The sequence below is a fragment of the Vitis vinifera genome, chromosome 12 (genome assembly GCF_030704535.1).
Source record: "Vitis vinifera cultivar Pinot Noir 40024 chromosome 12, ASM3070453v1".
In the NCBI taxonomy this organism is placed as follows: Eukaryota; Viridiplantae; Streptophyta; class Magnoliopsida; order Vitales; family Vitaceae; genus Vitis; species Vitis vinifera.
In genome coordinates, this window is record NC_081816.1 from 8,185,824 (window position 1) to 8,330,002 (window position 144,179).

At 32.3% G+C, this 144,179-nt stretch overlaps 12 protein-coding genes, 1 non-coding gene and 1 pseudogene across 18 annotated transcripts; 8 read left to right on the forward strand and 6 right to left on the reverse strand.

Moving 5' to 3' along the window:
- Positions 1-17,916: 17,916 nt before the first annotated feature.
- TRNAS-UGA (transfer RNA serine (anticodon UGA)) lies at positions 17,917-17,998 on the forward strand. The gene has a single exon. It is a non-coding gene; the product is annotated as a tRNA-Ser (tRNA).
- Positions 17,999-18,335: 337 nt separating this feature from the next.
- LOC100252747 (putative zinc finger protein At1g68190) lies at positions 18,336-20,104 on the forward strand. Its single transcript, XM_002272888.4, has 2 exons — positions 18,336-19,268; positions 19,584-20,104. Exons 1-2 carry the CDS (start codon positions 18,693-18,695, stop codon positions 19,905-19,907), a joined length of 900 nt encoding a protein of 299 aa, XP_002272924.1. The 5' UTR covers positions 18,336-18,692; the 3' UTR covers positions 19,908-20,104.
- A 2,984-nt stretch (positions 20,105-23,088) lies between these two features.
- Positions 23,089-26,839, reverse strand: LOC100252899 (frataxin, mitochondrial). Its single transcript, XM_002277055.4, has 5 exons — positions 26,513-26,839; positions 25,865-25,937; positions 25,526-25,573; positions 25,339-25,433; positions 23,089-23,396 (listed from the first exon to the last, which is right to left on the reverse strand). The coding sequence occupies exons 1-5, from the start codon at positions 26,758-26,760 to the stop codon at positions 23,267-23,269; spliced, it is 594 nt and encodes a 197-aa protein (XP_002277091.1). The 5' UTR covers positions 26,761-26,839; the 3' UTR covers positions 23,089-23,266.
- Positions 26,840-30,080: 3,241 nt separating this feature from the next.
- On the forward strand, positions 30,081-35,501 carry LOC100257895 (uncharacterized). The gene is made up of 5 exons (XM_002272849.5): positions 30,081-30,321; positions 31,883-32,326; positions 32,432-33,626; positions 33,755-33,901; positions 34,602-35,501. The coding sequence occupies exons 2-5, from the start codon at positions 32,276-32,278 to the stop codon at positions 35,225-35,227; spliced, it is 2,019 nt and encodes a 672-aa protein (XP_002272885.1). The 5' UTR covers positions 30,081-30,321; positions 31,883-32,275; the 3' UTR covers positions 35,228-35,501.
- Positions 35,502-36,185: 684 nt separating this feature from the next.
- Positions 36,186-39,515, reverse strand: LOC100263170 (universal stress protein PHOS32). Of its 2 annotated transcripts, none has more exons than XM_002277015.4 (3): positions 38,212-39,515; positions 36,966-37,010; positions 36,186-36,428 (listed from the first exon to the last, which is right to left on the reverse strand). In XM_002277015.4, the coding sequence occupies exons 1-2, from the start codon at positions 38,951-38,953 to the stop codon at positions 37,003-37,005; spliced, it is 750 nt and encodes a 249-aa protein (XP_002277051.1). In that variant the 5' UTR covers positions 38,954-39,515; the 3' UTR covers positions 36,186-36,428; positions 36,966-37,002. The 2 variants fall into 2 exon arrangements, with proteins under 2 accessions (XP_002277051.1, XP_003633322.1); XM_003633274.4 differs by having other exon boundaries at positions 36,186-36,454; positions 38,212-39,183.
- LOC100263032 (uncharacterized) lies at positions 39,265-44,387 on the forward strand. The gene is made up of 4 exons (XM_019223645.2): positions 39,265-41,103; positions 41,927-42,135; positions 43,132-43,239; positions 43,558-44,387. Exons 1-4 carry the CDS (start codon positions 40,812-40,814, stop codon positions 44,254-44,256), a joined length of 1,308 nt encoding a protein of 435 aa, XP_019079190.1. The 5' UTR covers positions 39,265-40,811; the 3' UTR covers positions 44,257-44,387.
- Positions 44,388-47,437: 3,050 nt separating this feature from the next.
- On the forward strand, positions 47,438-50,186 carry LOC100240913 (G-type lectin S-receptor-like serine/threonine-protein kinase At2g19130). Its single transcript, XM_002277183.5, has one exon. It carries the CDS (start codon positions 47,438-47,440, stop codon positions 49,916-49,918), a length of 2,481 nt encoding a protein of 826 aa, XP_002277219.1. The 3' UTR covers positions 49,919-50,186.
- Positions 50,187-50,332: 146 nt separating this feature from the next.
- LOC104880905 (uncharacterized) lies at positions 50,333-58,503 on the reverse strand. 2 transcript variants are annotated; one of them, XM_010659077.3, is made up of 5 exons: positions 58,438-58,503; positions 53,616-56,509; positions 52,330-52,431; positions 52,063-52,240; positions 50,333-50,929 (listed from the first exon to the last, which is right to left on the reverse strand). In XM_010659077.3, exons 2-5 carry the CDS (start codon positions 56,441-56,443, stop codon positions 50,723-50,725), a joined length of 3,315 nt encoding a protein of 1,104 aa, XP_010657379.1. In that variant the 5' UTR covers positions 56,444-56,509; positions 58,438-58,503; the 3' UTR covers positions 50,333-50,722. The 2 variants fall into 2 exon arrangements, with proteins under 2 accessions (XP_010657379.1, XP_059596973.1); XM_059740990.1 differs by lacking the exon at positions 58,438-58,503 and having other exon boundaries at positions 53,616-58,428.
- Positions 58,504-64,836: 6,333 nt separating this feature from the next.
- LOC100853582 (uncharacterized) lies at positions 64,837-65,990 on the reverse strand. Its single transcript, XM_003633279.4, has 2 exons — positions 65,574-65,990; positions 64,837-65,488 (listed from the first exon to the last, which is right to left on the reverse strand). Exons 1-2 carry the CDS (start codon positions 65,775-65,777, stop codon positions 65,039-65,041), a joined length of 654 nt encoding a protein of 217 aa, XP_003633327.1. The 5' UTR covers positions 65,778-65,990; the 3' UTR covers positions 64,837-65,038.
- Positions 65,991-82,961: 16,971 nt separating this feature from the next.
- On the forward strand, positions 82,962-84,359 carry LOC100256383 (transcription factor MYB4). The gene is made up of 3 exons (XM_002272668.4): positions 82,962-83,163; positions 83,474-83,603; positions 83,714-84,359. The coding sequence occupies exons 1-3, from the start codon at positions 83,031-83,033 to the stop codon at positions 84,222-84,224; spliced, it is 774 nt and encodes a 257-aa protein (XP_002272704.1). The 5' UTR covers positions 82,962-83,030; the 3' UTR covers positions 84,225-84,359.
- A 10,716-nt stretch (positions 84,360-95,075) lies between these two features.
- Positions 95,076-96,580, forward strand: LOC100246003 (transcription factor MYB15). The gene is made up of 3 exons (XM_002276926.4): positions 95,076-95,304; positions 95,482-95,611; positions 95,880-96,580. The coding sequence occupies exons 1-3, from the start codon at positions 95,172-95,174 to the stop codon at positions 96,373-96,375; spliced, it is 759 nt and encodes a 252-aa protein (XP_002276962.1). The 5' UTR covers positions 95,076-95,171; the 3' UTR covers positions 96,376-96,580.
- A 6,655-nt stretch (positions 96,581-103,235) lies between these two features.
- On the reverse strand, positions 103,236-105,223 carry LOC100251144 (putative cyclin-D6-1). Of its 2 annotated transcripts, none has more exons than XM_002276833.5 (6): positions 104,855-105,223; positions 104,702-104,782; positions 104,375-104,470; positions 104,090-104,291; positions 103,875-104,005; positions 103,236-103,792 (listed from the first exon to the last, which is right to left on the reverse strand). In XM_002276833.5, the coding sequence occupies exons 1-6, from the start codon at positions 105,029-105,031 to the stop codon at positions 103,595-103,597; spliced, it is 885 nt and encodes a 294-aa protein (XP_002276869.1). In that variant the 5' UTR covers positions 105,032-105,223; the 3' UTR covers positions 103,236-103,594. The 2 variants fall into 2 exon arrangements, with proteins under 2 accessions (XP_002276869.1, XP_010657381.1); XM_010659079.3 differs by having other exon boundaries at positions 104,375-104,479.
- Positions 105,224-112,121: 6,898 nt separating this feature from the next.
- On the forward strand, positions 112,122-115,385 carry LOC100256300 (cytochrome b6-f complex iron-sulfur subunit, chloroplastic). Of its 3 annotated transcripts, none has more exons than XM_003633276.4 (5): positions 112,122-112,267; positions 112,345-112,580; positions 113,204-113,321; positions 114,363-114,545; positions 114,921-115,385. In XM_003633276.4, the coding sequence occupies exons 1-5, from the start codon at positions 112,226-112,228 to the stop codon at positions 114,984-114,986; spliced, it is 645 nt and encodes a 214-aa protein (XP_003633324.1). In that variant the 5' UTR covers positions 112,122-112,225; the 3' UTR covers positions 114,987-115,385. The 3 variants fall into 3 exon arrangements, with proteins under 3 accessions (XP_003633324.1, XP_002276770.1, XP_059597185.1); XM_002276734.4 differs by having other exon boundaries at positions 112,145-112,267; positions 115,040-115,385; XM_059741202.1 differs by lacking the exon at positions 114,921-115,385 and having other exon boundaries at positions 112,152-112,267; positions 114,363-114,783.
- A 494-nt stretch (positions 115,386-115,879) lies between these two features.
- On the reverse strand, positions 115,880-127,796 carry LOC100261466 (tryptophan decarboxylase TDC1-like; annotated as a pseudogene).
- Positions 127,797-144,179: the final 16,383 nt, after the last annotated feature.

Sequence of the window (144,179 nt, forward strand, 5' to 3'; positions counted from 1 at the left end):
AAATAAACTATATAAGAAGAAAGCAGCAAGCAAATGAACAACTTTCTTTGATGAATTCTAGTGATTTGAGTCTTTTTTATTATACTAAGGTGGTGTTTGTTTTTTTACTTAATTCTAAATAGAAACTTAATGCTTAATAGTGTTAAATATTAGGTTGTTTGTTTTTGTAGTATTTTATTTCTATTAAGTATTAAAAAATAAAGAAAAGTCAATATGTTATTTTTTTTATTTAGAAAAAGTTACATATTTTGGTTTTTTCTATTTAGTAAAAAGTTTATAATAAGTTATGAAAAATTAAAAAAATAAACAACCTAAATTCTAAAAACAAATTGCTTTCAGCAAAAAGTCAAAAAAACAAACACCACCTAGGTTTGTAAATACTTTAATCAAAAGGGTTTCATTGCATCGTATTTTGTGAGTAGTGTCATTGTTTTGTATTAGAATCCTTTTTTTTTCTTTTGTTGTGTATCTAGATCTTATTTCTATGTACTTTATCTAATACCACATCATTTTCTTAATTAAATTGAATTATTGAAATGTCCAACATCAAAAACATCCATTTTTGTTGGACCCATTACCCTTACTTTCTTTTATTTTTGCAAAGTAATGTAAGTCATGATGAAGGTAGGTTTCAAAAAGTATATGGCATTGCCTTAGTTTAACTTAATCCTTTTTTTCAATTAAGAAATCAGAAAAAGACCTCTCATGACAATGTGCATTGCTTCATATTGACTTGGATAATTTTTAAGTCAACTCAACCATCTAATTTGAACAGCATAAAATGGATACTTATTACTAAAGCATACATAAAATGCACACGAATGAAGTTTTGTTTTTTTCTTTTCTAAAATCTATGTACTCAATCACAAACCTCTTTACTCACCTGGTGTCTCTCATCCTTTCATACATCTTTATCTATCGCATATAATCTTCATAAGTTCGTCTCATAACCTTTTTCCCTCATAATCTTAATTTTTCTCTCAAAATCTAAAATATATATAGAGATAAGTTTAATAAATTATCTTATTTAATAAGAAAATCCAATATTACAATGATATATGAACATGTGAAATATTTTATATGATATTATTTAGAAAAAGAAATATCTATCAACCGAGATTTTGGGATATTCCTTCCTTATCTTTATCACATCTTTAATATTTTCTTTCTTTGCTCGAATTAGATGAAAATGCCTCTTCTAATGAACCCCACATGAAAGGCTTTTGTATTTTGTAGCAAGCACTTTTTATCATGGTAGACTTTTTCATAAGAAATTGGAATCATAAGTCTTTTTCATACAAAATTTGGAAAGCATTGCATCAAAGGTTATAGTTCTTTCTCCTAACCTCAAATTTAACTTGAAGCTTTCATGGGGAATTTTTACTGGCTCTTGAGTGGTGATTGCAGTCATCCCTTAGTCCACTCAATTAAAAAGGAAAAAGAAAGATCTGCGTAATTGAATGACCGTTCATTGCAGTGGTTGCATGCTTATTTTCTCTTCCAAATCTTTTATTTTCAAACATTCTCATTCATTTTTCGCTGAATCAAATGATCAAAGTCTTAATGCGCAACTCCACTTGCCCTAAACCAATTAGGAGAAACTGCATGAAAAATGAAAGGGTACGTAGAAAATAAATTGGAGTTCTGTTAGTGAATTCCTACAATTTGAGTCTTTTTTTATAAGTTGAAGGATACAACTACAATATTGTCCAATCATTAATCATATATCATATAATCAATTTCATTACTTTATATCTTATAAATATTCTTATTAAACCTTATAAATAGTCTCATTGTTTTGTACGTGATTCCTACATTATTGTATTTAGGTCTTATTTCTTTGTACCTTTTTTATTTTTTTTTATATATATTTGGATCTAATGCATATATACTACCATCCACATCATTTTTTCTAAATTGAATTATTGAAACATCCACTAATAAGAACATACTTTTTTGTTGGGCCATTGTCTATGCTTTCTTTCTCTCTTTTTGCAAGATAATATAAGTCATGACAGAGACAAGTCTCTAAAAGTAGATATCTTTGCCTCTTTTAACTCAATTCCTTTTTCTCTAACTAAGAAGTTAAAGGAAAAGACCTCTCATCACAACGTGAATTGCTTCATATTGACTTCGATAATATTTTAGTCAGCTTAAAGCATCTAATTGAACAAAGAAGGTGAAAAAGTAGTGACAATGAAATCAAAAACATTTTGTTCAATAGATACTCAAGTAATTATTGTAGCAAAGAATGAAAATAAAATAGCATAAGACACATACTTATCACAAAAGGGAAAAAAATGCATGAAATGCATATCAAAGAATTTTTTCTCTTTTTTTTTTTTTCCAAAATTTGTGCCCTACTGCTATTTCAAAGTATGTTATACATTTGGCATGGTTGCTTCGGGTATATGATATTGTTTTTGTCAAGGCTGAATCTGGCTTTTGTATAGCATAAGCAATAATGTAAGGTCTAGATAGAGTTGAATACGGCAAGCTTCCCACTAGTTTTCAGTAATTTTGTTAATTTTGAAGAACTTGTCTATGAGTTTAAGCTGGTTTGGAACTAGTAAGACCTGCAAGAGACAAAGGGTCAAGATCATACTTACGTTGAGTTCTATGATTCTGAATGAATTTATTTGAAGAATGGGAGTTAGATATTCTTCACATAGGGAAGTAATAAAAGTTAAATTAATGGGAGTTAGGTCTATCTTGAATGAATGTAGGATGCTACCCTACCTTTTGGCCACCTTCAGGTAGATTGGTCTCACCATATGTGGGGATACTACTTTTTGTAGGGATTAGGGATACTTCTCTTGACATCCACAGGGATAATGTTCTCAACCAGTATGAGGACATTGTTCTCCACCTACCTAGCATCAAATAAATTTTTCTTGATCATATGAGAGAAAAAATGTCCGTGTATAAAATTACATTAATGCAAGATATGCAAGGGGCATACGCTTGAACTCATTTTGACCTCCAAGCATATGGTCAGATTGTGATGATGCGGTAATTTAGTGATAATGTGGCAAAGAAGCTAATTACATGGAAAAATGTCAGTTGAGGTTTGTTGTAGAGAGGGAAGAGATCTTTAATAAGGGATTACAGGGAGATTTGATTGAATCATTAAAACAAAGGAATATATTATTTATTGAACTACTAATTTTCCTAAAAGTTTAAGCTTGTAGAATTTTGGCTCAATATGCATATCTTTAACACCCTCTCTCACATGCAGCCTCATACACACACGTGAAGAGATACCATATATAGAATTGCAAATTAGGGGGTGTTGCAATGTTTTGATACTAAAGAATTGCAATGTTTTGATACTATAACTTTATATAAAAAGAACCCACGACCCCCCGTCAAACCAAGCTTTGACACCATGTTGAACTATCAATTTTCCTAAAAGTTTAAGCTTACAAGATTTAGGCTCAATATGTATATCATGCTCTTTTAACATTATTGAGATTGCAAATTAGAAACCAAAAAGGCTAAGAAATGGATGGACATAATGAAATGGAACAAAAGAAGATTATGCTAGAATAAGAAGAAAGAAAAAGACATCATGGATAACATGTCAAAAAGTCTGAAAAGAGGAAGAAAGAACTGGATATTAGGAATGTCCATTCTGCCAAGAATCATGGTAGAAAATATATCATATACTCCATTTATACTTCGCACAGCTTCAATGGCTTCAAGAACCTTCATATTTGTTTAGTTTTCCAACAGGCCAATGAAGTTTTATCCATTTCGCATGTGAAACAGCCTTCCTTCAGTATCCATGGAAATTTTCTTCCCAATAATCAGGAAAAGATTCATGAAGACCCCATGTGGGAACTAAATTGGTGACTCTAAAAATAAAGCCATTCAATTTTTTCTATCAAAAAACAACTACACAGCTTAAGAATTGGACAATTTATTGGTTGTCTGCACCATATACAGGAGGCTCAATTCAAACCATGATATTCAAAAAAGTTCTATACACAAATACAATTGATGGATAGAAGAACCAGAATAGAACATCAGATGGACAAAACTTAGTAAACTAAGGAAAGGACAAAGGATTCATTTGATCTCCTCCTTAGCTATCGACCTTCTCCTATGGATGCTAGGAGCTCATTCTTCTAGGAGGCTTCAGCCTTGCTAGAAGAAGAAGTTGTATTAGAAAGGTCCCTCTTTACAACAAAAGTTGGTTCTTTAGGAACAGGCATTGTTGCCGAGTCACTACTGAGCAGAACTGCAATTGCCATGGTGTGAGGGTCACTTGGGTCTTCTTGCACAAACAACCTAACATTTACGCACCTCCAAAATCCGTTTGTGTTGCATGTTTCACTTAGTGTCTGGTCGATCAACTCCAAGGCCTTGTCTTCTTTCCACAGCTTCTATGCCTAGGATAGTTTGAAAACATAAAGTTATATGGCATATGCAGAGAGAATGACTAAAATATCAGTGCAACTGAAAGATCCAAAGTTCTTACATGACTTGGAAGGCCCAGAGTTCGGTCAAACTAATAAAATCTAGTGTTCCTCTTCCCATTGGTGATCTCAAGTACCATAACACCGAAGCTAAAGACATCAGACTTTTCTAAGAAAAATCCATCCAATGCATACTCTGGAGACATATAGCCACTGCATTGAACTAGTTAAAAACAATTCTCAGTTAATTGGGAATGTAATTATGCAACTGTTTGCTTTTTTCCATACACAATATGCAATACTTACTAAGTTCCAACTACTGTCTATGCTTGCCTCTACTTGCTTACTATCAAAAATTCTTACCAAACCAAAGTCTGATATTTTAGGATTCATCTCATCATAAAGTAGAATGTTGCTTGTTTTCGAGTTTCTATGAATAATCTTCAGTCTTGAATCTTGGTTAAGATAAAGTAGTTCTCGAGCAATTCCCAAAATGATGTTGAACCGCTTCTCTCAGTTTAGTAACATGCATAGAGTTCGATCTTGCCAGGTATTGGAAAGCAAAACGTCAGATATCTATATAATGTATATGATACCAGAAAAAAACAAAGGACTTTTAGGCAGGTTTAGAGACAAACCAAATATGAAGGAGTCTAAGCTTTTGTTGGACATATATTCGTAGAGTAAGATCTTCTTATTTCCTTAAATACAATAGCCAAAAGTCTAAACATGTTCTGATGCTGAAGTTTGGCAATTAACACAACCTCATTCTTAAATTCCTTGAGGCCTTGTCCTAAAGCTCTTGAGAGTCTCTTTACCACAATCTCTTGCGCTTTTGGAAACTTGCCCTAGAAGCCACAGTGCATATGCATTAATCATAGATAACCAGAACAGTTGAAAATGAGAGCTATGTGGAAATTAAGGACTATTACCTTGTAAACTGGCCCAAAACCCCCTTGTCCAAGCTTATTTGCATCTAAAAAGTTATTTGTAGCAGCCAGTATGTCTTCTAAGTGGAAAAACGATACATCAATGCCTTTCTTATCTTCTTCTCTGAATTGCTCTGAGTCTATTAAGTGTTTCGCACCCCTCTCACTGTCATACAAGTGAACTGCAAGAGTTGTTTTGTTTTCTGAACTCAAAAACAGAAGATTTTGCATAGAAGACCCTGAAATATTCTCAATGTGCCGTGTTGAAAAGAAAAGACTTAGGAGTTATATAGTAGTGCATGTGGCACAAAGATTACCTTTCCTGTTTGTGATGGCTCTTTTGCGCAAATAAGTCATATAACCAATGATGCATACAAGTGCAACTAGCGCAACAGCAATTGGTATGCCTACCACAATTGCCAGATATGATAATAACGGCTTCTGATTAGCAGGTTTTGGAGTCTTGGCAAGATTGCCATGTTCTGAAACAAAGGCAACGCATCTGTCATTACTAACAACTGTGTCTTTCAATGAAAAAGAAGCTTAAATGACCAAAACCAAAGAAAAATAAGGCACTGTCTTTAACTTCTCACGTATCCAGAAAGCAAAATTAGGAATATACTTGGTGAAAAGCATCCTCAGTCCTCACCTTGTGTGCAATTTAAACTGGAGCCATCCCATTTGAAGTTTTCATTGCAAAAGCACTTTCTCATGTCATCTCGTGTTTTGCAGGTTCAATTAGGTCGATCCTTACGATCTGCTTGTGAGGTACACACAGACTCTGGAGGTCAATCCCAACTGATTTCTATTTCAACACTATTTTTCAATGACATCTTGGAGCTAAGTTTGTCAGTTTCTGAGGCATTGCAAGCCCCAGTCATGTGAAAAGGCGGGTCTGGTAGTGGAATTTGGGCGATGAGACTCCGAGAACTACAATCTGCATATTTCATCTCTTAAGATTTCAGTTGGATTACAAATTTTGAAGCCTGTGGATTGATGCTACTTACTCGGTAGCTACTCTCGGCTACCTTGGACAAGACTTGGCCTGTGACATTGTCACAAATGAAACTGGAGTACATGGGGTCACCACACTTTGATCCAGTGCTTAGAGGATAAGGAATCTTGTTTGAGCCACAGGTTTCACAACTCCTTACTGTTGATTCTGCAAAAAAAAAGGTAGAATCCTCTGTTTCAATTACAGTTTCATCTCAATGAAGTCCTAAAATGAAATCCAACTTAGTAGGGACATACCTATATCTGAAATGGGGACGCCTACAAAGAGGTTGTAAGATTGATAGGCATACTCCTCCTGAAATGTTTTAAAGTCATCCACCCAAATCAAGCATTCTAGCAGGGCAGCGCCACCTCTCCCTTATCTGAATAAGTTACAGCATAAGCTTGACATTGGCAGCTATTAAGGCAAGCCTTTCTGCAAAAAGCATTTCTATTCCCAACTGCCAAAATTGAAGAATCTCGCTTCTAGACTTTCATCATCTTTAAGCTTAAGAAGGTGTGCTCACTGCTATTCTTCTCACATACAGGTGACTTTCTGGTGCACCCACTTGAAAACTTCCCAGTTTTCCAACCATCCGGTGAGACGGGTTCAAACCCAGGCAAGCATTTGCACATGAAACCATTGTTAGCGTTACAACTACCGAATTTCCCACAAGCATTTGACAGACTACATTGGTCTCGCGGCGCCCACCAGAGTGGAGACGATCTATACCAATCTTGATAGTATTGAATTTCCCCTGAAGAATTCATCACCAACTGCCTAGTCTTACCATACTGGATCTGTATCTGAAGTGTTTTGCTCTTGCTACTGTTGAAATTGAATAAGAAGCTGTGAATCATGTATCTCATTTCGTCTGAGGTTTCTTCCGACTCCACACTACGCCAATATGGAACCACTGTTCTCCATATGACACACTCATCCTTTTGATCTTCATCTAACTTGAACGTGTAGTTTCTAGGCGAAATCAACAGCACTCCGCTGTGAAACCAATTTTAAGTTTCCATCCATCTTCATCCCAGGAAGAAAGGTGGTTGTAGGGTTATGGAGGCTCTCCCAAAGAGTCTCCCCTGATTTTCTGTCACTCAAAACAAGGTTCCCAGAGTCCATGAGCTTCACCACCCTGTCTACAGATGAAGACGTTTCAACATCAGAATGGCAATAGACTTGTCCAGTTTCATCCAACACCTTGAGCTTACCATCTTCTTCAATCCCAAAAACCCCATTTGTATCATAGATGGGCTTGTCTTGATTGGCTACCCATACAACCGTTTTGTCATTTAACCCGTGGTACCATATGCCGACGTATCTGCCATTGTTGGAGCATTCCTTAGGGGTAAAGAAGCCCAGTTCAAATATTTTAGCGGGGAAAACAAGAGTACTTCCATCATCACTAAGCCAGCTGCCTTGTGTGATGGCATCTCCAGCAAACTACACAATGTTGTTGAGAAAGGGAATAATTTGTATATATGGGATCTATATACACAAATTTCTCTCTTCAAAATGGTTACAAATGAGCTCAATATATAGCCCATACATGATCTAATGTTGTATAGAAATGTCTAAGGAAAGTTAACCCTATAGAGTAGTAACTCGATCCCTTCAATTATGCCTGTAACATAGGGATTATACAACTCATGTCCATACTCCTCCTCAAGTTGGTGCATAGATGTCGCCGATGCCCAACTTGTCAAGTAAGTTGTGAAAGACCTTACTGCATACCGCCTTAGTGAGGATGTCTGCTAGTTGGTCTTCTAATTTGAAAAATGGGAATCGGATTATCTTAGCTTCTAAGTTTTGCTTGATAAAATGTCAATCTACTTCCACATGCTTAATTCGATCATGTTGGACTGGGTTATGAGCAATATCAATGGTTGTCTTGTTATCATAAAGCAAGTTCATCTCACAACTAGGAGGAAAGCCAATTAATGTCAACAATCTTCTCAGCTAAAGTAACTCACACAATCCCTTAGCCATTCGTCGAAACTCCGTCTCTGTACTAGATAGTGCTACTACTTTTTTTTTTTACTTCTCCATGTTTCCAGGTCCAACAAATGTGAAGTAGCCTGATGTGGATTTCCTATCAGAGATATTTCCTACCCAGTCAGCGTCGGTATACCCCGTAATTTCCAGGTGCCCATTCTTTCATAACATAATTCCCTTCCCTAGGGTTCCCTTAAGATATCTCAAAATTTGAGTCATTGCATTCATATGATCTTTACTAAGGCAATACATGAACTAACTCACTACACTAACCGCGTAGGCAATATTAAGCCGGGTATGTGAAAGATAAATTAGTTTTCCAACCAATCTTTGATATCTACCTTTATCATTAGGGATCTGGTTAAGGTATTCTCCAAGCCTGTGATTCTGTTGTATTAGAACATCTATCGGTTTACAGTCTAGCAATCCAACTTCTGATAATAGATCGAGAGTATACTTTCATTGGGAAAGAAAGATACCTCGTTTAGATTGAGCTACCTCAATTCCTAGAAAATATTTCAACCCACCTAAACTCTTCATTTCAAACTTTGCTACCAACTGTTTTTGAAGTTTCGCAACTTCCTTGGTATCATTTCCTGTGATGATCATATCATCTACATACACTATTAGTGTTGTTACCTTGCCTTGTCGACGCTTTAGAAATAGAGTGTGATCACAATTGCTCTGTTGAAACCCATACTTTCTCATTGCTAGGCTGAGGCGTCCAAACCAAGCTCGTGGAGACTGTTTCAAGCCGTATAAGGTGCGCTGCAGTTTACACACCATCTTGCTAGACATTTCAATGTACCCAATGGGGACATCCATATAAATTTCTTCATCGAGGCCACCATGGAGGAACGCATTCTTTACATCAAAAGCCAATCAAGGTTCGTTGCAAGGGATAGAAGGACTCTTATAGTGTTTAGCTTGGCTATAGGTGAAAAGGTCTCCATATAGTCAACTCCGTAAATCTGCGTATATCCTTTCACTACAAGTCTCGCTTTGTAGCACTCAATCGACCCATTCACCTTGTATTTGATGGAGAACACCCATTGGCACCCCACTATCTTGTGGCCTTCTGGTAAAGAGACAAGAATCCACGTCTTGTTTTTTAACTATGCTTCCATTTCTTCCTTCATCGCTTGGACCCACTTAGGGTCTTGTAGAGCCTCATCTACACTTGTAGGAATGTGATGCACCGATAATGCATTAGACAAGCTCTTTAAAGGTTTTGAGAGCTTCTATGTTGAGACGTAATTGGCAATTAGGTACTTTGATCTGTGTGTCTCAATATCTAGAGAGTAGCATTCTGGTGGTTTGCCACGATTGTGCCTGGGAAGTAACTAATAACCATCGTCAATTAAATGTTTTGTGACAAGAGGAGAACTTACCTCAGGAATATTCTCAAAAGTTGGGTCATGAGGTACTGTAGAATGAGGAGGTGTCTCAGTGATCGGAGTCAGTGTCTCAGTAGTCGACATTGGTGGCTCTGTAGTCAGTGGGATGTCTGGGATGTCCTTGAACCAATTCAACTCTTCATCGTGTGTCTTCCCCTAAAAAGAAGAATTGGATGGATGATAGAACATCTCAGACTCGAGGAAGGTGACATCCATAGTAACATAGAGTCGCTTGTTTGTTGGATCATAGCACCTGTAACCTTTCTGATTTGTGGCATAGCCTAGAAAGAGACAACGATGAGCACAAGGGTCGAGTTTGGTGCACTAGTTGCGGTGAAGATGAATGTAGACAATGTATCCAAAGGTTCAAGGAGGAAGCATCGTAGCCAGAAGTACTGATATACTCGCGGCTAAGACCTGTAGAGGTGTTTTGAAACCAAGAATCGGAGATGGCATTTGATTGATGAGATGCACAACAGTTGTAACCGCATCAGACCAATGAGAACTAGGTACATGTGCACCTAATAGGAGGGCACGTGTGGTCTTGAGAATATGGCGATTCCTATGTTTTGCTACATCGTTTTGCTTTAGAGTATGAGGGCACGAGGTTTGATATATCAACCCATGCTGGTGGAAGTACTCCTGGAATTGTCGATTCATGTATTCACCACCATTATCAGAGCGAAGGACTCTGAGTTTGGTAGAAAATTGGGTCTAAATCATTGTGTGAAAATAGCATAAGGCAATAAAAACCTCGTCTTTTTTTTTCAGTGGGTAGAGCCACGTCATTCGAGTGCAATCATCAACAAAGAGAACAAACCAACGATAACCCGATAGAGTAGATTTTGGGGATGGTCCTCACAAATCATAATAAATTAAGCTAAAAGGAACATCACTCTTATTCTTATGTAAAGGATAAATTGTCCGATGACTTTTGGCCAAAATACAAGTTTCACATTGAAAATCTGAGATAGAGAAATCAAAAAATAAACTAGGTAGTAAATGCTTCAAATATCCAAATGACGGATGGTCAAGTCATCGATGCCAAAGCCAGATCTATTCTATTCTAGAATCACCCGACTATCCCACATGATGTGTCTGTCCCATTTTGAAGTCATCCATATAGTAGAGCCCCCCTTCTTAGTACCATGCCTAATAATTTCCTTCGTGAGAATATCCTGGATAAGGATAAAATCAAGGTACATTAGTGTTGTACAATTTAAGTCCTTAGTAATTTGACTGACAAAAAGCAATTTATGAGATATGGATGGCACAAATAATGTATTGGAGAGTGACAGGGCTGGTGATAGCATCATAGTTCCAGCCTCTTGTACCGATGAAATAGTGTCATTAGCATTCACAATGTTCGTTTGCCTAAGAGCGGTATGTTGACAAAAGTCTTGTGCATCAAATGTCATATGATCCGTGGCTCCGAGATCCAAGATCCACAAGTTGCACTTACTGCTTCTAGTAGATCTAAGAGATTTTATACCTGGCGTGTTGCTGGTAGAGTCAATAGGAATTAGAGACAGTTAGGGTTTTGCTGCTATTGTTGTTTTACCAGTACTAGGCTCAATATTGGTTCCATTATGTTTCTTTTTAGCTTGGAGCTCGTGTCATCAGTCTAGGTATCCATTAAGCTTAAAGCAAGTATCCCGTGTGTGTTTGGAATTTCCATAGTGGGAGCACTTTAAGTCTTATGTCCATTGCTTTGAATTTGGACCAGTGGGATTAGATTTATTAAGTATTAGAACTTCGTCTTTGCCAAATGGGTTGGGGCCCGTTTTCAGCCCCTTGGAAGCCAACCCAACTCTCATCCCTTCATCAGAACCATTCCTCATCACTGTCTGTCGCACCATTTCCCGTCGGACGCACGAGTAAGGTTGCTTAATTGTCGAAAATGGTTGCATCTGTAGCACGGTGCTCCTGACTTGGTCGAGTTGATCATCATGGTCGTCAAGGAACACATAAACCCTCTCTTCCTAGAGAATTGCGGTGTATCGTTGCACATCCTTAAGGCACTCCATAAGGTTTGGTCGTCGAAAATCTATTTCCCTCCATAAGCCTTGCAACTTGTTATAAAATTTCTCCAAAGATCCACCATTTTGTCGTAGCCTACTCACCCGTCGCTGAAGCTCATACACCTGAGCAGTGTCACTCTCGTCGAAGAAGGTGACAGCGATGGCATCCCAAACTTTTTTCATAGTGGGATAAAAAATGAACGTGCTAACAAGAGATGAATCCATGGTGTTGATGAGCCAGCCTTTGACGATGGTGTTTTCGATTCTCCATCTTCGGAATAATGGATCAGTCAAAGCAGGTTGGGGTAAATCACCATTAATGTACCTTAATTTGTCTCTCTCAGAGATAAACATCTCCACAACTTGGGACCATAGTGCATAATTCGATCCATCGAGTTTTATGATGATCGGGGCAGTATCTGTTGTTGCAGTTGGGGTCAAGGCCTTGTTCAGCACCTCGGCCATATTCATGGTGAGTTCTAATAAAATAGAGGTTGTCATTGGTGGAGACCCTCCTGTTTGAGAGTATGATTCAGACATTTTTCTAGGTCGTTATTAGATCACCAGGAAATGGAATTCTAGTGGTTAGCGGTGTCGGGGTTATAGCTTCGTGGTCAATTGAATTATCTAACTGAACTGAGTTAGCTTTCGGAGAAGCCATGGGAATTGCCGACCATCGTAAGTCGTCATCAAAGAGGAAGCTCTGGCGGCTCTATCTATTTTGGCAATCAAGAAATGGTTCGTCGTCATCGTCGTAGACTCAAAACTTTCAACGGCATAAAATCAGGGGTCGTCATCACATGAACAACACAATGCGTGGTTGTCTTCGATCACAGTCTCATCGATGGCGAGATCATTTCTTCCAACTCATCAGAGGCTCAGGTTTGATCCAATGAACAATCTCTACTTTCCTTGTACGTCGTCGTTATTAGGTTGTCGAGGTTGGGTAGAATTAAGGAGTTGATACCAAAGAGTAGAAACAAACCTGCTCTGATACCATGTTGATGAGAAAGGGAATAATTTGTATATATGGGATTTGTATACACAAATTGCTCTCTTAAAAATGGTTACAAAGGAGCTCAATATATAGCCCATACAAGATCTAAAATTGTATAGAAATGTCTAAGGAAAGTTGACCTTATAGAGTAGTAATTTGATCCCTTCGGTTATGCCTATAACGTAGGGATTATACAACTCATGTCCACACACAAAACACAACACAAGAAGAAGTAACAAATGACAACTAGCATGTGAGCTGCAGAGACTGAATCCATGACTTTTTCTTGCTAACCCAACTTGAAATAGCTACTGATTAGTCGAAGTGCCCCTGTAGATTGACTTTCTATGCGTCCTTAATCTCCATTAAGGCTATGTTTGGTTGGGATAAATATTAAAGAAAAAAAATTAAGAAAAATGGGTTTTTTTTTTTTTACATGTAATTTCACTTTTAAAAATTAGAAGAAAAAATCAAAAATAATTAAAATGAGTTGAAAATTTATATGTTTTAAATTATTTAATAAATAAAATAAATGGAAGAAAAATATAAAAATAATTTATTGATTTTAAGTTTTTATTTTTTTACTTTTTTCGTAATTTTTTTCTCTTAAATTTTCCCTTAAATTTTCAAAGAGTCAAAGATAACATACATCTTTAGGTTATGTTTGGTTCACCAAATATAGCATGAGATATAATAAAATAAAGGATATTATATCATATCCCATATTTGGATGGTAATGGGATAAGATAAGTTATCTCATCACTTATCATATCTTATATTCAACCAAACGTAAGACAGGATAAGTGGTAAGATATATTATCCACTCTCTTTTTTTCATCCCTTTCACATAGGATATGTTAATCCCATGGTAAAATATGGGATACATATATCTCAATGTATCACAAATTCATTTTTTGATCAATTTGTTATTTTTTAATATACTCATTTTATAAAATAAATTTTTTTATTATAAATTAAATTTATGATTAAAAAAGAAAAACTAAAAAAAATATTTATAACATAATATTAATATATGATATATAAATTAATTTTATATATTAAATAATATAATATAAAAAAATATTTGTAAAGTTTAAATATTTTAATCATGGATATTGTTAAACATAATAAAAAAATTATTTTTTAAATATAAAATATTTGAATGTGATATAATTTTTATTTTAAATATTGAAAATAATATATATTTCATATTATTTTTTATTCATTTCACAAATTAAATATAAATATAATATAATATCATATTCATACGATATGTATATCTAATGATATCATATCTCATTGGAAATCATATCCTATAATATGCATATCATATCCAATGGGATATGATATCCTAGGATATATATAACTTATCCTATCTCACTAATCAAACATAACCTTAAACTTTTTTGTCTCAAATGAGAGCACTACAATAAAGGTTATAGTGCTTTGTCCCCAACCTCAAATTTAACTTGAAGCTTTCATGGGAGTTTTCTTAGCTCTTGAGTAGGGCAAAGAGTTACAAAATATTGCATTCTAATCCCCTCCCTCGATCCACTCAATTAAAAAGGGCAAAGGGAAAAGAAAGATTTGGACAATTGAATGAATCATCATTTTAGTGGTTGCACGCCAATTTTTTCTCAATTCTTTTATTTTAAAACCATTTTACCCCTTTTTATTGAATTAAATTATCAAAATTTTTATGCTTATATTTGGTTTCGAAAAAATGCTAAAAAAATAATTTTCTTAAATTATATTACAAAAAATATTTTTTAAAAATCAAATATAATAAAAAAAAAAAACTAGTTAAAAACTTATACATTTTCATCTTTATATTAAAGAATTAAAATAAATTAAATAAGTTTAAAGTAACATACAAAAATAATTTATTAACTTTAAATTTATTTTTTATTTTCCTTTATTTTATCTTTCCTTCTTTTTTTCCTTTATATTTTCTTTCCTTGAATTTTTTGAGAACCAAACAAAACCTAAAATTATGTTAATTTGATTCCCTAAAAGTACTAAGGAAAGAAAAAAATATTAAAAAATATTTTTCTTATACTTGATTGTGATATAAAAAATATAAATAAAAAATCAAATATAATGAAAATTAGTTAAAATTTTATATATTTTTAAATTATTTAATCTTTATATAAAAGAATTAAAATAAATGAAAATTTTTGAATTAGTATTTATTAATAATTTATTAATTTTTATTTTTCTTCATTTTTTTTACTCTACTTTTTCTTTTTTTTTTTCCTTTTTCTCATGTTTTCCATTACATTTTTTGGGGAAAGATGAGGAAAGATGCATGGAAAATGAAAGGGTATGTGGAATATAAAGTGGAGTATTGAGGTATAGTATTTTTCCTTTGTTTTTTTTATGCATAGCTTTCGTCTCTTCTCCCTGTGGCAACTGTGCAGCCTGATTCCAAAGTTTGAAAGATGCCTCACAAATAGCTACTGGCAGTTGATAAATACATTTGATTGGAACAACTCATTATCATGGTGATGTTCCTCATTTTACATCACCTTTTTCTCCATGTTTAGTACTGTTATCTCATTTTCCTCTACTATATATACATGGGCCAAAGGGTTTAACCATCTTATTAAAAAATTAATTAGAATATGAAATTAAACTTTTTTATAAGAATTTGATATTGTATTACATTTCATGCATCACTGAGCTTACATCACTTGACATATTGAAAGTCAGCTTAATAATATCTTCTCCAACATGGTGCACATGGTGCCATGCCTTGACTTAACCCTTTATCTTAGCCTTAAACTAAAATGAGAGGTCAACCCAATATATTTTTTATTTGCTTTTTAGACTTTCCCCAACTTTGAGAGCTTTTAAGTTTCAAGTACATATATACCTCCATCATTGTTGGGGAGAAATCAAGGTATGTTACATCATTGTTTTCAAAAATAATTTTAAAAAAATAGTTTTTGAGAACAGTTTTTAAAAATTATTTTTTAATTTTTATAAAATAAAAGTTTGTTTAAAAATCTAAAATATTTTTAACTTATTTTTAATATTTTAAAATATATTTTAAAAATAATTTATATATCTAATGTTTTATTTTTAATCATTCTATATGTTTGTATAATTATTTTTTAAAATAGTTGTCAAAAAACAAGTGAAAACAAGATGAAACAACTAAAAAATGGTCTTAGAAAACACTCTTGTTTCTATTCTTAAGAACTGAAAACAGAAAACGGTTTTTTATTATAACATATATTTTCTGTGTTTTTTATTCTGAATAACAGAAAATTATTCTAAAAAACAATTTTCAAACAAACCCCAATTTTCTCTTCTTTTTTTCCCCCTTTTCCTTGTGAATTCCAACATTCATTTGGGGTAATCCACTTTGATTAAGCTTTTTCTATAGGACTATATTTACCATTTCTTTGTATGTGCTACTTCTAAGAAAGCATTTTCACAAGGCCATCACCCTTTTTTAGTAGCACCCAACCCTATTTTCTCTCAAACCAAACAAGAGTAGTTAAACCTAGTTCATTTCTTTCTCCAACCTGCATGATTTAAACAACGCTCTCTTAGTATAATCTCTGATAAAAATTGATACTCTTATTTGAAATAAAAAGAAATAAACTAGGACGAAAGTTACAATCAAATGAACAAACTTTTATGATAAATTCTTTGAGTCTTTTTTACTAGACTAAGTTGAGGGGTGTTCCTAATATATAGCCCAATCATAAAATATCACGCACTTAAGGATTTTGTTACTTTGAAACTTGTAAATAATCTTATTAAACCTTGCAAATTGTCTTGTTGTTTTGTTTTTGTACCAATTGAGTCTTATTTTTTATATTTAGGTCTTATTTCTTTGTATGTACTGCAACTAGTGTTTTATACTTGAATGTAATACTTTTATATATTCAATGATTATTGTAAACTCGATAAGATATAATTATATGATACCACATCATTTTTCTAAATTGAATTATTGAAACATCCACTATCAAGAACATCCTTTTTTGTTCGACCATTGGATTCACTTTCTTCCTCTCTTTTTGCAAGATTATGTAAGTCATGATCAAGACAAGTTTCTAAAGGTAGATTGTCTTGTCTCCTTTTAAATTAAATCACTTTTTCTTTAATTAAGTAGGAAAAGATGTCTCATCACAACATACATTGCCCCATATTGACTCAATAATTTTTGAGTCAACTCTACCGTCTAATTTAACACAAAAAGTGAAAATGTTTTGATTGGTCGATCAATATTCAAGTAATTAATGTAGCAAAAAATGAAAACAAAAGAACATAAGATGGATACTTATTGTGAAAGAATACATAAATTGCATATCGAAGAAATTTTGTTTTTCTCTTTTCTAAAATATGTGTCTTATTGTTGTTTCAAACTATGTTATATTTGGTATGGTTGGTTTAGGTTTATGCCATTCAAATTTCAAGACTAATAGGGCCTTCTTTGTGTGACATATGCAATGTAAGGTTTGGATAGAGCTAAATATAGTAAGCTTAGTGAAATGTAGGCTAATTTGGACTTCTTTGTATGTGTCCAACACAGAGATTGCATTAATGATCATTGAACCATATTAAAACCTCTTGTCTTTCTTGATTTCAACTCGTGTATGTGACTAGGTTAATAGTACAACATAAAAGCCCATATACCATTGGGCACCTCTAAAATTCATTTGTATTAATTCTATGTTTTGGCCAATGACAAGTCCATGAAATAATCCAAAGGCTTGTCTTCTTCATACAAGCTCCATGCTTATGAGAAGTTGAAGAGACTTCCATTTTTGAGAAGGTTAAGGACTTGGTCATAGGTTCCATAATTTCCAACCGTTAATTTCAAGTAGTAGGATGCCCAAGCCAAAGACATCAAACTTTACTGGGAAAAATTCATCTAATGCATGCTCATACTACATGACATACCTACATCCATACAATAGTTACCAAGTTCCAACTTCCCTCCCCAAATCATGGAAAAGCTAAAGTATCAAATGTTAGAGTTCATCTCCCCATCAAGTAGAAGATTGATTGCTTTGATCAGATCTCTATGAACAACCTAAAACCTAGAGGCATACTGAAGATGAAGTGGTGGTTGAAGAATTGCCCAAAAAATTGAAAAAGAATTATCAAAAGTTTGAAGAGATGGTGTCACAAACCAAGTCGATATGTCCGAGTGGTTAAGGAGACAGACTTGAAATCTGTTGGGCTTCGCCCGCGCAGGTTCGAACCCTGCTGTCGACGCTTTGTCTTTTTATAATTTTTTTCAATTTAATTTTGTAATATATAAAATAGTTTTTTGCTTTAACGTTTTAAATTAGAGGGAGGGTGGAGGGAGAGATTTGGTGGGACATCTGACAAATCTCATTTATATAAACGTCGTGAAACAGATGATTCACGTCTGGGGGGCCACCAAGCACGTGACCGCCACATCATAGGTGCGAATCACGTGGGCAGGCCAGCACAGGTGGACCAGATTGAGCCATGTAAGCGAATCAGAATCTTCAAACTGGTACACTTGCCACGTGGATGACACGTCATCATCGAACGAGAAAAAAAAATCCTCGCACGAACCGAGGATACAACTCCAAGTGTCTCTCATACACCGCGTAAGCGACTGTTCCCCTACGAGCCAACACCTGGCAGCTTGGGACTCCACAGCTAGGCGCGGTCGCCAAACCCTAGCTCTGGACAAATCGCCTTGGATTTAAAAAGACTCTTATGCCCCTGTACGGAACTCCGCACCCACGCTACGTACCGTGATTTGGACCCAAATCAGGGGGGTTTCTGTAAATCACTGCGAGTTGCCCCTTTTTTCTTTTCTTTTCTTTTCTTTTCTTCTCTTTTTCCTCCGTTTTCTTAGGTCTGTTTGGGTTGCAGGAAAAGGGAGAGAGAGGATAGGGAATTCGAGGCGGTGAGACGGTGAGTGCGGAGAGAGATGAAGGGCTGCGAGCTGTGTGGATGTCCGGCGAGGATGTACTGCGAGTCGGACCAGGCGAGCTTGTGCTGGGACTGCGACGCCAAGGTTCACGGTGCGAACTTTCTGGTGGCTAGGCATTCGAGGAGTCTTCTTTGCCACGTTTGTCGGTCGCCGACGCCGTGGAGAGCTTCCGGTGCGAAGCTAGGGCACACGGTTTCGGTGTGCGAGAGGTGCGTGGACGGGTGTGGTGGAAGGAAGTGTGGAGGTGCAGCGGAGGAGAGCGAGGGAGGGAATGATGATGAGGTTGGCATGGAGGATGATGATCTCGATGAGGATGATGAGTACGACGATGACGATGATGTCGAAGATGAGGAGGAGGAAGAGGAGGAGGATGACGACTTTGGCGGTGATGATGAAGACGGTGATAATCAGGTGGTGCCATGGTCTTCTACGCCGCCTCCACCTGAGGCAAGCTCTTCGAGCAGCGAAGAGTCGTTGAACAGCTTCTCTAGCGGCAACAGAGATGTCCCTGGTTCGTTCACAATGCTTTCGCTGAAGCGAATGCGTGAAACTGCTTCAGATCTTCGCTCGCAAGTACGTATTTTTCTTTCAACTTCTTTTCATTTTGGTTGAACCTTAGCAGATCCGATTAACCTCTACTCCGGTTAGCATTTTGAAATTTATTTCCTTCCTTATCAAAAAAAAAAAGCGCAAAAGCAAAGTAGTTAGAAAACAGTAACGAGTTGCTTGAACCTTGTTGCTTTCGTTTCCCTTGATATTTGTTTACATTTCCACAAAAAAAAAAAAAAAATCGCTGAATCTTCGTTCACGGGTTTCGCGAGAGAAACAATATGTTCGGTTTCCGTCCATTCAACGCTGAAGGATCACAATTTCTTGTTATCACCACAGGACGATTTCAACCGACCGTCCTCTCAACCGAACTACGCCTCAGCGAGGGCGGCAGCGGCTCGATCCGCGGCTGACGACGGCGAAGCCATTTCTGAGGACGCCCTTAGGCCATTCAAAGACCGGAGAATAGAACAGAACCGGCCGGTCCAGCCCCAGGCCGGTTCGAGAACGGCCGAGATCGTCGACTCGCTTAACAGACTCCACAATCAAGACATAACCTCCGGCAGCGACGCGTCCTCTATAATCGCCGGCATTTGCAATCTGAGTAAACAATCTGGGGCCGTTGATCTTGATTGCTCGAGCTCTCGTAGTCGTCGGATTTGAGGTAGCCATTAACCTACTCTAACAAAAATCCTCTATTAACCATCAATTTACTCTGTATTGATTAGAGACCTATCTCCTGATTGTATTTCTTGGTTGAATCAAACGGTGTCGTTTTGGGGACTAGGGGTTTTGGGTAAGACAAAACCATTGGTGTAAAATGAAGTACTGAATGAAAATGACCATATCATTGAGATTCAGAGACTACTAAGAAATGGTAATGGGCATGTTTTTTCAATGTAGGGACATCCTTGAGGTTTAGGTGACCTCTAGAAGGGGCAGTGAACCTTTTGTGTGGCTACTCTTGTTCTTTCATTCTGTGACGGGTTCTCGGTGGCCTCACACTAACCCCCATCCTATCTCTTCCAAAAAGCACTTGGTGGCTTGGGTTTGGTGGTATGTGGGTGTGTCATTTGCTTGTTGCATTACCATATTTGATCTGGTACAGATGTGGAATATAGGCCATTGTTTTTACTCTAGGGTAGGCTTCAAACTTGTGGCTTGTCAAATCAGCAAAACATGATCAAAATTGGCTAAACCAAACCACACCCACCCTGCTTTTTTTCGTTTCCTTTCTAACCAAAAAAATAAAAATAAAAAGTCCCATTTTTGTGGTCAATGAGAGGGTTGAGGGTCTTTTCTATACTATTTGACATTTTGACTATCAGGGGATATGATTTAAGGCATGTAAGCCACCAAATCTATTAATTGGTAGTTGGTTTTTTTTTTATAATTTATTAATATTCGGTTTTAGGGGATTTCTTCATTTGCCATTCCCATTGGGCGGTCCTCTTTTTTTCTTTTTCTTTCCGTACTTTCTTTTCTAACAGAGGAAGAAAAGAAAAAGGAACAGAAAAATCCCATTGTATGGTCGATGAGAGCCTTGAGGATCTTTTCTTGGCTAGTTGATATCTTGACTATTTATGGAGTATGATTTGAGGAATTTGAGCCACTAAATCTATTATTTAACAGTTGGGTTTGGTGATTTATTAATAGTGGGTACAGGGCGCCTCTCCACTTCTCATTCCCATTGGTCCTCCTTTCTTGTTGATTAAGGTTTAGGTTGAATTATTCTATTGGCATCGGTTTGGGAGATATTTATAGTTCTTAATTAGTTTTCTTAGTGAACTTCTGGGCTCTGATGGCCCTCACCACCTTATATTATTAATGAAGATTAGTCTCTGTCTCATCTTTCCAATAAACTAATGCCCAATTCTCATGGCCGGCCATCACATCAAACTGGGAGAAGGTTCATGTGTGTGGCTCTTCAACCCATTATCCTATTTTTAAGACCTAAATGAGGAGAGAATTGTGGCTGAGGGAGGTCCTCAGCATCCCACATGCTTCCTTATCTCATTATATATGCATATAGTTACAGAACCCCAATTTAATATTATTAGTAAGAGTATTATGATTAGAGGTGGTTGTGAGGGAGCTATTGAAACACAAAAAGAGAGAAAAGAATCAAGTGTGTGGTGGAGGTTGGTTGAGTGATTTGAGGAATGGGGTTTGTGTGGCTCTGCTTGTATGCTTCTGAAACTCGTTAACAACCGCAGAGATATTATTTGTCTGTGAAAGCCGGAAAGGCTGACTCTGATTGATCTTTCTATTTTTTTTTCTTTTTTTCTTTTTTTCTTTTTTCAAATATAAAGGGTCACCTCAGGATGTGTGACAGTGACAAGAGAATTTACTACCATTCATTTAATCGTTTTGCTGGAGAAGGTGTAGACAAATGCTGTCACGTTCATTCATGAATGATGGCAGAGGCCTAGATAAAAAGGTTATGATTTCATTTATTTCATGTGCACCTTTAGCTTTCGGACCCCATGAATGAGAGTGAAGCACAATCACATTTTGTGGAACTGAACCTTCCTTTATTGGCTCATTCTTCCTGGCTCTGGCTGCCTGGCTCTGGCTCACTAGTGAACCCACCCATAGAATGTTTTTGCGATGTTGGGTCGACTAGAATCACTAGATACATAACACCCCTTACTTTTTTCTTTTTTATCATAATTAAAGACTCCTTATTTTTAAAATATAGTTCCCATATCAATTACTAACAGTAGATACGACTACGTCTGTCCTATCCTGCTTTGCCAGTTGCAGGATGTGTGGAGTGGTTTTGGCCTAAATTCAGAATATAATATCTATGAGAATCTTTCCTTTCAACGGAACTGTAGATTAACATAATAGATTATACATATTGCCTGTTCTATAAACCGAATCAAAGATTTAAAATCAAACCCTATCCAACATTTTCTTTGAAAACCTTGAATGGAAGCCGAGAAGAACAGATAGGTACCAACTTTTGGAAGACCATATGGGTGGGTCCCTAAATGAAAATTGTTGGAAATTTTCATGAGCATACACATGGACATGCTTCTAAATTTTTATGAACTTGTTGAGATCCTAATATTTCCCAACGAGAAGATGATGGTGGATAGAGCTTCACAGGGTGAGCTCGCTCTCTCGGCTCGGTTTGGGATAGCTTTCCAACCAAAAGCCATGATTTTGAGGGGATAATATCAATATTATAAAAGTTTCTTTAATAATGGATAATTTGCACATTTTGCTTCCAAACAAGTTTTGTCACAAAGTTATCACTACATAAAAATAAATAAAATAAAATAAAATAAAATAAAAATAGTAAAGGTTTGGATTATTTTTTTAAAAATATAAATATGAAAAACAATTTTAAAAATACTATATATATAAATTATTTAAAAAACATATATAAAATATTTAAAATATTTCATATTTATAAAACGTAAAAGAAAAATCTTTTTGAATTATTTTTCAAAACCATTTTTAAAAACAACCCGCCCAACATTCACTCCAGCGTTTTTCTATTATTTTCGCTATTCGTTTTTTTCATTTTTAAATTTGAGACTTGTCCTTTTTCGCATAAGATTCTGTGTCTTTTAAGAGTTTCCTTATTGTCCACGGAACGGACCATAACCCGTAGATCCTTGGCCACACACCTGAGCGGCACAAAGTCACAAAAGTACAACACATTCAAGTGGGGTTTTGCGAGGGCCTTTGAAATTAGACAAATGCCCTCAAATCACTCGGGACACCTTCGTTCATGAGCTCAGCTATCTCCCCACATTCTTCATAATCAAAATATGCACAAACATTTCAAACATCATCCTTGACTTTGGTCTTCTAAAAAAGAAGCCAAGTATTCAACGCTCATAAATTAGGCCCATTGCATTCAGGAAAATGGAAATTATAATGTAATACTTTATTCAGAAAATGGACTTAAATATAAATATAAAGCAGTTACGGAGCAACAAAATCTTTTACCAACAAAACTTCCCAGTAGAAATTTTCCAAGGTGTGTCACAGCATTTGTAACAAATTTAGGAAAGGCTGATGGGTGTACCACATAGTTTCTCCAGCTCTGTTTCTAGGAGTTTGGATAAATTTGCCTTGGTCCGCCTATAAACCCAAGCTTGAGCACTCTGATCCCAATCGAATCTGGAGGGACCGCTGCATGGGAAAACATTATCACTTTCAGAATGTTTTATAAGACAAAAAAAATATAGGATAAATTTCAGTCTCTTGTAAAGCTAATGCTAGCACTGCAGAGTGAAACCGTGCAAAGAAGTATGAAGCATGGGGCGAATAAATTCCTGAAGATCGCAGTTGGCCTTGATCAATGTTTGACAGAAAGCACAAAGGCATTTCTAGGTGAGGAGGCACCACCTGTGACAATATTGTCATGTCAAGGCCCACCTACATAGGATGCTCTAAGAGTTTGAAAACTTTAGGAGGGATTTTTCTTTCTTTCTATTTTTTTTTTTTCCCCCCGAGGGGCAAAAAAACCCTAAGAGGGGTGGGGTGCCGATATCACCACAAAATCCCTGCAGGCATGGGAGGCAAAATGGATGCTCCACATCAGCTAAATGAAATCCTTTTAGGAAGTGATTGTGGTTAAGAAGATTATTGCCCCCTGTTTGGACTGAGTTCTTGGAAGCCAAAGGCGGTCTTTTCAAGTGCAATAAGAGCTTCTACTAAGGTTAGAAAGTTTAGTGAATCTGCTTTGTGCTTCCAAAAGAGCTTAACGGGGAAATAAGGAAGAAGTTCCTGGTCATGAAAGTCCTTTTTTAAGCTTGCGTGGAAAGTTATTTTGTATTTGATGGAACTTTCATAAAACTTTCATAATATCAAAATAGCCCTTCAAATCATGGCCTTAATCGTAGTTTCTACATCTTGCCAAAAACGAACATAAAAAAGCTTATGCTAAACAAGGTTCTATCTTACGCAGGATCCAATGAGATCTTACATCATCCAGCTTTAATTCCACCTCAGACCCCATAACCAAAACTCAAAACCCTATGCCAATTATGATTGCTATCTACCTACTCTCCACTTATCCCATAAATTTCTCAACAACCAAGTTTATGGCTACAAATTTTTCAAAAATCTATGCTGCCTCAATGATATCATTCTTTATTGAAACATGTCAGGCAGACGCAGGGCTCAACGAACATGGTGTGTGACCTAAGTTCAGGACACAACCCAAATGTTTCACTACAATTCCCATTAAAGTACCATCCACTTCCCACTTCTCCCATAAAATTTGCAACCCTGGGACAGCCAAGTTTGTGGTATTGGGATGCAAATCTTAAAAAATCTAGGATCATTCTATATGTGAAATATGTTAGGCAGCTGCAGGGCTCACAAATTAAGAAAATATAAAGAATGGAAAACATGGTGTGACTAAAAATTCTTGACAAATTTCACTTATTTCAAAAGACAGATATACTCGTAATTCTAGCAAAATGCAGAAACAGATCTAGGGGATTAACATAACAAAATATGCTAATACATAATTGGCAACCATCATATTATTAAGAAAATGCCAAAAAGGTTGCTTCTAATAGGAGCCTTTTTTCCGCTTGATGAAACTTTCATAGTATCAAAGTTGCACCTTAAAATCATGGCCTCAATTTCAGCCTCTAATTTTAACTAAAAACTGGATTAAAAATTATGCCAAACAAGCCTTATCCTATGTGAGATCAGATCTGGTCTCACATCACCACCTTCAATTCCATTTTAGACCTACAGCCTAAACCCTAGATCCTATATTTCAAGCCAACTGCAACCCCTATTTACCCACTTCTCATTCCTCCCAGAAAATTTGAACGCAGGAACAACCAAGTTTCTAGCATTGCTGCAAATCTTTAAAAGAGAAAAAACATGTTGCCCCAGTAATAGCATTCCTTAGTAACATGTTAGATAGTTTTAGATCTCAAACAAATTAAGAAAATCCTACGAATGGAAAACACTCTGTGAATAAAGTTCTCAACAGAACCCAACTATTTTAGAGGACAGATATTCATAGTATTAGAAAAATGCAGAAAAAATCTTGGGAGACTAACATGACAAAATATGCTACACATAACTGAATAATCAGCAAGTTTTTTACCTCACAGGAGAGGACAACCAAATTTGTCTATTAGGCGTTTGTTTGTTCAACACATAGGTCCCTAAAGTCCCGAGCTTCAGGGTCAGGACCTGGTTCTGCAAACCCACAATATCCAGATTATGTTGGAACAAATATAATAAAGTTCAAAACAATCAACAAATTCTCCACATTGATTAATCTTTCTTACCCCATAGTCTATGTCGAATCCATCAATTTGGACACAATCACCATATTCCTGTCAAGCATCAGAGAAAACCAATATAGATTGAAACCAGAGCAGCATAAAGAACAAAAGCAACATACATATGACAAGAGAACCATACATCCTTTTATGTTAGGTCATGAAAACTACATCAATAGGACTTACGTGCATCAAAAAATAATTTTTATGAATCTCATAGAGAGATGACAGAATTTTGATAGACAACCCATTAATCACCATATCCTACCTGATAAACCAAGTGTTGAACTAGACATAATCGCACACAAAATTGTCAACAATTTAAACCAAATTAGCAATAGTTACCTCAAATTTCTCCTGCAGGTCTTGTATAGTAGAGTCAGCAACTTTGTGAAATTCATCCTCCTGCAGTAAAGAACTGTAATCACATTAATCATTAGTAAAATCAGTCCAGCTCACTACTTCCAAACTAATACATCGAAAGAAACAAAAGTTAACCATATTGGACCTCAAAAAAATCGAAGTTTCGAAGAAAATTTTGTCCAACAATACGCATAAATAATTTCACAAAATCCTAAGGCAGCATTTGCCTGGGCGGAATTTGGCGTTTGCCTACACGGATTGGTTACCCTAGCAACTCAAATTCCATGAAATTCAAAATTCTCATGTTTACTCCGGAAATGATCCTCGCATTTGGCGTCCATAAAAATTTAAATTTAATTCAAATTCAAAGCAACCAAACGCAGCTTAACCTGAACTTCCTCTACAAACCCTAACCCTCGTTTTGTAGGAAATGCAAGAAAAAGGGAAAAGATAAACTCATTAAAAAAAAAAAAAAAGACCGAATCCAACTCTTCATCCTCCCCCTTAACCGCTTAATTCAATTTTATTTTTTTTTCATAACAAATTTTTCTTTCCTTTGCGTTTGGATTCTCAGCAACCAAACAAACTACAAACAATAAAAAAACAGAAAAATTTATAAACAATACGAACCTGTAATCAATGGCGGCCGGGCCTTGAGAATCGTCCTCCAGATCCAAAGTGCGAGAACAGAAACTTCTAGAAGCAACTGAGAGAAAAGATCTGAGATTGATCTTGGCGAGATCAGAAGGTCTAGACGCTTCTAGAAGAAAAACATATGGCCTAACGCTTAAAGAAGAAGAAGAAGAAGAAGAAGAAAGCTTCAAAGCTCTCGAAAGCCTTCTCAGAAAAAGCAACTTGGAAGAAGAAGCAGAAGCCATTTTACTTTTGGAGGCACCCGCCTTCAGCTTCGCTTCAGAAATCTGCTTTCATGTCAACTGAACGGGGCCGGTTCAGAACAGGCCCTATGTGAAGCCCAGGTCTGGACTCTGGCCCAATTCTAAAAAGCGGACCTGGTCCACCCCATTAGGCTGAGCTCTCCGATTTTTTTCCGATCTATGTATATGGCAAATTTTTTTCTTACCGTAAGACGGCTTCTCAAAAATACTTTCCGGTCAGAAATTCAAATACGAAAAGTAATTTTTTAGATTATTCAATAAAATAGTTTTTTTTTAAATATTTTTTATTTTTTCAATTATTACTTAAAATGATTTATAAAAATATTTAAAATCATTTTAAATTTGTCCTAAAAAAATCTGTATTTATAATTAATTTTAATAAAGAATTTTATAACATATTTTGTAAGTTAAAACTATTTGTTTATTATAAAAAAAACCAAAACAAATTTTTTTTGGATCAATGATTTCTCTTTATATTTTTAAATAAATTATTAAAATGGATAAAAAAAAATCTCATATTTATAAATCTAACCTCTCTCTTTTTTTTTTTCTTGAAAAATAGCTTATTTTTATATAAATGTTCCTCAACATATTTATATTTTTAAAAAAAAAAAATTATTTTTACAAGAAAAATATAAAGGCATTTTTGTCCAAAATGGGTATGATTTACAATTAAGAGAAAAAACCGTAAAATGTTAGAATTTATAAAATGGAGACAATTTCATCCTTTAAATCAAATAACTTACATATTTTTGTCTGAAAAAAACAAAATGACACGTGAATTTCTAAATCATGTGCTAAGTGCCAAATATCATGAAGGCTAATTTTAATTTTAATCAATTGTAATCCACTCTCATCATAAGAGGATAAAAAAAAATCAGTTTTCTAATTAATTTTAAAAAAGTTGTTTTCAAGAAACATATTCTATATGTTAAAAACTATTTTTTGTTAAAAACAAAACTATTTTCAAAAACAAAATTTCAACTAATGATTTCTCATCCTATTTTTTTCTTTTGAAAATATGATGATGCTTGTGAATTTTTAAATCATGTGCTAAATTCTAAATATGGTCTGTTAGGACCATAATTGAAGCGGACACTATGGGTCTTATACTTGCAAACTTGTATTGGATTCCAGTATTTACTTTAAAATATATATATATATATATGAAACTTCTTTTATACTTGCAAATATTTAGAAATTGTTTGATAACTTAAAATTTAATAAAAAAAAAATTTATTTATTAATAATATTTATGATTAAAATATCTAAAATAAATAAATAAATAAATAATTTATATTACATTATTTAATATATAAAAATTTATATATATTAAATAATGCATATATTAGTATTATTTTATAATATATTTTATAAATATTTTTAGTTCTTCTTTTTTAATCGTAAATTTAATTTTCTTAATCAAATATTTATTTTGCAAAATGAGTAATATAAAAACTTTTAAAAATTAATAATTAAAATAAATTTATGATACCTGTAAATTCTTAATTAATTTCTATTAAAATAAATTGAAGTCGTCAACAGAATAATTATATAAAAGAAAACTAAAAATTGAATGTTGACTGAAATTTCCATAATTTATTGATTAAAACCCATGTGTCATGCACTAATTAATTTGAGTAAAATATGAGAAATTTAGCATACATGAAGTCAAAAACCTTATAATTATTTAGAAATTAAACAATATTTATTTATATTGGGGATGTTTTTTTTAGTTTTATTGAGATATTAAGAGTCTGTTTGATCATGTGATTTAAAAACAATTTTCTATTTTTTAAAACAGAAAATTATTTTTAAAATTTTTTAACATTGTTTGGTCATTGTTATTTGAAAACAATTTTTAAAAATAAATTGAAATACAAAACAATTTTTAAAGAATAAGTACATGACGTTTTCAAATATGTTTAAAAACAAAAGGAAAACATGAGTCGGTATTACCTTGTTTTATAAAACTTATTTTAAAATATTGTTTTTAAGTTAAAAAATAAATTTCAGAAATAAGTTTCAGGAAACATAATCAAATAAGTTATAAAGTTAAAATTAAAAAATAATTTTTAAAAGATAACATTGATGTTATAAAATTACTTGGTGTTTGTTTTTTTGGTTAAATAAAAAAAGTTATTTGACTAAAAACAATTGTTGATATATCCGCCAACATAATTAATTTTTGCATTTACTTATAAAAGAAATTAGAGTAATTATTTGTATTTTTTAAAATAATAATTATTACATTTTTAATAACTTTAATTAAATAAATAAAAAATATATGTTTCTCTTATTTGTTTGGGTTCTTCACTTCTCCAAAATAATGATAAATGCTTTTAGTATTTAAAAAACCCTTCCAAAAGAAGCTCTTCCAAACAATACTTAAATAATTTATTTTAAATATTACTCGAATAACAACCAAAAAAATTATTAATTAAAAAAAAACATTTGACTTCTTAAATTCCTTTTAAAAAATTACTCAAATAATTAGAAATTTTTTTATTAAATTAAAAAAAAAATGGTCTCTAAAAAAATGAACCCAAATAGAACCTCTAGATTACTAGAAAGATCTTGTTTGGAGAGCTTTATACTACCAAATTTATTTTTAAAAATTAATATAAAAATCAAGAAAATATTACTTTTCATATGCAAAAAGATATTTAATAATTAATGAATCTTCTAAATGAATTTTTAAATAAAACCAAAAATTGTGTCATTGACTTCAATTTTTAGACAAACCCAAACTCAAAAACCTATTGGGACAAAAAAAAAAATCAAATACTTCATAATTATTTATGAAATTTAAAAAATCTACATAATAATAATTCAAAATATGACTAGAAATGTGGAAAATATTTAATATATTTATTTTTAAATTAGAAAAATGTTTTGCTTTGTAGGTAAAGAAAATGTGTTGGAAGATGCTAATTAGTGATTAATGCATCTAATCAATATGATTAGATGCCTTTGGGCTCCAAAATTCTTGTAGTTGTAAAGCTAAAATTCTTAAAAGGGACATTCCACCCAATGAAAACTCATCATTAAAGGCCTTAAAATCTTAATAAATAAATAAATAAATAAATAAAAATAAAAAGCCCATTCAAATGGGTGGTGTGAAAAGGAAGATGTTCGTGGACGCAAAACATTTCCAGAAAAAAAAAAAATCCAAAAAGCAATTCTTTATCTTTTACCCTTTTGATTGACGATTTAAAATTATGGGAATCAATTCAATTTATTTTTATAATATTTGGTAATAACAACGATGATGAATATATATATATATATATATATTTTTTTTTTCTCTCTTTTTTTTCTTTTTTGATAAATTTTTGGAAATAATATTTACGATAAAATCAGGGCCATTGATTTCTCTATAAAATAAGCGGCCACCGACCCAGCATTTCTCAAGGTGTGTATTTGCCCTCCGTCTCAAAAATCACTTTCTGGGTTTTGTTCGCGTGGGTAATAGAGGGCCTTCTTCTCCGGCAATAGAGGGTCTTCTTCTCCGGCCACCTCCCACAATCTGGCTAGAGAGAGGTTTGATCTCTGTTTTTGCATTGATTTTTTTTTCCTCGTGTTTTTGTTTTGTTGTTTACGTTTTCCATGATTTCGTTTGTTTGATTTAGTTTTGGGTTCTGGGTTATTGTTGTTTATGTCCATCAATTTAATCTTTTTATATGATCTCATATGTTGATTTGTGTATTTATTTATTTATTTTGAATGGATTATTGGGTCATTAGGTTGTTTTTGTTTATGCCGTCAATTCAATCTTGACTATGATTTCATATAGAAACTCCGAAACTATGTGAATTAGTGTACCTAATTTTTTATTAGGTTATTGTTATTCATACCCATTAATTCAATCTTGACTATGATTCCATGTAGAAACTCTGAGAATATGTGGGTTTGTATATATATTTTTTGTTTGTTTGATTGTTCATATGTGGGTATATTGGATAGATTTTGAAACTTGAATGAATTATTGGGTTATGGGCTTATTGTTATTCGTGTCCATTAATTCAATCTTGACTATGATCCCATATAGAAGTTCTTGGCATATATGGATTTGTGCATGTATTATTTGATTATTTGATTGCTTGTATGTGGTGTATATCGGGTTGGTCTTGAAACTTGAATGAATAAGACTGGTATATTGCTAAGGTGGAATCAATCCTTTGGCTGGTGTGCATAATCAATTTAGAGATTTATAGTCATTTTACCTTTTGTTGAAGCTTTTTAAGGGGTTCAATCTATTTGATAGCATATGAAAAATAGATCTAATATCCAAGGATTTTTTTTTCTCTTTAATAGGATGCCGATTCTTTTTTTCTTTTTTTAATTCTGGGTTGTCATTGTCAATATCAATTAATATTTCCTGAGGGAAAAGGGTGGATTATGAGAATAATGTTTCTGAATGAGTTTGCTGATATGTACAATGACAGTAGCAGTAATTTTTTTGAAAAACTAGGGACTTATTGTCCTGGTTATGTACTAGGCAAACCCATTCCGCAAATCTGATTGGCATGCATAGCACTACATGGATAATTGTTTAGATGCCTCATTATATATAAGTAAATTCTATTTTTTGGTCAATTTTGGAATATAGTTGCAAACATAGTTTCCTGGTAACCATATTGGAAAATACTCTGGGTATTATTTTGGGTGGTGAGAACATTATACAATTTTTTTGTTGATTAAATTTTGATTGTCTTTTAGATATAGGAAATAGGTTTCACCTTTTGGGAATTGTGGTATATATGTCTTTTATTCTTCTAATGTCATCTAAGTTATACAATGATATAGCCAAGGAAGGTTTACTTAATTATGAGCATCATTATCTATTAACATGCAGATGTTGCTTTTCCTAATTTTATTTGTGATTGGAACAAACCGAGACCAATGTTTGCATAAAAAGGGTTGTTGGTGGTCGAGAATTGGAAACCAGCTAGAGCAGATAACAATGTTTCTTTTGCATTGATTTTGAAACTATGAATTGGTTGAATGTGGGAATTGAAATAATTAGTTACTTTATTCTCTCTGTTGTTCCCTGTATAAGCTCTCGACTTAGATTTACTACTTGGGTTTTTTTATATATCAGGCCAGCATCTCTTGTTCATGTTTGGGATCCGGTTGTCCTAATTGACGAAGATTCTCTTTCACTCTGGCCGCTGCAACAAAGTCAAACTCTTCTCGCACCTCTAAGTGGGTGTGGGGTAGTGATGACGGAGTGATTTTGCTTTATGTTTTGCGGAGATCAAGGTCATCACACATCTGGAGATTGTGCCGTGTTTCAGAGGGCTTGTCTGTTGACTATGGCTAAGGGTCACCATTGGCTAAGTCAGAGGAAGCTTGATCATAGTTTGTGACTGAATCCTAGCAAAAGTAGATTATTTCAGGCTTCTGGACATCAAGGAGAAGAATAGTTAGTTATCAATAGCGTTATGTAACAAAAAAAAGGTCATGTGAGTGAAGCTTTGGTCGGCATACCATAATGGTTAGGTTTTCATGCTTCCATGTTAATAATCACACCCACAAGTCAAAGGTAAGACAAGTGCTATCAGTTTGTTGATGTTTAAATTTGTTAAGAGAGTAGTCTGTTGCCTTTTTCTGAGTCTGTAATCTGTATCACTTTTACTTTCTCTATCAGAAAGCAGTTCAACCATCTGTTGAAGCCATATACAAGAAGTTGCAAGATTCTTCCCAGATTCAAGCCCTTACTCATTCTGCTAAATCTATGAGCTTAGACTCATTATCTTTGAACATGCACAGAGATACTGAAATCAATGACAGTGCGAAGCATGTTACAAGTTCTGAGCGTTGCTGGAAATCTGAAGAAATGAATGGAAAACTTAATAGTGAGAGTGGTATAGAGGTTCATCAGACTGGGCATCTTAAGAAAAGTCAGTCTCTAGGAAGTGGATTGGACCGGGGCTCTGGTGGCATTGACACTGAGGATGAGACGGATCGAGGATATTCTTGTGATGATTCTCATGGCCACAATGGTTTGGTCATTCCAGTTGGCAGGAAGGATCCAGGAATAAGCCCAACTAATAATGAATCAATTTTCTCGATTGAGGATTCCCAGCATCTAGATAAAGTTGAAAATGAAAATTCCGATACCCAGGTGTCTGGTGAGTGTGCCATTGGCTCCGGAGACCATACACCTCGTAACCCACCAGTGATGGTCAAATCATGTTCTTTGCCCAACATTGGTGCTCATATACCCACTTCTGAAGGATACTCCCCTACATACTTAGTTCCACACTCTAGATCTTCAGAGGACCTCATTGTCCTAGATATGGGGCAGAAAGAGAATGTAGTTCATGATGTTGAAATCCAGGTAATAAGGGATGAAGAAAGAGATGATAATGTATTTAAAACTGAGAAGAATATTTGTGAAAGTCCTGTGGAGGATGGTTGTGATTTCTATGGTTATGTTAATTCAGCAAAAGACTGGATAATGCCGGCTGTTGATGAGGAAAACATGGAGAAAAGCATTCAAGGCGAATCCTCATTCAGCCAGTGGGATGATTTGCCTAATAAGGAATTCATGATCAATCGTATCAGGGAATGGGTTACTGATCTTCAGCATTTCAGCCCTTTGGAAGAAACAAATGAATTACCCGATTCTGATCGCAAGGTAAATAAAGGTTCCAGTAGTTTGACTGCTGCAAAATTGGATGAAAAGTTTACTCCTGGCATGGAAGCAGCAAAAAGATATATCTCTTCTTTGACCGCCACAGCTACCACAGCTCAGCTAGCAAATCACGGGTTGGTTGTGATCCCATTCCTTAGTGCTTTCGTGAGCTTGAAGGTGCTTAATTTGTCAGGAAACGCCATAGGTTTGCGTCGATGACAACTTAACTTCCTTTTTTTTTACTAGTTATTTGTGTTTATTCCTTTTGCATGTACTGTAACATTGGGTTGGTTGGCTATTTGTATATGTAATCTCTCTGCAAAACTTTTCCAGTGAGGATAACTGCTGGTTCACTTCCTAGAGGTCTTCATATGCTGAATCTTTCTAAAAACAAAATCACCATGATTGAAGGTTTGCGTGAATTGACTCGACTTCGCATACTGGATCTGAGCTACAACCGTATATTCAGAATTGCACATGGTATGGGCACATGCTGACTATTTTGCATGGTTGATTTTCCTAAAATGTTTGTTTCTCAGATTAACTTTCCAGTTTAATCTCTTACATGACATTGTAGCAATACATGCTTTTCATAATGCTGCGTAATATGCTGTATGTTTATCAACTTTGGAGGTTGTCCATTACACTAGACTCTGCATTTTACATTTGTTATAGCCTTTTCGAAGTAGCTCTGTGTTAATGCCTTTGGTTTGCTACAAGCCTACAACCAGCTAATTGTTTTTGCATGGTATGCCGGGTGTATCAAGTACAGAAATTGTTGTCTGCGATATTATTCTAGATTGCATTTTTTGTTTTTATATAGCCTTTCTGAATGGATTTTTAGAATCGTCTCTTGTTTGCTTCAGATCAATTGTTTTTGTTCTTTTCTTTTCCATAAACATTGGGTTCATGTCCATATGGACAAAACAAAAGAAGTTGACAAAGCATCCCATAATGAAAATGATCTGAAAATCTTCTGGTTGTGCAAAGCTTGTTTGAGTTTTTGGCTATGTTGTTGAATTGCTAGGGCTCTCGAGTCTTAATTTGTTTGTTTCAAATACATTTTTTTTCTCTTAATTTTATCATACTGTTACACCTCCAACTCCAAATTGATGGGCTTGCCTAATCTCATCAAATACTTGTCACTGACATATTTCTTGTTTTCTTAAAATTTTTGAAGGTCTTGCTTCTTGTTCCTCTCTAAAGGAGTTATACCTAGCTGGAAACAAAATTAGTGAGGTGGAAGGTCTTCATCGTCTCCTGAAACTGAACATACTGGATCTGCGCTACAACAAAATCTCCACAGCCAAATGCCTTGGCCAACTTGCAGCTAACTACAATTCCTTGCAAGCCATCAGCTTGGAAGGAAACCCAGCCCAGAAAAATGTAGGAGATGAACAACTAAAGAAATGTCTACAAGGCCTTCTTCCACATCTGGCATACTATAACCGGCAGACTATTAAAGTTAGCACTCTGAAGGATACAGCAGACCGATCAGTTCGATTAGGCATGAGCGCCCACCAGTTTGATCGTGGCCTTAGATCAGAACATAAGTCTGTGCGGAAGGGTAGCCATGGTGTAGCTTCTAACAAGCCCTCATCTTCAGCAACACATGGCCGTAAAGCAGCGGTTTCTCCAAAACGGTCCAAGAACAGGCATGTGCGCCTGCCTCCACCACCAACTGGAACAAAAGCAACAGCCCATCATCGGCCTCATCATCTTGATTTTGCCAACCATTTTCTGGGCTTTAAGCCAGATTCCTTCATGCGAAGGAGCCGAAGTGAGGGGACTCTAGGAGCTCTCTGAGCCCAGTTCTCATGCCATACAGTCTGATTAGTGATTACTCTCTGGATTCTGGTTTATGTGGGTTTTCTATCAGCACTATTTATCCTTTTTTAGACACTTAATGTGGGAGTGTGGTTTGTTGGAGACATTTTAGTTTTTTTATAGTTGCATTAGATTTGCAGACACTGCATGAACCATGGGCAGTATCCTCAGCCCTGTTTGCTAATGTCTTATCTGGTGATTATGATTCGAGTTTCATGAATTTTCAGATTCAGAATTAAGTCTTTAAACCTTATGCCCTATAGTTTGCCAGAGTTTCCTATTTACTCTCTTGAAAAGTTGACCTCTTATAAAATTTAATAAGTTGCTTAGCGTTGAATTTTAAAAATTCATCAACAATGTTTTTTTTTAAATAAATTTTTAAGATAATAATAATAAAAATAAATTTTATATGTCAAAATCTAAATGATAAATGAGACAAAATTTTGAAATAATAACAAGAAATTTTATATATTTATCTAAAAAATGAAGAAGCATCTGATATAATTATAATTTGTTATTTTTTAAAAATAAATGTTATTATATAAGATAATATAAATTGTAAAAATATCAAATAAGTTAGATTCAAAAAATTTAATCTAAACATAACTCAAAAATTAAAAATAATTATCTAAATTTAACTCAAACCCTTGATAAATTTCAGATGAGCCAGGCCAATTGGGTAAAAAAATCCCTTAGATGAGGGTCCACCAATGACTTAAAATCATCAATACAATCCATAGCTTTAGTTGCTTTTGCCACCATTGGAATCTGCCAATTCTTTGAAGTTACTTGCTCATAAAATTTAAAACCGTCCTTTTTGGATTGGATTTGTGTTTGGGGCCACACTGAAAATTCAATCCAGGCGACTTTGTCAATGGGCAGACCTACTATTTCTCCACATTCTACGGAGTAAAAATGGTAAAGAAAGAAGATGGGATCCACTCGAGAAAGAACTTCAACACTATAGAAACTTTTGAAAGAACACAGGATACAACCCAACACTACATATACGAGAAAAGGGCAGTTCAAAAGGAAACATAGAAGAGAGAGATCTGGTAAGAAACAACACCACCACTGTTCTATTTTTTTTTTTTTACAAAAGGCATGAATTAATTCCCTCACATTCTGAGACGACTTCTTCACTTCCCCTGCAGCCTTTACATTTTCATCGCCTTGCTTTCTGCAATAAAAACGGAAACTCGGATGCTGCATCAGTATTAATCAGTAAACCATAACACCAAATGACATTTAGCTGATACTGCACATGAGAATATATAAATGGTGAAGAATGTGAAACATGAAACATGATGCCAAGAATCTAGACATGGAACCTATTAACTTCTCTAGTCCAAAACAACCATTTAAACCCTGATGGAATAAGAGTGTGCAAGGTTTTGGATAACTTCTAGCACGGATAAAATCAAAATTGATCTTCTATTTCCCCCTTTTTTTTCCTTTCCCCATGTGTGTAGGAAAGCTTTGATACCTGCCTTGCAAAATGTTTAGTCTTTTAGAGGACCCATGTAGGAACAAGGAGATGGGACTTCTAATATCATGGAAAAAAAAACTGAGATATGAATGCAGAGAAAGGATCTGCTACTTAAGCTATCTTTCCATGCTTCTAGTAAAAATCAGTGAGTTATCATTCTAACAGAAGCTCTAAACAATAAGAAACAAGGGGCACAAAAGATTATGGGTATGGAAATTTATTTATCACCTGAACTTGAGGACAATGCCAATCTGCTAAGCACTTGTTAATCATCTGTTAACAAAGAGAGATATCATGAATTAGACAAGGAACAGTTCCATTTCGAGTAGTCAAATAAAATTTTACTATTTGAAGTAAAAATTAGTCTTTAAACCCTAAAAGAACAATGCATATTTTGGCCTTTTTAATGTGTCTCTACAATATGAACTATCTTTTATTAGTGAAGGATTATTTCTTTTTTTACTTTAAATGACAAAATCCATGGTTAATTAGACAACAAGCTCTTACACCGGATCAATAGGTGATAATGAAGAGAAAAGGGAAAGGGAAACGAAATAACATCTTATTTTAGTGAGGACCGGTCCACCGACCTCACTAAACATGGGAAAAACGTACACAGACAAACTAAATTCTAAGAGCATCACTCAAAAGAAAATGAATTAAATAAACTTCTCACATTAGGAATTGTATTGAAGTGACAATACCACAGTCCAGACCTTTCCAAAACAATATCAAGTCTTCCTAAACAGACCCAATAAATGAATTGCTACACAATACATGAGTGCATAACCTTTTCCTAAACCGCAAAAAATCAGAACATTCCCTTAAACTGTCAGACAGGCCGTGCTTTCCTAAATTTTAAAAATTGATCCACTCAAATGTATGTTTTCCGAAGTCCTAATCATCCCTCTCCAGTTTTCAGTCATACCAAATTTCAAATGTTCCTCCTTGTAGAGTAAGGGAATACAACTTCCAAAATTAATCAATAACTCATATATTCAGTTATGAAACATGCAAACCACATATCCTTTCGTCTCCATAGCAACCAAAACGAACATTGTTGATTGTTTACATACCGTTTGGTTGAAAAGAAAAAACCTTCGCTCAACCAGGCCTAATACAACTACTTGGATCAGTTGAAGCAACCTACTCTTGAACCCCAAACAGGGAAAATCACAAGTTTCAAAGTTTTCTGCTCATTTCTTTCTTGGGTTTTCTCATGAACCAAACAGACCAGGATCACTCACCACCATTAGATCAAACACATCATTCATGAGTAACTACCATAATTAATCCTCATAACATGTAAACAACAACAGTAAAACACAATCAAGCAATTGAACTGTAGAACGGTACCCATCCAAAATTTGCTATCAATCATCTAATTCGAAGTGAAACCGAAATATCAGATAAAAAACAAAGTCATGCCTATAAACATGAATGCCAATTTCAACCAAAACAACAAAGCTCAAACCTTTCTGCTCATCGGAGGCGTCGTGGTACTCCTGCTCCTCTTCCGGCACTGGGTGAAGTTCCACCTCCTCCCCTAATACCGCCTTGCCCGCCACACCGCCGGGGGATTCAGCACCGGCACCACCGTCCTTCTCATCGGGATACCGAACCACAACCACTGGACACACACAGTGGTGCACACAGTAATCGCTGACACTCCCCAGCCGTCCCTTGCTAGTTCGCTTGGATGCTCCGAACCCTCGGCTCCCCATAATCACGGCGCTGAGCCCCAGCCGCTCAACCTCCAAGCAGAGCCGCTCCTTCATGTCGTGGTCTTTGACTATATGGATCTTGAAGGGGATCTGAGCCTCGACCAACGGCTGCGCCAGATCGGAGGCTTTGGTCGTGGTGAAAGTGTCGAAATCGTCCTCGAGCTTCTGCTGGGACTCCTCGGTGCTGTTATCAGTGTCCACGGCGAGGTCAATGGAGCCCCAATCCGCGCCGTAGAGGACGCTCGTGGGCCGGACGTGGAGGAGGATCACCGCGTCACCGGGACGCAGGTAGTGCTGCACCGCCCATTTCACCGCATAGGCGCTCTCGTCGCTCAGGTCCACCGCGATTGCTATCCTCCGGTTGGCCCCCGCCGTGGGCGTGTTCGACGACGACAAAGGAAACCGCGGGGACGACGGCTGCACGTGGATCGCCTTCACCGGCGGCAGCGTCGACGGTCGGTCCGGCTCCATCTGCGATTGCTTCGGGTTCATTCCGGAAAACAGTAATTCCAACTATTCCTAAAGGATCTTATCGTCTTTTCCACGTTCCGATCGGTGAGACTATCCACAAGCCTACAACTCCGACTCTTCCAGAGAAGGTATACGGGGGTTTTAGAGAGAGAAAATGGGTTTTACAGACAACGAGGAAAGGGGCAGAACGGGAAATCAAAGATTTTGTTTTGACTGCGATGGGAACAAAGACACTCGTATTAGCGTGACGAGCGGTGAGACCATGGGCAAACCATTTGAACTATTTCAATAACTTTAATTGGACCACGTGTCATTTCCCTATTGGGAGCCTTCCTGTCCCGACATACATATTTTTCAATGTTATCTACCATTTATTAGGATAACATAAAAAAAATAAAAAATAAAAAATAAATTTTAATAAATTGATTTTAGTTTCTTCTTCCGCACCGTCCAACAAATTTGCCAATACTTTATTACGTAAAATTGATTAGTTTTTGACATCCCATCTCTAAATATTTAGGCCATGAAATTACTCCTTCATACATACCACCTTTGTGGTCAATCTCTAATCCAACTTCTACCTTTAAGCCTAATCTTTGATTTGAACTCTACCCACTATTAGCATAATGAAATTAGAACTAACAAGATTAGAAAATAATATTTTTTTGAGAATAAACCCGATTTATTGCTGCTGGGTGAGCATCAACATTAGGCCCAGACCTTGGGAAATTTCCAAGGCTTTAATGAGTTTTGTTTTGTTATGTGCTGGTTGGTGCCTGGTGGCACATGGGTCAAGGTTTCGGTTCGGATAGTGCCTTTCTTTTGATAGAACTAATACACCTATTGTACTTTATTAGAAATTAATGCCCAACCCAACTCTCGATTTCAAAGTAATAATCTTTATATTTTGGGATAAAATAATTTGAGCTTTTACGCCTTTGACCTTGGATTAGACCATTTCTTACTCCATAGGTTCAGACACACGTATTGGATCAAAACCATTTCCAAACGTATTTTCCAACTAAGAAAATAATTTCTAACTTTTCATAATATTAATTAAATAGATTTTTAACTTTTAAGAAACCAATCTAAATACCGTGTTTTTTACTATACACAAAGAAAAACTTTTTTAGTATCTTCGTATAAGATTAAATCCTTAATTAGAGGATTAAAAAGTTTAAAATTTTCTATTATATAACAGTATTAATTAGCATTTGGGTGTTTCTATTCAAAATGTATAAAATAAAATTCTTATATAGGAGGGTTTCATTGATTAACTATTTTAATAAAACTTATGATTTGTTCAAAGAATCTCTCGAGATTTGAGCAATTGTAAATGATATAAATAGTAAATATGTTTTATTTTATATAAATTCAAAATAATTTTTTTTATAAAATGTAATATTTTGATGATATTTGTATTAGGTTTTTTAAGTTTTGATGAATTATAGAGATAAATACCTAATTTTATTTTTTTATATTTTTACGTTTAAAAATGAAAATAGGAAACCGATTTTGAATATTTTAAAAATAAAAATATAAAGTAAAAAATAGAAGGACACTGAAATGATAGTTAAATTATTATTACGACCTTTTTTATTTTTAAAAAGTATAGTTTTGGACCGTGATTCTTTTTCACTGTCTACGTGGCAAAATAATAGGTGGTACGCAAACCCACCGGAGGGATTATCACCGGAGAGGATCCAAACTCATCACTATAAAAGCCCAAACCCTTGAAAATTCAAAAAAAATCTATTTCCGCCAAAATGGAACCAAATCTCCATCTTCTCTCATCGCGCTCTGTCCCAACCCTAGATTCTGAATCTGCATTCTGCAATCAATCCAAACCCTAGCTCCGGAAAGGACAGCTTTTTGAAGAATGGAGAAAGGCCTGATATCGGTGGATCGGTGGAGCGATCACAGCCAGGTCTACTTCCTCACGCATCTCCACTCCGATCACACCCAGTGCTTGTCCTCTTCGTGGACCAAGGGGCCTCTTTTCTGCTCTCGCCTCACCGCGAAGCTCTTTCCCTTCAAATTTCCTAATTTCAACCTCTCTCTGCTTCGAATTCTTGAAATTGGGTCTTGGCACTCCGTTTCTCTGGTTTCGCCTTCCTCCGGATCGGAAACTACTGTTGATGTCATGGCCATTGACGCTCACCATTGCCCTGGTCCGTCAGTTTTTTGGATTTAGGGTTGTAATAGCATTAATTGTTTGATTTATATATATATATATATTGCTGTTGTTTTTGCTTGTACGTTGAATTTGTTTTGCTTTGCTTTACATCAGATATATATGCTTATGCTGTTTTTTGCATTACATTTTCAACTTGAAAAATCAGAAAAAAATTACCAATGTAGAGAAACAGAGCAATGTCTAGTGGACTTTATACTGAACTGTGACTCCTTGCTTTCGTAATTTGGTTTTGTGATTTTCGGTATGGAAGGGTCTGAAGTGGAGCAATAGCGGCACACCTTAATCGTGTCCTGGATTTTGGTTCTCAATTTTTACTTAGAATTCAATAGTAACTGTCCATTTCATGAAATTGTGGCTGAAGCATCTTTTAAGCAATGCCATTTTATTAAATGGAGGGATAAATATTATTGAGTATGTTTTGAATGTTCAGATTGGTTTAGTTTGGAACTTTAATTGTGAAATTCTGCATCTACTTTGATACCGCTTTTATGAATTTGAGATTTATGGAATTTAAGTTTAATTTCATGCAAAACCCAACCTCAATTTCTTTCATACGATTGGTGTCTCCAAAGTATGTTTACTTCTGCAGTTGAGATCAAATTTACCAGGGACAATACCATGAAGACAATGACTTAATTGATTATTGTAATCATTTTTTTCTATATCAAGAACTCCTGTCCTTCTCAATTGTCATTTTGTTGCTTTGGATTTTCCCTACCAATGTGCTTGGCTACTTAGCCCATTATATTCAATGTTGTAACATTATTATCAATTATGCATGGTTTTTTATCTGACAGGTGCTGTTATGTACTTGTTTCGTGGTGATTTTGGTTGCATGCTTTTTACTGGTGATTTCCGTTGGGAGGCAACTAATGAGAGGGCCAAGATAGGAAGGACCATGCTCCTCCATGCTCTTGAGGGAGATAGAGTTAACATTCTTTACTTGGATAATACCTACTGTAATCCATCATTTTCTTTTCCTTCTCGAGAAGCTGCTGCTCAGCAGGTGCACTTCTACATTTCTTGCAGAGGTTCTGGAATTTCCCTTGATAATTTACGCATGGTTTACTGTTGCAAGTAATAAATAATCTTCTGATCTATATTCTGATAAAATCTATGTATGCTAGTTTAATTTGCATATTTCTAATGCAAACAATTCTACGGCTCATAGTGTCACATAGAGTGTACAAGTTTTTGGAGCTTTTTAGTCATATTGTTGTAGCCCTTTATATAATTTCAATAATACTATGAAAAACAGGGTGCTAGCATTCTGAAATTTCAAGCTTGGATGATTCATGAGGAGTAATTAGTGATCTGGAGGCATGCTTCAGAATTGGTTTTGAGTTATTTCTTTACTTGATTTGGTACTGATATAAGAGGCCAAATTATTGTACATTTTATTGAACAAAAAAAAAACTTGTAGAAGGATTTGAGGACTTGGTGGGATAAAGGTTGGTCTGTGAGGATGGAAAAGTTTTAAGTTCTCTTGGGAAAGGAGAAAATAAGAATGACGTGAGCATATAGGAGGACAAGGAAACTATATATATGCTTTCTGTAAAATAAAATAAAGGTGAAGATAATTCTCCTCAAAGTAATCAAGAGAAGGGCAGGTGACCTAAGCTAGAGGATAATAATAAATGGGGTTCATTGAACGAGGATATTTCCAAAACAGTCTCTACTTGAAAATTTGTGGAAAAGGACAAAATTAAGGAACGTAAAGAGAAATGGAAATGAATGATAATAACTATTGGATCTCTTTGTTATGTTATATATTGCATACAGAATAGAAATAAGGAATTGCTTGTTCCTCATCTAGATAGAATATACTAAATCTAAAAAAAATTATTTCATGTCTGTTCTTATCTTTCCTGAAAAAAAGAGAAACTAAAGTTTGTTCCAGTACACAAATTTATGTTAGGATTGTGTATTAAATTTATGATCTCAGCAGCAATTACTTTATTTAGAAGCTTTATCTTACTGGTTTTGGCTTAACTGATTGCAGGTCGTTGATATCATTGCATCCCATCCTAAACATGATATCATCATTGGGATTGACACTTTGGGAAAGGAAGATCTTTTACTTTACATTTCACGATCTTTAAAAGTAAAGGTTTGTTCATATCCCGGTATTAATAAGGAACACTTAAGCTTCTTACTTCTGGATCACCATAGTGTTTTTTTATAGTAGTGGGCATGTGCAGTTGAGTGGCAATCACTGCTTGGTCTATTGAAAGCACAGAAAATAGATTATCTTGACCATCAAGCTGTTGCATTCATCTGACCATGTTTAGAAAATAGAGCAACAAACTATCTCAGAAAATAAACTGCATTTAGTGGATTGTTAACACAACAATTTTTTGTTGTTATTTTCTATATTCTTCAAAATCAGCCATTCACTTGATTTTCCTTGTTTTTTGTTCCTTTGAAGATTTGGGTATGGCCAGAACGCTTGCAAACTATGCATCTTCTTGGATTCCATGATATCTTCACAACCAAAACTTCTCTTACTAGGATAAGAGCTGTTCCTCGTTACAGTTTTAGCATCAACACTCTTGAGGGACTAAATACAGTGCGCCCAACCATTGGAATCATGCCATCTGGTCTTCCATGGGTTGTGAAACCGTCAGAAGGAAATGACAATCCCGCCGGTCCTCCTTCAATTTCTCACCATTGTGGAAACAAACGAATAATAAATGGAGGGCCCCGTGCTGAAATAAATAAGAAGGGAAAATTGAGGTCTGTGGTAAGGTTTCATCAATACATTTATTCGGTTCCCTATTCTGAGCACTCTTGCTTTCCTGAGATAGAGGACTTTATTAAGCTTGTTCAGCCAATCAACATTAAAGGTATTGTGTCTTCATCATTTTGCTATATTGAGCCTCTTTATTATTTTGGTGGACTTTGCGGAGTAAACCCGTCATCACAGAGGCTACCTCGTAAGTCTGAAAGGAGAGAAAAATATGAGAATATTGAAGCTAAGACCAAATCTAATTCTGGAAGCAGTAACTTTACCGATGCTGAAAACAGGAAAAGAAAGATTGATTTTTTAGGCAGCCATTTGAGGAGGGTGAGCATACTGAGACGAGCACAACGTGGTGTAAAAATTGTGGAGAATGATAGCCCATGATTAAACGAGTTGAATATTCATGTTATATTAGCTTGCAATCGTATGAGAGTTGTATATTCTACTTGGACCTGAGAAATGACGCATAAAATTCCGGAATTCACCTGAAATCGAAATGCCCAATTTTTTCGTCACCCTGAACTTGAATTTTATTGCTCAAACTACTATGTAGTGACTCTCATTTCAGGTTGAGGTGTGAAATGTAGGCAGGTTGATGTCACAAATATGAGAAACAAAAATAAATTGCAGGTGCGTTTTCCTTGACCTGTCTACTTTTTTCTTTTACTTTGTTTTATAACTTTTAGGGCCCAATTACATAATTTTCAGTCACCAGGCTGTGGTGATGAAGAAGAAGACACTTCTACGGGGTCTCTTTCAACTTTTTGCTCAAATCTGAGGCTGAGATGGCAAGAAAGCGTGTTGATGATGGAACTGAGGTAATGGGTAAGCCTCTCATCCTTATCCTCTTCATTTGAAGTCTTATTACACCTTTGTTATACCCCTTGTCCATTTCAGAATCGAGCGCATAAGAAAATGAGTACCTGGGCCCGGAGGCCCAGAGGCCCATGCCAATTGGATGGTTGGGAAAATTTGAGCCCATAGAATCTCTATATCTGGCATAGGAAGAGATACAAATCTTAGAATTTCATTTTTCAATGGGATGATATTTGTGGATAACATATCCTTGGATATCACGTTGGTTTGTATGAGGATTAAAAAATAGAATGGAATGCATACTGATCCCAATGTTTGTTATTAAAAAAGTATGATAATTTAAATATTATTTGGAAATTATTATATCATTTATCATTTAGTAAGTAATTTTTATTTCTTTATTAATAATATTCATAAATAAAATATTTAAAAATTAGAAATAAAATGTTATATTATGTTAAATATATATAAATAATACATATATTAATATTTATGTTTTATTATTATTTTTTTTTTATTCTTTTGTTTTTTGAACTATGATTTAATTTTTCAATCAATTTGTCCTTTGTTTTCTAAAATGAGTAATATAAAAAATTGAAATAAAAATTGAGAGGGATATGGATATCCCACGTCTCAAATAGGGATTAATATTATTCCACCTCTATAAAAAGGAGGCGGAATAATATATCTTATTATCTATCCTCTCGCATGGTCCTTTGCCATCATCTCATCCAAAAATGCCATCAACCAGAAGAAACAAAAGCCAGCCCAGCCCAGCCGACATCCACCCATGTGTCCTCACGTCATGCTTGCCCAATGCTGAGCAGAGCACGCACTGCTGTATCTCACCTGGATTCAGTTTGCAGCCCAAATTATAATTTACCATGAAGCCGAGGTAGAAGCTACCTATATAGGTGGGGTGGTTAGGCTTTAATGTTCGGGGTCCCTCCACGTGAGAAATAATATATTTTTCACAATACTTTTTGAAATAAATATGTTTGAATTATTTTTTAAAATAAAAATATTTATTATATAAAATAAATCTTAGGATTTGATTTCTCCTTTTATATTATAATTAAACTTTATTTTTATATTATTTTCTTTTGTATTCTGTCATACCAAGCACTTCATAAATGCGCTAAGAGTACACTGCGTCAGATCTTTTTCTTCCTTTCTTATCTGCTAGGAGTAAGCGAATAGATGAGTTCATATTTAAAGATTGATAATATGAACTCAATTTTATAATACGGGGGATTATCCTGTTGCTTTCAGCCAAATATCTCATATTATTTAGTTCAATACCAGCAATAGGCAGTCTATTTATTGTAGCAACAAAATTAATGGTGAGATTAAATGCCGTGTGAACTTTATTGTCCCTTCCAGCCTTTAAAGTGGAAATATATTTATTAACTGAAAAAGACTTGGGTACAGTTTTTAACACGAAACATGGGAGTGATTGCGGTCTCCGTCAGGCCAGTCACCATCTCCATCTGGTGTCTTTCCTAGAAAGATCAAAGATCCATACGTCTAGCCCCACATGTAAATGGGGATATTGGTGTAGACCCAGTCATTAGAAGTGAATAGTTGAGATTCGATATTGAGGTGGTTCATACTCTTAACTTTGGTATACCGAAATGGTAGGCTAGAGAGTCTCCGCCAGCCCACAAACATAGGGCCAACTTGAAGTTATTTCCGCTTATAAAAGTGGGTGGCTAGTGAGACGATGACGCTTAGCGTCACACTGTGGTGGACGGAAGCTGTGTCACCCACCAATGGTTTTGAGAAGATTGAGAGAAACCCAGATGATTTGATGAAACTCTCCACCAATCAGGTTCTAGTGTTGACCTAGTCTTGAATGTTTGTAATGAAAGCCACTGACATTGTCGGAAAATACCATTTGACCCTTCTGTGGCCTGAAAGTCTGCCTTTGACTTTTCGTCCAACAAAGAGCACGAGGAAGAAAAGCGGGCGCTCTGGGAAGCCTCAAGTTCTCCCAAAACGACCAAAATGCCCTCATAAGTCATAACTACTTAATTATTATTTTTTATTTTTAGATTTTTTAAAATAAACCTTCCCCCATTATTTTTAATATTACATATATGGTGGATAAATGAGTTTAATTTCGAGAAGTTAAGTTTGTAGGCTCGATTAATATCTTTTCAAATGACAATTATTATAATTCTTATATCATATAAATTTAAACAATTCAAAATAATTATATTAATTACTCTAAATTAAAATAAAACTGTTAATTTCTTTATGGTTAAGTTTTATACATCAATTGTAAATTTTACAAATATCTTTGACAAGATTTATTAATCAGTATTTTTGGTTTGATATGATGGGGCATATACGAGGTCTGATGTTAAATTTTAAACTAAGTAACATAAAATTTGCATTTTCCAGGAATGAGAACATGGGGTATGACCGCTTTTCCATCCTAAATTTTTTCTTGAAATGAGAAAAATAGTCCAATTCAATCACAATTTTCTAGAAAGTTTTAGGCCAACAATGGAGGCTTCGTTCTTCTGACGACTTAGGAATAAGGGCAAAGGGCATGGTGGTCAGTTCAAGCAGCTTGATTTTGACTTTAAATTGTGAGACTGAGACAACAACCAGCCGTTTGGTTTTCCTCCATGACCCGCATGTTAGACTTCTTCTTCCCCTCTTCTTTTGTCTCCTCTCTTTTTACACACTCGTTATAAATCCTCTGAAATCTCTTCTTTTGTTTGGGCAGAGTGGTGCAGCCATGGATACCAGAAACAACCCTTGGCTCAAGCTTTCAATTCTCTTCCTATGTCTAACTCTCAAGATCCATCTCTCCCATGGAGGTGACACCATCTCTGGAAACGAAACTCTCTCTGGGGATCAGACCCTTGTCTCTGCAGGTGGCAACTTTGTATTGGGTTTCTTCAAGCCAGGTAATTCTTCATACTATTATATAGGCATGTGGTACAAGAAAGTTTCTGAGCAGACTATAGTTTGGGTGGCGAATAGAGACACCCCTGTCACTGATAATCGTTCTTCACAGCTGAAAATATTGGATGGTAATTTAGTTCTTTTCAATGAATCCCAAGTCCCTGTTTGGTCAACCAATTTGACCTCCAATTCAACTAGCTTAGAAGCTGTTCTTTTGGATGAAGGGAACTTTGTTCTGAGAGTTACTGGGGCTGTTTCAAATGAAACAAGATGGCAGAGCTTTGATCATCCCACCCACACATGGCTTCCTGGTGCCAAGCTCGGATTGGATAAACGTACCAAAACCCCACAGCTTCTCACATCTTGGAAAAATACGGATGATCCTGCAAATGGGTTGTTTTCCCTCGAATTAGACCCAGATAGCACCTCACAGTACTTAATCCGGTGGAATAGGTCTACGCAGTACTGGTCTAGTGGGACATGGAATGGCCAAATCTTTAGCTTAGTTCCCGAAATGAGATCGAATTATATATACAATTTCAGCTTCTATTCTGATGCCAATCAGAGCTATTTTACCTATTCACTTTACGATAAGACAATTATCTCTCGATTCATTATGGATGTTTCTGGTCAGATCAAGCAATTGACTTGGTTGGATTCATCCAGTCAGTGGAATCTGTTTTGGTCTCAACCCAGGACACAATGTGAGGTCTATAACTTTTGTGGGCCTTTCGGAGTTTGCAATGATGATAATACTGATGTTTTTTGTGAATGTTTGACGGGTTTCACGCCAAGCTCTCAAAATGACTGGAATTTGGGGGATCGGTCTGCTGGGTGTAAGAGAAACACTCGTTTGCAGTGTGAAAGCAACTCGCTCAGTCAGCAGAAAGATAGGTTTTCATCTAAGCCTAACATGAGATTGCCTGAAAATCCCCAAACTGTAAATGCTGGGAGCAGATCAGCATGCGAATCGGCTTGCTTTAATAACTGCTCTTGCACTGCTTATGCCTTTGACAGTGGATGCTCCATTTGGATTGATGGCCTCATGAATCTGCAACAGCTTACCGATGGTGATAGTAGTGGAAATACTTTCTATCTGAAGCTTGCTGCTTCAGAGTTTCCAAATTCCAGCAGTGACAAGGGGAAGGTTATTGGTATTGCGGTGGGATCGGCTGCAGCCGTGTTAGCCATCTTAGGCCTTGGCTTGTTCATAATTTGGAGACGACGTAGATCGGTTGGAACTGCAAAAACAGTAGAGGGTTCATTGGTGGCATTTGGATACAGAGATTTGCAAAATGCCACGAAGAATTTCTCAGAAAAATTGGGGGGAGGAGGCTTTGGTTCTGTTTTCAAAGGGAGATTGCCGGACTCAAGTTTCATAGCTGTGAAGAAGCTTGAAAGCATCAGCCAAGGAGAGAAGCAATTCCGATCAGAAGTCAGCACTATTGGAACAATCCAGCATGTTAATCTTGTTCGACTCCGTGGATTCTGCTCAGAAGGTACGAAAAAGTTGCTGGTCTACGATTACATGCCCAATGGTTCTTTAGATGCTCATCTTTTCCATGAAAAGGATTCAGAAGTTTTGGACTGGAAGAAGAGGTACCAAATCGCGCTCGGGACTGCCAGAGGCTTGACTTATCTCCATGAGAAGTGCCGAGACTGCATCGTCCACTGTGACATAAAGCCAGAAAACATTCTTTTGGATGCTGAACTTTGCCCAAAAGTGGCAGATTTTGGCCTGGCAAAGCTTATTGGGCGTGATTTCAGCCGGGTCCTAACAACCATGAGGGGCACAAGGGGCTATCTTGCACCAGAGTGGATTTCAGGCGTAGCCATAACAGCCAAAGCTGACGTCTACAGTTATGGAATGATGCTTTTCGAGTTTATTTCAGGGAGGAGAAACTCAGAGGCTTCTGAAGATGGAAAAGTTAAATTCTTCCCAACTTTGGCTTCAAGCGTGCTAACTGAAGGAGATGATATCCTCATCCTGTTAGACCAAAGGTTGGAGAGGAATGCAGATCCAGAAGAACTAACAAGGCTCTGTAGAGTGGCTTGTTGGTGCATCCAAGATGAGGAATCTCAGAGGCCATCAATGGGTCAAGTAGTTCAGATCCTTGAGGGGGTTCTGGATGTGAACCCTCCTCCAATCCCGCGAACCCTTCAAGTTTTCGTTGACAACCAGGAGCAAATAATCTTCTTCACAGAATCATCCTCATCCTCGGGCCAGAGTTCAAAGCCACGCAGCAATGCTTCTACTGCTTCATCTCAGATCAAGAGCACCGTCTCATCAAGTTCCATTTCAGAAAAATGAGGATCAAGTAAGCAATTTCATATCCAGTTCAAGTAGACCGGTTACTGCATTTTTTTTCCAAGTATGCCTAAGGCCATATCATGTGCTGATTTTTTTTTCGTTTGTGCGTTTGTTTTTGTTTTTGTATCAAAGCCTAGGGCCACTGTTAGTAAATGGTGGCTGCTGTTTCTAGTTTACATAATTTGTATATTCAACGGAAGCCTTAGCTTCAACAACTCGGTTACCGGGACAGTTTCTCCTGTATTAACAAGCATCATTTCTTCAACCATCTTAAGAAAAATTGTGTAAATTTAGTATCTCAGTCATCTAGAGGAAACAAAAAAAAAAAAAAAAATACTCGTTGAGTATAGAAATTGACGGTCACAACATATTGTTTACTAAGCCTGGGAATTCGATATACAGATTGAGCTTACAGAGACTTGAGATATAGCATGTATTGCTCAGCTAGGGGGAAAACCATTTACAATGTGTTTAACTTCTACTTGAAACTATGTATGAAGCATTCTTCTTTACATGGGATATCAACAATCTTTACCTAGGTTGACTGTGAGATGTGGATATCAGGCTTTCAAAACTGAAACTAACCCTTTCCTGTAGGTTTCTGCTAACTACTTTCTGTTCCCATTATCTACAAAGACCTGAAATACGGTGGCTACTGCTTTAGTGTTTGTGCCCGCCCTCCATTCTAGTTGTCATCTTCTTTAGAAATCTTTACATGGGAAGACGGATGAAGCTGCAAGTAATTCTGTACAAACTAGGAGAGAAATGGTTGTGTTCTAGAGTATAATACAGAAGGGCACCATCTCAGCATTTCCGGGAAATGAAGAACTCATAGTCTGGCTGCCGGTTGACTACCTTGACGTTGTTTTTGGAAACACACCCTCTAGCAAATAGCCATGCATTTTCCTGAAGTGTTCTGAGCCTCTCTTTGAGGGTTTCTGAACTGTTGACAAGTTTACTATCTTTTGATGAAGCATCCACAGGTATCTTCAGATCAAACCAGCATTCACCCTGCAAATATAGGAAGTTAGGGGGATATCGCACCCATGCCCAATCAATAAATCACAAGCCTGGCGGTTGAGAAAAACAAGAGATAATCATAGAGTTGTGCCAGCAGAAATCTCCAGTAAAAAGACACTTTTATTTATCCATTTTTAAAGCAGACAACATAATCTGCAAGATGAGGAAGTATATCTAATTTGTGCTACAACTAGGCAGGTTGTACCCTAATTTGTTTTGTCATGGCATTATATCTGTGAAGGTTTCTTGTAGTGTGAGCCTGTTAGATCTCATCTTAGATGTTTCAATCCCTTCCATGTGGATCATTTCATTATTTCCAACAGAAATACAAGCAGCTGTAAAGTCCTTATACAGGGAAAAATCAAAACTCTACCATCAGCAGTGCTGCAATAACATTTATATCTTCTGTCTCCTAAGTCTTAGCCAATCATCAACACATCTATATGTATATTATGTTCACCATATTCTGCATCCCTTAGTAAAGTAGAATAAGTTACCGTAATGTTTAAATACCAGACATGATGTTTGTTTTCTCAGTCTGTGTTCCTGCAGACCGGAGGCCATTCACCATCTTTCAGTTTGGTATATGTTATTATTTTTTTTTTATATATATACATAACTGAGAAACCTTCCATGGCCAAGTCCTTCGGATTCTTCATGGGGACTCAAACCTTGGGACGTTGGTTGCACCTGTCACAACTAACATAGGGTAATCGAAGGCATTCAACCACCAACAAAAACCAAACCTGGGACAGTGCACCTCTACCATGCATCCATCATTTACCCTAACCAATTGAGCACACCGATGGGCTTTGGCACATATCAATTATCATAACCGCACATCAAAGTCGGTATAATAAGCAGCACAATCTTTTGTTCATGTCTTGTTTTGTAACCCATGATTGCATTATGAAGACGAATGTTGTCTGTGGATGCTTTTACTTCCATAAGATTAAAGAAACTTAATGAAAACCTAGATATGGTGAAAAAAGAAATATAGAGGGCTTAAATTTATGACACAGTTCATTAGTTCTCAACCTTTCAGTTATTTAAGTTTGGCATTGGAAGAAATAGTCTCATTCTAAAGTTTGCAGCATAATAAATCAAGAGTAGCAGTACTTTACCTGTGCATTGTAGCTTTGCAGTCCCAGCACAGGAAAGACGATACACAACATATTCTCATTGAGAGAATCAGTTGAATTGCATCTTTGAACTAAATATCCAAGTGAATGGTAAGTCAAGAATGATGCACGGAAATTGCCTTCTGGAATTCGATATATAGGATACCAAGCAACTGAAAACCTGAAAGCCATTATCTGTAAGTAAGCTGAAATCAATTTTCCAAGATGAAACAAGTTGATTGAAAACTAATTAGATTAGATTTTCCTAACCAAGATGCAGGATGTAGCTCATGTAGCTTCATGCATGCCAGCTTTGATGGGTCACCAAATGCTTGATGATTGGAATTTCCATTGTTGATGAGCTCCATAATCCTGCAATAAATAAAAGATTAGCCTCTTACCAGTGAAATATTAACCACAGATTGACTATGGGTCAAGAGCAGAAATGATGATTATGCAAGAAAGGTAGGAAGATGAAGAACATTTAAAAGTTAACAAAATAGCTAATGCTGGACAGAAATGGAAAAAAAAAAAGCTGAAAAATCAACGCTTTTTCCATTCAGCTCTATGGACATCCACAGTCTAGTTAAATCATAATCTTTCATCTTCTCTTACTGTTTCATCCTGTTTTCATTTTGGCTCCTTCCTCTTTGTCCTCATGCTAACCTTAAACAACCATGCTAGTGCAATCATTGGCATTCTTTATATACCATCCCAGCTTCCTCATTCATCTATGATAATTTTTTAGATGTATTGTTTCTTGACTGCCCATCATTCTGTTCCATAAATCATGGGTGGCCTCAGATCAGTTTCACAAAATTCTTCCTTCAACTTGACAGAAACCAAATGAATACACACCCACTATGGAAGCACTTCTTCCCATCACCAGAAGTGGAATATAAATAGTAACCTTGTTCTGTTTTAGTTATAGAGGGGTTCAACAAGAGGCCCACAGAAATCCTATTTAACATATTGCTTTCTGTGTTTTGTTTTGTCACTGCATATTGTCCAATAATTTCTACACATTTCACCACTATTTCAACAAAAACCCATTAAAGAAATCCCAAATTCAACAATAAAAATTACCCCACAATTCATTTGTCCATTTGCCACATGGCTAAACTAAGGAAAAACGGAAAAAAATAAAAATTTGAAAAATATTTTTATTGACCAATTAGAATTGCCTCCCAAGATCTATAATTGCTTCAAAAGGTCCAATATACATACATTATTAGACCTCTTGAATAGAGTCAAAAAGATTTTGTGAAAATTGAAGATTTTTGCATAGAAGTAAGCACTTCAAATTAAAACATAGAAGTTGAAATGCAAATTGGAAGTACCTCAAAATTTGAGGTGTTCAAGATGTGGCCACCATCAGATTGACAGACTAAAGCCAAAGAAATAGTATATAGCCACAATATTGATGTGTGCCAACTGTATCATAACAATATGGCACCATCCTTAATTTAAGTGTAAGTTGAAACATATATTCAAATCAACAATATTTAATACAGGAAAGAATAAAGAGAAACAACAATAGAGTAGCAAGAACTTACTTGTTATGCAGTGGCTTTCGTAGCTGTGGCTGCTCAGATTCAAAAAACTCAAATAAAAGCTCATTATTACTTGAAAATGCAGGTAAAGCAATTATACTCAAAGACTCATTTCCATCATATGGGGAAACCTCGAATGAATGGACAAGCTCCTGAGCTGAGTCAAATTTCAGCAGTAATTTTATTTCCTCCTGAATATGCTTCATATCTTTTGCTTCTAGAGAAGGTGCAGAAATCTTGGTTTCAGAAGGAGAATGAGATTCGACTTCTCTTATGTCCTGAATTTCAGCCTCCATGCGTTCTGTACTTTGACTGTTGGAGACTTGTGGGTGACAAAACAACTGAACGGCTGAAAGGAAAGGAACAAAATGGGCATGAAATGATGATGAATCAGTAAGCAGCCCTTTCAGATTTCGGGAATCTTCAGCCTTAACATCCAATCCATAATTTCCTGGCTTTTCATACCAGTTCCAAACAGCATTAAGTGACACATCAGGTATCTGATGTTTGCAGAGGGAACCATGGGAGGGCTGACTAGCTGAGCAATCATCACATTTCTCATATACAAATGAAGAAGAAATAACCGGAGTGGCAGACTGGAGGAGTTTTTCAAATTCTGCAAGCGGGCAGCCTGTAGCAAGCTGAACACTCTCAGACTCTAATTGCAGTCTGTAGGCAGCATCTAGAGCTTGAACTGCCATTTGTGAGCCAATTGAGAACCGAGTAGAATCCTGTAGTTTATTACTACATGCAGCATTATCTTCAGCAGTTTCAACTTTTTGACCTTCGACTGCCGTATTCATATCTTCAAGTCGTGTGGCTTCACTTTCAACTGAAGTCATGCTGGGATTGCATATTAAGCTTGTCTTTCCAGGGTCACTTAAAGTAGCAGGTTCAGACACTGGAACCTTATGTCCTTCCAGATGGCCATCATTCTCCTTTGAGCATGAAAATGGTGGAGTATCACTATGACCATTAACATCGACAAGACCAGTGCTCTCCAGCATTGATGACTCTTTTCTACCAACAGGAATCCACTTCTTTAAAACCATCTGAGTGGGAACATCTTGCCTAAATTTATCTTCACAAGAAAGCTTCAACTCTGAGGATGCAGGATTTCCTTTTTCACTGTCTACAGAAGCATGTGGAGGCCTACATGAGGCATTTTCCATCTTTGGAGTCTTTGCCCAGGTGTCTGGTTGGATCTCATTTGATACACCTTGACCTGGTACAGAAAATTTTCTCAAGTTTGGCACTTTTTGGGGTACATGGGCAGAAGAAGGACATGAACGTAAACAGTAAGAGCCACCAGTCACAACATTGTGACTATTGTAAATAACTCCTGGCGCAGCATTGGTGTTCTTGTAATGCTGCAGTTCAAATGGAACATGTATTGATTCCTTATGAGAAAAGGCATACTTACTCCGATGCTTAAAGAAGTTTGATTTGCAACCTCTTACTCCCTTCTTGCTGTTGCTGCTATTGTCCTGCATAAATGAATAGTTCTGGTTTTCTTTTAATTTTCCACAATCAGTTTCCCCAGAACCCACTTGACTTGAGTGTGAGAGATATTGGTAGGGGCTATCATTCAACCTTCGATGAGCAGCCCACTGGGGATTAACCAGTGCATTCCCATGGATTCTCTTACATATTGCTTGATCTTTATTTCCAATCTCTTTAATTCCATGAGCACTACTACTGTTTGCAGAAGAGGAAATAAAGCAGGTTGGCAACAATCCTTCGCTAGAAAATGAATTCTGTTCAGCCCAAAAATTTTTCTCAAGGAAGTGAACATCTGGCGCTACATGATTAGGATTTGATCTTTTTGCCCCATTGGTTCCACCTTCCTTGAAATCCTTCTGACTTTTCTGCCAGATCAAGTCACTGTTTACCTTACCATTCTGGATACTTGGATGATGACTAGAATTGGTTACTGCATCATTTTGAGATGTCAAAGTATTCAATTTAGGCTCAAGAATTGGTGTGATTCCAATATTACAGCGCTGGTTGTCAGTTTTGGCATCAACCTTACAAGCCATATCATTGGCTTCGGACTTGTATTCAGACGCATGTCTGAAAGAACCACTCTCTTGAAGATGTTCGATAGCACCATTTGTGCTTAGATCTCCAGTTTGTTGCATTCTCAAATTCAAATCCTTGCAGCAAGCATTGGTTTCATAGTCATCACAATTCCAACCATCAGACAGTAAATGACCAGTAGAAGAATCAGAGATCCTACTGCAGAAACAGTCCGAGTCTTTCTTGGTGTTGTAAACACAAGAATCCTTAGTAGGGTCAACCGTATTTTCAGATGCACACAAGGAAGTTTCAACTGCAGAAGGGGGATGACTCTTCAAGCATTTGCCAAAAGCAGGACTACCCACATTTTCCATGGATGACTGATAAGATGCAATTGCATCATCTTGACCATGTTTGCTTGGTCTTGTCTGAGAAACAATTAATTCCAAGGACTTTTTAGCTGGCTTCCCCTTCTTTTTGTTCTTCTTCTTGGAGACCCTTTTAACAGGCTCCTCTTTTTTGGGTGAATCAGCAATCGGCCCCACCATAATGCTTGGAGCAGAGGGATAGGGACCAAAAGACCTTGAAGGATCATTTAAATCACCATAAGCCAGATCAAGGGATCCAGTACAGTATAGCTTCTCTTTACCGTTGACATCAGGCTTAGGTATAGGCTTTGGCTCTTCTAAAACTTCTGATGTGTGTGCATCACTTAGGACAGAACAGTTCAAAGAATATGAAGATCCACAAACATTGTTCCCCAGAATTTGTTTTTGCTCAATATGCTGAATTAATGCCCCTGGGAGTGCCATCTCTAGGACATTTATCTATGCAATGTTTTCCACCACGCATCAATAACAAATATCAGGATAGATGTCCTGCAGTGAAAATGTAACTGATAAAATGAATGGAAAAAAAGAGGGGAAAACAACCCTAAACATGACTAAAAACTGTACAACTAATGTACATTTAGGTCGAAGGAGACGAAACTCCTTTGTATTAGCCCACAGTTCCAATGCAATTGTAACGTCATATACACGATTTTCCCAAAAAAATTGGGAGGTAATCACAGGCGAGGAAGTTCACAAGGATTTCCAGTACGTACGACTCCTGAAGTTTAAAGATATCTTTTGGGAATGATTTTGAGAGGGGTTAGAAGCACTTTTTAGGGTTTATAGGAGCTTGTTAGTGTTTGAAAGTGCACACCTTATAGAAATGAAGGTGTTTGGCAAGTTATTGTAAATTACTTGTACAAATTTAGAGAATCATCTAAAAGTGTGTTTAAGAGTGATTCTAGAAAGCATTTAAGTATTTTTAACACTTAGAATGATAAATTTTTCAAGTATTAAAAATATTTGAGTGTGTTTGATAATGATTCTACGAAGTGTTTCTAACATCTTTAATATATGAAAGATAAAAATTTTCAAGTTTTAGAAATACTAGAAACACTTCCTAAAATCACAACCAAACGCACTCTAAAAACGTTTCCTAAAATCACTATCAAATGGCCTCTAAAAATAATTCCTACGCAATCACTTGGGTGGTTATTCTTTTGAAAAATCATTTTTTTATTTTTTTTTATTTTGTGATATGACACTTAACCAAAAACACATAAAAGCATTTTTTTTGGTTTCAATCCAAACAGTAAGTGGTTCTTCTTAAAAGCCTTTTTAATGGAAACGCTGTAATCAAAGCGCTACAAGCCAAATCGCTTTAACTGGAATTACTCCCAAAAGTACTCCAAAGGAAACCAACTGAAAACTTATACAACCGGAATTGATTGTCAATTTAGGACTGGGACAATGAACTTGTGATCACACGTTTACCAACTCTTCAAGGGCACATTAAGTACGTGACAAAGGTTTTTGAGGGCCTTGCTTACATCCATCTAATCATGATTTCCAAACATCCCTAAGATGCAAGATTGGAAAACGGAAAAATGTTCTCCATACCAAGTCTTGTGCAATTATGTTGCCAAGATTGATGTTTCAGTTTTCTTAGGAAAATAACAGCAGAAACTTATTTTATGCCTTTTTTTGGGTGGGGGGAAATGTGCGAGAAAGAGAATAGCAAGAAAATAATAATAATAATAATAAATAAATAAATAATTTAAAATTAATAAGTTTATAACTTTTTTTTTATATATTAGAAAATTATTTTCTTTAGCATTGTTTTTTATTTCCTTCTTTACTAATTTCTAACAACCAAACATAACCTTAAACAACTTCAAATTTCTTTTCCTCAATTTTCTCAGCAAACAATCAGAGCCTAAAACTCATGCTCACGGGAACTTTCCTTCTCAATTAATTCTAGCCTAGTTTCAGAAAAACCCTAGATCATCACCTAAGCATACCAAAGAAAAAAAAATCAGAAATACTCACCCAGACCACATAAACCAAACAGATAAAATTTACAAGAAACTCTTGAAATCCTTCGAACAAAAAAAAAAAAAAAATCTAAATGCCTAATCCATAACTCATCCGCTCCCAAAAAACTAATCGAATACCATAATAAAGAAACCTAAACAAGCCGAAACCTAACGGAAATCAATAATGCAACACGATTAACTTTCCATCAAGCACACGAAAATTAAAGAAAACGCACCACGAAAAATACGCAAACAATCGCAATGAATAAAATCAAAACACAGCCCGTTTGGTTTCCAGGAAACAAGCGCGGGAAAAGAAAAGAAAGGAGACCAGGAAAATGCTTGAAGAACGTGCTTCATTGTGAAGCATTTGCCTGTCTTTCATCCCCTCATTTTCCTGAGAACCAAACGGAAAGATGAGAGAGAGGGAGAGCATACCTTAGAGAGGCAGTATTGTGAGAGCGCGCGATGAAAAATAAAAAGAGAAAAATGGGCTGATTTTTTTAATTTGAATTTTTATATTTTTTACATTTTATTTTTATATAGATTTTATTATTTTTGGGTATTGAATGTGCTTTTTTTACATCCTAAAAAACGGTTTTTTTGCAAATTCACCGAATATTTAGAAAATAGCATATTCTAGTCTATGATGCCGCCACATCACTCTTGATATGGTCCACACTTTTCCTGATCATTTTAAATTTAGAAAATTCACTGCTTTATTAATATTTTTAAATATATATATATATATTCCCATTTTTTATGGTATATATGACAGAGCAAGAGAGACCGTTGGGCCGAATCCAGTGCGATGGGCTCAACCGACTCGCCCCACCCAGGGGCTAGTCCAATGAATGGCTAGCCCATCCCGACAGCAAAGCCTAGACTCAAGGTCTGGCCCATTAAGTTTGGGCCAATTTTTGTATGCATTATTAATTTATTAGCTGTTTTATTATTTGTCAAAATTTTATCTAAAATTATCATTTAATAGTCAATTTTTACAATTTATCAATAGTTTCCTCTATATTTTCGTAAAACCAAACCATTGATATCACCTAAATATTGGTAATGTTAACACGATAGTGTTGAATTTGACTTTAGTCATAATAGAAATAAAAAATAATAATAATCATTATATGATTAAATTTTATATTTGAGAACTATATTTTAAAAATTATAATCAAAAGTGATGGCTCATAGTTGAGAGTGGTATTCGAGCATTACAAACATCGTGTTCCATTTTTGTGAGAACACATGAATTTTACTGACATGTATTGCCAAGAGATATAAATCAAACTAGAAGTAAAAGAAGAGATGAATGTATTTTCAAATATATTAAAAGTTACATAATTGAATTATTATTTTCTAATATCATTAAGTTGACTTTTCAATATAATTAAAGTGTATTTGAAAGTGTTTTTAAAAAGTGTTAAAAATTTTTAATACTTAAAAGAAATAAATTTTCGAGTGTTAGAAATATTATAAAAGCTTCCTAAAATATAGTATCTTTTTCTTTAAAATTATTTTATAATATATATTTTAATTGAAAATTTTAACTCAAACTCAACATCGTTAATAAATGTAATTGCTTAGGCTTGGGTAAAAGTCAAATTAATTTGGGTTGCACTTAATTCAATTGATATCCACATGAAATGTTCTGTCGCCTTGGCTAGATTTCATTCATTCTCCTAAAAGCTTATAAAATTTGGCTTTCTAAAATGAAGCTAAAATTATTTAATAAAGATGAAGCAATTTAGTAATAAGGGGTTTTTTTTTTTATATTGTTTCTTAGTTTAGTTGATTTACAAAGAGTGTATTAAATAAAAGTGCTAAGAATGTACGTCTTATTTAAAAATATCACAATAGGTTAATAGTACATTTGACCGGGTTTTTGTTTTAAGTGTTTTTTTCTAAACATGTTTTTAGGAGAATCATTTATTAAGTATTTCTTCAAAAAGTAATATAAGTAATTCCATTTTCATTGCTTAACATAACTTTTTGTCCCTTTACCAAAGATGCCTTAAGTGAAGCATTATGCTTAGAGCTTTTTTTAAGCAAAGATTTGAATATCACTTTACGTGGATAGGGGATGATTAAAGGTTCAACTTATCTGTCCATTGGATACCACTTTGAGTAAAGAGGTCACATGTGGACTTGACTTCGTTAGATGGTGAATATAAGCTCTCTTTTTCTCTTGAGTAAGGCGATAAAACCTTGATTGCTTTTATATCTTCTTAATCAGCTTAAGGTTTTATTAATACCTACATAGTGTTACATTAAGGCAGTAAAATAATTAAAATTATTATTCAATTTAAAATAAGGTTACATAAATCAATGATAATTTCCAAGCTCTAGAACAAGAATCATAAAGTCATTAAAATTTTTATTGAGAAGAAATTATAAGTAAGATCTAGAACCATAACCAAAATCAATTATTGTACTCATTTAAATTGATAATATTAAAGTCCTATTGAGAAAGATACCAATCCTGATAATGGAAAAGACACATAAAGCACATGGATCCACCCAAACATATGGACAAAACAACTAAAGAGGATCTTGCTTCATTAGGTAAATCACAAATGCATATTTTCTAACAAACACTTGACTTAAAAGAAAGGCCTAAAAAACAAAGGCACTAGCTGTTTTTCCTAGTGGGATACCCATAGGTATGGCTTTAAGATCCTAACAAAAAATAATTGATACTAAATGTTAGAATATTTTAATTATTATTTTATAGATCCTAACAAAAAATAATTGATACTAAATGTTAGAATATTTTAATTATTATTTTATAGATTGTTGGGGGACAGAATCCTTCAATGATTGTTTTCTACCTTAAAAGAATGATAAAGTTTTACCCTGTATTTAAGAAGAATTATGCAAGAAAAAAAATAAAAGGAAAAAAAAAATGAAGTTAATAAATTATTTTTACAATAGTTTTTATGAAACTAGACATGTGAGATAGTAAAATACCAATAATTTAAAGGGAAAGTAGAGCAAAGTGTGAGGTAAGAAGTGGAGAGAATGACAAAGAATAAGGTAAAAGACTTAGAATGTGTTTGATAGTAATTTTAAAAAGTGTTTATATCATTTTTAATATTTGAAAATTCTTATTTTTGAAGTATTAGAAATATTAAAAATATTTCTTAAAATCATTATCAAACGCACTTTTAATAAATGAAAATTCTTTATAATTTTGTTTGATAGGAAATTCAGTCTTTTTATAGTGCTCCAAAATAGTAACCCTCGCGTTAATAAATCTATGATGTTGTAAAAAAATTTTATAGATAGCATATGTCATGAATACACAATGGTCCTCCCTCCCTTCCATTTTGATTGACATGGGATTACATACATGTTAATCCCACCTTGATGATCTGCAACTTCAACCACAAAATTAAGACCCCCAAATCAGTCCCAAAATGATTGATAGTGGAAAAGTTAATTCCATCATTAAAATGTTCTAAGTTCATTTTAGACCCTTGAGCCCTACTCCCAACTTAGGCAAGCATATTCGCATCAGGACACTGTATTTATTTGAGTAGTAATCCTTTTGATATAAAAAATCATTTTAAACCTCTTTTTCTTTTCTTTTAATACTTCCGTATCTCATTTTTTCCCATCCATCTCCTTCATAAAAAAGTTTTTATATATTTATTTGATAAAGAGAATATGAGAATGTATTTGATACTGTTTTTAGTGAAAATGTTTTCTCTAAAATTATTTTGAAGAGAATCACTTATAAAATATTTCTTCAAAAAAATACTAAGAATACGTTTGAAAGTGATTTTAGAAATCATTTATAATATTTTTAATATTTGAATTATCAAAATTTTTAAGTATTAGAATTAAACATTATAGATGATCTTTTAGATAAAAGTGTTTTTAAAATTTTATCAAACACTTCATTTTTTTTTCAAAACCATTTTTTAAATTAAAAACACTTCCTAGGATCACTATCACTAAAATTATTAATAAAACATGTGTTTTTACATCGATGCAATATTGGATTTTATTTCATTGCCTTTTAAAATAAGCCTTAAAATGTATATAGCTAAAGAGAGTTTGGTGGGTTAGAAAGTTCCAAAAACTCTCCACCATATGTTTTCATGCAAAAAGGAAAATGTGGACCTTCAATTTTTTTCATTTTTTATTTCAATTTTCCTCGTGTCATTCTCAACCTTTTGCAATAAAAATAAAAGCACTTCCATCTCTTTATCGACCTTTTCTTGTCCTAGAATTTAAAAGATAGATACTTAAAAGCCACTTGGCACTTTTTTTTTTTTTGGTTGAATTTCCTTGATAAAGTAGCAATAACTTTTATCAAATCAATCAACCATATCATTTGTCCATTAAAAAAATAAAAATCAAGATTTGTTATATCTTCGTAGGCTTGATGTGTATAGATTTCTTCTCTATTTTAACATTGGTAAATTTAATAAATTATATATATATGTTTAAAAATATTAGATTTATTTTTTATATAAATATTACACAATTTAAAAATATATAAATTTTTAATTTAGTTTAATTATATTTTACTTTATTTTATAATTAAACTAAATGTGATAAAAAAAATTTATCAGTTTTTTATTTTACCTATTATTTTTTAGGAACCAAACATAACATAAGTTTTTTTTAAAAAAAAAATCAAAATTAATTCAAAAGAAATGTACGATATTAAGTGTGATGTTGTATAAATAAGTCTAATACATAATATGGGTTCGAATTACTTAACAACTTAAGATTTTTATAGGTCAAATTAATAACTTAAGTATGATAATGAATACTTGTTTTATTAGAGATTATGAATTTAAACTTCATTGCTTATTTATTTTTTTCGGTTTTGATACAATATGCTTGTCCAAAGAGATAAAACCTCGTAAGTTTGATGTATATTATTAACTTATCATTATCACAACTAACTTAAGATTAAGTGCTTATATTCCCAAGCATATGAATGAAGAATTGATAACTTTTGGGTCATAATTTCCTTTTTAGTGAACTCTAATTGGACATCAAAAGCTATTGCCATTTGGCACAATCAATTGCAAACTTAACATTTTCATGTACAAAAAGAACACCCTTTTGAGACTTTAACCAACTCCATCCTTATCTCATTTTTGAGACACTGTTGACTGCCCTTTGCACCTACATGGCCTTCTTTTGGGCAACCTTTACCCAAAATTCTATTTGGTAGGGTCCCAACCCTAAGGGCAACCCCACCAGAAAAAGAGCTGAACTTGGGCCCTTTTCCTTCCAAATGAGGTATGCTACAAAAATAATATGGGGGGTAAGAAAATTTTGAAAAGAAGACAAAAAGTAATAAACTTTGGTTAGTGAGTAAATTTGGAAGCACTTACCCTTATAGTGATAGAGCTGAGAACCTCAGGGATGTACTGAAATGGAAATAGGTGCCTTGGAGGGTGACAAGAGGAGTGGTGGATGGCCAATGCCAACCCTAATTGCCTTTGTGTTCAAGGTTGGTCTCTATCCTATCCTATGAACAAATAAAGGATAAAGCAAAGCTACAAAAGTTGGGAAGTATAAAAGAGATGGAAAAAAGAAGTTCCATTAAAATACTAAACCAATGGATAATGCAAAATGTTTGTGATTTCCAACCAAAAAAAAAAAAAAAAAAGGAACTGAATGCATATCCAATTGGCATTAAACAAGCTTCACGAGTTGAAGCATAGAAATCAACTACCCCTATACCTATGTGGCATTCACCCACTTGCTGCCACTATTTTGAAGTTTTATTCAACTTTAGAAACCCACAATTAATGATGTTCGGGTTCCAAATCTACCATCTTTAATGGGTATATCCAAGCATTGTGTGCTTCTCATTAATGCATTTATACTAGGAGATCTTTTCATATTATCTTCTGTTTCTCTCATTTACTCCTTTTTTTTTTTTGTCTTTTCTTTTCTTAATTTTGGGGTTTTTGGGATTTTCCTTAACATCTTTCAAGGGTTGAAATGTGTAAACAATTTTAATTGGTTTTTTTTCCCTTAGAAAAATATAGGTTCATGATAATAGTTTTTTGTTCTTCAGAATAAAAAAATACAAAAAATATATTTGATAATAAAAAAATTATTTTTTATTATTAAGAATAGAAAATATCGTATTTTCATAAAATGTTTTTTTATTGTTTTTATTTATATTTTAAAGATTATTTTAAAAAATAATTATACAAATATATAAAATGATTAAAAATAAAATATTAGATATTAAAATTACTTTTAAAATATATTTAAAAATATTAAAAATAAGTTAAAAATATTTTAGGTTTTGAGCGTATGTTCTCAAAAACTATTTTTTTTTAAATAATTATCAAACACACCCATAATTTTTTTGTAAAAAAAAAACCATAGAAGAATAACGTGTAGAATTTTGAAATTGTAAATGCTTCTAAAATTGAATTACAACTTATATCCAACCCATACCCTCACAACATTTACCTAAAGCGTACAAGATAATCTCAATTTTGTATGGCTTTACATAGGAAAGTGCTGGCCATGACTGACAATATTCATTGTTTGATTAATTTCATTGATTACTGAAAAACCCATTGTTTCTTTCTTTTTTTCTTTTTTCTTTTTTAAGAAAAAAATAACAAATAATCCCAACAAGCAAAATTTAAGGAAAAAAAAAAGTCTTATATATATATTCATTTTCATCTCTGAATCCTCTTTAGATTTTCCTTTCCTTTCTTTGCAACCCAATTTAGTCTCTGTATTTTGGAGAATTATGGACCCAATGGCACATTTGTTTAGTATATCAATAATGGTAAATTTAAGAAGAAAAAAAAAAAATACACCCAAGGACCATAATTTGATGAATATATTACACATGTATTTATATGTATATTCATACTTAGCATTTCTTGAAAAATTTTCTGATACTTTCTACCAAAAATGCACCAATTGTGCATTTTTTTTCTCTGTGCCTTGGATAGAAAGAAAGAAAGAAAGAAAGGAAATGAAAGGCAGAGCTTAGAGAGGAGAAAATAAGGGAGAACTTTTACGTCAAAATTTAATGCAATCTGTGATGATGATTCCTCTGCAGCAGCCCTTCCATTATGACTCTCTTCTTGTAGTCCCACGACTCTACCCTCTCCTGTCGCTTCGACGCCGTCTTCGGTGGCAGGAGGCGGCTGCTCCGGCGAGAGAAACTGCAGAGCCAAATCAGCGTGAAGGCTATCGCAAAGAGCCGACCCCAGAAGACGGTGAGCACCAGGCTTACGAGAAACATACAGAGTCCAGAGTTGAAGCACGACGCGTTGGTCATGGTCTCGTCACGGTTCACCTCCATCGCAGGCGGCGGCTTCGGAGTTGCACCGGTTGGGTTCCGGCAGGAGGACGAGAACGAACCGGAGGAAAGTCGTGAATTGGGGTTGATGGTTTCAGACTGGTTCAGTGCCTTTTCGGCGGTTACCGCGGTTACGACACTGATCCTAGATGACCCGGATCGGAAGCTCCTACTCTGTGAACAAAAATAAATAAAAAATCAGTCATTGACAACGGTGAAAAACCAGACTCTGAAGCGAGAAACGGATGAATGAACCAACCAGGGAATTCTCGAACAGCGCGGACTTCAGAGCCTTCGAGAACCGCCGAGAGCTTCGCTTCGGCGGACCACCCAAAGCCTCCTCCTCCTCCTCCTTGCTCTTCACTTGGGCATACTCAAAGACGCCGTCGCCGCCGTCTAAATCGCCGGACTCGAGTTCCACCTGCCGGAAACAGACCAAGAACCGTCTCGAGGCGCTCTTCATTGTGCCCAACTCTAGGGCTTCCGATATTGCATAGAATTAGGGTTTTGCAGTGGCGGAGAACACAAGAGACTGTCGCCTTTGGTGGTAGCGCTGGGTGGCGATCCGTCGCGAAGGGGCGGATTTAGATTCACACAAATGAGAGCCTCTGCGGTTTTATCGGTGCTGCCCGAGGTGACCGTTTGGTAGATTTTAAAAAGAGCTGTGCCGTTGGGCAGTGCAACGGGCAACGCCCGTTCCGCCCGTAATATAACCTTTTCTTACTTTTAAATTAAATAAAGAAATAAAAAATATATATTAATGGTATGTGAATATTGGGTTTAAAAATTTTATGTAAAAATTTTAAAAATTGGTAAAAACTTTAAAGATGGTTTCATCAGAATTTAAATTTGGAAATGAAATAATGCTTTTTCAAAATAAATTTCAACGTCTGAAATTTTCATTTTAAGGTGGATAAACCTTGAAATTTTGGTTAAAATTTATTTTCATTATAAATAACTAAATAAAAAAAATTGTTCATCTTGCTTTTATCTTAATTATTTAGAGATAAGAAATAATAAAAAAATCAAATTCTAAATAAATATAAATTTTCTCAATTTTCCATATCACTAGAAATTAAATAATTTGTATTTACAATTTTTTACTATAAAAAATAAAATAAAATGCAATGTTAAAAATTTATTTTTCAAATAAAAAATAAAAATAAAATTATGTTTAAAAGATCGGACCGGGGTGCTGGGTTCGACGGTTCAATCGTCGAACCTTGGGCCGGGCGGTTTTTGGAGAACCGAACGGTTCAACACCCCAACTTTTATTTGGCCAAGTGGGCCACTTTAGTCCACTCCCCCCTCACGGCCCAACATTGTTGGCCTACCCCTTTTTTTTGGGAAAATGGACTATAGTCTCTTCCCGGCCCAGCATTCACTGCTCCCACTCCCATCTTGCATAATGGGCCCTTAATCAAGGGCTGAACCATGAGCAGCAACCACTTGGCTTGATTGCCCAACTTGGGTAAAGGGATTTGAAAAGCAAAACTCAACATTTTTCCTACAGGCTGCAGCAAGGGGATTTGAACCGCGAACCACAAGCCCAAAATGAGCATTACTATTCCACTATGCTTCATCCTTAAATATTGTATATATATTTTTTAATAAATTTAAACCATTAATACATATATATAAATGAATAAATAATATTATAAATATTATTTGATTTTTAATTATATATTTATGACGTCACTGATCCGACTAGTGAACTGTGAACTGGTAACTTTTTTGGTTCAATACCCGGTCCGATTTTAAAAGCATTGGTTTAAACCAACACCTTCATTAGGTGTTTCGATTATATTTATCAAACTTCTCAAAAAAATAAATACAAATAGATAGAATTATTTGGCGCATGTTTTCTAAAACTTGTTTTAATTTTTTTTTATTCTTTAATTTAAAACAAAAAATTTAAAAATAAGTTATAGAAAATATGACTAAATCAACAAGTACACGTTTTCCTTTAAATTTTAATAATCGGCAACTTTTATTTATTTTTTATTTCACTTTATTTTTAAATTTTAATTTTAGAGAACAATAGTCAAACAATATTAAAAAATTTTAAAAATCAGAAAGTTGTTTTTAAATTACATGATAAAAAAGAAGTCTTAAATTTTTAAAAGCAATATTTATTATCCATTTAAAAAAAGGTGGTTGGCAACCCATGTTTTTCAACCAAATCACCTTTCTATTGGTTTTGTTTAGTGGATTAGGTTCAATGTTGGATTAAATTAACATAACATATTTGTTGTACCCACTTTACCTTTTTCCTCTACAATTTTTCTTGAAGGATAGAAGAATAAATGATATAAAAACCATTAAAAAAAATAGTTAAATCCCAAAATTCAAAATTTAGAAACAAAATGAATTCAAAATTAATATAATTAAAATTTTAGGCACAATCACATCAATTCATAATTACTACTAATTGACAAAATCTCTACCCTTGCTATTCAAGTTTAAAAAATAAAAATAAAAATCGATAATATTTTTATTCTCTTAATTTATTCCCATCACCATTTTCATAAATGAAAAGCAATCAAATATTGATAATATTTTATTCTCTTAATTTAACAAATAAAATTTATTTTTTTTATTTTATGATTTTTTTTTTCTTTCTATAATTCACATTGAATTCTTGTAATTTTTTTAAAAAGAAACAATAAAATCCATAACGTGCCTTTGGAGTCTAAGTTTTATTCCGTTAGCAAATTATCAAATTCTTTCTTTTGTCTTTTTAAAATTTTTAGAGATAATTGAATAGAGATTAATGATGATGCCCTTGGATTGACCACCACCTCATTCCAAGTATAAGTAATCGATTAGGGTTCATGCCAATAAATCAACCTAAAAAAATCTATGTAATACATGAAAAATAAAATTTACTTTTAGGAGATGGTAATTTGTTTTTGTTTGGCTTGCCGGATCCGGAGACTCAAGCCACACACATACATGTGAACCTCTTGTGGGCTTGGGCTAAAATCAAAATCCTTTTGGACCAAAGAACAATGGGCCTTATACAAGCCCAATCAACAAAATATTGGACCAAATAAGGAAGTTGCTTGTTATTTTGGTCTTGACTGGAATGTTGTCCCCTCACAAGGTTTCTTGTTAATTGAACTTGATTGACTATCGATAACGTCTTAGGAGTGTTTTGAGCCCATTTAGGGGTGATTCTGGTCAAAGTGCTTTTAGAGCTATGTGGGACTAATTTTGGGATGAGTTAAAGTAAGTTAAATAACTTTTTAGCACTTGAAAGTTTAAAGTGGTTTTTTTTTTTTTAATTATTTAGAAAATAATTTGAAGTGATTTTTAGTAATTTTTCTAAAAATCACTCTTTTGTTGTCTAATGTTTCCTAAAAATATTATCAAAATATATTTTTAATTAATATCCAAACAATAAGAGATTTCTTTTGAAGTGTTTTCATTAAAAGAGTTATTAATAAAAACACTATAGATGTACTTTAATGAGGATCACTCTCATTGTTTTTATTAGAAATGTTTTTAAAAATAATTATCTACGACTTATTTGATAACTATTATTGAAAACAGTCATTTGTTTTTTATAACAAAAATAGTTTATTTATTTATTATTATTAGTAAAGAATAGTTTTTCAACTTAGAAAACACATTTATTAAACTTTTGATATAAAATAAAATTTCAATTTTGAAAGTCGGTTGTTTTTTTTTAGAACAAAACTGAGGAGTTTTCAATTTTTTCATTTTAGAGGGTTGAAGTACCCAAACTCGAGTACTTTTTGTTTGTACTCAAGTTAAATACTCTTGCATGAACTTGAATGACAACTCTCGAGTGGTGGTGTTTGTTTTTTAGTATAATACAAAAAATCAAATATTTTAATTTTTTCTATTTAGTTAAAAGTAATATATAGATATCAAACATAACAAAATTAAACCTATTGATAAAATTTTTTTGATATAAAATAAAATTTCAATTCTGAAAGCTAGTTGTTTTTTTAGAACAAAATTGAGGAATTTTCAATTTTTTCATTTTAGAGGGTTGAAGTATCCAAATTTGGATAGTTTTGTTTGTACCCAAGTCAAATACTCTTATATGAACTTGAATGATAACTCTCGATTAGGGGTGGTGTTTGTTTTTTTAGTAGAATAGAAAAAATCAAATATTTTGACTTTTTTTATTTAAGTAAAAATAACATGGTGATATCAATTAATATAATAAAATGAAACTCATCGATCATTTAAATTATGTTGATTAATATCAATAGGTAGCTTTTAACTGAATAAAAAAAATCAAATATTTTAACTTTTTTATTAAATAAAAAAAAAAACAAAAAACAAACACGACAGTCAACCCACTTGGGCAGGATGTCTCCCCAAAACTTTGCCAACAAGCTTCAATAGATGATAGATCTTTTGAATAACATTGACGAGCTGCTAGCAACTTCTCATTGAAAGAAAAAAAATCCAAGGATCCCTCCACCTATGACCATGTATAGAGGGGTCAAGTTTAGACGAGGACTTGTCCCATCAATATTAAATGGTCAATCTTAGGTGAGGACTTGTCCCATCAATACTAAACGTCCTTTGCAAGCTTTTCGAGTGGATGCCTAACACAAACTTGAGTAAACAATAATAAGCTTAACACAATTTTTACGGTTAGGTAAGCAAGAACTACAGGAACATGCCTCAAATTCAAAGAAGACAATCAATCAATGTTTTCAGAACCGGACCGGTGAATCGGAAAAGTTACCGGTTCACGATTCATTGGTCGGACCGGCGATCGAACCGCTATCGAACCGTTATTGAACCGGTGACGTCATAAATATATAATTTATATATTATTAAAATTAAAAATAATTATAAAAATTTTAAAATATATATAAATAAATTAAACATCAATAATATTATTTTATATCTTTGATATTATCAAATTAAATCATATTAATATTTTAAATTTTATTAAATGAAATATGTGTAATGTTTAAATGTGAATATATAAAAAAATGAAAATTTAAACTAATTTCATAATTTTTAAAAATATTATATTATTTTTATTTAATATTATAAAAAAATTTAAAATCTAATATCTGTTGTTTTGTTTGGCATATTAGATAAAAAAATACATGTAGCCGGGTGGTGTTTTAGGTGGACTTTGGAATAGGGCTGGTCCAAGGTTCAAACCTTCATGGAGTTTTGTTATGTTTTTTTTCTTTGATATTTAGCAATCCCACATCGGAAAGTAAGAGAAACAAGGAGTCAAATGACTCCTATAAAAGGCTCTTTGCTCAGGATGGCTTTTAGCTTAAAGATGGGCTTGTGGGCGGGCTCAAAACTCAGCCCACATAAAGTGGAATGGGTATGTGGGGTGTGTCATAAGACATGCCCAACATCCTTTAGTAAATTTCGTTTTAAGTTACATGGAATCCTTGGTAACATTTTTATTTTGTAATTTTTTTTTAAAGAAAAGTTAAAATCTTTTGAATCAGTCGGTTTTTTTGGAACCGGTCGGTTCGTCCGGTTCACCAATTGAACCGCCGGTTCGAACGGTTCAACCCCGGTTCGATCTCAATCCGGTCCAAATGACCGGATCGGACTGGAATGGTGACCGATCGACGGTTGGACCGGTCCGACCGGCCGGTCCGGTCCGGTTTTTAAAACATTGCAATCAATTCTAAATTGAAAGGAGGAAGAAGAACAGAGAACATTTTCTAGTCTATCCTCATTGGAAGCAAGTTCACACCTCCATGCTCTACTCCCAACCTCTAAAGCATTTAATAGGCTTGAGTAGTCACCATCTGACATTGTTGGACTCACAAAGTAGTGAATTAGTGCCTTACAGAGCCGCACACTAACAAGTATTATGAGCAACAAGTGAAAAATGAAAAACATTTTGGAAATTTTTGCATTAAACGTAAATGCATAAATGCCTTTATATCTAAAAAATAAGATTAAGAAACTATTTTTCATATTTGAGTTCCAAACAAATTTTGTTGCTAAAAATATTTAATGTCTACTTTTGAAAATATCATTATAAGAGGAATCTTAGTGCTTGGATATAAATGATAAAAAACATACTTTTGACTCTTTGATGGTGTTTTCAATAATGATTATATAACCAAAAGGTGATTTTTACTGGAATCACTCGATAATTATTCAATAATCATTTTAAGTGATTTTTTAGATTTTTAAAAATAATTTCATAAATTTTCAAATCACTTAATTTTTATCAATAAATACTTTTCAAAAGAAAGTGTTTCTAAGTCTCTCAAAATTACTCCATAACAAATTCTGCTTAGTATTTGGAAACACTTTTCTTTTAATAAAAAAGAAAAAAAAATCAAAAATTAATTTTAAAATTTTAAATAATCACTTTGATAGTCTCAAAATCACTCTTTAACATGCTCTCCTTAATATTTGGAAGTATTTTTCTTTTAATAAAAAATAAGTATTTGAGGAAATATAAAAATTATACTTTTACAAATTTTAAAAATTACTAATGATTATTGTATTGTCACTTGGTAGATGTTTTTTCTTTTTTTAAATATTTTTTTTGTTTTTTCTATGTAACATAATATCAAAAACATTATTAAAAACATTTTTTTTTTATTTATGTCCAAATATTAATCAATCGATATAACTAATTTTGATAGAAACATTATAGAATAAAAGTTTTTACAAGAAAATTGTAATCAGACTTGCAGACAGCAGCAAATGAGGCCCAAAATATATATATTTTTTTGTTAAAAGAAATTAAAAAATTATTCAATTTTATCCATACATGGTACATGCAAGCCTTTGTTGGAGCATGGGCTGGGTTAATAACAGGTACAAGAAAAATGGGCCTGGCCATCAGCCCAATCACCAATACCTTGGCCAAGTGGAAACTTGAGAAATGAGCTTTGAGATGTCTAGTATAGACTCTAGAAGCCCATTTCTCTACTTTTATGCTACAGTTGAATAATGAAAAGGGAGGCTCGAAGGTGAAAAGGAAGGAAAAGTAAAAGAGAAATAGAAAATATGATTAAATTTGATAAATAATTTTATTATATTTTTTAAAATATTTCATTATTTTATATATAGAATAAAAAATTTTAAAATACATAAATTTATAACAATCTCATTATATGTTATTTTCCTTTGCAATTTCAAAGGAAAAACAAAGAAAAGAATTTAACATTTACTCTAATTCTTCCTCTTTTTTTTTTTTTTTCCTTTTCTTAACACCAACTATGATTTTTATGAAGGTTAAAAGCAACATGAAGAATTAAGCATTGTAGAGCTAAACCAATAATAATAATAATAATAATAATAATAATAAATATTGTCTATGAAGAAAGAAAAGAAAAAAGAAAAGTAAATATGAATTCTAAAGTCATTGCAAGAAGTTCCAAGTTACCTCAAAAATGTGTCTGGATGCAACTTAGTCCAAGAAAACACCCAAACATGACTTTTGAATGAGAATAACGGGCTTGTTGTTTTGTGCTTGACTTCAACTCTCAATTTATTAAAAATTAAGTTCATAAACAATAATTCTAATTTTTATAAGTTTTAATTATTTATGTCGAACATTATTTTTTGCAATGTTCCTATATTGGAAGGTTTCTTATTCATTTAAAAACTTAATTGAAATTAGAAAGTCAAGTTATCAAATTAAGTTATTAAGTTATTAAAAGTAAATATGAATTCTAAAGTCATTGCAAGAAGTTCCAAGTTACCTCAAAAATGTTTGTTTGGATGCAACTTAGTCCAAGAAAACATTCAAACATGACTTTTGAATGAGAATAACGGGCTTGTTGTTTTGTGCTTGACTTCAACTCTCAATTTATTAAAAATTAAGTTCATAAACAATAATTCTAATTTTTATAAGTTTTAATTGTTTCTGTCAAACATTATTTTTTGCAATGTTCCTTGTTCATTTAAAAACTTAATTGAAATTAGAAAGTCAAGTTATCAAATTAAGTTATTAAGGGTATTATTTGACCTACTAATTAGAAATCTGACCTTTGTCATATTCCTAAGTCATTTCTTGGTAATTAAGATATTACCTTGACTTGGATTTGTAGGTCAAAAGCATATTACCTTTATTTATTTTTTACTCATCAAATGTGGTTTGAGTTCACATAAGATAATTGAATTAAAATAGATTCTCTATGATTGATTTTCAATTAAACCTAGTTTAGTTATGACTAATATCTAATTTAATTACCCCAGTTTAATATTTCTTGTAGCTTGCTCAAGTTCAACCCCTGTATGTAAATATAAGAAAATAGATAGTATTTTTAAAAATTAAATTTATATGAACACAAATTAATTACACTTAAAAATAATGCTACAATGTTATTTTATATTAAAAAGTCTAAAAAAAATAATTTAATTAATTATGATCAATGCAATGCAACTCACACTATCTTAATCACCAATTCACTGGACTAGATCATTGAGGCACTAAATTGGGCAAGAGGGTCCCAGACTCTCAAAACCCTTTGACCAATTTAGGGATCTATGTGGAGCATAGCAACTGGTGACGAAAGTAGGAGAAAAAAAAGAGAGGACAAGGAATGAAAAGGAAGATAAAAAATAAAAATAAAAAAGACAAAAAAAGAAAAAAAAAAAAAGAAAAGAAAGAAAGAAAGAAAGGACGATTAAGCTTGATATTTTTTTTTTGTTTGCCATGGTCTATTAATATTATTCATTTTTATATGGAGAATAAAAAATTTCATAGTATCTAAATTTTTAAATAACTTTAATTGAATTTGATTTTCCTTTGTATTTTAAGGTAAATTAAACAAGGAAATTTAAGGTTTTTACTGACTTTCCATTTTCCTAGAGCTTTTGGTATTGCATATGAATCCTAAAAGAAATATAGAGAATGCAATACCAGAATGGAACTAAAAATAAAATTTAGAAATAAAGAGATGTCCATTGTTCAAAGACTTTGGTTAAAAATATATATATATAAAATAGAAGAATAGAAATAAAAAAATGACAACGATCTAAAAAATGATTTGTTTTGATATAAAAAATATAGAAGTTATTAATTTTAAAACTAATATGTAATACTTTCATAATCTCTGTAATAGACATTAGTGAAGGTTTTATTGATGGTCATAAATTGTTTTTCTAGTAATTATTGACTTGAATCTGAAAAAGTTTGGGGGGAAGATAGAAGTCTTCTTAAAGTGGTCACCCCGTAAAGGAGGAAATTATTACACATATTTGGTTTTTGAAAAAGTATTATCAATGAAGAAAGAAAGGAAAAATGAGAAAGAGATTGTGAATTCAAATTTGTTGTCAAACTTGTAAGTTAGTTATTATATTCTCATTACTCGTTCATTTTGGTGCAATTTGGTATAATTAAACCCCCACATGTCATTGAATGAGAATGGCAAGCTTCTTGACTTAGCTTCTTGTCATTGAATAAAAAATTTGAAAGTATCTGAAATTTTTAAATAACTTTAATCGAATTTGATTATCCTTTGTATTTTAAGGTAAATTAAACAAGAAAATTTAAGATTTTTATCGATTTTCCATTTTCTAGAGCTTTCGGTATTGCATATGAACCCTAAAGGAAATTTAGAGAGTGCAATATCAAAATGGAACTAAAAATAAAATTTAGAAATAAAAAGATGTCCATTGTTCAAAGACTTTGGTTAAAATGGGAAAATATAAAATAGAAGAGTATAAATAAAAAGATGACAACGGTCTAGAAAGTGATTTGTTTTGATGTAAAAAGTATAGAAGTTATTGATTTTAAAACTAATATGTAATACTTTCACAATCTCTGCAATAGACATCTAGTGAAGGTTTTATCGATGGTCATGAATTGTTTTTTAATAATTATTGACTTGAATTTTAAAAAGTCTTGGGTAAAATAGAAGTCTTTTTAAAGTGGTCTTACCATAAAGGAGGAAATTATTGCACATATTTTGTTTGTGAAAAAGTATTATCAATGAAGAGAGAGAAGAAAAACAAGAAAGAGATTGTGAATTTAAAATTGCTTCCAAACTTGTAAGTTAGTTATTATATTTTGATTACTTGTTTGTTTTGATGCAATTTGGTATAATTAAACCCCCACATGTCGTTGAATGAGAATGACAAGCTTCTTGTTTTGTGCTTGACTTAGCTTTAGATTTGTTAAAAATTAAGTCTACAAAAGATAAGTTTAGTGTTTGTAAGTCTTATTTATTTATGCCAAACATTATTTTAGACAAAGATATCATGTCTAAAGGTTTCTCGTTAATTGATTGAAGTTTAAGTGAAGCTAAATAAATTAATATTATTGAGCTAAACTAGTATTTGTAAGTTTTATTTATTTGTGCCAAACATTATTTTTGACAAAGATATCATGTTTGAAGGTTCCTTGTTAATTGATTGAAGCTTAGTGAAGTTAAAGAAATTAATATTATTGAGTTAAACTACTATATATCAATGTTATTTGACCCATTAAATAAAAATACGGTTTCGGTCATGGTCATGAAGTTTCTTAGTAATTGTCATTTACTTTTTTTTTTTCCACTTTAAAGCGATAGTTTCAAATTACTTTTGAAAATTTAGGATCTTTTTGTTTATTTTCTATTTGCTAGAACTTTCATGTTATATACAAACCCTAAAAGAGATATAGAGAGTGCAATATTAAAATGGAGCTAATTGCTCAAAGATTGGTAAAAAGGGAAAAACATAAATATAAAAGAATAAAGATAAAAAGATGATAATCGCTTAAAAAGTTATTTGTTTTTATGTAAAAAGTATTCAAGTTTAAAATTTTAAAACTAAAATGTAATACTTTTGTCAGCTCTACAACAAACATCTGGTGAAGGTTTTGTCGATGGTCATGAATTGTGTTTTAGTAATTATTGACTCGAATCTAAAAAAGTTTAAGGGAAAAAACAAGTCGTTTGAAAGGTTACCCCATAAAGGGGGGAATATATATATATATATGATGCAATTTAATATAATAAAGCTCCCGACATGTCATTGAATGAGAATGACAACCTTTTTGTTTCATACCCGACTTAGCTCTAGGTTTGTTAAAAATTAAGTTTATAAAAGATATTTAATATTTGTAAGTTTAATTTATTTGTGCCAAATGGTATTTTTGACAAAGATATCATATTTGAAGAATATTATTTTCAACAAAGATATCGAGTTTGAAGGTTTCTCATTAGTTGATTGAAGTTTAGGTGAAGTTGAAAGATTAAAATTATTAGGTTAAACTACTATATATCAATGTTATTTGACCTACAAAATAAAAATATGGTTATAGTCATGCTCGGTTAAGTTTCTTAGTAATTCCCATATTCCTTTGACTCTAGACTTGAAAGTTAGCAATATATTACCTTTATTTATATGTTTTTAGTCATAAAAAACAATATGAATTTATTTATTTATGATCATTAAAAAATATTGGATTAAAATACCTACTAAATGGTGATGATAAAATCGTATAATTAATTTTTTTTAAATACAAGTTTGTCTAATACAACTAAGACAATAATTATGAACTCATAATTTTTATTTAGTTTATATTTTAAAGGTGAACCAAACAAAGAAAATTTAAAATTAGTTGTATATTTGTATTACTTTTTGCAATGTATATAAATCCAAAAAGAAATAAAGAGAGTGCATTATTAGAGTTGAACTAAACAAAATAGAAATAAAGAGGTGTTCATAGACAAAAAAGCTTCTCAATAGAAAATGAGAAATATAAAAATAAAAAAGTAAAAATAACGTCGTTATGACGGTCTAAAGACTAAGACTAAGGTAAAATTATTCATCTTAGTCTAAAAGACATAAGATTTAAATAATTAATTATAAAACTTACGTATTTTTTGGAATAAACATCTGATAAAGACATTATCGATAGTCATGAATCTTTTTAATAATTATTGACTTGGACTTGAAAAGAGAAAATTAGGAAAAGTATTGTTTATATATTGTGGAACAAAGTGTGGCCCCCCAAAAAAGTAAAAAAAAAAAAGAAAAGAACGAGATTAAAGAAAAATTGAATTCTAACTTGCCAACACTTGTAAGGTACTTCAAATATAATCTAATTACTTGGTTGTTTAGATACAATTGGGTAAAATAAAACCCCCTACATGATACCAAATGAGACTAACAAGCTTGGTATTTTATGCTTGATTTAGCATTTGTTAAAAATTAAGTTCAAACATTGTTTTTCACAAAGTTTCCAAGTTTGAAAGTTCCACATCAATAGATTGAAACTTAAGTGAAATCGAAAATTTTAATTTGTTGGGTTAAACTATTGCCCATGTTACCTGACCTATTAGGCTATTAAATAGAAACATGGCCTTTGACTTAGTCGTGAAGTTATTTATTAGTAATTAATAACTTTTTTTTTTTACTTGGACTTGGAAGTCAGGAACACATGTTACCCGCTACTCATTTGTCTTTAGTTATTAAAGATGATATAAATCTATTTCTTTATTTTTAACAATTGTGGACAATTGAATTCATATCTCTACCTAATTATGACAATATATTATGAAATGAACAATTTTATTATTATTATTATTTTTCCTATGACAAGTTTGCGTAGTCCAACTAACACGATAAATTATGAACATAATCTTTGCCGAGATTTTTTTCAACTTTAAATGTGATGGTTTCATATTACTGATATCAAGAAAAAAAATTTAAAGGATAAATAAATTTGTTTAAAGTAGAAAGAGAAAAATATATAAATAAAAAAATATTATATATGTGAAAAGAAAAAAATTAAAATCATTAACTTAAACTATTATTAATATAACTTGACCATAGAATGGAAACATGACTTTATTTTGGTATAAAATCATTTTTTTGATAATTAGTGATTTGCTTGACTTGACTTGGGCTTTGAAATTGGAACATGTTACCTTCACAGGTGAAGGATTATAGAAAATAATAGAAGAAAAAAAAGAGAAGCAAGAAAAACACTATACACTTGGAGAGAAAAATTTATAAAATGAAAACATAATATATTTTATTTTCCATAATAAAAATTTATAAGATGTAAAGAGATATTTATTTATCTCTCTCTCTCTCTCTCTCTTTTTAAATTTATTTATTTTTTATGTCAATATAAATTGCCGGTAAGCAAGTAAAGGCTTGAATTAAAATGGGCAAATGGAATCTGCATGTGTGGAAATGCCTCCTTCCTTTCTAGGCAATTCAAAGTCATCTTTTGACTTTCCAAACCTCTATGACCATTTTTAATGCCTTTAGATTGCCTTTATCCGAGTCTATAATAGATTGCTAAATTCTCAAGCAAATAAATAACAAGACTATAATTTCCTTTTAATTTTCCTTTCCTTGAGGCCTGAATCACGACTCCTTTCTTTTCCTTTTTTTTTTCATTTTTTTTCCTACTTTTTAAAAGGAGGATTTTTCCACACCTCATAAACTGATTGAGGTGGACCATTGAACACATGGAATATGATGCAATGATCTTTCACTTCAATATTCAGTATTTATTTAATTTAATTTAATTTATTTGTTTCATTGCAAAATTTTTGCTATTTTAGTTTTATGGATTAAAATTAATATGCTTTGCATTAAACTAAATTATTTCTAAAAAAAAAAGAGAGAAAAGAAAAGAATTAAAAAAATCACAAAAAATAATTTCATCTTTTTTTTATATTTAGAAATATGAAATATAACTATTCATAAATTTATTTATTTTTATATTCCCTCCCATATTTAAGCATTAAAAAAAATGTGTAAATAATTTTACAAAGATTATAATGGTTGAACTATCAATTTTCATACAAACTTAATCATCATGACATCTGAGAGCTTGTTTTCACTAAGGTTACAAGTTTAATTTACTTTTTTTTTTTCTCAATTTACTGTTTTTTTTTTTGGGAAAATTTCTTTCTTATCATAAAAATGATATGAAAATATCTCATGGACGGAAAACTTCCTTTTCAGTCACACAGGTGTTGTCATGGAGGAAAAAAAAATCAAAATCAAAATCTATGGGTGTCAATTTTTCAAAAGCTGTACAAATCATATATTGCCGCCCCCTACACATCTTTATCACTGAATAATTGTCACTGAATAGGGTCCCACAATTTGGCGAAAATTTTTCATTTCTGTGGCTGGTCTTAAAGGATAATAAAAAGGTTCCACACAAAGTACAGAGACTATCGAGGCTATTCAAATGTACAGTAGGACTGAGTTTGGTGTTCATACAATGGTGTGAAAACTTCTACTTTTGCAGGTTTGATTGCTACGTGTATTTAATAATAAGACTGAAAGGGTCATCTTCCAATTGGGGTCACCCTTAGTTCTGTGCTTGACCATGACTCTTTCTCTATCCCATATGTGAACATATTTGGGTGTACTTTCAACATTATTTTCCCTTTCTAACGTCTTTTGAAAGTATAAAAGTGGCCATGGCTCTTTTGAAATGGACCTACCAATGGGGTTTACTTTTACTTTGAATATTAATTAGTGGTGGGTATTTGGAGTATGTCCCATTTGCTGTCTTGTTTTTTTGGTAGATTCCTCTTAAAATTTGAGGGCATTTTTAAAGAATTCTGTTGGTGTTTCTTATTAAAGTGTATAGTTCATCCCTTATAGCCAAGAGAAAGGATAAAAGTTTAAAATCGGCGTGCTTCGTTTATAACTTTTTGAATCTTTAATGGAACCTTTTTGGTCAAATTTTTAATCTTTATGAAAACTTTAAAATCCTAAACCCAACACATAATGTTCGAGTCTAAATCTATCTTTTTACTTTTTATTAAAATAATGAGAAGAAAACCAAACATATTATAATTATTGTCATCTTTTTTCTCTTTCTTTTTTAAATACAAAAATAAAAAAAAAACAAAAAATAATATCGTAGTGACGACAAATACCGTTATAATGAATGAGATGTGATACTTACAACAACCATAAATGTGTAATTGAAAGCAAGAAAAATAAGAATCAAAGTTTTCATTATCATTATAGTTTAAGGGTTAGGTATAATAGTAAGTTTAGTGTGTTAGGACTTTAAAAATAGGCTGATTAAGTTTTATTTGAAAAAAAAAAAAGGCAAAAAGAATTATACATTAAAAATATCTTTTTATTAATAATATCAAAGGCTTTCAGGGCTTTAACATATATTATAATAGATATAATTTTTGGTGAAATTCAATGAGAAAGGGATAACCTTTCTAGTGTTAATATAATATTAATTTTTAAAAACATTAATTTATATTAAATTTGATATACAAGGCAGTGATTGTGGTTAATAAGATTTGGTTTGAATTTGAAAGAAATTATTGAGTGTAATCTTACCTCAAATTTTATTTAATTTTTGTGTTATATAACAGATTTAGAAAATGATTTATAAATAAAGACATGGATAAAAGAAGAGTCATTGAACTTGAAACTACAAGTACTAATGGATTAGAATAGTTGATTTTGTCTTTTCAATTCAATGAACCCGGTACTTTGTGGAAAATATTGTACTATATCTCTTTTATTTCAAAAATTATTGATTTCACTTTTCATTGTACTTTTTTCTCTCAAATTCCTCTACAAAACTATGATGTCTTATAAATCAGAAAAATATTGATAACGAATTTCTTTAATTTTAAAGAACTAAAATAAGAAAATCTTTCACTTTAAATCAATTTCAATTAAAATTTTAAAATTTTAGTTTTTTTTTTAATAATAATGTGTTTCACATCCAATGATGAAAATATTGGTAATTATATATATATACCGAAAATATATCGATGGATGTTTTGATATAAAATATATATAAATCAAAATTTATGAAAATGTAATAAAAAACTCTTAAAAATAAAATTAAATGTATAATAGACATTTTAAAATTGTTTTGTTGAATAAATTGATATATGTATTATATGATTTGTGATATTAAATTTAATTATATAGTGTCGATCAATATTTATGATTTTTGTTTAAAAATATTGGTACATTTTGATAAAATATTTTTATTTAAAAATATTGAAAATTTTATTTTATGATTTTATATTTATTTTATATTTAATTAGTATATAAAATAAATTATAAGATAATTAAAATTAACTTATTTATAATAATTTAATTTTTATTTATTTTTTTATCAATATATCTCCAAATTTCAACGATATTTTCTCATTTAAGACCGATATTTTGATTGTATCGCAGATATATCCATGATTACTGATATATCATCGATATATCTTGATATTTTCATACTTGCTCACATCCACCTTTCATACATAGATTTACATTCAAGTAAAAAATGCAAATATTTCAAAACCTAGAAAATAGGATTGAAATTAATGACATTTTCCCATGTATGGATGGGAAGTTTTTGGCCTCGACAGCCAGACTCTTTGGTCCCAATGTTCAGCTTTTTCCAAGCATCATTCTTGGCCTCAAAATTTGTGGGGCTCTCCATTATAGTTTTTATTTTCGATAATGGAATATAGAGTGTGACATAATGACATTGATGTAACCCAACTCCTAAAGTCCTGATTGATATAAATACACGAATTATACTGGAAAATTAATTTTTTTTTTATTCAATTCATTTAGTAATCCCCCTTAAAGTGATATGGACAAGTGCTAGAAGAAGTTTTATAATACCAAAATATCTTTTTCAAATATTAAAAGCACCATGTAAAACAAATAAAACTCTCCAATGTGAATTCCAATACTTTTATGCATATTTTTATTTAATTAAAATTTTCGTAAACATTGATAATAACCTTATCTTTAATGAAAATATACTTAAAATAAAATTTTCAAATGTAGAATTCAACGGGTCTATTTTTATATTTTCTATTATTAAATAGAGAAGTTAATTTCGTATTTGGTAATTGTTTTAAAAAATCATTCTAAAAAATAATTTTTTAAAATTATTATATAATATTTTTTAAAATAAAAATCTCTTTGAAAACTTGAAATGTTTTTAATATATTTTTAGTCTTTTTAATATGTTTTTAAAAATATATATTATTTATATAATACTTCATTTTTAATCATTCTATATATTTCTATAATTATTTTTTAAAACAACTTTTATTAGAAAATAAGTGAAAACAAAAAACACTCTATTAAGATGAAAAAAACATGAAACATGAAACATGAAACATGAAACAGGTTTTTATTACTAAATGTGTTTTTTTTTTTTTTTTTCCTCAAAATAATCTCAAGAAAGTTACCAAACAAACCCAAAAATCATTTCAAAACAAACTCTATCCTTACCTACAAGTCTAATTGTACTTTTGATGAAATTTTCCCAAGTAGATCATTGTGTATATAAAAAAAATGTGTTATTTCCTTATAGGATCATTGGCATGAATTTATATTTGACAAAGGGAGTGAAGCTAAATCCAAAAACCAGTAGATTAGAAGGAGCCAAAGAAAATTGTGAAACATGCTTGCAATCAAACAGGTTTTGCACATCCACTTTATTGATGTATGATCACATATGAAAAAAGGTTACCTGGGGGTTTCCTAGAAGCATAGGGCAGTCGTCATATGTACATGTTTCAACCTCCCAGTTTACCATTGCGAGTTTAAACATATCTAAGGGAGTTCCGCATATGAATCTTCTTGGAGGTCCCCCCTCCATATTCTAGAGCATGGCATGCAACACGTTTTGGTCATTGAAGTCATAGTGTATATAAATAGCTGACCAGGCTTTGGAGTTCTAGACAAGATCTAGGAAACTACTCCTTTGAAAGAGAGAGGAAAAGAGGAAAAAAAGAAAAGAAAAAGAGAAGAGATGGTGAGGACTCCTTGCTGTGATAAGAGTGGATTGAAGAAGGGTACATGGACTCCAGAGGAGGATCATAAGCTCGTAGCTTATATTACTAGATATGGGTGTTGGAATTGGCGTCGGCTTCCCAAGTATGCAGGTAACAAAAAAAAGCTCGGTTTTTGGTTAATGGGAGTGGCGGAATTCATGAATATTCATCTGGGTTGGTGTAATTTTGTTCCATTTGTTTCAAATTTTATGATTTTCCTGATGGTTAATCACACCATCCTGGACAAATATGAAATATTTTCTTGGTTCTCTTCCAGATTGATTAGGAAGAATACATTTCTGAAAAGCTGAAAATGAGAATTGTATGGATGGGTAATTGAATTGGGGGTGTGTGGTTGATATCATGATAGCATTCCCCATTTGGCTGCTTGCTGATCAGTAATTTTGCTCTCTTTTTGAAGGTCTAATGCGGTGCGGGAAGAGTTGCAGGCTGCGGTGGATGAATTATCTAAGACCAAACATCAAAAGAGGGAATTATAGCAAAGAAGAAGAAGACACCATCATCAAATTACACGCATCGCTTGGGAACAGGTGATTAATTACTACTTGATCTCAACTTCATTCAAACCTTGGCAAATCCTACTAAGGAATTGTATGGATGGATAGGAAATGATTGATTTTTCGGTAATTTTGTTTTGCAGATGGTCTGCCATTGCAGCTCAGTTACCAGGAAGAACAGACAATGAGATAAAAAACTACTGGCATACCAACCTCAAGAAACGGTTGATTAAGCAAAAGACGGCTTCCCATGAAGCAAACTTCATCTCCAATGGTCTCTCCCAACGTGAAACAAGCCAAAATAGATCTGTTGTACACCCAATTGCTTCTCAAATTCTTGAAAGCTACCCATTTTCCCCACAGCCATCCTCTAGTACTGAAACCTCATCCTCAACCACAGACAGTAGTGCTGCAGGAGGTAACAGCAGCAACTGTGCTTCATATGATTGCAGCAGCTTGGCTTCCATGGAAACGGTTGCAGAACTCAGTGGAAATTTCTGGACAGAACCATTTTTTGCAGACAACTACTACATACCAAATGATTCCATGGCTCCAATGGTGGACCCAGAGATTTTATTTCATCCCCCACTTTCTGGAGAGCTCTTGTACTCAGATGGTTTCTATAATGGACATGAAGGCTTAAGATATTGGTAAAAGCATTGTAGTCTTAACAGTTTTCCCCGGAGGATCATGTGTATGCATGATCGTTTCTCTCTCGCTCTCTCTATATGTATGTATAAGGCTCTAAGAGAAGCAGTCCTATAAATCTATCCTCTCTTTTGGAACATATATGCTGATGTCTCTGATATATCTTTTGAAAATCTAAAAGTTATGTTGGATTTTGTGAAAGGAAAAGAAAATTACTTGAGATAGCCAAATTTGTCATCTCTTTCTCTTGTAAAAAATTTTTTTAGCATCTGTGGTGTTGACTTCCTCCAGGTGCTTTTCTTACCAAAAGTGCTCACCATTTAATTAAGCCACATATATACAATTTGACAAGTGGTTTCCGTGGGCCATTCATGAGGGGACAAAACAACAGGTGTTGGGCTTTGATTCTTGAAAAGTTTTAACCCATGTTTGGCTGCTGGAAAATAAAAGATTTAAAATAAATTAATTGAGTTTTAACTTTTAAGTAACATATAAAAATAATTTATTAATTTTAAATAAAATATTTTATTTTCTTTTTATTTTCCTTCTCTTCCAAATTTTTTTTCCTTTTGGTTTTCTTTAAATTTTTGTTAGAACTAAACATATCCTTATAGAAAGAAAATAAGGAAGAAAAGTAGAAAAAAAAAATTAAAGAAAAATTAAAATTAAAATTAAAGTCCATAAATTATTTTTATTTGTTATTTCAAATTTATTTTATTTATTTTAAGTTATAAATATAAAGATTAAATAATTTTAAAAGTAAATTTTTTTTAACTAATTTTAATTATATTTAATTTCTTTTGGAATTTTTTATAAAACAATAAAATATGATAAAATAATTTTTCTTAACATTTTTTTCCTTAGTATTTTCTACGAACCAAACATAACCCAAGAAAAGAGGGTTAAAAAAAATAAGATCATAATTTGGGAACATTTTCAAAAAAAAAATCTTAAAAATTAGTTTTCATAAGAGTTTTTGAGTTTTTTTTTTTTTTTTTAAATTCTCATTTAAAAATAAATAGTTTTCAATAATAAAATTATATTTGAGACCCTAATATTAAATAATAAAAAAATCTTAACTTATTCTTTTTCATGAAAAAGTTGTCAAAACAATACATTTATTTTAAAATTAAAATCACTTCAAATTTATTATAAAAAATGATATATTTTCAAAACAGATTCTTAAAATCTATATATATACATTTTATCAAAAGTTTGTCATAGTATTATTTGAGTTAGAAAATTGTTTTTAAAAACAATCTCCAACGAGTCCTTAATCGAACATAGAGTTTAAGGAAAAAAATAATTTGTTATCTGATATTTGGTTTTAAGAAAGAAATACTATGGAAACAAGAAAACACATTAATAATATTAATTAATGTTAAATTTAATTTTTTTTTCTACTTTCTTTTTCTCAAAATTTTCAATAGCCAAACATAGTATAGGTTATCTATTAAGGCATCTTCCCTAAACTTTCCTTCACTTTTTTCTTTTTTCTTTTAAAGTACTTTTCAAGAATCATACATAGATTTAAAAAAATTTCCCCTACGATATTCAATTTCATGTCTGAGAAAAATAATTCTAATGTAAGAATTATAAAGTGAAAAAGATCTGAGATTATTAAACTTACATTGCAAATATCCCACACAGTTTTACAACATCAAAAGCTATGGATTTTGTTTAGATTAATGTGATATTTATTTATTTTATTTAAAATTAAATAATATTTAATAGTGTTAAATATTAAATTATTTATTTTTGTAATATTTTATTTTTATTAAGTATTAATAAATAAAGAAAAACTAACATATTATTTTTTTTATTTAAAAAAAGTTAAATATTTTAACTTTTTTATCCAATAAAAAAATTTATAATAAATTATAAAAAAAATATATAAACAAATAATTTACTTAAATTATAAAACCAAATTGCTTTTAACAAAAAAATTGAAAAAATGAGCACCAACTAAGTTTTTGTGTTTTTCTTAGGCTAGAAGTTGAAGACTTGGAAGTCCAAGTCTATGCTAAAAGATGGGTTTGGACATAGAAGTCATGTGTTATTAACTTCTATGATAAGTTGTTTTTCAATCTATAAATTCTTTTAATAAAATTTAGTATAGAAATTCATCCAAAAAAACCTTTAAATATTATTCTTAAGCCATCAGTTGACCAAAAGTTTAGTTTTGAAAACAAATTTCTCTTCCTCGGTGGGAGCAAAAAAATTGTTTTCTATGTTTGATTTTTTTTTTTTAAAAAAAATAGTTTAAAATTTATTTTTTTTTTTAAAAAGAGATATTTTCTAAAATAAATATGAGTTATTTTCATGTGTTTTGATTTTGTAAGATGTTTTGTGAAATAATTGAAAGTGTGAATGATACTATAAGACTATGTTTGGTTTTAAAAAAAATTTGAGGAAAAATAGAAAGAAAAGAAAATATAAAGAAAAAATAGAAGGAAAATAAAAATAGATTAGAAGTCAATAAATTATTTTTATTTATTACTTTAAACTTATTTTAGTTATTTTAATTCATTGGTATAAAGATTAAATAATTTAAAATCGTATAAGTTTCTAACTAGTTTTAATTATATATTTGATTTTATTTGATATTTTTCATATTACACTCAAATATGAGAAAATCATTTTCTTAACATTTTTTTTTCTCTTAAAATAAGAATTTTTATATGGTATATAACTATATTTTACATTCACAAAAAAAAAAAAAAAAAAAAAACTACTTTTTGTATTTGAGTTTTTATCAAGGTTTTTTTTATTGAAAATAATTATTTTCAAACTGATATTAAAAACAATTTTAAAAAACCTATGACGCTATTTGATAATTATTTTTTAAAATAATTTTATATTCTACATAAAAAAAAAACAAGAAAATATGCTTGACAATAAAAAAATATGATATTTTTTTCAAATTATATCTTTGAGATGTTTTGAATTACTTTCATTTGTTTTTTAAAAGTTGTTTTAAAAAATAATTATCAAATATGAAGAATGATTAAAAATAATACAATTATTTTTAAAATATGTTTAAAAACATAAAAAACATATGAATAATATTTCAAGTTTTGAAGTAGACTTTTGCTCTATTTTTAAGAACTCTTCTCAAAACTATTTTTGAAGACACCCCAAATAGAGCTTTTATGGTCTAAATAAGACTAAAAATTTTAGTTTGTGAGTTAATAATGGATATAATTAATTCACAACTTTCCATAAAATAAAGCCATGAATGTATGCCCAAAAACTATAGCATTTTATTATGAGCTAAAATTTATATAGCATGTAATTTTCAGTTGCAGCCATGCAATTAAACCAAGATTTCAATGGTCTAAAAAACAACTTTTCTTGGTCTATAAGGCAGAAAGTAGAACAAAGGTTTGGTTTTTTTAATGAGGCCAAGAAAGAGACTTGAAACCAGAACCCACGTTAATCTCAGCAATTGTTAAAAAAAAATAAAATTAAATAATAATAATAAGATGAAAGAATATAGTCAAGTGGTGATGCAATCTACGTCATCCCACTTGGGACATTTTCATTCATGGGCACGAGACTTTGAAAAGGGTGACTTGACTCTAAAGTTGGCCAAACAAGTAAATAAAGGAAAAAAAAAGTAAAGAGAAAAAGATATTGTATGTTGAAAATATTAATAGAATATGCCATGTGTATTTTGCATGATTCCAACATGTTACTTTCTATCCTTCTCAGAACTTGCTCGAGCTCTATTTGCTTCATTTGTTCAATTTTGAAGGCTAATCGTTTATTTTACTATGGTAAAATTATCTTTCAGTTTCTAATAAATTTTTTGTTTATAGGTAATTTCATCAAATATATTAAATTATTACAACTATGTTTGGTTCCAGGAAAATATGAAAAGTATGTTTGGTTCTCGGAAAATTTAAAGGAAAAAAAGTGATCAATAAATTATTTTTATATGTTTTTTTAAATTCATTTGACTTGTTTCCTTCTATTATTATATAAAGACTAAATAATTTTAAAATATATAAATTTTTGATAAATTTTAATTATATTTTTTTTTTTTGTATTTTTTATGATAAAACCAAATGTAAAAATTATATTTTTTTTAACACTTTTTTTTCTTTTACTTTCTCAAAACCAAACATAGTTTAAGAAAAAAAATATCAAAGAAAATTTTTTTTTCTTATATTGATTTTACTATGAACAATATAAAAAAAAGTCAAATATAATTAAAATTAGTAAGAAACTTATGTATTTTTAAAATATTTAATTTTAATATAAAAGAGTTAAATAAATGAATGAATTTAAAGTATGAAATGAAAATAATTGATCGGTTTAAAATTTATTTTTAATTATTTCTATTTTTCCTCTTTATTTTATTTTCTTTAAATTTTTTGAAACCAAACGTAACATAAATATCAAATTAAAAATGATGGGGATGGCAAAACTCATAAAAAAGATTACATCCATTGAAAAGTTGTAAAGAGTTTAACCATAAGTAATTCCTTAACCATATTATCAAATAAGTGAAAGATTGATTCAATTACGGAATTTGCTTTGCTGTGTTTACACTACCTATCTCTCTCTCTCTCTATATATATATATAAACCTCTTTAATATTATTCATTATTTATAAATCTATTAAATAAATGCATCGTAAGGATTAAATATCACAAGCATGACCACATTTCCAATCATCGCAAGAAAAACTTAATATCATTCACTTTATTAATTTGTATTACTAACACGATAATAATATTAAGAAATTCAATATAGATTCTTGATCTTGTTTCTCGTCTTTTCAAATAGATATTATATTCTTAAATTACTTATTTAATCCATTCTTAATAATAAAAATAAAATGATAATTTAGGTCATGTTTAATAATTGTTTTTTAAATATCGTTTTTTGATTTTTTATAGAATAAATGTTTGTTTGAAAATATGATATATTTTAAACATATTTTCTATATTTTTAAATATATTTTAAAGATAACTTTTACATATAGTGCTTTATTTTTAATTATTTTCTACACTTACATAATTATTTTTTAAACAATTATTGAAAAATAATAAATAACAATAAAAATATATTTTTTGAAAACACATTGTTTATTGTTTTTAAAAATAGAAAATTATTTTATATTTTTTATTTTCTAATTGTTAAACCTGTTTTTTTTTTTTCAATTGTTTTAAAAGACAATTGTCAAACAACCTCTTTTTTTTCTTTCCTTTTTTTCCTATAACAAATAGAACAATTTACGGTAATTATTTTAATGTTCTAATACTTTCATGTCAAATAATGAGAATTAAATAAATAAAAGCAATTCGTGGTACACAAAGGCACGTTTATCGAATGATACAAAGCAAAGAACATACTTATGCTTATAGTTGACTAGCCTGAATAAAGGATTTATTTTGGCCAGCTTACCTAATGTTTCAATGGTAGTCACCTAATATGTTAGTCCATTTGAGATTTGAAAAATAATTTGTTACTAAAATCAATATTGGCCGCCTCCAACTCCGTCAATTGTACCCCATTCAATATCGGGTACAGTTTTGTTTTGTTTTAATTATTTTAATGTTTTCTTATTTTCTTTCTGGCAAAAGAAGCTTCCACACGTGATGTAGGAAATGAGTGCATATGCACTGAATATGGCAGTGCTAGTCATAGATGGATTTTTTCTTTTTTTTTTTAATTTCTTTTTCTATTGTCAATCCCCTCTTAATGTTCCATAATTCCAAAAAAAATATATGATTTAATATTATTATTTATTTAAATAAGCCATATTTGTTTAGAAAAGGGAAGAAAATTTGAAATATATATGGCTCAAGTCGATGACTTTTAAAAAAAAAATGGTTTTTTTGTTCTTCCTAACTAAAAAAAACCCATATTTTATAACCATAAAATATATATTTTTTTATGAAACAAGATATTTTTATTTGTTTTAAAAAATAATTATAAAATATGGATAATAATTGAAATAAAATACTACATATAAAAGTTATTTGCAAAGTGAAAAAAAATCAAATATTTCGTGAAGGATATTGACACGAATGGTCAACGGGGTCAACGAAGTCAAATGCGCTACAATGCAGTCAACGAGTTACAGTGCCTCCCATTTGCTGCCAAGGGGATTTGAACCTCAAACCAAAAGGTTTGGAATTCAGCCACTTACCATTTGGGTTAACTAGCCCCTTGATATATAATGTGCAAATAATATATATATACTTAAACTCAGTATGAAAATATTAAAAGAATATTTTAAAGAGTAAATTAATTATAATTATTTTATAATTAAATACAAGATCTTTTAATTAATTACCAAAAATATAAAAATTATATAATTTTCTTTATAATGTTTTTAATATCATTAATAATTAATTAAATATTAAAAAATTTATATATATATATCATAATTTATTTTATATTGTTTAATACAATTGAATTAAATGGATCATATTTTAATATTAATATATATTTTAAAATTAGACATATTATAATCAAATATCATAATATTAGGTGTAATTTAATAATAAATGTACATTTATAAAATTCATATTTTTATCGATGCATACGATATTATTATCAAATATGATAAATCATGATATACATATATCAAAATTTTCAATAAAATAACTTTAAAATGTCTATTATACTTCTAATTATATTATTATGAGGTTTTCCTTACATTTTCATGAGTTTTTAACAATTTTAAGCTTACCGATATTTTTTTCCAAAATATCCGCCGATATATCTTCGATATATCCGATATATCTCCGATATATCCGATATATCTCCAATATATCCGTAAAATCGAAGTACCGATATATCCGTGATTAGCAATATTTTCATTCTTGATATTGACTAATATAACTAGAGTAAATTTGTTTTCGATAAGTTCAATTTAATTATAATGATTGATATTAATATATTACTTTTAATTTAATAGAAAAAGTAAAATATTTTACCTTTTAAAGATTTTTTCTATTCAACTAAAAAATAAACATCACCTAAAACATATTTAAAAATATAAAAAAAAACATTAATAACATTTTAAGTTCCTAAATATAATTTTGTTTTACAAAGAATTTGAAAAAATGTTTTTAAAAATAGTTTTATGGAGCCTTTTCAAAAACTCTTCACAATAGGACCTCACTATAACTAATTTTTATTTTTATTTTAGTACATCTTAATTATCTCTTGGAGATATAAAACATGATTAATTTTGTGAGAGAAAATAAGGTATTTGTTATTTTAGTTTATAATTGCCTACCAAACACCTTGAATATAATTATTTTTTTAAGTGGATAATAAAAATATGATCCTTATTACAAGTATTATGGAAAGTTTGAAACTAGGGAAAAATAGAAAAACAAAAGAAAAAAGTGGATAAAAAAATAATAGTTTTTTTTGTTAGGTTTTATTAATTTTATTCATATTTCATATAAAAATAAAGAATTTAAAATATATAATTTATAAAATTTTCACTATATTTCATCTTTTCTAAATTCTTTGGAGCTTAATAATTTTTATGTTAAGCAATCCAAATATCATATGAGTTTAATTTGATCTAAAAAAAAAACATCACTTCTCATTAAATATTATTAGCATTCACAAATCTATGAGATTGTTAATCAAACCACGTACAAGTAAAAAATAAAGAAAAATATGAGATTTTTAATATGATTGGACAATCAATATGATCATGAAGTGTATTAACACTCAATAATTCACTAATAAAAAAAAATGACATAATGATAAAGTTTTCAAAAAACACCTGTCAATTGGTACTTTCTTAAAAAAATCTTAAAAAACATAATAGAGTTAAATATATAACGAAGATAAACTTGACCTCGACATCTTTAATCACAATTATAACAAGTCCCTAAATATAAATATTATGATGAAATATATAATTGTAACTTTTTTTTAATATTCTAATAATTTGATGTGAAAAAAAGAAGAAGCAATTCTTCTTACACAAAAGGCACAACATGCAAGCCGAAGAACATTCTTATACTTACAGTTAACTAACCTGAATAAAGGATTTCTTTTGGCTAGCTTACCTAATGTGTCAAGGGTAGTCACCTCCTATGTTAGTCCAATTGAAATTTGAAAAATAATTTGTATATTAAAATATAAATAAAATCAATATTGGCAGGCTCCAACTCCATCCCCTGTACCTCATTCAATATCCAGTACTTTTTATGTTTCTGATTTTCTTTTAGTAAGAGAAGCTTCCACTAGATGTAGGAAATGAGGGCATATGCACTGAATATGGCAGTGGCAGTTATAGTTGGATTTTTTTTTAATTTATTTTTCTTGTCAATCCCCTCTTAATGTAGCATAATTCCAAAAAAAAAAAAAATGATTTAATATTATTATTTATTTAAATAAGTCATATTTGTTTAGAAAAGTGAAAATTTTTTGAAATAGATATGGCCTTGTCGATGACTTTTTAAAAAAACATGTTTTTGCCTTTTTATTAAAAAAAAACGTATTTTATAATAAAAAATATGATATTTTCAAAAAAATATTTTTTAACTGTTTTCAAAAAAACTTTTTTTAAAAAATAATTTTAAAAACATGGATAATGATTAAAATAGAGTATTATATATAAAAAATTATTTTAACCATATTTAAAAAATAAAAAAATATGTTAATAAAATTTTACGCTCTTAGATGGAATCTTGTGTTTCAAAAGCATTTGAAAAAATGTTTTTAAAAATTATTTTCAAAAATAGTTTTATGGAACCTTTTTGAAAACTCTTCACAATAGAATCTCACTACAAGTCATTTTTGTTTTTAGTCATTTTAATTATCTCTTGGACATATAAAACGTAGTTAATTTTGTGGGAGAAAATAAGGTATTTGTTATTTTAGTTCATAATGCGCTACCAAACACCTTGAATATAATTGATTTTTTAAGTGGATAATAAAAATATGATCCTTATTACAAGGATTATGGAAAGTTTGAAAGTAGAGAAAAAATAGAAAAATAAAAGAAAAAGTGGATAAAAAAATAATAATAATAGTTTTTCTGTTTAAGTTTTATTAATTTTATTCATATTTCATATAAAAATAAAAAATTTATACTATATAATTTCTAAAATTTTTATTATATTTCATCTTCTCTAAATTCTTAACACTAAATACTCTCTATATTCAATAATCCAAACACCATACGAGTTTAATTTGGTGTCAAAAAAGAAGACCGTTTCTCATTAAATAAATTTTACACCCCCATGACACAAAAATAATTCAATCAAATGTATTTTTTTAAATGATTTTCGCTCAAATTACATATCTTATTTTAATTAGTAAAAAATCTAAAATTTTTTGAAAATGATGACATCTAAGTTGATGAATATGTGTATACACAAATAAGATTAAAATATAAAAATACAAAAAATGAGAGCTAAAATTATATTTACATTAACGATACATTTTGAATAGAAAACAAAAAATTACACTCCACTAATATAATCCATCCATCATAAAATGATATTTTTTGGTATTGTAATCAGACTCGTCATAAATCATATTATTCTTAATTATGCCTGATTTAAAGTTCTAATATAAAATTTTCGATCATCATCAAGTCACAATGCCAACTGATTTCACATCCAGCTTTAATTGAATTAATATTAATAGTCCTACTGAACGCGTAAGTACAAAATATTAATCAATTTTACCGAGTATATCTAACCGAGTAATTCAGCGTTGACTGAATGCGCACGTGGCTCACAAGGCTGAAAAAATCGTTGGTGTGAATCCGTTTACTTCGGGCCTTTCTTCGTCTTACTCGCTTCGATGTCTGTCACGTGCGCGACCCCACTTTTTTAATTGAATAATATCCTAGCTGTCTTTTTAATGTGTAAAGTCACTGTTAAATCTTTAATTTATGAGATTTACGTCATCCAGTGTGCGTCAGGGAAGAGAACGTAGTGTCTAGGCACTGTCCATGAAACGTGGCAGAAGGAGAGGGTCTCCAATTTTTTAGTAAAACTGTGAATATGATGGGAGTAATAGCGTAGTGAAGGGCGCATATGGGTAGATGTGTTCCGTCATGTTGACGGTTGTGATTGGTTTAGACGCATGGATGGCCAGCCGGTGCATTTCATCAAAGGTTGACTCCAGCTGCAGCACTTTGGTCCTTGTCGTCTTTTTGTTTTTAATTTAATAGTTAATACAAGTGTTCGAAAAAATAATTTTACAAAATAGTTTTTAATTTTTTTTTTTATATTTTTAAATATATGTTTTTCAAATTTTTATTTATAATGCTTTATTTTTAATTATTTATTATATTTATTATTATATATTATTTTTAAAATAATAATCAGAAAATTTAAAAAAAATATTTTACCTGAAGTATAAATGTTGTAGGCAGTTGATTCAGCAACGCATACAAGGACTTAATTCTCATTATGGCAGCAATCAGAGTTGAAATTTAGATTTATCAACTTTTTAAATAACAAAAATCCTTCATATTTTGTTTTATCTATTTATATAAACAAGAAAAATCAACATTCCTTGCATCTCTCCATGGTTGAATCCAATCATAAAACAACAAAAGGAAAAACAAAATTAATCTGATGAGTCAATTCTGGGATGCCCAGAAAAATTGGGAACAAGAAAGGAAAGAAATGAACTTGGTGGATGAGGGCGCAGCATGAGGCTTGTAGTACTGATGCACTGCATCAAGGATTATCCTCAAGTGTCTTGGTCAATTGAAAAAAAAACAACTTTTAATGAGGCTGATTATTGATTGACATTTGACTATTTTCACATTTCATGGCATCTTCTTGAAGACAGTAGGCCCATCAGTGAAGTTTTATAGTTGATATACTCAGTGTAAACTGTTTGAATACACGTTTTGATTTCAAACTCTGAGGTATAAATTGAACTAGGTTCGTTTCCTGGCCCTTACTTCCAGCTTGCAGATAAGATTTTCGGAGATCAGAGATGGTGAGAAACCCATGCTATGATAAGTACGGCAGAAAGAAAGGAGCATGGAGTCCTGAAGAAGATGAGAAGTTAAGAGCTTATGTTCAAAGATATGGCCATTGGAACTGGCGAGAACTTCCCAGGTTTGCAGGTACGAAACCATTTTCTTTCCAGGAAAAATTTCCTAGGAACCAAAGATCAAAAGGGTTTGAAGTTGAAGGATAATTTTTCTTGGTTTTTCCTTTCCTTTTCACATTTTTCTTGTATTGGAACGGCCCTTTCTTGGATTCCATCAATGAATTCTAATTTTGGTATTGGATTTCTTCAGGTCTCTCGAGATGTGGGAAGAGTTGCAGACTGCGATGGTTGAATTACCTGCGACCTAATGTTAAGCGAGGAAACTACAGCAAAGCAGAAGAAGAAACCATCAAGAAATTACACGAAGAGCTTGGGAACAAGTATGTTAAATCACAAGCTAGCTTTCGAAAATTTGAGAACTAGTAATGGTTTTAGAATCCTATATGGAGATCCCCTTAGTTTTTAGCTCTAATCTCTCACTAATATCCATTGCTATCGGGCATTCAATCCAAAGAAAATTACAGAAACATCTTTGCATAAATAATTTTTTTCTTTTTTCTTTTTTTCTCCCTAGAAAATGTTTAGTGATCAAATTTAAGTACTATACTAATGGTTCTAACTCATATATTTGTTCCCTTTCATTGATAGATGGTCTGCCATAGCGAAAAAACTACCAGGAAGAACTGACAATGAGATCAAGAACTACTGGCACACCCACCTGAAGAAAAGGGAGAGGCAAAATCCGGCCAAGTCTCAAGTGGTTCGGCAACCTCCTGGAACTTCAAAACGGGAGGGTGATGATCAGAAGAGAGAACTGGAATCAGAAAATATTCATGCAGATGCTCCATCTCACTATATTTTAGAAAGCTTCTCAACGTCCCCGGAATCAGAATCATCTTCCAGCGAGATCTCCACCTTGAGCTTTGATTATACGCCAGCTGTGAATGAAATGAACTGGTTTGCAGACGAGGGTATAGCTTCATCAGAGACATTTGCAGAACCCAATGAGAATTTCTGGACCGAACCATTCTTAACAGACGATTCCTACACCCAGTATTATTATCCACCCATTAACGCCTCTCTATATGACTCATACTGCGACAATGACACAGATCTGTTCCAGGATATTTGGTCAATAAGCTAGTTTGTTTAAGCTAGAGAGTCATATATATGTAACCAGGTATGTAGTTTACCCGTTTGGGTACTTCTGATCTATGGATTTGTGAAGAAAAGAATAGAGTGATTCGAGTTTTGATCATCTATGTTCAATTTTATAAGCTAAAGATGTACATACTTGTGTTTCAGATTAAGTTATGCCTAATTTTATGTGCTAATTAGCCTCCTGATCAGATTTTCGTCTTGTGTTTGGATCTGATATGCCTAATTTTGCCTTTTAAGTTCAGTTTTTTGGCCTTTCCTGGCCAATCTGGTCTTCATTATGAGGTTCTTCCATTGCTTGATCATGTGGAGGTTTCTGATTCTCAAGAACTTAATTGTATCAGAACTTTAAAGAAGCATCTCACAAAAAAAAACTAGGGTTTCTACAAGAGAAGCCAAGGTCTAAAACATACAATGACAACATGAAATAATGAATTAATGGATCAAGAAGTAAACTGTTTCTAGCATCTATATGATGATCAAAAGAACAAAACTAGTTTGGATTACATTATAATGTTGAAATGAAGAACATGAATCTAATTAGAGTAGAAAGAAAAGTAATGGTCTGTTTGGAGAATTGATGTTCTTAAAAAATGTCTTTTGAACTTGGAAAACATGTCTGACAACTTTTTTTCTGAAAACAATTTTTTGTTTTTGAAATTTGTTTTCAAAGTATTTTGTAGAATATTCTAAGAAATGATTGAAAATATGGAGAATATTTTAAAAACTTTTCATTATATGCATCTTTAAAACAAAAATAAACTGAGAAAACTGTTTTTCATATTTAGATTCCTAAATAGAATTTTGCCTTTAAAAACAACTAAAAGCTATTTTTTAAAGACTCTCATTGAAAGCTATCGTTTTGAAAATCTTCAAAAGATCTTAAGGGTTGATTTGGAAGTTTTCAAAACAAAAAACAAAAATTTTTAGATATTTTATGGAACAAAAATATGTTTGAAAATTTGAAATGTTTTCAACTCGTTTTATATGTTTTTAATGTTTGTTAAAAATAATTTTTATATGTGATATTTCATTTTTAATTATTTTCATAGTAATATAATTATATTTTAAAATAATCCTAAAAAAAGTTAAAATGAGTGAAAATAATTAAAATATGTTGTCAAAAAACACATTGTTTTTTAAAATGGTTATCAAAAATCTGTTTTGAAAATAATTGATAATCAAAGAAGGTCTTTGTGAGTCCACATCTGTTTCTGTTTCTATTCTTGTGAATGCATATTCAAACCTACTGTAGAGTGGGAACTTAGACTAGAGAGGGGTATTTTTCCAGTCAATATACTCTAGAATCTTTTAATGTGTGGAAAAAGTAGCTTGGTTTACCAGTGGTCCTCCTTTTCCAAAAATGAATAGGACCCTGATCCGTTTTTAAAGTTAAAGTTAAACCCACTGAACTCAAGAAATCCAAGTTTTGAATTTACTATCATCAACTCAGAAATTAATGATGCATTAATTCATAATTACCATAAAAGAAATTAGACCGATATATTGTATGTTGGATTATGAAGCCGAAATCAATTTTATTACACTTCTCTGAATGCTTTTAAGATGTTGCGTGTTGGGCTTTCATATTCATATATACAGAGGTTTTTGAGAGTTTTACTATTATACTTATGTTTTTTTTTTAATTAATGGATTATATAGTGTTGGTACACTTTTATATTTTTCTTAATTTTCTACTAGGTCTTGGTTAAGCATATATATATATATATATATGGAGATAGAAAGAAAGACCCAATAAATATAAGGTAATAAAATAACAGCAAAGCTTGGAAACAGGTACTGACAGGATCATATAGTACACAAAGAAATCTCTTTGAATAAAACAACATAGTTTGAGGAGGAGAGAATCCAAGAGTACTTCCAGTCCTTTGAGTAAAATTAAGACAATGTTATAGGAAAATCTGAGAGCTCTAGTACTTCCAAACAATGTACGTACCTACCTAGGATAATCAAAGATCAATAACCTAATCAAGAATTGTATATAGTTCTTCATCATCGATCGAATCATTTGTTTCCGACCCAGGATTATATGCTTTTGCCTCAATCAAACCCTGCCTTATGTTTAAAAGTATTTCTACCAGAAGTATTATGATCAATAAAAGTGTTACAACATGAAAGCACTTTCAGGATGATCACTTTTAAAAGGGAGGCCTTGAGGATTCCACGTTGGAGAACTATTTCAATAGAGTTGATTCCAAAAACAAATAGCTGGCAAAAGGCCTCATGGCCCATCCATGTGGGCTTTGACAAGGCCCATACTCATCGACCCCAGCATAGGAGAAATGAAGAGTAAATGCCAAAGCCATGGCCTTAGCTCCAGCGCAGAAGAAATATGAGTCCGTTTTGCAGTACTTTTAGAAGGTGATTTTAATATAATAAGTATTTGTAAAGGAAAATAAAACGCTTGACAAAATTTTAAAAATATTTTAAAATATCATTTATAATAGGTCTTAGAAAATATTTGATAAATGATAGTTTTAAAAGCACTTCTAAAAAGAAATACTTCTATCAAATCTAATAAACGAATGCTTATTTTTTTACTTAATTCTAACTGAAAATTAATTTAGTTTAATATTAAATTCAACTTAAATATTTATTTTTTTTGTTATTTTATTTTTGTTAAGTATTAAGTATTAATAGAATAAGAGTTTGTGTTGATATTGTGTTTTAATTGTTTCAAAATTTATTTTTAGCATTTAGTAAAAAGTTAAATATTTTGATTTTTTTTATTTAATCAATTTTTTTTAAAAATTAAGTAATAAGTAGAAAAAAAAAAGTTAAATTAAAAAAGCAAATACTATATAAGTGCATTTGATATTGTTTTTTTTTATTTGAAGTGGTTTTAGTGATTTTTGGAAAAATCACCTATGAAACGTTTCTCTAATAAGTAATATAAGTGGTTTTTTATTTTTTTTTTAAATTTATCAAATATTTTATTTTTATTTAAAAACACTTTTTAGGTTGAAAGTGGCTTTTAAAAACACTCTTAAATACACTTTTCAAATAAAACATTATCAGACACTTTGAAGAAAGTGTATATCTCTTAAAAATAAACAGCTCCATTAAAAACATTTCAATTGAAAACCCCTTCGACTAAGAACACTCCAAACACATTACATTGTAGAAAGAGCCGAGATGAGGAAGCTGCAGCCAAATCCCCACCCCTGCATTGATGAATTTTGGAAACTTATCATTGAGAACTACTCACTGCTTTTCTCTCTCGGATTTCATGTGACCTCTGCAGTGCAACCACCACTTAATGGCTCTCTGAACACCCTCAGCACTGCCCCTGAAATCAAGATTCTTCTCCACCCCAGCACAGCACTCGCGTTCAATTTATTATTTCATATGGGCTTCTGCCCTCTTGTTGCAGATAGGAAAAAAAACCCATCATTTTTGTTCTAACATCAGATAATTTTGAGACCCCATAAACAACATGTCCAATAGCAATTCAGAAACCGTCTTAAAAAAAGTTTCTAAAGATGGATTAGGTCTGTTTGACAAAATTTAGGCTTTGTTTGGTCACTATTTTTTAAAAATAGTTTTTAAACAAAAATTTATTTGGAACTTAAAATGTTTTTAATAATTTTTACATTAAATACTTTATTTTTAATTATTATATATATTTATATAATTATTTTATAAATTAGCATTCAGAAAGCAAGTAAAAATAATATAAAATATTTTTTAAAAACATCATATTTTGTGGTTTTAAATAAAAAACAAAAAACGGTTTTTTACTACTTAGACCCTTAAGGTTTTATAATTTTTTTAAAAAAAATCATTTATAGTATTTGATGAAGAAATAGAATGATATTTTCAAAAACATTTCTAAATTAAGAAAACATTTTAACTAAAAATGCTTTAAAAAGAAAGCATATCAAACACTCCCGATTCTAACAATCTTGAAAGCTTCAATAATAATTAAATGTTTGGTTAATCTTATTTTTAGTAGGTAGAAGCGCTTCTCAGCTAATTGTTTATTGTGTTTTGGTAGAAATGAATAATGAATGCTTGTTCATTGCACCAAGGCATAGACACCATGTCAGAACATATGTAAAATTGAGACAATGTTTGTCGCAAAATCAGAGGTGAGCGGAGCCCAAAGAATGTCTCTTTTTATATTCGTAGCTTCCGAGTCTGCCAGTCGCTCTTCAATGTAAACTTCTACCAGTTGTCCAGATGTTCATGGTTCCAAGAAGTGGTAGATACTCTTCATTTATTGAAAGCTCTTCAAATAACACCTCCTCTTGATCTCAACTTCTGTTTTCTGGCAACAATTTTTCAAACCAAAATGCAAAAACATTAGTGTATAACAGCAAATAAATCCCCCAGAATGATTATATTATTCATATTAATAACAAAAAAATTCTATTTAATAACGGACCGACCGAACACAAAATTCTACGCACATTATTGAACTCGAAAAATCATTCCGGGATGACCGGTGTGAGCTAATCATCAACTACTACCAATTAGAGTAGAAAAGAGATAGATTCCAATGTTTTTATCTAGAACCCTAATATGTAAAGTACCCACTTCTCTTCTAAGTCAAAGAGCCTTTTCTCTGAGGTATTTTATAATGCCATTATAGTTGTTTTTTGGTAGAGAAAATGGTGGCCAAGGGTGAAGTTTTCAAACCATAGTCCTTGAATTTCGAAGGACGATAGGTCAGACATGTAACTACTGTGTTCATAAATGTCAGAATTCAGTACCAACTTTTTTTTTTTTTTTTTTTTATCTTCATTTCCAGTCATACCAGCTACCTGGCTCTGCTACAGCTTTCACCTACGCCATTCTAGATGCTACGTGTAGAAAAATGTGTGACAGCAGAATATAAAATAAAAACAAAAGAATAATACCATTCCTATAAGCTATCTTGGCTGGCCTGATGGCCGTTGGTAGAGAAAAATCCCTATGGATCATGTTGCCATGGAAAATGGTCCCTTGTTGATTGATTTTTCATTGGCTCCCCCTCCTCGAACTTGGTCATTGTCCTTTAGACGAAACTTTGGACCTTATATGAAAATTAATTGATATATAATAAGTGAAATAGATTAGAGTTATAATTAGGTTAGTCAATATAACTATTAAAACACAAGCTCATAATATGGTGTCTTCTAGCTCATAATTATCAATCATAAAAAAAACTCCAAATTAATATCTGAAATGGACCACTTCTTCACTAGCACAAGTCCGCTGATATAAAAGAAGCAAAAGGAAAAGAAAGAGAGAGAGAAGACTAGATTATAATCATATTAAAACTAGAAAGATTATGAATGGGATTGTCTCATTCTCTGAATATTTAGGGGGAGAAATGAACAGGGGGAGTTCAGTGGTAGGGATAGGGAGATGGAGAGTGAAGAGTTATCGATGAACAGGAGTTTCGTGAGGAGCTTTAAGCTTTGTATTTAGTGCAAGGGGAATGGAAATTAATGGAGAAGTGGTCCTCAGCCCTTGTGCTGTTACTTTCTCTACTCTGAGCAGAGAGATTAGAGATATGAAAAGAGGGTCTAAATTTATGGGATAAAGAGATGTCATCGGGAGGCATTCAACATCTCTGCATTCAGCTCGTTAAAACCTTGATGACCAAGTGTATGTAGATACCTTTTGCTCACAAGTTTATTTATTGTTTACTCACCCTTTTGCCTTTTTGATCTTTTAGCTTATGCTTGGTTTCGGAAATCATAAGGAAAAAGGAAAGAAAATAAAGAAAAAATAAATAAATAAAATAAAATCATATTAATTATTTTTATATGTTATTTCAAATATATTTAACTTATTATAATTATTTGATATAAAGATTAAATAATTAAAAAATACTTCCATTTTTAATTAATTTTAATTATATTTAATTATTTTTGGTTTTTCTATTACACGATCAAATATGAAAATAATATTTTTCTTAACATTTTTTTTTCATTTTCTTAATATTTTTCTGAAATCAAACATAACAGTGTGTCAAAGAAAATAGTTTTCTCATATTTGATTTTAGTGTAAAAAAATATGATTTTTTTAAAAATAAAATTAAAATTAATTAAAAATTCATATGTTTTCATATTATCTACTCTTTATATATCAGAGTTAAAATAAGTAAAACGAATTTAAAAAGTAGAATATAAAAATAATTTATTAATTTTAAATTTAATTTTTATTTTATTTTCCTTCACATTTTACTTCAATTTTTCTCGGAACCAAATATAACTATAAAGTTTTGTGAAAAGTAGGGAAGAAGAAATTGAAGATATTGAATTGGAGGAATAAAAGTGTTAAATTTTGTGAAGAATTTTTATTATAATTGATTAAAGGGGAGCATGGATTTTTTTATTTTCTTTGTCTAGTAATTTTCTATGATGCAAACAGGCTCTTCGAGCTAGAAACACTTTTTAATTTGAACCTTTGAAACCTTTAAGATGGATAATATTTTTGAAAATAGTTTTAAAAAATTCAATTTTTAAGAATGATTTTGTAAACAATTCTATTATGTTTTATAGAATAAAAATCTATTTAAAAACTTAAGACGTTTACAATCCATTTTCTCGAGAATAAGTTCTTAAAAATTTATTTATTTTTGTTAAAATTACTAGAAGTGTTTTGGGGCCAAAATTTTCTATTTCTAATAAAAATAGAAACCCTAAAAATATTTTTGGATTTTCTAGGTGATAAGAAATGATATTTACATCATTAAAAGACTATATCTAAACAGCGAATGATAATAATTTTGATCGAAAAATCTTAATTATTTTTATTTTTTAGATAAATATATTAGATTTAGATTTCACAAGTATGAGTTCAAGCTAAATATATATATATTTGGAAAAATCATTTTGCAAAAAGGAAATTATTTTATTATCAAAACTATTATTCCCCCACTAAAATAAGAGATACAACAAAAAGAACCTCACTGGTAGGCATCGTCCTTGTTTGATTCCTAAGAAAACAAAAGAAATAAACTCTATTTTCCCTCTCTCTCCTCTCTCTCTTTGCTTTTTCCCTTCTGGCAGGAGAGTAAAGAAGCCGTACTGAGAGATCATGCAACAGTGATTTGGTCTAATGACATTTCCATTTCTCTCTCTTTCCCTCTTCTTCTCTTTGCTTTTCGTTCTTTGAACCCTCCAAACGAGGTCGTTGTCCAGTGGACCAACGATTAGCTGTTGATTCAGGAGGCCTCAGCTCTGTTATCCTTACAGAAATACACTGATTTTGCGTCTCTTCACGTCGCTCTCTGCTCCCATTGTGTGGCTCTTCTCACTCTCCGAGCTCAGGCAGTGCCGGTCCAGCACATTCACCGGCGAGCTCGAGCTCGAAACCACGCCGTATAAGCTGTCGAACTCCTTTATCTCCATTTCCCTCACTGCACTGTAGCAACACAGCATCTTTTCCTGGAAAAAAAAAATCAGGATAATACAGTGAATAATTTGGGAAAAAGAGGAAAATGGGAGCAGGGGAGAGGGGGCTGATTACTTTATTTACATATGGACAATTGGAAATTGCGGTCATGAAGCACGGGAATTGGAGTGGGAAGAGCTCGTGGCAGGCGTAGAGGAGGGTCGATGCGGCGATGATGGATGGCTTGAACTGCAAAAGCTTGATTTCTGCAACAAAAATGGAAAATTTTTGTTAATGGGGTTTTGGATGTTTGTGTTTTTGGGTTGTGAATGGGGTTTTTCGTATGATACCCTTTTGGGATTTGAGGATGATCTCTATGACTCGAGCTTTGAGAGCTTCCAGCAATGGCGGGTCTTTGAGTTTGAATAAGGAGATGAAGAAGGAGATGAAGGAGAAGGGAGTGACTGAGCGCATTCGCCATTTCAAGGCTCCGAGAACAAGAATCTCCATCCGCATTATCGTCTCTGAATCGAAGATGAAGCCTCCTTCGCCCTATTCAGAAACACCCAAAACGGTGACGTTGAGTGATCATCGGAGAGAAGGAGATGAAAAATGAGATTGAACTGCGATTTTACCTGGAAATCTGCGAGGGAAAACTCTGTTTTCTTCATCTTTGCAGCCAGAGAAACGCAAGAGACAGCAAGAAGCCTAAGGATCCATGGCTTTTCACTCTGCAAAATCTATCAAAATCTATTAGATCTTGTAACGATCCAAACCATTGCTGGGTAAGGATCAACCAAAGTACTTTTCTTTCTTTTAAGGCAAAAATATTGCATTCGTTTTAGCGCTGGAAAACCAAAAAAGCACTGCCTCAAAAGCCGAACATGTCATGAAAACACAGTTCCCAAACATTTTCTCGCACAAGAACAGAAAAGAAAACGATAGAAAATACGCATCTTTACCGGCATTTCGCTCCTGGACAAGAACCGATCGAGGTAATTAATGGCGAGATACGAGAGAAACGGATCAAAGCTGCTAGACATCTGAAACCCACAATCTAAATCAGTATCAAACACCACCAAACAATCCAAATCTTTGAAAGAAATACCACTTACCTGCAAAATGGAAGAGATGGCCTGTCTTCTAAACGAAACATCACAATCTACAGAGTCTAGACTTCCGCAGTAGTCAATGGAGGGCATGTGATGATTTTCAGCTTGAAAAAGCGAAGCAACTGCATGAGAGTGGAGGTCTTGGGACGATGTTAATGGGTTCTCCAGATCAAACTCCATTGCATGCACTTGGGTATCTGAATATCTCTTCCTCAGTCTCTCTCTCACTCTCAGTAATGCTGAAGAAGAGAGAGCTTGAAAGCCATTACAGAAAGAAGGAGAAGAAAAATAAGAAGAAGAAGAAGAAAAAGGTGACAGTTCGCTGTCTTCTCAAAGGAAGCTGAGGAGACTTGAACTTCACTACTCACCCTTTGCAGCTCTATACTTCTATAGTTCTATGTGTATATATATATATATATATATATAATTTCGCCGTATATTTTGATTTATTTTCTTTTCTTTTATTTTATTTTATTTTTGGCTTTTGGGAATGTGTTATCTCTTTTTGGGAAGGAAAATTGATGAGCATGGGGTCGTTGAAGACCTCATGAGATGAAGTCTGCGTGGGTAGTTGTGGAGTTGTCACAAAATGATTGGTTGCTAACTAGAAGCTTAGATTTATTTATTTCCTTTTATATTTTTTAAGTTTTTCCTCTAAGATGTCTTGACTTTATTTATTTACTTTCGATCCAATTATTCTTCACTAATGTATAGGAATAGATTTTAGGATTATTTATGTCTCTTGTTGGCAGCTCAAATAAATTTCATTATATTTTTGGTTTTATTATTTAATTTTTTCGATTTTTTAATTTAATTACTAATTTAAGATAATATCATAACCTTCATTTTAATTTAAGCTTTTAGATTAATACTTATCATGTCATTTGTGGAAGTACTTAAATGATTTTTATTACAAGCCTTGAGGGTATGTTGAACAATATATTTTAAAATAATTAATTTTTTAGAATAGTTTTTTATTATTAATTTTAAGAATTAAATTTGTTTGAAAAATTAATTTTTTTAGAGTATGACAACATAAAAAAAGAATAACTAAAATTTGTAGTCAGAATGACTTTATTACACGTATTTTGTTGGTTCTCGTAATAGTAAAAAAAATGAAAATAACTTAAATTTGTTTTAAAAATTTATTCCTTTTTAAGAATAAATACTCTAAAATATAATTTTTAGTAAAAAGTTTTTCAAATATATTTTTAAAATTGAAAAAAAAATATTTTTAAAACAAATTGATAGACAAACCATAAACTTATATTTTTTTGTTGTTGGTGGTGGTCTACCTAATTAAGTTATCTTATCTTTCAATTTTCACAATTAAAGTAACGCGGGATATATTTCAAAATATTTGCATTAAATGTCTTATAGTATGTTAGACTATTCATATGATTGATCAGATGATTGATGTCAGACATTGAATGCATTCTTTATGATGTTAGTTACGAAAGAAATAAAAATTTTCACTCTTTTACCGTAAAAAAGGTGTAAGGATAATTTTTTTTCAATTATATAAGATAAAAAAGCTTTAATGAGTTAAAAAAACTATTCATAACCAACTTTATTCAATATGGTCGATGATAATATTTATTTCATTCACATTAGTTAGGTTTAGGATTATGATAGCTAACTTTCAAAAATAAATTTTGATAGTACTCAACCAACCACGATAAAAAAAATATTATCGAGTTTTGAGATATCTTACCATCTTATGTATATGCAAATTTAGAAATTGAATTTAAAATTTCTTTTGTACATATGTAAAAAAGAACATATTAAAATATGTAAATTTGTCATATTATGTGCATAATTGTTATTATAATTTAATGCAAAACATGGAAAATATGCCTTAAAAGAAGTTGAAAAGAGAGCCCTTTTGCCTAGACCATGGTAGACATAGTCTCTTATCACTAATTGAATGTTCACCCACCCCTAAGTCTAAGGGATATAAACAATCATGTGGGCTTTAAACACACCTCACCCACCATATATATCACTCAGACAAATACAAAGACAACGACAAGTTTGAAATCTTGCCCCTTCACACCAAACAATGTAACCACTCGTAGTGAAAGTCTCTTGAAAATCCACTCCCATATTCTTAATTTGAAAAACCTCCAAACATTACACTAGTCTTTTATGCCATGTTGGGTTTGACAGCTTGAGTTCACATATGCATGTCTTTGTTGTCACTGAGGGGGACTCTCTTCTTACAAGGAGAAAGGATCATCAATAGGACAAAACATTAACTACATGCATCGTGGCTTCAGAGTGTAGACAAGTAAATTTATTGTTTTTAGGTCCAATAAAAATGAAAGTCAATCAGGTCATGAATATGTTCCACATTAGTTTAAGTGGATAAAACCAACTTGTGCTTATATTCTATGGTTTTTTTTTTTTGTTAATATAAGATAACATGGGAATTTCTTAGATAATCTTATTCATATGAGCACTTTTTTTCATAAATTTTTTAATAAGACATAGCAAATAAATGCTTTTTCAAATTTAAAATCATAATTTTATTTAAAAAAATTAATATTAAAATTATAAAAATTTTTAAATAATTAAAAATGACTTTCTACCTGACTTGAAGTAGAACTTCTAGGATAAGCAATATTTTTAAAACTTGCATGCATGTTAAAAATTCTTTTAAGTCGTTGGTATATGTATATGTAAATGCAAATGGAGTACTACTAAAAGAGTTTTCAATCCAAACCTACAATACAAGTCCACAACTAGATTAGTTTTGTCTCAGATTTCCCAGGTCTCTGCATATGAAGTTATGGATTCAATCAATGCCCACATTGGGATATTGTTTTTCTAGTATTAATTTCTCATAAAATATATATATATACCCATGATGAGATCCATGCAGAAATACCTAGTTGAATCACCCTTCTTTTTGGTGCATCCTGTGATTAAAACCCTTGAGGCATGATACAAGCTAGACATACAAACTAGACTCAGATTAGGGCGGCAATACAAAGGATAAATTGTTGTTAAGAGGACAGACACAAAAGACCCTCTAGAATCTTTTCTATATACAAAAGCCCACATTTTCTCTCCTTTGTCCCTGATTAGGACCCAAAGATCTTGGTCCCCTAGCTTTTTTCATTGATCTTCACTGTTTCAATGTCTATGAAGCTCGGGCTAGGTAATGGGAAAACAAGCAAGAAGCCACCCATTTCTGAGGCCAAGCAATCATTTGTTTGGTCATTTTTAAGTCAGGGAGTCCCCCACATGGCACTCAACTGCACCAACTTTTGAAATTATTCACCAATTCGCCTCTTACTTTGACTCCTATGCCTTTAGTGCCTGAACCTCACATGGAGCTAGCTACTTGCGTCTATCGACTTTATAAGGAGTGGGGTGTGGTGGGGCAATGGAGGAAAAAAAAACCAATAAATGCTACTTCTTTACTTTCTTAGAAAGCTTGCATACAACTTTGATAATATACAAAACCTGAAAATGAAAGTGATATGCATAACTATTGATCCCATTTCCTTGTATTTTAAACTTTTAGGCTATACTCGATTATCGTAGAGTATTAAAGAAAGAAAAAATATGTTAAAGAAAATGTTTTTTTATATTATAAAAAATATGAAGAAAAAAAATCAAATATAATAATAAAAAAATTATATATTTTTAAATTATTTAATCTTTATATCGATGAATTAAATAAGTGAAATGAATTTAAAGTACTATATAAAAATAATTTGTTGATTTTAAATTTATTTTTTACTTTTTTGCACTATTTTCTTTTTCTTACATTTTCCTCAAAATTTTCTATAACCAAACATAACTTTACAAAATTAAATATGTTAGGGTTATAATTCAAAATGACTCCGATATATATATATATATATATATATATAAATATATATTGAAGGGCAGTTATATAACATATAAACTTTTAAATCAAATTGATAGCTTAAAATTGTTAGATTAAGGTAGTGAAGTGTTAAGGTTGTCACATTATTTAATATCTTAAGCTTTTAAGAGAAATTATACTCTAATATTTGTTGTTGAAGTACTATCCCAAATTGTGTTTCTAATTATTGGGTCCTTTTATGTTGAAAAAAATGCTTAGTTGTCCTATATAATAAAGAAATATAAACGGAGCAACATTTGATCCCTTGGCTTCATAGGATCCTACCTCTAAGTGAGTGCAATCTCTAGAGTCTCAAACCAAAAAAAATATAATCATATAGGATAATAAATATAATATAGTTAAACATTATCTATGTTATCTCAAATGGGAGACATAAAAAGAGTAGAGACATGAGAAGAATCCACCCACAGCTTGAAAAAGCCTTTGAACAACCTTTCTCCTCTATAAGGTAGCTTGAAGCTTGCTCTATCCCATATACCTCTCTCTTTCATCCAATGTTTTCTTCTTTTTTATTTTTATTTTTTTTCCTTCTTTACCTTTTTCGGTTTGGGTATCTTCTTCTTTAACCCAACAAATGGATTCTCTTTCTCTGCATTGGTGCAAGAGAAAGCCTAAAGAAACGAAAGAACCCCATTTTTACTCATTGGTAGACGAATTCTCCCTTTTGCTTTTCTTTTTCTCCTCTCTCTCTCTCTGTCTCTCTCATTTGTTAATGGGTCTTTGGTTGTTTATTTGGAAATTGATCTGAGAGTGACTCTGAGTGAGAGCTTGCACGCTTGCGGTGGCTCATGATGAGTGCATGTTTGAAGGCATTGTCCCCATGCAAATAATAATATTACTGTAGAGAGACAAACTCAGTGGGCCTCCCTATTTGGAACAAAATAAAAAACCTAGTTCCCATTATTTATTTTCCTTGGAACTAATGCTCTTGGCCTCATTCATCAATGCCTTTTTCTTTTTTCTTGTTTTTCTCCTTATTAAAAAAATCATTGCTTCTTGTTAATATATGTAGCTGCTAAGCCAGCCTATCCTAGACAATGTGCCCAAAATTTTCTTTTTTTAATGATAAACTTATCGAGATGATGTTAAATTGAATACCTAAATATCTTAAATTTTGTCCAAAGCTAATATAAAAATCATTTTGAATTTTTTTATATTTTTCATATTCTTTACGGCTAAAAATTGTTTTATTCTTACCACTCAAATTTTATTTTACCATTTTGCTTTTGACATTTCTATATATTTTTTTTTAATCAAGAAATGGGTTGGATGTGGGCCTAGTGCTTATTTGAAGTCGGATTGGTATTCAAGTTGGGCCAACCTAGTCTCCAAGCCCAAGCCCAAGTCCAAGACTCTAAGGAGGGCAAAGACCAAAATAATTGAAGTCTACCCTTCTTGTTGTTATTCTTGTATTAATGAAGCTAGCTTTGGTGTTTCATATAGAGACCTAAGGTTAAGTCCTATTAGTTGGTTAAGCTCAACCAATAGGAGGACCTCCATAGATTTGTATCAACCAGTTCTCAAATCAGCATTTCTATACTCATGATGACACATGACTTTGGATGGTGTGAGTTTTGCGCTAACTCCATCCTCTAAACCATTTACTCTAACTTGTCCTAAGAATCAATGATAAAAGGGCAAAACCTACCTTTGAGGTCCACCAAGAGCCTTATTCTCAAGTCCGACAAGTGTAATAGTATCAAAGCACCATGATTTAAATAGGATGTCTTTGAAGAAGTGTAGAGACTAAGTGAAGAGTTATATTATGATGCAGATTTAGAGAAACACTCATCTTATGGAATAAGAGTGGTGTATGTTAATACTAGTTTTGAGAACAATCAATTCAACACAACCTCATTTTGGCCTTGCAACAAGGTTTTAGTGTTCTCTCTGTATTATAAGAGAAGAACTAATGTCTTTATAATATGATTTATGGTTATATGGATGGAGCCTCATATCATGGGGTATACGTTACAATAAAAAAAAAAAAATAATAATAATTATATATAAATTAATTAGACATGAACAAGTAAATTGATTGAGAGCATCATATATACTAGTTGTCAAATCTTGATAAATTTTTCAATGGTACCTTATACATTAATTAGACATGAATAAGTAAATTGATTGAGAGGATCATATATACTTAGTTGTCAAATCTTGATAAATCTTTCAATGGTACCTCTAATCATGTGATTCAACCTAAAGATAAAAATATTGGTAATCACGGATATATCGGAGATATATCAACTGATATTTTGATACAAAATATTGATTAACCTAAAATTGATCAAAACTTATGAAAATATAAAACAAAACTCTTATAAAAGAAATTAGAAGTATAATAGACATTTTATAGTTATTTTGTTGAAAAAATTAATATATATATAAGTGTACGTTGATTATTAAATTACATCAACACCGATATTTAGGTTTAAAATATTACACCGATATTTTAATTAGTGGTTCAACCTGTTTCTATTTATTTAGTTGCTTCCTTAGTCATATCTCATAATTAACAAATTCATTAACCAAAACATCAACACCACATTTCTTTAAAAAAATCTTTTTGATAATGTTTTCATGGCTCAACCATCCGATGTCATGGACTCTCAATTTCCTTCTCATGTATAGAAGTTTAAGAAGACAATATATGGCTTAGGACAAGCATCCAAAACATAGTTCTAAAAATTGAACACCTTTCTTCTTCAATCTGGTTTTATTTAATCAAAGTTCAATACCTTCTTACTTATTTAGTTTTATAACAACATTATTGTTCATGTCATCGTCTTTCATTGAATTCATTACAACTTTTATTTTTCACCTTTTTGCAAAAGATCTCGTGGACTTACATTACTTACTTGGTTATGGAGGTTGTCTCAAGACTCTCAACCAATGATCAGCTATTTCTCTCTCAACGCATGTATACATGGAACATGTTGGAGCATACTAAAATGTCCAATCCCAAGGTGATTTCCACTCCTCTATCCACTGCAATTCCTGTGCAACTTAATGATGGTACATTTGTTGATCCTGTTGTCTAATGAAGTGATACATCCGTTCCATGAAGTGGACAACATCCATTCTCATTATCTAAAACACTATTTTAAACCATACATAGAATTATATCATATTTAATAAAATTTATATAAATTTGAAATTATTTTTAAAATTATAAATTTAGCTCCAAATTTTGTTTTTAGTTCAAATAAAAAGTAACAAGTCATCCCACATATGCCTCTAACATGAAATCAAATGTACATTTATACCTTGCAAGGTAAGGAGAGGTGAGGAAAAAAACAAAAAAAAAAAAAAAAAACAAAAAACAGAGAACAAAAACAAAACCGGACCCGGTTCTCTTTCCACCTGGACAGAGACATGATCCAAAAACATGTGGCTCTCCAGCGAGATCCTCTCAGCCTTATCCTCTTTCGCATTCAAACCTCTGAGAACCTCTCTGAGAAGTCTCCACCATGGCTTCTTTCTCAACTCTCTCTCACACATGTCCTTCTCAGGTAAGCAATCCAACGCCTACTGCTCCAGCACATAAACCATTTTCCTCCAATTCCAACGACGTCCTCTCATTTTGCAGCTATGCTTCACCAAGAACGGCGTGGTCTCAAAATCTCTTGCAAATCCCACAAGGACCCATTTTTTGAAGAAGGGCAATTACTTGAGAGTCAGGTTCCAGGCCACTAGCTTTCCGGCCGATGATCGGGTGCCGGACATGGGCAAGAGGCAGCTCATGAATCTGCTTCTTCTAGGTGCGGTTTCGCTTCCTACTGCAATCATGTTGATTCCTTATGCTTCCTTCTTTGTCCCACCTGGGTGAGTGTTCATTCTATTTTCCTTCTTTTCCTTTTGTCTTAATTTTGTTTTGCTGTTGACAAAATTTTGTTTTTTTGTGCTGGTAAATTCACTGTTTTTAAGCTAATTTGTGATGGGTTTATGCAAAAAACACCAAACTTGGTGAAGAAATTTGGAAAGCAGAAAATCATAACTCTTGAGTTCACTTGGTAAATCAACTTCAATGATTGTAGTCAAGTTTTATACTGAATTAAATTCACTGTAATGGAGCCAGTCTGTAATGGGTTTTTGCCGAGAAGATCATATTTGTAGAAAAATTAATGGGAAAGGGAAAATTGTAACCATGAATTCACTTTCTTAGATCATTAGTTTCATTTTCTTTGTGTTTGTGCTGCTAAATTCACTGTTAGGAAGCTAAGTTGTAATGGGCTTGTGCCAAAAACATCATATTCACTTCATTAACTGATCATCAAATTCAATTGTTTGTGGTCAAGAAGCGAACTTGTGGAAAATCTGTTACTGCATTACTCCATTCTTTTTTCAGTATACTCATTGTTGGGCATTAGCTTTTGATCAGTAGGATAATGTTTTGGATTTCAGCATTTTGAAATTCTTTTCCGAATTATTTGGAAACCCTAGAACAGGTCAGGAAGTGCTGGTGGTGCTACTATTGCCAAGGATGCCATAGGAAACGATGTTATTGCAGAGGAGTGGCTTAAGAACCATGGACCTGGGGACCGGACCCTCACACAAGGATTAAAGGTGATCATTTTTCTCTTTCAATCTCTCAGTAAATAAATTGTAGAAGGAATTGGATTGGATTTTGGATCGTGACGGGCATGTTTGAGCGCCCAATATCTCCTCCAGTGTTTTATGGAAATTTTGTTCTGATGGAAACTTTTGAATCTTTGGACTGAACTTTGGTATATTGAATAGAGTTATTGTTGTATAGAAATGAGTGAGTAATAAACAAGAAAACAAAACATGAAGATAAAACAATTCACATATATATCAAGGCACACATGGTTTTAACGTGATACGATCAATTTGCTTACATTCATGGATGAAAAAAAAATCATTTTATTATACCATAAAGAATATTACAACATACAGTAAAAACATATACAACTATTAAGTCCTAAAATATCTCATGTTTCACACCTCCGTATATCTACAACTTGGATCTTGAACTATGCGGCCTTCCTTCAAGTGTCTACCACGCTTACATCTCTATCAATTATGTATAATCTTCCCGAACTATCTCCATTTCATAACTTTTATTTTTCTCATGATCTAAGATATTTATACACTGAGCAATTTCTCCACTTTGATAGTAAGGTATTAGGTACTCCTATGATACCCTACCATCAACCGAGCACCATGAGCTCTAGTGTGCCACAGTCCCCTTTGTGCTTGTCAGTCTAGTCATGTACCACAAACACTCTTTGATATGATATTAGTAGATCTTTACGGATTCAAACTGTTTAACCACTTAATTAATTACCTATAAAGATTCATCATTTTAGTGAAAATCTCTTCTTACATTTTTTCTAATTTCATCACTAGACACTTTCTTTGTAATAATAGGAAAACATCAAAACTTCAAAATAGGACAAATGAAAATTTGAGAGGCTCTTCAACAATTATTATGATCAAGATGCAATTATGACCGAAACTGATAATAGTAATCAGAATTCATCCTGTGTTGGAATCTCAACATTATTATTCATGCTATGAAAAGTGATATGATGCAGCTGTACTGTATGATCATGAAAACTGTTTCAATTCATTGTCCAATTTCAGGGAGATCCCACCTACTTAGTTGTGGAGAAAGACAGAACTCTTGCACCATATGGAATCAATGCTGTCTGCACTCACCTCGGGTGTGTTGTGCCATGGAATGCTGCTGAGAACAAGTTCATCTGCCCTTGCCATGGATCCCAGTACAACAACCAAGGGAAAGTTGTAAGAGGACCTGCACCTCTGGTGAGTAAAACTAGAATTCACCCTGTTCTTTTTGAGTATGATCTGACTAAGAATGCATTCATAGGCCCTGGAATGAACTCAGCATTAGAAGTTGTTCTAGAAGAAAAATAAAGGAACATCTGTGGTGTCTAAAAAAACTCTAGTTCCGTATTCGGTTACTTACATAGTTTTTTGTTATATGCCATGTGTAATGTTTCTGACTGGAATCGATGACAGAAAAATATTCTCACGTTTTTCATAGACTGGGTTTCATATTTGCTTGTAGACAGGATTCGTCTGGGTTTCGTATTTGCTTGTAGACGAGATTCGTCTTTAAAAGATATCTACACTCGTGTCTCCAAGAAACTAATTCAATATCTACTACTTTCTTTACAGAAACTAAGGACCTGTTTTGGGGTGTTGAAAGAGCGGCATATCATAGAAGTTACATGTAGGCTATAAAAAAATCTTCCCAATCCTGCTGTGTTTTAATTTTTTGCTATTTGGCAATGCAGTCCTTGGCATTGGTTCATGCTGATGTTGATGATGGGAAGGTAATATTCGTTCCATGGGTCAAAACCGATTTCAGAACTGGTGAAGCTCCATGGTGGGCTTAAATCTCCTCTCAGAACCCATCCCTTCCCTCCCATGCATTGAAGTTAAGGGCGATCAGTTGCACCAGCAGGGCAAACACATCCTGTTTCCGGGATTCGTCGGCTTTTGTAGAATGGAAGCTTATGTTTATAAGATCCAAGGTGAGCATGTTTTGTATTTGAATGCAGCTTTTGCAATTATGCCAAGAGCATAGGTCAGGGACCTTATGCATTCAAACCAAGTCATAAAGACTGAAGATTCTTGTAAGCCCATGAAGATCCACAAATAAAAAAAAATAAAAAATTGGAAGCACAATAATATTAAGAATCAAAATTAAAAAAAAAACATATATATATTTTGACCCAAAATTTTGATTTTATTCAATTTAAAAATTTTATTTAAAAAATTTATAAAAATGGAAAAAAAAGAAAAAGAAAAAAAGGACGAAAATCTATTTCCCTCACACCTTTGTTAAACCTATGATAAGAAATACGAGAAAGACATTGTTCTTACTTCTTACACTATTTGATATTATTTGGATGTTTTTATTGTGAGATATTCAAGATAGACAAATAATTAACATTTTCATTACCACAACTCACATGACAAATTGCTCTGAGTCTTGACCTCAACAAATCATTCAACAGCAACACTTGATTCTTTCCTTCGGAACTCCAAAGGATCGACACTTGTAGTAAATCACACGATACATCATCACGTGGTTTGATCTTTGCCACACACCAACTTCCCATCCTAACGTTTCACACGTCGGACTCCACTCTCTTCGTCAATGCATCGGCTTCCTCCTTTATCAATTTCCAAGCGGCCACAACGTGGAGCTCCTCCGTCAGTGTGGACCCCACTGCACACCTCAGCATATAAACCCCATCCACTATCGTATGGTTCATGTAGACGCTACCTGTTGTGTTGATTTGGTCCAGTAGCATCCGATTGAGCCCCTCAATTATGTGATGGGATAAACACAAAGAATGCACAATCAGGTTTTATCCCCTCTTGTGAGAACCTAATAGGAATCAATCAAATAGAGCAACAAGAATTCATCAAATCAACGAGTATATGAACACTAATAATTTTAGCGTGGAAAACCTTCTCCAATATGAGAAGTAAAAACCATAGTACCCTTAGGTCACTTAAAAACTCCACTAATATAATTAATGAATTACACAATTCTCTCTACATAAAACTAGAGGCATACATCAACCATGTCTCAAGACAAATTGATCTTGACAATTTCAACAACTTTGCATAAAAACAATAGAGAGATCTCACCAAACACACCACTATTCTCGGACTAAAATATAACTTTTTAGAACTCCAAATCCAATCTCCACCATTCAGAATGAAGACCAATGAGTTCTAAACATGCTCTCCAAAAATCAGCTCAATCGAACCACGAATTAACCTTGATCGGAGTTCATGATCAAAACTGTCCGGATAGAAAACGCATCAAAATAGAGGCTCTATTCTCAGACTGAAAGACGACCTTCTGGATCTCCAAATCCGATCTCCACCGTTCAGAATGAAGATTAATGAGTCACGAACATCTCCTCCAAATTTCAGGTCAATCGGCCCACAGACAAAGCGGGATCAGACATTTGATGAAATCTGGGTAGTGAAGAAAAAAACTGAATTTTTCTCTCTTAACTTCAAAAATGGTGGTTCTCCCATTTCTCTCTTTTTTCTCCTACCTCTGGTGGCTGCGAAAAATTGGAAGAAGAAGAAGAAAAGTGATTCTTTTTCTAGCCCTTTTATATAAAGGCCTAAGAGGCCTTAAATTTTGAGCTATTAATTTTGGCCTTCCATACGAGGAAAAACCCAACAAATTTCCCCCTTTCCAATTATGTGGAGGGACTCGTTATCCCGGTGATTAAACAGAAAACTTCAAGTTTCTCCCTTGGTAAGGACTTCGTTAACATATCTGAGCCATTGTGATCGGTATGTATCTTTTCAAATTCAAACAAATTATCATCGAGAACATCTCTTATCCAATGATACCTCACATCAATGTGCTTCGATCTTGCATGAAAGGTAGAATTCTTACTAAGGTGAATGGTGCTTTGGTTATCACAGTATACCACATAGCGCTACTGCTTAAACCCGGGCTCATGTATGAAACGCTTCATTCACAACAACTCTTTACATGTTTTTGCTGCTACAATGTACTCTGTCTTTGTTGTAGAAAGAGTAACACATTTTTGTAGTCTTGATTGCCAAGACACATCACCTTCTGAGAATGTCATCAAATAGCCTGAAGTAGACCTTTTATTATCTACATCCCCTACCATATTTGAATCAGTGTAGCCAACAAGTACTGGTTTCCCACTTCCAAAAGTGAGTTTCAACTTGGAAGTGCCTCGCAAATATCTCATAATCCACTTGACTGCCTCCCAATATAGTCTTCCTGGATTAGATAGAAAGTGGCTAACAACACCAACTGCATAAGCTATGTTTGGTCTAGTACATACCATGACATACATCAAACTTCCTATTGTTGAGGCATACAAAACTCTTCTCATGTCTTCCTTCTCCTTATCTATAGAAGGGTTATGTCTGCTGCTTAGTTTAAAGTGATTAACTAGAGGAGAACTAACCACTTTAGCTTTGCTCATGTTAAATATTTTAAGCACCTTTTCAATATATTGCTCCTGTGACATATACAGTTTCTTGGATGCTCTATCTCACTCAATTCTAATACTAAGAATTTTCTTTACTGGCCTCAAATCCTTCATAGAAAAGGATTTGCTTAACTGCTTCTTCAGCTTATCAATTCTTGAAACATTTCTGCCAACAATCAAGATATCATCAACACAGAGCAACAATATAACAAAGTCACCATTAGAGAATTTTTGCACAAATACACAATGGTCAGAAGTAGTTTTTCTGTAGCTTTGCTCCCCCATAACTGATTCAAACTTCTTATACCACTGCCTTAGTGCCTGCTTTAAGCCATAAAGACTTTTCTTCAACTTACACACATAATCCTCTTTTCCTTTTATTATGAAACCCTCTGGCTATTGCATATAAATTTCTTTGTCTAAATCACCATGGAGAAACACAGTCTTAACATCCATCTGTTCAATCTCCAAATCAAGACTAGTTGTCAAGCCCAAAACTACACGAATAGACGACATCTTAACAACAGGAGAAAAAATCTTATCAAAATCAATACATTTCTTTTAACTGAACCTTTTGACAATCAATCTAGCTTTGTAACGTGGTTGTGAAGTGTGTTATTCTTGCTTCACTCTGTAAACCCACCTGTTCTTCAAAGCTCTTTTTCCCTTTGGCAACTTGACAAGCTCATAAGAATGATTCTCATGCAATGACTTCATCTCATATTGCATAGCATCAACCCACTTTATCTTATTCTCATCTCTCATGGCTTTCTCATAACTTTCAGGTTCTTCCCCGTCAGTTAGTAATACATAATCATCAACAGAATATCGTGTGGAAAGATGTCGGCCTCTGGTAGACCTCCTGAATGGAATATCTGGTGAAGCCTCTGCTACTGGTGATTGCTCATGAACATCATCATCCATCTCAACCTGTGTGGGAGTTTCAACATCACCAATGTCATGTTGGTCATCATATGCTTCATCTTCAACCTGTGTAGGAAGATGTGTCAAAGGAACTGGATCTAAGCCAATTAGATTATCACTATACTGAAACTCTGTTGCATCAGTCTTCTCAATGTCCTATATGGTATGATCTTTCATAAACATAGCATCTCGGCTTCTTACAAGTTTTTTCTGCACCGGATCATAAAACTTGTAACCAAGTTCATCTTGACCATAGCCAATGAATACACAAGGTCTTGTCTTAGAATCAAGCTAAGACCTCTCATTTTTTAAAATGTGCACAAAAGCCTTGCATCTAAAGACATGCAAGTGATCATAAGAGATTTCATTATTTGACAAAATTCTATCCAGAACATCAAATTCTAAAGGAACACATAGTGTAAGATTGAGAACATGTACAACAGTATTCAAAGCCTCACCCCAAAAGGATCTTGGCAACTGAGACTGTGAAAGTAAACATCTCACCCTTTCAACCAGTGTCCTATTCATTCTCTCAGCCAACCCATTCAACTGAGGAGTCTTATGAGGTGTCTTTTGATGTTAAATACCATGTTGTTTACAATACTCATCAATTATAAGTACGGATGCATTTCAATTTTTCACCAGATTGTCTCTTAACAAAAGCATGAAATTGCTTAAACAATTCTAACACTTGGTATTTTGTTTTCAAGGTATACACCCAAATCTTTCTTGAATGATCATCTATAAAAATCACAAAATATAGAGATCCACCAAGTGTTTTTGTTTTCATAGGACCACACACATCAGAATACACTAAATCAAGCATACCTGGCTTCCTTGTATGGCGGTGTGTTTTGAATGCAACTCTGGTCTGCTTTCCTGCTAAGCAATGAGCACATCTTTTCAAATATCCCTTCTTTATACCAGAAAGAAGATTCTTCTTAGCCAAAATCATCAAGTTTTTCTTACTCATGTGACCGAGTCTGTTGTGCCAAAGCTCAACTGTGCTATCATCATCCACTGCATTGATACTGGAATCAATTACCCTTGCCTGCATTAAATACAATGAGGAATACTTATTTCTTTTTGCTACCACCATAGAACCTCTGGTGAGCTTCCTTTGACCATCACGAAAGGTGTTGCAGAACCCTTCATCATCAAGCTTACCTATGGAGATTAAATTCATGCAGATATCTGGAATGTGTTTGACATTCTTCAAAATCAACATAGTACCATTACTAGTCTCCAAACACACATCTCCCATACCAATGGCTTTAGCTGAGCCATCATTACCCATCCTAACACTTCCAAAGTCACTAGATGTGTAGGATGTAAAGAAATCTTTCCGAGGTGTAGCATGGATTGAGGCACCGCTATCAATCACCCAACTGCTCTTTTGGCAAGCAAAATTAACAACATCACTATCATAAACAATAAGGAAATCTGAAGTGGTAGTGGCAACTTGATCATCTTCACCATCATTGTCATTCTTCTTGTCCTTCACTTTCCCTTGTTTCATATCTATCTTCAATTGGCGACAATACTTCCTTATATGCCCTTTCAAATGGCAATAATGACACTCAACATTGGCAAACTTGTTAGTCTTGCTTTTGCTTTTGTCTCTGTTCTTCGAACTTCTACTCTTACTCATCCCCCTCTTTTCAGTATCTAGGACATCTGACTGTGAAGAAGAACCCAGTGACTTTCTTCTCATCTCTTCATTCAGAACACAACTCTTAACCAAATCCATATTCATAGTACCATTTGAGGCTAAGTTAGACAAAGAAATTCTAAACGTCTCCCACGAGTTCGGCAATGTACCAAGAAGCCACAACCCTTGCACTTCTTCCTTAAACTTGATATTCATTCCAACCAACTGATTAATAATACATTGAAATGTATTCAAGTGATCTGTCATAGGAGTTCCATCTTGATACTTCAAGCTAATCATCTTCTTGATCAGAAACAGTTTATTGTTACCAATCTTTCGAGCATATAACTGTTCGAGCTTGTTCCATAGACTCTGTGCATTTTTCTCTTCATTAACATGATTGAGAACATTATCATCTACCCACTGTTTGATATAACCACAAACCTGCCGATGAAGTAAATTCCATTTTGCATCAGTTTTATTTTTTGGCTTTTCAGAAGCAAACACAAGCAAATAATAATCTTTTACATACAATAAGTCTTCCATCTTTCATTTCCAAACATGATAATTGGAGTCATTCAGAGTAATCATTCTACTTGTATTGCTTTCCATTGTTCTACACAAGGCACAGATTATCTTGAACCAATGCTCTGATACCACTTTGATGGGATAAACACAAAGAATGCACAACCAGGTTTTATCCCCTCTTGTGAGAACCTAATAGGAATCAATCAAATAGAGCAACAAGAATTCACCTAATCAACAAGTATATGAATACCAATAATTTTAGCGTGAAAAACCTTCTCCAATATGAGAAGTAAAAACCACGGGACCCTTAGGCCACTTAAAAACTCCACTAATATAATTAATGGGTTACACAATTCTCTCTAGATAAAACTAGAGGCATACATCAACCATATCTCAAGACAAATTGATCTTGCCATTTTCAACAACTATGCATAAAAACAATAGAGAGATCTCACCAAACACATCACTGTTCTCAGACTAAAATATAACTTTTCAGAACTCCAAATCCAATCTTCACCGTTTCGAATGAAGACCAATGAGTTTTGAACGTGCTCTCCAAAAAATGACTCAATTGAACCACAGATTAACCCTGATCGGAGCTCATGATCAAAACTGTCCGGATAGAAAACACATCAAATCGAAGACTCTGTTCTCGGACTGAAAGATGACCGTCCGGATCTCCAAATCCGATCTCCACCGTTTAGAATGAAGATCAATGAGTCATGAACATCTCTTCCAAATTTCAAGTCGATCGACCTATAGACAAAGTGGAATCGGACCTTTGATGAAATCTGGGCAGTGAAGAAAAAAACTGATTTTTTCTCTCTAACTTAAAAAATGGTGGTTCTCCCATTTCTCTCTCTTTTCTCCTACCTTTGGTGGCTGCGAAAAATTAGAAAAAGAAGAAAAAAAAGGATTTTTTTTCAAGCCCTTTTATATAAAGGCATAAGAGACCTTAAATTTTGGACTCTTAATTTAGGCCTTTCACATGAGGAAAAACCCAACACTATGCCTGTGGCGGACCGTGGCCACGGGTTGAGTCGGAAGCATACCAATGAAAACAACCTTGGAGTAACGATCTCGAATCTCGGGTCGGATCTTACCATGGATTTGAATAATTTTGCCATTTGGATATCAAATCGAATGTGGGACTGAAGATTAGCCACACCGTAGCTTCGGATCACGAGCCACAGCCGGAGGGCTTTGAATCTTCGACCTATTCCAATTTGCCAGTCTTTGAATTCTACCACGAAGTCTGATTCATTGGCTTTGTTGTTCAAATATTCAGGGTTGATGCTGAGTGAACGGGTTATTTTACTCAGTTGTTTGATCCATAGGCAGCAGCAATCGAGGTAGCTGAGTAGCCACTTGTTGGGATTTATTTGTTTCTGTTAAAGTTTGGCTTTGTCAAAGTTTTGTTAATAAGTTCCTATTAGTTAGGAATAGTAGATAGGTTTTGACTCTTTCAGTAACTAATACCATGTCTTTAGGAATAAGACGTGGGCTGTAATGTTTTTCTAATTCTTTATCTTATAAGGTTATATAAGCCACCAGTAAGTGTTCAATAAACTGGGATGTTATTCCAGATTTGTGTGAGTTCATAGCTTTATAGTTCTTGCTTTCAATAATCTAGTATTAGAGCTACGCTAAGGGGCCTGATTTGAAGAAAGTAAGAAACTGCAGATTTCTTATAGAGTGTGAAAAAAGAGAATAGAGAAGAAAGGAAGGAGGAGTGAGTGAACATGGTAACAGAAAACTTTGCTCAGCCGGCGGTTCCAAAGTTTGATGGTTATTATGACCATTAGGCCATGTTAATGGAGAATTTTCTCCATTCAAAGGAGTACTGGAGCATAGTAGAGAATGGAATTCTTTTAATAGCCGAAGGATCAACGCCTACTCAAGCACAAAGAAAGGAAGTTGAAAAGGTGAGGCTAAAGGATATGAAGATCAAGAACTACCTGTTTCAATCGATTGATAGGACCATTATGGAGACAATTCTTGACAAGAACACAACAAAGAGTATATGGGATTCAATGAGGCAGAAGTATCAGGGCTCCACTAGAGTTAAACGAGCTCAATTACAAGCCCTTAGAAAAGAGTTTGAGATTTTGCAGATGAAAGAGGGTGAGAAGGTTGATGAGTACTTTGCTAGAGCTTTGACTATTGCAAACAAAGATGAAATCACATGAAGAAAGAATGGGACATAATGTGATTGTGGAGAAAATCTTGAGATCGATGACTCCCAGGTTCGACTATGTGGTATGCTCAATAGAAGAGTCCAATAATGTGGACACGATGACCATTGACGAGCTTCAAAGCAGCCTTTTGGTTCATGAATAGAGAATGAATTGTCATAGTGGAAATGCAAGGGATGAATAAGCTTTAAAGGTTTTGTATGGAGAAAGGTATGAAGGAAGAGGCAGAGGTCGAAGTTTTGTTTGAGGCCGCGGGAGAGACAAAGGAAGGTACTTTGCAAACAAGGTCACAGTGGAGTGTTTTAAATGCCACAAACTAGGGCACTTCCAATACGAATGCCTTAGTTGGGAGAAGAGTGCAAACTATGTTGAGTTTGATGAAAAAGAAGAGATGCTCCTCATGTCTTATGTTGAAGTCAATAACTCGAAACGAGAAGATGTGTGGTTCCTCGACTCGGGTTGCAACAATCACATGTGCGGGAATAGGTAGTGGTTCTCTAACATTGATGAGGCTTTCAGACACTCAGTGAAGCTCGACAATAATAAAAAGATGAGAGTGATGGGCAAAGACAACATCCGACTCGAGATTAATGGCTCAACTCAGGTGGTCACTAATGTTTACTATGTTCCTGCTTTGAAGAATAATTTGCTGAGTATAGGCCAACTTCAAGAAAGGGGTTTAGCTATAATTATACAAAATGGGGAATGCAAGTTATACCACCCTAGAAGATGATTGATTATGCAGACAAAGATGACAACAAATCGGATGTTTGTGTTATTGGCTAATGTGGTGCTTGAGACCTCGACATGCTTGCAAACAGTCACAGAAGATAATTCAAAGTTGTGGCACCGTAGGTTTGGGCATTTGAGTTACAAAGGGTTGAGGACTTTGCAATACAAAGATATGGTTAAGGGTCTTCCACTTCTCAGAGCGTCAACTATAGCTTGCAATCAATGCTTTGTGGGAAAGCAACACAGAAATGTTATTCCGAAGAAGAGTCAGTGGAGAGCTTCCCGAAAATTGCAGCTTGTTCATGATGATATCTGCGGCCCTATTACTCATTAATCCAACAGTAACAAAAGGTATATTATAACCTTTATTGATGATTTTAGTAGAAAGGTGTGGATATATTTTTTGGTTGCAAAGTATGAAGCATTTACAACTTTCAAAAACTATAAGAGCTTGGTTGATAAGGAGTTGGGTGCACTTATATGTTGTTTACGCACGGATAGAGGAGGAGAATTAACCTCCAATGAGTTTAATGAGTTTTTTAGAATCAATAGTATAAGCAGACAGCTAACAACATCTTATATCCCACAACAAAATGGGGTAGCTGAACGCAAAAATCGAACTATCATGAATATGGTTTGGTGCATGCTTTGTGACAAACAAGTGCCAAAAGCTGCAAGATGGACAGTGCATGTTCTCAACAGGAGTCCGACATTGGTAGTGAAAGACAAGACCCAAGAATAGATGTGGAGTGGAGTTAAACCCAAAATGGACTACTTTAGGGTTTTTGGGTGCCTAGCTCATGTACATGTGCCAGATCAAAAGATAACAAAGTTGGATGATAAAAGTCTTTAGTGCGTCTTACTTGGAGTAAGTCATGAATCTAAAGCTTATTGGTTGTTTGATCCAACTACTAGAAGAATTATAGTGAGCAGAGATGTGAGTTTCGAAGATGATAAAGGCTGGAATTGGGGGAGGACAGCTGAAGAAGTGAAGCGTGATATATTGGTTTGGGAAGATAGTGTTGAAGGTGAAGATGCTTTCTCTGAGAGTGAAGAAGAAGTTGTGGAAGGTATTGAAACAGTGGTTACAGATCAAGAAGCAGAAGCAACAACTCCAACATCGATTGAATCATCCAATGAAGTTGCACCGGTTCAAGCTGAAACAAGGATTCGAAGAGCACCTCCTTACTTGTAGGACTATGTAACGGGTGAAGGACTGTCAGAAGATGCAGATGTGAATAATCTTGCAATGTTTATCTCTCATGAAGATCCGGGCTCTTTTGAAGAAGCTAAGAGGGATGTGAAATGGAGAAGGGCCATGGACTTGGAAATTGAAGCAATTGAGAAGAATGAAACCTGACAGCTTACTACTTTGCCTAAAGGTGCTAAGAAGATTGGTGTGAAGTGGGTCTTTAAGAACAAATTGAATGAAAAGGGTGAGGTTGATAAGTGCAAAGCCCGGTTGGTAGCTAAAGGTTATGCTCAGCGACAAGGAATTGATTATAAGGAAGTCTTTGCTCCAATAGCAAGGTGGGACACAATTCAGATGGTTCTAGCCCTAACAGCACAAAAGGGATGGAGTGTGTATCAATTAGACATCAAAAGTGTGTTTCTTCATGGTGAGTTCAAAGAAGATGTGTATGTGGAGCAACCACTAGGTTATATTCGAAAGAGTAAAGAAAAAAGGGTCTACAAGCTTAAGAAGACACTATATGGGTTGAAGCAAGCTCCACATGCTTGGTATAATAGAATTGAAGCTTATTTTGTCAAGGAGGGATCTGTACGATATGATTACGAGCACTCTCTTTGTCAAAATAGAAGAAGGAGGTAAGAGGTTCTTAATTGTGAGTTTGTATGTGGAGGACTTAATCTTTATTGGGAATGATGCATGTATGTTTGAAAGCTTCAAGAGTTCCATGAAGGATGAGTTTGATATGACGGATTTAGGGAAGATGAAGTACTTCCTTGGTGTTGAAGTTTTGCAAACTTTAGAGGGTATCTACTCAAGTCAGAAGAAGTGTGCTTGTGAATTACTTGAGAAGTTTGGTTTACAAAATGCTAATTCGGTGAAAAATCCTATTACGCCTAGTTTCAAGCTATCTGAGGAAGGAGAAGGTGCTAGGATTGATGTTATAGTTTATAAGCAATTAATTGGGAGTCTCATGTACATTACTGCAACAAGACCTAATTTAATCTACATATGCAAGCAACAAAGAGAGTTCTTCGTTATTTAAAGAAAATTGTGGAGTTGGGTGTGTTTTATAAGAGATGAGAAGATGTTGGAGACCTATTGGCTTACACTGACAGCGATTATGCTGGAGACACTGATGATAGGAAGAACACATCTGGTTATGTGTTTTTATTGAGCGGCGGAGCAGTTTCTTGGGCCTCAAAGAAGCAACCAGTGGTGACTTTGTCTACTACTGAAGCAGAATTTGTGGCAGCAGCTTTCTGTGATTGTCAATGTATATGGATGAGGAAAATGTTAGAAAAGATTGGGCACTTGCAGAGTAAGTGTACTACTATTATGTGTGACAACAGTTCAGCGATCAAGCTATCCAAGAATCCGATTATGCATGGTAGGAGCAAGCATATAGATGTGAGGTTCCAATGCTTGAGGAATCTCACTAAGAAGGAAGTGGTGAAGTTGGTTCATTGTGGCACCAATGATCAAGTGGCTGATATCTTGACAAAACCACTGAAACTTAAAGTGTTCTTGAAGTTGCTTGAGAAGCTTGGGGTATGTGAGGTACCAAACTTAAACTAAATGCATACTACTTCAATTTAGGGAAGGAATTATTGTTAGGATTTATTTGTTTCTATTAAGGTTTGGCTTTGTCAAAGTTCTGTTAATAAGTTCCTATTAGTTAGGAACTAGTAGATAGGTTTTGACTCTTTCAGTAACTAATACCATGTCTTTAGGTATAAGACGTGGGCTGCAATATTTTTCTAATTCCTTATCTTGTAAGGCTATATAAGCCACCAGTAAGTGTTCAATAAATTGGGGATGTTATTCCAAATTTGTGTGAGTTCATAGCTTTATATGCTTTAAATACCACTTCTGTGGATTGAGACTCAGTGAGTTGACCTGCTTGATTCTGTTTAGGTGGTGGCGAAACTCCGGGCAAATGCATGCGCTTCCAATGTATGCGACGTTCACATGGACCCACACGCCGTAGTCGTTAGCCACATTAGCGAGGGACCCAATGGGATCGACGGTTGTGGTTAAGGTTGTCCCAAGGGTTGCGCAGAAGTGGATGGGGACCAACCCGACTCCCATGTCAGCTTCGATTACTGTGCGGAGGAGCGTAGGGGATAGAGAGAAGTTTGAGGCTTGTGTCGTGGGGAGTAATCATATGTTGCATTGGAGTACGCCAGCCAACTTGCATGCCTTTTTGTACGTGGAGTGGGCCTGATCAGAAGCGTAAACGACTAGTTTGGCTATGTTTTAGACGCCTATGATCTCGAGTGCACGGTCTCTGGCCGCAATGAGGGTGCAGAGGATTACTTCGCTGGAGGTCGCTTGCATTACACCACCACCGGTGCCGGAGAACATGAAGGACTTGGGCAGCTTGATCATGTTGGCGAGCCAGTCCATGACGACCATTTCGAGCTCCATAGCCGCCGAACACACTAGCCAGTTGAATCCAATTGAGTTAAACGCGGTGCAGAGCATCTCTCCCACGAAAGCCACGGAGCTCATCGTTGCGGGGAAGAATGCAAAGAAGTTGGGGCTCAGCCAATGCATCATCCTGGGGATTATATCCTTTTCCACGTCTCTTACAATGTCGTCAAATGATTCTAACAGATACGGCGACATTTCAGAGAGGTGGGAGCAAAGATAACCTGACTCAACTTGGCTAAGAACCGGATAGTTTTCAATGTTATGGTAGTAATCAACTATGAAATCAACCATTTGATGGGCTTGTTTTCAGAACTCTTCAGAGTTTAAGGGCTTAAACTCTCCATCAGGTGAGGGAGAGCCAACAGAGTTTGAATCAAGAATACTCATTAATTTGAAGCAAAAGCAGTGGCGATGGCTGTGGTGAGATAGAGTTCGAAAGGTGGCTGAAGGGGGTTATAAATGGAGGAAGAGGTGGTGGGGTATAGAATAAAAAAGATCAAGAAACCACCAGCTGTAATTAGGTAGTAACACTGTCACGACCCAAATTCCGGGCGACCCAAAATTTGGCTCGTGACCCCAGGACAAAGGTTTGACCCTAAGGGTTCTTCCTATTCCATGCTGGCAGTCAATCAAAACACTCTGAATTTTTTTTTTTACACATACGTCCCACTAGAATTCTCATTAATTACAATATCCCAAACACTACTCAAAACAACAAGGTTTAATAAATATTCATTATAGTCCAAAAATAAAAGTTCACACTTAAGCAACTTAATCAAAATAAGGTCTCATTACAAATCCATAATTCATAATTACTAAAACAAATCCCAAAATCCAAAAACACAATAAAAAAATGTCACGCTCTACTAGGCCGCTCCAGGAGCATCCTGAAGTCCTCCTTGTCCCACCTGTGGATCCTCAGGAGTGATATTTGCATCTAAAAAGATGTAAAAAAAAAGGGGTGAGCATTTCCACATTGCTCAGTAGGGTGCCTAACACCCAAGGGGTTAAGGGGATTATCATGTTCCAAAGAACACAAAAAGAACATTTCAACAGTATTAATCAAACCACATAGTTTAATATCTAATATCATACATAATTCCACAACATTCAACAATTAAATGAATGCACATGAACGTGTGACACACAGTCATACAATGCACTATTGTTCTCTGGCTTTCATCAAAAGATACGCGTCCGCACCCAAATACACTCCCCATTCGGAGTCTTCCCGGGGTAACTTTTGGGTCTTTCACCCTAGAGATCTCTCTCCCTTCTTAATTCGCCTCACACGGGCTTTCACTTTTCATCACTATTTCATTTTTTTCCATTTTATACACTTTTCACAATTTTCATAATTTCTTTCACATAACCATGAATGAATGTCACAATTCCAAAGTTCCTCAATAATTTCAACATTACCCAATAATCCAATAAAATAATTTTCCACATTAAAATTTTCAAAAATATCCCAAATAAATATTCAAAAATTTTCATATCAATAAATTTGAAATTATACCATACTTACGAAATTTTTTAACCATTTTAATAATTTCTAATATTCGAAATTAACTAACTTTCCACCACAAAAATTCCGAAAATATTCTAACCAATGTCCAAAAATTCACAAATCACTATTTTTGAAATTAAACCCTAATTTCGGAATTTTTCAACCCTTCTAATAATTTTTAATATTCGAAATTAACTAACTTTCCACCATAAAAATTCTGAAAATATTCTAACCAATGCCAAAAAATTCACAAATCACTATATTTGAAATTAAACCCTAATTTCGGAATTTTTCAACCCTTCTAATAATTTTTAACAATTCAAAACAATTAATTATCAACCAAAAGCAATTTCCCGCAATTACAAAAATTTCAAACAAATTCCAAATAATCCAGAAAAAATCACACAACACCCATATTTCCTACTTAACTCAAAATGACAATATTTACAATTTTTTTCAAAGGAAAACACATTAAAGTTAAGTTTTAGGGTTATGTTCCCCTACCACAAATCTAAGAATTCAACTGTTAAAAACATGATTGGCCACTGTAAGATTGTTTTTCTTGTCGAGTAGAGTACCTCCTCAAAATTTGAGCTGAAACAGAGGTCGTTTGGCCACCCAAACGGCTGGTCAAAGTTTCGACGAGATGAATTTCTCCAAAGTGTCACCACCTCCTTTTCTCACCCGTTCTGCCACTGTTTTCCTTTCTTTTTAAAAAGCCCATTTCATTTCCTTGTTTTAATCCACTTACCACCAGTCCACTCAAGCCCAGCCCAAAGTTAAAAAACCCAATAACTAATTCCCATGTTTTCATTTCTTTTTACAAAGCCCATTTCATTTCCTTGTTTTAATCCACTTTGCACCAATCCACCCAAGCCCAGCCCAAAGTTCAAAAACCCAATAACTAATTCCCATGTTTCTTTTAAAACCCCATTTCATTCAAGCCCAAATTAATTCCTTTTAATTTTTTTTTTATAACACACAAATTAATATTTTCTCAATTTTATTAATAAGGAATTTAATTTAATTAATTAATATTTTTTATTAATTCTAATTAATTTTAATTAATTAACTTTTCATTTTCATTTTCGTTTTTCTTTTCCGGAAATTCTCAATTACTAAAATCCTAAGAAATTTCTACCCTAAGGTTGACATGACATAAAATTTTCAACTCATCTAATTGACCAACACAATAAACCGAATTTCACCAATTCAAAACTAACACGTGTTCTTCAGACACTTTTCTTTTTGACTTTTCAACCATCACTCAAAATAAGACTTTTCAAAATAGAAATGCTAACGTGACATAAAATACCCGGTCATTACAAACACTCACTGTTAGAGTTATTAGTAGAGTTAGTAGATTAGTTGCACCATGTGGTTAAGCTGTCTTTCCTCTTAAAGTTCTTCAGTGGGAGGAGCACAAAACTGAAAAAGGCAAGGGCAATTAAGAAGCGTTTTGGCTGTATGTTAGGGTTTAGAGGTATCAACGTCAAGAGAATCTCCGTATCCTTTTCTCTATGATGATGATGATGATGATGATGATCACAATTCAATGAACTTCTTATCAGAATATTTTAGGTCTCCTGGTATTGTTGCATGCGTGCTCTATTTCAGACAGATTTTAACTACGTATAGGCTTTCTCTCCATTCCACCAATAAATTTACGTGCATGCGACTATAACATATACATATATAACTAGACTATACTTATAATATTTCATGTAGTTTGGCTTTCTCTTTAAAGACTTCTTTTTAAAAACGGTTTTTAAATTATTTTTTAATATTTTATAAAAATAAGGATGTTTGGAAACTTGTTTTTTAAAAACAAAAAATAAAAAACTTGTTTTGATAAGTTATTTTTAAAAATAATGTTTTTGTTTTGATTTTGTAAAAATATTACAAATTCAGTTTATATAATATAAATTAAATTAAATTCAAGTCTTATTTAAAATGATAATAGTTTTGTAATTATAAATAAATTAAAAAATGAATAGTTTTTATTAAAACATGAATAATAATATTATAATAAAATTATAAATTATATTTTTTTATTAAAAAAAATGGGAAAAGTTTGAAATATATGAAAAAAACCATAAAATAGAAACTTAAGTTTATAAAATACAAATTTTAATTAGTTATTTAAAAATAAATAGCATTTCATGTACTTTTTGATCAAATGTATTACATTTGATCATTTAGATATTATATTTTAATGATATAAGTATTATATTTGATCATCTTAGGTGCTACCTTTAACCGGTGAGTGGTGAGTGCATGAAACTTGAATTATTTTTAGAGAATTTCTATTTTTTAATTATTTTTATATGAATGTGTGGAAACGTAATTTTTTTCCTTGATATACTATTTTAGTAAATGTAAGAAACATAACAACATTGTAATTTTTTTGGTTTAAAAATGAATAATAGTAATTTTTACAATATTTTATTTAAAATGAATAATAAATCAAGTTTAATTTTTAATATATAAATGAGTCATGTTTGTTATTTCATGTACATATTTAGTATTGAATTATGAACATATTATTGTAAAGTGTTTTTTAATTTATAAATAATTAGATCGGTTTTTTTAATTCAAAATTATTCTTAAAAATTTTAAAAAAAAATCATTAAAGAATTAAATGATTAATTATGTCTTATTTAATTTATTTACCTAAATTAAAAAATATGGTTGTGTATATAGAAGAAACAATAAAGTTATGATTCATAATATATCAATTTTGATTTATTATTTTTTAATGATGGGGTATATTTTTTCATTTTTAAAAATATTAAACTTATTAATAAATTCAATACAAAATGTTACTTGATTTGAAGTTCATTTTTATAATTGAAAAAATTTATAAAAATATAATTATGTGCGTAAAGAAATAATAGAGTCATTATGAATCAATTTTTATTCATAAATTTTCGGTATTAATAAGTTTATTGTTTGAATTTCAAATTATTTTTAAAAATTACTAAACTTGTTAATGAATGTAATACATTAAGTCTTATTTAATTTGAACCTTAATTGCCAATGAAAAAAATTGGAAAATAATGTGTCTATATAAAATAGAAACAATAGTTATTCTAGACCAATTTTGATTCATAAATTTTTAGTATTGATTTGATTATCCGTTTAATTTTAAGTTATTTTTAAAATTTACTAAACTTAATAATGAATCTAATGCATTAAGTCTTATTTAATTTGACATTCATTTGTCTAGTGGAAAAAATCGAAAAATAATGATTTTATATAGAAGAAAAACATTAATAAAGTTGTTCTACACCAATTTTAATTTGTCCATAAATTTTTGGTATTAATTGGTTTATTATTTGAGTTTTAAAATACTTTTAAAAATTACAAAACTTATTAATGAATCTATTGCATTAAGTTTTCTTTAATTTAAAGTTCATTTGTCTAATGAAAAAATTTGAAAAATAATAATTCTATATAAAAGAGAAACAATAAATTTGTTCTACACTAATTTTTGTCCATAAATTTTTTATATTAATTGGTTCACTATTGGAGTTTTAAGTTATTTCTAAAAATTACTAAATTCGTTAATGAATCCAATACGTTAAGTTTTGCACAATTTGGAATTTATTTGCCTAATAAAAAAATTTGTAAAAATAGAAAGAGAAAACTAACTCATATATTTAAAATAAATTATGGTGTATAATTTTATAATGTTATTAAGTTTCATGACTTTTTAATATTAATTAAATTAGTTTTTGAATTTCAAATTATTTTTTAAAAATTAATAAATTTTATATGTCAAGTACAATTTGATTTGAAAGTAAGTATAATTTAAAAGAAGATTATATTTAAAGATTTTCAATATTAGTATTAAATTATAGAAAGAGAAAAGAAATGATCTAATGTTCAATTTTATTTGTTTTTTTATGATTTTTTTTTAATTTTATATGTTTTCCTTTTATTTTTAAAAACCAGTCAAAGCAATTTCTATTTATTCTTTAAAAGTTGTTCTTAATTTCACTTTGTTTTCAAAAATGGTTTTCAAATAACAATAGTCAAATAATGTTAAAAAATTTTAAAAACAATTTTCTGCTTCTAAAAATAGAAGATTATTTTTAAATCATATGACTAAACAAATTCTTAATTTCCAATAGAAAACAAACCAAAACCTTATGCAGAAAGCTAATTTGAGTTTCACTAATTAAATTTTCAAAATACTTAAATTATTTTTATTTTAATCATGGTATGAAAATAACTTGTCACAAAAAAATAAATTTTTATTTTTATTTTTATTTTTATTTTTAAATTCGAATGTGTTTGGTATGTTTGATATAATATGAAATAGGATATATCTAAATTTAAGATCTTTTATATTTATTTTCACAAAGTAGAAGTTTTACAAAGACCAAAAAAAGAAGTCAAATATTTGTATATATTTATAAAATTAAAAGTATTGATACATAAAACAATTGTACTCTCATCAAAGATTTAGAATATATTTAATAACGTTTTTTAAAAATACTTCTAACTCGAAAAGTAATTTTAAAGAAAAAGCTGGCATTTGACAAAATTTTAAAATTATTTTTAAAAAAAATTGCTTACAATGCTTCATAAAAACATTTGATAGATGATTATCTAAAAAATATTTATAGAAAAACACATTCACTAGAAGCACTTTGAAAATAAATAATTCCAAACATACTCAAACATCAATTATGAATTGTTATTTAATCCTTAATTAAATAGTTGGTACCAACCATGATGTAGACGTGGACTTTACTATTGTTTCCTACCAGTCTACCACCGTATCAATCTCTCATTTTTGCTTCCATCCGACCTTTCCAAAAGCCATTCTCTCTTTTTATACTTGTACATGAAGCATCCGCAACACACTTTCGTCACATCTTTTCCCCCATTAGTGCATTATTTCCCTCGTTTCGACCATTATCTCTAGCTTTAGTACAATGATATATACTTATGTAATTTTCTCGAGAAAATTTCCATGTCTTCCTCATGAACTCAAAATCAATTATCTCTAGAAGGCGAAAGTTTTATAATGTACCAATTAAATAAAATTAGAAATGTTGTGTTGTGTTCATTTCAATGTTTTTAGAATCGGGCTAGTAATTAGATCGAAAAAATTATTGATTTATGTTTCAATGATTGAACTAATAATTAAATCTATAATTTGTATATTATTAAAATTAAAAATAATTATAAACATTTAAAATATGTCAAGAAATTAAAAAATAATAATATTTATTTTCATTTTTAATATTATCAAATTAAATCATGAATAAATATTAATGTTTGAATATTTTAAAGTGTATTAAATGAAATATGTTTAGTATTTATATTAAAACGAAAGAGAATTCTTCAAAGTATAAATCCTATTATTTTCTAATTTTAAAAAATATTATATTATTTTATTTATATTTTTTTACATATTATTTTATTTTTAATTTGCAACTTTCAAGTTGCAAGCATGAGTTACGCATTGGTCACAACCCCATCCCTTGTACTCAAGCTCTATGGTTCAATTCATTCATATTAGATGGATTTTTTTTTTTAAAAAAGAAAAGCAAAAAAAAAAACTCAATAGTCCCACATCAGAGGAGATGAGGACCCCAAGAGCTTTTTAGTTTTCGGCTTTTCATTTAATATCAAAAACCACTAACTGCAACGGGCCCAAAGTAGGGCTAGTTTAATGCACCTACAAAGTGGATTGGGAAAACTCAATAGTCCCACATCGGAGGAGATGAGGACCGGAAGAGCTTTATAGTGTTCAGCTTTTCATTTCATGTCAAAAACCATTAACTGCAACGGGCCCAAAGCAGGGCTAGTTAAATGCACCTACAAAGTGGGTTGGGAAAACTCAATAGTCCCACATCGGAGGGAGATGAGGATCGCAAGAGCTTTATAGTGTTCGGCTTTTCACTTAATGTTCTGACGTGGGAAAACCAAAAAATTAAATTGCACAAAACACTAGACCAATGATCAAACCTAAGAGCTTCAGTATGAGCCTGATTCATTAATAAACCACACCAACATTTTATTTGTATTATGCTTTCACATGTAAATTAATAAATATTATATAAATCAATTTTAATTATTTTATATTATATTTTATATAATAATTAAATACAAACACAAATATAAATTTATAAATAAAATTATCAATATTTTTAAATAAAAAAATTTATTTCACACTAAATATATTATAATTTTAAATTTAATGCATTGTTAAATTCTATATATTATTACAAAAAGTCACAAAATATATTTGTAAACCCCAAAATTTATCCCAATTTTATTTTTATATTAATTTTGAGCTCAATTTTGTTCTTAGATTTTAAATCTCAATTACATATGATATTTTTGGCCTACTTATCCTTTAATTTTTAGTTTTTATTATTTTATAAATTGTTTTATTTTTATTTGTTTTTATTATTATTATTATTATTATTATTATTATTATTATATATAATTTTTTTTTTCTTTTTTTCTTTTTCTTCATCTCTCCTCCCTCCTCCACCTACCCCCTATACCTCTACCCATACCCTCCACGGCCAAGGCTCTCCCATTTTCTCTCTTCCTTTTTTTTTTTTTTTTTTTTCCCCTCATTCTCAAGGTGGTCGGGCTCCCCATCTCATCTCTTCTTTTTTATTTATTTATTTATTTTTCTTTTCCCCTCATTCCCAAAGTGGTTGGGCTCCCCCATCTTCTCTTTTCCTTTATTTTCTTCTCCCCACATTCCCAAGGTGGTCGGCTCCCTCATCTCCTTTTTTCCTTTTTTCTTTTTTTTTCTTCCCCCCAACTCCCACACACAACGCCCCCAATTTCTCTTCCATTTTTTTTCTCCTCCCCATAGCCTTTCCCCTTGTTGATGCAAAACCAACTAGAGTCAGATTCGTCCAACTCAATGGGGGTTGGACAACCTTCTTCCCTTCATGTGGAGGGTTTTTATAGTGCTAAAAAGAATGTCACTGTAGTGCTGACTAAGCACTTTAACCTTCTCTATAATGATGATTGTCTTATAAGTGGCAGGACAATCATTATAGTTTTAGGCAATTGGTAGGTGTCGTCAGATGATGTGTCATGACTTTTGATCATGCAGTCACTTGTCTCTTCAACCTTTTGGTGGTATGGGGTTGTGTATAGTAATTAATTGACATGAACTTGAGGGTTAGAAAAAATCCCATTAGCCACTCCTATGCCAAACGTGAATGATTACACATGCTAGTGGGTCTTGAAGTCTTGATCGGAAGATACTGTTAGTTTGGGGAGTTCGGTTTCCTTATGCTACCTAACCTTGTAGGACAAAGGTTTCTTTATGCCTGATGCTGGGTGGAACTGGTAGTGGTCCAAATGGAATGTTCTGAATGATAGCCATGCTTGTGCTCAACCAAGGTGCCTCCCCCAGCTGGAAAATAGGGACATGTGGAGAGGAGTCCCCACACCATCTACACTACCATTTTCCAAAGACTCCCACTATCACACACTCCCCATCTTTCTTCATTTTCATTTTTTTTTCTTTTTATTTCATTTTTCCCTTCCCACACTCCACGGCCACTACCGGCCAGCCACCACCCGCCACTGTCGACAGCCAGCGTCCGCCATTGCCGACTAGCAATTTGATCATCCATAGTTTCTAAAAAAATTGGGTAAATTTCCTTTTTATTTTATTTTTTTATCTTTATTTTTTTTATTTTGGTTTGCACAATAATTGATTTGGACTTGGGCCTATTGCTTATTGGTTATTTATTTGGGTTTATTGGATTGTGCTTGAGACATTATTTTCTTATGTCATGTGTATTTTTAATGTGGGCTTATTAATTGATATGAATTTCGAGCCTACAATGTAAGTGAAATTTGATAGATGACTTTAATATTTGATATGGGCTTGGCTAATTTGAACTATTTAATTTGGACATGGGACAATTATGGTGTATATTAAATTAGGCTTGAATTATGAGATATTAACGTTAGGCCTAATTGAATTTATTTTGTTTTGTGATATTTTGGGCTTGGCTAATTGTGTTGTATTTTGATTATTAATTCGGAAATTTTGGATTAGGGTTTATAGCATGTGAGATGTTTTTATTGGGTTATATTTACTAATTTGTGTCCATTTTGATTGACAAAATTTATTGGACTAATTTGAAATTAGAATTTGAGTTTGAATATTTGTTTGAGATTTTGTACATCTTTGGATATTTATATTTGGACTATTTTTGTTTTCGCATGAGCCCATTCTACAATTCTATTGGCTGAGTACGGATTTATGACACATGAAATAAGGAATTTCATAGAAAAAAATGAGACTTGAAAAGTCGTAGGAAGACATTGAACTTGTTGCAAGCTTGTTTGAGTATACGTTTTATTTCTTACTACTATTTGATTTGATTTTTATTGGTTTCTATAAATATTTGTTTGTATATATTTATTGAGTGCGTACAAAATTGAATATTAAACAAACTGAAAATTTTGTTTAAATAAGAGGAATAATTCGGTAAATATGTTTTAAGAAAATAATAATTTTAAAATATTCTTCTTAATAAAAGATTTTTTTTTATTAATTAGAATTCAGAAAAATGCTTTTAGAAAAATCCAAAAAAAAAATTTGTTTTTAATGGAATTTGAATTTTTTTTTTAATAATAATTGTCCAAAAATTGTTTTGTAAATAAAGTTGTCCCAAAAATTAATTTTTAACTAAAAATTCTTTTCCAAATAAAGTTATATATTTTTTTTAATAATTTGTATAAGTCATTTTTCTTAAATTCATTATTTTCTAGTAAAAGCAAGTAAAAATAATTTTTGTACCCAAATTGAAATTTTGTAATAAATTCTTTTGATATAATAAGTGTAAATAACTTTTTTGAAAATTGAATACAAATGAAATTGACACTTTTTTTGTAAATAAATAAATTGAAATCATTAATTCAAAATCTTTTTTAATAAAGTCCTTTGAAATTTCTTGAAAACTCTTTGTTTTTAATATTTTTTATTTTGTTTAATAAATCATTTTATATAATTCTCTTATTATTGTGTATTCTAGTAATTAGATTTCATAATTATTTTTGTGTATATTGATTTTCACCGTGACTTGTAAATTAATTATTTTTCTTGGTATCCATAATTAATTAATTAATTGACATAATTCTCTTAATTTGTTTAACAGAGGTCGCACGTATACGGGCTTAGAGGGGTGTTACAACTCACCACCATACCTTTCCAATAGGTAACCTAACCCCTGAACTTGATTTTGGTTTTTCATAGACTGTTTTTTCCAAATAAAGAGTCACACTTAGGATATTTTTTCTTATTTTGTTTTCCTTTAAAAAACAATAAAACAAAAATAAGTGGTGACTCCAAGTCTTCTTCAAAAAATCAAATTTTAACCAAATAAAAAATCGAATCTCACCATCGAGTGAAGACGCACTTGAAAAAACGCAAGTTCACAATATTATACATATATTTTAAAAAAACATTTGAATATGCATATTATTTCTTATTTATCATATTTTAGAGTTTTTTTTTTTTCAACATTTCTATAAATTTTGATTAATTTTCGCTCAATCGATATTTTATGTTAAAATATTTTATGATATTTCCTTATGTATTTCGATATATCTGTCAAATCAAATTATCAATATATCAATCAAAATCGATATTTTCATCCTCGATGATAACTAAGTTTTTTATATATTAATTAAATATTATTTTGGGATTTATTGGAGTTATTTTGTACAAAATATGAGTATTGTAAGTGGTACATAATGTTTTAACTTATAATTATTAATTTATGCATAATTTTCACAACTTAAGGCCTATGATTTTCTTTTTTATATCAAATAAATTAACAACATGTCTTTTCAATTTTCGTTTATTTTCAGTTTTCCATCCTAATGATCATTTTTTATGCCTTAGTTTTTCAAACTTTCATTTAAGAAAAAAGCTCCAAAAAAATTAATTCTCTTTTAAACGAAACTAATTAATATATTAAAAAAACTATCTTTTAAAAATAATTTTATATAAAATCTTTTTATTATTTATAATATATTCAATAAAATACCTGTAGACCCCATTTTTTTTTTACAAACCAAGTGTCTTTAGTTTTTATTATTATTATTATTTATTTATTTTATGTGCTTTCATTCCTTAGTCGGGGAGCGTTTCACTGGGGGTGGGGGATATCTCTTGGGAGGCTCTATGCATGAACGCGTGGTGAATGTCGGCAGACCGCCCATGATGGTGGTTGGAAAGGGTGACACATTGGCTGAAGGGTGCATAGTGGAGCTAGTGTGGCTTACGGGGGAAGACAAAAACAGGGATTTTGAGAGATATGGAGGGGAGAGGGGAGGATTCGTCAAGCTGTAGGAGAGATGCTGGAGGTTTTTCAGAGATATTTCAGGAGGGCATGAGGGAGTTTTGAAGGGGGGGGGAAAAAGGTCTTTACAAAGGAAACAAAGAGCAAAGGAAATGGGGGTGTGGATCATCAGGTAATACCACCTTGAGCTTGAATGCTTTCGTTTTTAAATGTTCTACTTCACTCTTTATTGATTTCTGAGCTTTGTTTGTTGTTTCTTTGGTTGAACATGTTAATTTATATATGTTGCTCTGTTTAAGTCCTCATTGATACTTTCGTTTTTCTCTTATAAATGGTTGGATTCCTTTTTTTTCTTTGGTTTTTGGTTTTGGGTTTGATGTTTGATGGGTATATTGAGACCTTTCAGTTTTGTCCCACTTTTGTATGGCCACACATGGCACTAACCTCCACTGCCCATCCCACCGACCCCATGCTCATATTCACCCTCGGCATCCACCCTTGCTCCACCACTCCTCTTTCACACTCGTCAACCTCACCACCTCTTCGTACCCATTACCAATAAAACCCATTTTATAATACCCATCCAGTCTGTTTCTCTCATCAACTCTTGTGCGCATGGTCTGCCCTCACCTTTCTGCTTCTCTCATGCTCATCAACCCCCCAATCTATCCCATATGAGCTCACCAACTTCACGTATCCATTTCCCACTCATGCGTGCAAGGATTATGCGCCCATAGCGGCTACCCATACCCATTTCCATGCCCATTCTTCAACCTCCTCATGCCCACTACCCTTTCATACCCATGCATTTTGCTACTTGATTTCCACACCTTCCATACACACCACATGCATGCATGAACTCGTCCCCTTTACTACTCACTTCTTGTTTCATCTCTCTACACCACATACCATCCTCCAACTACCCATCATAAAACCCATGTTTTCCCACCTATTGCTTGCATTCTCATCAACGTCTATTTATTGGCGAATCTTGGACCTACTGCATGAACCCAAGTTTCTATATGGCTGATGGCAAAGACGCTCGTTTATGGATTCTATGGGCAAAGACACGACTCATTGCATGATGCAATTTATGCACCAACAGTTAAACCACTCGTGGGCAGAACTTCATGCTCACGATGGAGGGGTGGTTGGAGTTGCTGGTGATTCAAATAAATGCCTCAATGATGAGTGCAGGTTATCATGGGGGTATAAAGGTTTGGTGGTAAGGCCAATGGAAAATGGGTTTGACGTCTCCATGCATGGCTCTTAATGGTTATGGTGGTGGTGGTGGAAAAGAATATATAAAATGGGTTTATAGCCACTATACCGGAGACGTGCACATGACGATCACCACAATCCATATTTCTTTTTATTATTTCTTCATATTTTGATATCAAAACAAAATTTTCAAGATTTGACTTTCCGAAATTCCATTCTCAAAATGATTTTTTTTTTTTTAGATTCCAATTTCCAAAATTTAATTTTCCGACATTCTATCCTTAAAATAATTTTTCAGGTTTCCAGTTTTCGAAATTTAATTTTCCGACATTCCATCCTTAAAATTAATTTTTCGGGTTTCCAGTTTTCAAAATTTAATTTTCTGACATTCCATCCTTAAAATAATTTTTCGAGTTTCGAAATTTAATTTTTTGACATTTCATCCTTAAAATAATTTTTCGGGTTTCCAGTTTTCGAAATTTAATTTTCCAACATTCCATCCTTAAAATAATTTTTTGGGTTTCCAGCTTTCGAAATTTAATTTTCCGACATTCCATCTCTAAATAATTCTTCAATTTTCCAATTTCTAAATTCACTTTCCAATTTTCACAATTATTTATCTAATCATTATTATTCTCGTTATTACTATTATTCCATTTATTTATTTATTTTAAAAATTCCATCTTCCAAATTTAATTTCCAATTTCAAAAATTCCACTATTCACGGTCATTCGTTTAAATATTACTTTCGTTGTTATTATTATTATTCCATTTATTTATTTATTATTTCTTTTAAAAATTCCAATCATTAAAGTTCAATTTTTCAAAATTCCGTTTTCCAAATTTAATTTCCAATCTAAAAAATTTCACTATTCACATTTAGTTGTTTGATAATTATTTTCGTTATTATTATTATCTCATTCATTTATTCATATATTTAAAATCTCATCTCTAAATAATTTCTCAAATTTTCAATCTCTAAATTCAATCTCTAATCTCTAAAATTCTATTTTTCGCAATTATTTATCTAATCTTTATTATTTCGTCATTATTATTATTCCATTCATTTATTTATTCACTTATTCATTTATTTAAAATTTCATCTCTAAATAATCCTTCGAATTTTCAATGTCTAAATTCAATTTCCAATTTCTAAAATTCTATTTTTTGCACTTATTTATCCAATCTTTATTATTTTCATTATTCCATTTATTTACTTATTCACTTATCCATTCATTTAAAATCCCCTCTCTAAATAATTCTTCAAATTTTCAATCTCTAAATTCAATTTCCAATTTCCAAAATTCCCATCTTCGTAATTATTTATCTAATCATTATTATTTTCGTTATTCTATTTATTTATTTATTCACTTGTTCATTTATTTAAAATTTCATCCCTAAATAATTCTTTAAATTTCCAATCCCTAAGTTCAATTTCCAATTTCTGAAATCCTAACTTCCGCAATTATTTATCCAATCATTATTATTTTGTCATTATTATTATTTCATTTATTTATTTATTCACTTATTCATTTATTTAAAATTCCGTCTTTAAATAATTCTTCAAAATTTCGATTTCCAAATTTAGTTATCTGAAATTCCAATTTTCCAATTTCCAAACTTAATTTTCAATTTCCAATATTCCAATTCTTGCATTTATTCCGTTACTTATTTATTTATTTATTTATTTATTATTATTATTATTATTATTATTATTATTATTATTATCATTTTATTCATTTATTTCTAAAAATTCTGTCTTCGAATGATTTCCAAGATTTTCAATTTTTATAATTCAATTTTCATAATTTCTACTTCTCAAATAATTTTCAATTCTGATTTCTTTCAAAATTTAATTTCCAAAGTCCCAATTTTCGTAATTTAATTTTTTTAAATCCCAAACTCTCAAATAATTTTCAAAATTCCAATTTCTTTCAAATTTAATTTCTAAAATTCTCATTCTTACATTTAATTTCTAAAAATCCAATTTTCAAATAATATCTAAAACTTCAATTTTCACATAATCTCTAAGACTCCAATTTTCAAATAAATTTCAAGAATCCAGTTTTCCCTTGAACAGTTTTAATTTCTGTTTGGTGATGCATGTGATATGTTTTGTGCTCTTTATTGTACACTGACCCCATTTTTATGATAGCACATTGCTCGTTCGTGGCCCAGGTACGCATTCACTCCCATTCTAATTATTCTCTATGCATGTTTTGATTTTCATATGTGCATGATCGATTTGAGTATCCATTGATTTTCCTATTGATTGTCACGTTAGCTTCATTTTATTAGTAGAGACCCGACTTTAGGGATTTAGAGGGGTGCTATGGTATTTACCATACCTTCCTGATAAGAAACCTGACCCTCGAGTTCGATTCGGTTTTTCACAAACCACATTTTCCAAAATAAGGAGTCACACTTAGAGTTTTCTTTCTTATTTTGTTTACCCTTTTAAAAATAAAACAAAAATAAGTGACGACTCTAAGTAATTTTTTAATGAATAAAATCATTTTCAAATAAAAATCAAGCTCGCCATCGAGTGGAAGCGCATGGGCCAAAATACGGGTTCCACAATACCTTTTCAAATGAAAGATGTCTTTCAGATTGAAAATGTCGTTTCAGTTTTGTAACAAATATAACGATTAGCTTTTGGTTCTCCCACCACAATGACTGTTACTATTTGACATTTGTGTATCTCTCTTTTTGTGTAAAAGTAGATCCACTTGTAGGATCAAGCGGTGGCAATCTTCTTCATCCAAACCCTTACTTTATCTCTATTCCAACTTCACCAATAGTGAGAATTCATACCCTCTAGGGTTTTTGTTATTTTTTTTTAAATGTCTTTTGAGTTTGTTTAAATGCTTAGGGAATAAATGAAAATAACATAAATCAAAAGCTTTCATCATTTGCTTATCATTGAGTGCTTTAATTTAATTTTTTAAATTATTTTGGGAACAAAAGAATTCAAGGTTTTAATTGGTTTTATTATTTTTTTATAGTTTCTCGAGAGCCTAACAAGAAGTTTCAATGTTAATGAATCTTTTGATTGTTCTTATTTTTGCTTGTCATTGAGTATTTTCATTTGATTACTCTTATTTTTATCTCTTTTCTCAAAATCTTGTGCAAATTTTGTTATTGAATGACAAAAGTCAATTTGTTTTCTTAGGTGGTGATTCTATTTTACCTAATGAACTTGGGGCCACTTATCTTATATCAATATTGTGTTTATCTTTCAACTTTTTAGTGCTTCAACAATTATGTGTTCATCAAAGCTCGAAAGACCAAGACTCACTTAAAAGGTACCAAATTAAATTTGAGTGAAGGATACAAATTGTGTTTGATTTCCAATGTTCATTCTTATGGTTCTTAGCTTTTCATTTGTTTGCTTCTTATGAATTTGATTCCTAAAGTCTACATATGGAAAGAGGAAATAGAATTAAAATATTATTTTCTAATATTCAAATATTAAACAATCATCTCAAAAAAACATTTCTAATTGATTTAATATAAATTCTTTTTGTTTAAATTATTTTGTATTATATTTTATAAAATATTAAAAAAATTATAATTTACCACCTCACTTACATTGCAAGCGTTTTTTAACTAGTATAATACAAATTTGATCAATATATATATATTTGCACTTTCGGAAACATTTTTAATCAAAGGAACTATCTTAACCATAACATTGTAAAATTATCTAGAATAGACATGATATCC

Coding starts and splice junctions, on each gene's coding strand:
- LOC100252747 (XM_002272888.4), top strand. CDS start 18,693: ATGAAGGGCTGCGAGCTGTGTGGATGTCCGGCGAGGATGTACTGCGAG. Junction 19,269..19,583: donor CTTCAGATCTTCGCTCGCAA/GTACGTATTTTT, acceptor TTATCACCACAG/GACGATTTCAACCGACCGTC.
- LOC100252899 (XM_002277055.4), bottom strand. CDS start 26,760: ATGGCTTCTGCTTCTTCTTCCAAGTTGCTTTTTCTGAGAAGGCTTTCG. Junction 25,574..25,864: donor ACCTGCAGGAGAAATTTGAG/GTAACTATTGCT, acceptor GATGCTTGACAG/GAATATGGTGATTGTGTCCA. Junction 25,434..25,525: donor GATTCGACATAGACTATGGG/GTAAGAAAGATT, acceptor GTGGGTTTGCAG/AACCAGGTCCTGACCCTGAA.
- LOC100257895 (XM_002272849.5), top strand. CDS start 32,276: ATGGTTAGGTTTTCATGCTTCCATGTTAATAATCACACCCACAAGTCA. Junction 32,327..32,431: donor ATCACACCCACAAGTCAAAG/GTAAGACAAGTG, acceptor TTTCTCTATCAG/AAAGCAGTTCAACCATCTGT. Junction 33,902..34,601: donor TATATTCAGAATTGCACATG/GTATGGGCACAT, acceptor AAATTTTTGAAG/GTCTTGCTTCTTGTTCCTCT.
- LOC100263170 (XM_002277015.4), bottom strand. CDS start 38,953: ATGAACCCGAAGCAATCGCAGATGGAGCCGGACCGACCGTCGACGCTG.
- LOC100263032 (XM_019223645.2), top strand. CDS start 40,812: ATGGAGAAAGGCCTGATATCGGTGGATCGGTGGAGCGATCACAGCCAG. Junction 41,104..41,926: donor TGACGCTCACCATTGCCCTG/GTCCGTCAGTTT, acceptor TTTATCTGACAG/GTGCTGTTATGTACTTGTTT. Junction 42,136..43,131: donor GAGAAGCTGCTGCTCAGCAG/GTGCACTTCTAC, acceptor AACTGATTGCAG/GTCGTTGATATCATTGCATC.
- LOC100240913 (XM_002277183.5), top strand. CDS start 47,438: ATGGATACCAGAAACAACCCTTGGCTCAAGCTTTCAATTCTCTTCCTA.
- LOC104880905 (XM_010659077.3), bottom strand. CDS start 56,443: ATGGCACTCCCAGGGGCATTAATTCAGCATATTGAGCAAAAACAAATT. Junction 52,432..53,615: donor CGAAAGCCACTGCATAACAA/GTAAGTTCTTGC, acceptor TATTTATTGCAG/GATTATGGAGCTCATCAACA. Junction 50,930..52,062: donor TGCAAAGCTACAATGCACAG/GTAAAGTACTGC, acceptor CTATATTTGCAG/GGTGAATGCTGGTTTGATCT.
- LOC100853582 (XM_003633279.4), bottom strand. CDS start 65,777: ATGAAGAGCGCCTCGAGACGGTTCTTGGTCTGTTTCCGGCAGGTGGAA. Junction 65,489..65,573: donor CGCTGTTCGAGAATTCCCTG/GTTGGTTCATTC, acceptor TTTTGTTCACAG/AGTAGGAGCTTCCGATCCGG.
- LOC100256383 (XM_002272668.4), top strand. CDS start 83,031: ATGGTGAGGACTCCTTGCTGTGATAAGAGTGGATTGAAGAAGGGTACA. Junction 83,164..83,473: donor TCGGCTTCCCAAGTATGCAG/GTAACAAAAAAA, acceptor CTCTTTTTGAAG/GTCTAATGCGGTGCGGGAAG. Junction 83,604..83,713: donor CACGCATCGCTTGGGAACAG/GTGATTAATTAC, acceptor TTTGTTTTGCAG/ATGGTCTGCCATTGCAGCTC.
- LOC100246003 (XM_002276926.4), top strand. CDS start 95,172: ATGGTGAGAAACCCATGCTATGATAAGTACGGCAGAAAGAAAGGAGCA. Junction 95,305..95,481: donor AGAACTTCCCAGGTTTGCAG/GTACGAAACCAT, acceptor GGATTTCTTCAG/GTCTCTCGAGATGTGGGAAG. Junction 95,612..95,879: donor CACGAAGAGCTTGGGAACAA/GTATGTTAAATC, acceptor TTTCATTGATAG/ATGGTCTGCCATAGCGAAAA.
- LOC100251144 (XM_010659079.3), bottom strand. CDS start 105,031: ATGGAGTTTGATCTGGAGAACCCATTAACATCGTCCCAAGACCTCCAC. Junction 104,292..104,374: donor TTTCCCTCGCAGATTTCCAG/GTAAAATCGCAG, acceptor GTTTCTGAATAG/GGCGAAGGAGGCTTCATCTT. Junction 104,006..104,089: donor CATCCTCAAATCCCAAAAGG/GTATCATACGAA, acceptor TTTTTGTTGCAG/AAATCAAGCTTTTGCAGTTC.
- LOC100256300 (XM_059741202.1), top strand. CDS start 112,226: ATGGCTTCTTTCTCAACTCTCTCTCACACATGTCCTTCTCAG. Junction 112,268..112,344: donor CTCACACATGTCCTTCTCAG/GTAAGCAATCCA, acceptor CTCATTTTGCAG/CTATGCTTCACCAAGAACGG. Junction 112,581..113,203: donor TCCTTCTTTGTCCCACCTGG/GTGAGTGTTCAT, acceptor ACCCTAGAACAG/GTCAGGAAGTGCTGGTGGTG.